General features: G+C 38.2%; 4 protein-coding genes across 9 annotated transcripts in view; 2 read left to right on the top strand and 2 right to left on the bottom strand.

The window, feature by feature from the left end:
• Positions 1 to 12,255, bottom strand: part of six4 (SIX homeobox 4) — a 15,398-nt gene extending 3,143 nt beyond the window's left edge. Inside the window, exons 1-4 of one of the 3 annotated variants that reach the window (XM_012969236.3) lie at positions 11,211 to 12,253; positions 7,252 to 7,925; positions 2,424 to 2,512; positions 1,479 to 2,292 (exon numbers count right to left, since the gene is read on the bottom strand). In XM_012969236.3, the coding sequence (XP_012824690.1) occupies positions 2,460 to 2,512; positions 7,252 to 7,925; positions 11,211 to 12,199 (1,716 nt within the window). In that variant the 5' untranslated portion in view covers positions 12,200 to 12,253 and the 3' untranslated portion in view covers positions 1,479 to 2,292; positions 2,424 to 2,459. Of the gene's footprint in view, positions 1 to 1,478; positions 2,293 to 2,423; positions 2,513 to 7,251; positions 7,926 to 11,210 lie in introns of those variants that run through there. The other 2 variants (XM_031890805.1, XM_002933735.5) reach the window with 2 other exon arrangements.
• An 11,440-nt stretch (positions 12,256 to 23,695) lies between these two features.
• On the top strand, positions 23,696 to 98,190 carry mnat1 (MNAT1, CDK activating kinase assembly factor). The gene is given in 8 exon segments (NM_001017138.2): positions 23,696 to 23,831; positions 36,423 to 36,575; positions 37,310 to 37,383; positions 38,175 to 38,278; positions 39,800 to 39,940; positions 49,627 to 49,752; positions 71,945 to 72,066; positions 97,758 to 98,190. Coding segments are annotated over 8 exon segments (930 nt in total). The 5' UTR covers positions 23,696 to 23,742; the 3' UTR covers positions 97,879 to 98,190.
• A 2,186-nt stretch (positions 98,191 to 100,376) lies between these two features.
• trmt5 (tRNA methyltransferase 5) lies at positions 100,377 to 105,539 on the bottom strand. Of its 3 annotated transcripts, none has more exons than XM_002939476.5 (5): positions 105,450 to 105,539; positions 103,931 to 104,559; positions 102,506 to 102,630; positions 101,316 to 101,964; positions 100,377 to 100,552 (listed from the first exon to the last, which is right to left on the bottom strand). In XM_002939476.5, exons 1-5 carry the CDS (start codon positions 105,452 to 105,454, stop codon positions 100,500 to 100,502), a joined length of 1,461 nt encoding a protein of 486 aa, XP_002939522.3. In that variant the 5' UTR covers positions 105,455 to 105,539; the 3' UTR covers positions 100,377 to 100,499. The 3 variants fall into 3 exon arrangements, with proteins under 3 accessions (XP_002939522.3, XP_031746617.1, XP_004917268.2); XM_031890757.1 differs by lacking the exon at positions 105,450 to 105,539 and adding an exon at positions 105,311 to 105,418; XM_004917211.4 differs by lacking the exon at positions 105,450 to 105,539 and adding an exon at positions 105,218 to 105,304.
• A 31-nt stretch (positions 105,540 to 105,570) lies between these two features.
• Positions 105,571 to 136,782, top strand: slc38a6 (solute carrier family 38 member 6). 2 transcript variants are annotated; one of them, NM_001008116.2, is given in 16 exon segments: positions 105,571 to 105,802; positions 107,694 to 107,824; positions 108,366 to 108,439; positions 110,042 to 110,094; positions 110,775 to 110,814; positions 121,111 to 121,189; positions 123,076 to 123,158; positions 123,580 to 123,638; positions 124,876 to 124,944; positions 125,335 to 125,385; positions 130,331 to 130,410; positions 130,621 to 130,721; positions 132,195 to 132,319; positions 132,451 to 132,595; positions 133,628 to 133,722; positions 135,014 to 135,969. In NM_001008116.2, coding segments are annotated over 16 exon segments (1,347 nt in total). In that variant the 5' UTR covers positions 105,571 to 105,715; the 3' UTR covers positions 135,089 to 135,969.
• Positions 136,783 to 144,179: the final 7,397 nt, after the last annotated feature.

Genomic DNA, 144,179 nt, shown 5'->3' with positions numbered 1-144,179 from the left:
AAGTAAACAGGCTATATTTACCTTTTAAACAGGCAGCCTATTTTTTTACCCCACCTGAGCTGCTGTAACTGCCAGTTTCTTAGAAAGGATTACAATAATTCTGCCCTTCCCTGTAATCGTTGCTCTGAATCAGCCTTGACTAATATATTTGACTACACAAATAATGTCAAATTCTCTACTCTCTGAAACAAAGTAGAACTGCAGATGCTAGTCACTTGGTCACAAAGGGTCTTAGTTTTGTTTCCCCTCCTATTACTGCACTTGCTTTTGGTTATAGACTGTCCTATATTTATAACTGCTACCATGTTTGTCTTGTCTCTTTTACTCATGCACCCCCTGTTGTTAAGACAAGTAGCTCCACAACCATATAAAAGTCAGTTTATGTGGCCCATAACATCAATAAGCACCTGCTAAACCTGATAACATCACAAGCACTGTTTATTTAAAAAATATAAATAATAAACCCCTTCCTGCAAAATATAAAGGTTAGAAAGAGTTACTGAGGAGAAAGGAGCACCTAGTGCTTTTATACAGGTAACAGAGCTTGGCATATGTTTACATTTTCTGACTGTTCATTTGCCTTTTACCAATAAAAGCAGCAAATTAATCTGCAGCTCTCCAGCTTCTGCAAAGTCACTAATTCCAGCAATACAGATGTTCAATTTTACAGACATACAATGTTTTCCCCTTTTAGTATTATTAAAAATATTACACATTCTTTTGCTTCCTGCTAAAGAATCTTTACAAAAGAAAAAAATATAAATTTACAGTCAGCAGTGTGGACTAGATTACGGAAAGATTACAATCAATCCGTTTAATTAATCGATTTATTATGGATCCATCCCATTTCACCAGAGAGTAGAATTGATCAATACGGATCAATGAAGCTCAACCACAATCACCCTATGGCTTCGATATTCCTGCCCAGTGAATGAAATTCTCTGCGGTCACAACTCACTGTGACCACGGGCAGCCTCTTGTGCCTTAGGTACCAGCTTTTTTGGGGACAGGCCCTACAGTTTTATATATGTACTATTTCTTCTGACTGTATATATGTGCTTGCATTTAGACTTGTAAAGTCCTTCCTTACTAGTATATAGATGCGCCTTGCCAATTCTAATATAGACTTTTAAAGCAGCCTAGTTTGTGGATTGTCATTTGGCCCATTAACTGATAAAAAGCTTATATAAATATGCAAATAGTCCTAGATCCGGTACGAGGAATTACTGGTTATAGACACAGTGGCAGCACCTGGATCTAGTTAAAGGTGTGCAGATGTCATATGAACAAAAGGAATATATGCATATATGAATATATATGCTGCTTGAGAGAAAACAGCATTCAACCCTAAATTTCAGCATTACAGTATTTCAGAAAGCTTTTGGAAAAACTAGGTTGCAACAATCATTTTCTACATTTGCATATAATGCCTAAATTTAGTTGTAAGCAAAGATGGTTGTGTGTAAGGCAGAACAAAATAAGAGACAAAAACAGTTTGTTTATTGTTTAAGTTGCACAAAAGTCAAAAGCAAGATTACATATCACAAGAAGTATTTTCTGTGACTGCAGTATTTCTTTTGTTGCCAACGGATTTCTCAAGAACCTCCAACATCTTCCCAAGTATCAAACTAATTTTGGCCATTTCACTGTGCAGACCACGCATGTCAGAAGCCATTGTTCTCTGAAGTTCGCACAGGTCCCTCAAGCGTCCATCAACACAAGATAAAGGATTTGCAAAATCATTCTCTTTTTGCTGAATCTCAGCATTAGTTTTATTTCTTTGATGAGATTGTCTTGAAAAACGTCTCCTGTATTTTTTCTTTAATCGCAATTTCTTTCTTTGCAAAGGAGTTGCTTATTCACTGTCAGAGTGGTCACTTACATCAAGGAATGAGGAGTCCACAGTTGAGGACACAGATTCTTCTGCGGCACACAAATTAGTGTCTTGATGTATATCAAAGCTCTGTGGAAATGTAGGACTCCCTTGCCTTGTGTCTTTATTTAATGTTAATTCCTTTCTATTCAGAGCATGGTACGTATTAGACTTAGGACTTTTCATACCACTAGGTGTCTGTCCAGTGGAGAAGGATGCAGTACAACCCTCATTAGCTGTGTTTTTAACACTTTTGCCATAACAAGAATTTCTTCAAAGGATTACTTTGCATGGAATGTCTATTTGACAGTTGCCCTTCTCAATACCACTGGCTCCTGGTGAAATTTTCTGGTCAATATTTCTATGTTGATTGGAGGTTAAAACAGTTTTAGGGAACTGTTCATGTGTTTTTGAATTTCCTGAGGAAAACAAAACAGAAACTCTGAATATAAAATATATATATATATATATATATATATATATATATATATATATAATTTTTTATTTTTTTTTAAACAAAGTTTTTTTTTTTTTCTACTGAAATACTTACACATAGCTTCTGCATCCCTGGGTCCTGAGCACTGAGCTACTGCAAAGAAGCAGCAAGAAGAGATCTGAATGACCCCATCTGGGCCTGACCTTAAAGACAAATTATTTGAGGTTTCAAACCCAAAATTAAAAAAAAAAAAGAAAGTAAATAAAAATTTAAGAAATGACGGTCTCTTACCTGAAACATGAGGAACACCGTCCTGAAACATGCGAGAGACAATTAATGCATGTGTATGAATACTGGTTTGTTTCTGTTTTGCCATGTTCTTGAACACACTGCAGAACTTCCAGCATGTTCAGAAGACTTCTTACTTCTCTTGCAGTAGCCCAGAACAGATATATATTCAAGATAGCATGTGCTGAGTATGCATCCACAGATTTGTATCATATAATACTTTTGATGCACTCTCTCTTAAACAGCTACCCTACCCACACATTATAAACTATGAGCTTCTAATAAGTCTAACAAGTACAGAGTCAGTGGGTATTTCACAGTCAAGCTTTAGTATGTTATATATGGGCTTATTCTAAGCAACTTTTCAATCAATAACTCTTCTAAATATTCTATATTTAAAAAAAAAAAAAAAAAAAAAGCCTTACCATTTTGCTCATTCCTAACCTTCAAATGAAAAAGATACCTGGTTTTTGGGGTTACTGACTATTTGACTAGCTTTGACTGTGCATGCCCCAGAAAGCTCAGTGTCAGCGAACTGGCAAAGAAAATCTGAAGATACAGAAGGTGGTGCCTATAAACTATGCTGTGCTACTCTGCATCTATATATCAAGTTTACAAGCAGGGATGCTTTTCCATGTAATAGACACTGTGAGGAGGAAGCATTGAGGGGGCCAATGGAGGGCAGTGGCTGGGTGCTTTTAGCTCTCCTTTAAAGGAACAGTAACACCAAAAAATGAAAGTGTATAAAAGTAACTAAAATATAATGTGCTGCTGCCCTGCACTGGTAAAAGTTGTGTGTTTACTTCAGAAAGTCTACTATAATTTATATAAATAAGCTGCTATGTAGCCATGGAGGCAGCCATTCAAAGGAGAAAAGGCACAGGCACATAGCAGATAACAGATAAAACACTATTGTATTCTACAGAACTTATCTGTTATCTGCTATGTAACCTGTGCCCTTTCTCCTTTTTTCCAGCTTGAATGGCTGCCCCCGTGGCTACACAGCAGCTTATTATATAAATTATAGTAGTGTTACTGTAGCAAACACACCAGTTTTACCAGTGCAGGGCAACAGTGCATTATATTTTTATTACTTTAAAGCTCTTTCATTTTTTAGTGTTACTGTTCCTTTAAGACACATACTATAAGATTATGTTAGCACAGGTAATTTCTAGGTACAATTAAACATTATAATGTTTGGATATAGTATACCATTAAGAAAAACTGAACCTAATATCTGTCTTTCTAATCTGAATTTACTTTATGTTTGGTTCTTGCAAGGAACATAATTAGATTACTACTAGTGCATACATAATCCCACTACATAATTAATTTCTGCTTATCTGTGTTCTGATAATCAAATTATCTTTCTCTCAAGGTCAAACATGCAGTAGCTTCAATTTCCCTGTTTTGCTCAAGGAACAAATATATATATATATATATATATATATATATATATATATATATATATATATATATATATAGATATTTTCTAATTAATACAGCAGAGTTCCCCCCCCCCCCCTTATATATCAGTTTCTCCTGTGCCTGCTTGCTGATGTTTCTTTAACTTGAAAAATTTGGGAGTTGAAAGCTGCCAGATCCATTTGCACCAAACGACACATCATTGCTGGTCTGAATGGAATTCTATCACTCTAATTATTCAATAATTCTAAATCTTTTGGATCTCTGAGAATCTCAGTATTTTCTTAAGTGTTCCTATGCTCGAGAATATTTAAACAAATAAATATCTAAAAAATTTTACTTATTTACTACAACTGAATATTGGGCTTCCCACCCCCTCTACATTTTTCAAATAATAGTGTCACATAAAAAAAATATTTTCCACTACATTAAATGCATAAATGTACGACAATTTTTTAGTACTAAATGCATTTTTTCAGCAGAGGATATTACAAAATTGCTACCCAAAGTTCTTAGTAGCTTTTAGCAACTTTACAACATTTTAAGTAACTTTCCTAAATATTATTGCTCTTTCCACCTCAAGGCCAACATTTGTAGGTATTTAAAAAAAATAATATAAAAATAGGAATGTTTGAAACCAGTGAAAAGCAGGATAAACAGAAAGGAATAGCAACATTTTAATAAAGAATTTAAAATAAGAATTTAAACACATTTACTTAAACCTGGTGTTTCATAAATGGTAAAATGTTAACTGCACTAAAATGTCTATTTTAATGGAAAAAAATATACATTTTCATAATTAATTCCCTAAATTTGTAGCAAGGACAAATTTTTTTCACTGTGAAAAAACACCCAGACTCCAATGTATTATGCCCTAAAAAATGGTTACTGCGGATTGGGAAGTGTCACCAATCTTCAATGAGTTTCGCAAATTCTCACCATTCTGCAAATTCTTCATCAAACCAAAACTGGGCAGATTTGCCCATCACTAGTAATAAACAGCAGATTTTACTTATAAGACATGAGCTATGATTCAGACTCAGGCTAAATTTATTTGCAGGGATATTGAGACTAGGTCATGCATATAAATGAAAGCTTCTTGAATATTTAAAATTGAGCAAGTGGGGTTCATATATAAAAGGGCATTTCTAACCACAACACAATATCCGCACTGCACTATTCAGATGTTGTGCAGAGCTTGTGCTACCTGGTAATATTCACTGATTAATTAAATAATCAATATTAAGAGGCTACTAGAACTGGAGTTTGTGCTTTCACCCATGCTGCTCTGAAATTGTTAAAGTAATGTAAATAGTACAGGACACATGCAAACTGAAAAAATTCCATTGTTTGTATCCATAGACATGTATGGCAGCTTTACGAATTTATCTCAATCACTAAGTAAACAAGAGCATTAGTTTATTATTTTACTACATAAACCTGTACTGCAATACCGAAATTTCTCCAACCACTTTTGTAAGCCTCGGACCACAAGTGATGTCAATTGAATGCAACTTATATACTGAAGCATAAGGTACTGCTCCCTAAAGATCAACTTTTTTTTTTTTTTTTTACAGCCGCACCTTAGTGTAGATATTTGATAAATGTTGTAACAATGCTATTTTTATAAATTTTGAAGGACCACAGTATCAAATGTACAGATGTCATGTTTGTATGTTGAATTCCATACCTTTCTGTCCAGATGTAAACCTTTTGCTTGCTTTAAAACACCCTGTCCACTGAAACATAGCCTGAGCCCCTCAGTCCTCTTCCTTCCTAGTCCAATGATGATGTGCCAATCACCCTAGTGGTAGATGAAATATTCTGTCTGGCACTCAAGCATGTGCACCTGGGACTCTATTGCCTTGTGTTTATCTATGCAACTGTGAACTGTTGCACCTAGCAGGGTGTCTGCCCACAAAGGACAGATCAGCAGCCATGTAGAAAAATTATTAATGGATTCAGTTGCCTTTGCCGATCTAATACATGTCATTGCAGCCCCTTTTACAACACAGGTATGGGACCCATTATCCAGAATGCTGGGGACCTGGGGTTTTCCGGATAATGGGTCTTTCCATAATTTTGATCTCCTACCTTGAGTCTACTAAAACAATTATTTAAACAGTAATTAAACCCAAAAGGATTGTTTTGGCTCCAATAAGGATTAATTATATCTTAGTTGGGATCAAGTACAAGGCTCTGTTTTATTATTAAAGAGAAAAAGGAAAAAATAATTCACATTTTGATAATTGGTGATAACTGGTGGAGCCCTAGCTTAATTCATTTAGAACAGCTTTAGAAAATATAGGCTTTCATGAAAAGTGTTATATAACACCCTATAATTAACTACATACTATGTATTTTCAAGCTCTTTTTCAAAATGTATTCACAGAGATGGGAAAGAATTATTTGTGCAAACTTCTTAAAATATAAGATTCCTGTAGCAACATTAGCAATTAGCAACAGTTGCTATTATCCATTCCTTCATACATGTATTAAAACGTAAAAAAAAAAAAAAAATTATTAATTACATACTTACCTAATCTTCATGCTTCACTACTTTTTTATTTGAGTCATAGGCATAGCCTACAATCTCCTGTTGCTGGGTTTATTTCAAATGGAGAAGCTGAGATACATATGGTTGCTGTTAAAGTGCATTTACAGGAGGTTTGGCTTTTTCCACTACATTGCAAAATAAACGTCCAACTTGCCTTTAATTCTGTAAATTCACTATGTTGGAAACAGCATTAAAAAAATGCTAGACAGATAATGTTTAATAATGCATGTGTCCATCTCTATTAATAGTACTGAGCATAATAGCTGTACGCTGTAAATAGGGAGTTTGCAAGTTATGTTATGAATGTATTTTATGCCCAAACTACATGCATAAGTCTTAAAAAATGCTGCAAAAGTGAACACTGGTTTTAGGGTTGCAGCAGCCTGCATTTAAAAGCATTTCTTGCAATTACAATAACCCTATTAATAACCTTTCAGTACTTTTAGTATCGGACTACTAGGAAATGTAAGTAAATGTTATGCTTTCTTAAATATTCTTCCATGGCTCTGCACAGAGTGGACTCATTCAATAAAACTGAACACATACTTTAGTGTATGCCTGAAAAAGATCATGCTACAGCCCATTTACAGCTACATTTGTAAATGACCATCCAGAAAAAACTTAAGACTGAATAAACTACATTAATGAAAGTTATCTTTTCCAAGTGGTTACCTTGTGAAACAGCAACAGAAGGCAGCTGGAGTGTGGAAAATCCTATACTTCCATTGATCAGTTGACCATTTGTTCCTGAATTCGGGATCTGAACTATGCCATATGGGTTTATTTGGATGGGGGTGGTGAAAGTGACTACAGTTCCTCCATCTTGAGAACTTACAGGCTGTAGAGTTTCAGTTTTGACTTCTGTGGCAGGTATTAATCCGGGAAAGGATGGTGGTAAATTTGCACTGTAAGTTGTGTTGGAATCAGTCAGGCCAGTCTGAGGAACTTTGAAGTCCTTAATTTCTTCTGTGGAAGACACCAAGACATCAGCATTTGATGCACCATTGCTTACAACTGTTGAGGCCAATTTTGATGGATTCAAGGTCAAAGTCTGTGAATTTGCTACATTTAAACCATTAAGAAGTACTCCATTAGGTCCCTGGATAAATGAGCTGCCATTTAAGAAGACAGGTGAAGTATTTGTAGGTACCAAGCTACCATTTAACAAAACACCAGAAGGACTTAAGGATATTTTATTTCCAATGTGCTGCATGTATACTGCATCAGCAGGACCTAATGGATTTATGTTGGAAACACCATCTGAGGAGTTGGAGAGAGGATGAGGAGACAGGTCATCTTGGCCTTTGCTTGATTCGTCTTCAGTGCTGTGGTTGCCATCAGATTCACTAGAATAAACAATGGATATTAAACAAATTAAAAAATAATGTACAATTCATGTGATATACCTGTTTTCAAATTCAAAAGAAACATGTCACTAAAACATTTTATTTTGACAACTTCAAAACACCTTGTTCAAAACACACGCATATATATTTATAAACACTATGTAAAAACTGGCTTCTCTCCAGTTTTCTCCATTATTTTATTAACCTCCAGTTTAATCTAGCACATTATGAATAAACATGTATTTCCCCGATTACTAATGCATGGTGTATGCCGAAATATACAGCCTTCAGTTCGAAAATGGAGATGAAATTAATCAGCCAATTAAAGAATAAATAGAATTAAGAAAAAAAGGACTGGAGAACGCTAAGGACTCTTCTAAACATTAAACTATCATTATAGCCACTCATCCCTGAAGCTTGTTTTGTTTGTTTTTTCGGACAAAGGCTTTTTTGTGTAACTGCTGCAAATTTAACTATTTAGCAAATTCTGACTTAATTTGGAACTTCCTGAACTGACAAGCTTACAATTCACAAGGAGATCTGGAAGAGGGTGGAATGTCCCCAAGGTGTGAATGCGAAGGAGGGAGGCAGTCTATGCGGCAGTGGGGGGGGGGGGATGGTGTAAGGAGACCGGGAAGAAGTTGCAAGACAAACTGAAGAATTTTACCTGTCATTCCACCCATTCATCAAAGCCACCCACCCCCACTCCAGTAGGCTAGAAAATGGTAAACATCAAAATACAGATCACAATCTGCCCATTAAGCCGCATTTAAATCTATGTAAAAAGCTTAGAAGGTTGCATAAAACAATATTTTAACAAGAGACGGGCATTATGACCGCACAGTTCTTCACATACAGTTTCTTTCTATGGGATAATTTCTCAGAACACTCAGGCCCACTGCATTTAATACCCATGAATATTTCAAAAGGTATTATTGCCCAATCATTCGCAGACACAAGCACATCGCCATCTGTATATATGTGCAAAACTGTACATATGCATAACACACATAAAAACATGGAAATTTATGACTGGAAAAAAATTCACAAAGCAAAACATTCAAATGGCTGTAAAATATTATTGACATTTAATATTGTGAATTACTGCCTATCAGGATTTTAGGTTCAATAATCATATAGCAAGTTTAAATAATAATGTGCACATCTAAACATAATCTTGCTACATTCTGACTGCTCCCTGAAAGGGACCAAAGTTAAAGTGAGCTTTTGTTGTATAAGATCAAACTAATCTATGCAAACGCATTACTAGGACAAAGTAAACATCCTCGCCTATTTTTGCAGATGTTGGGCCTGTACATTTGCTCAGAAAATACCGGTTCAGCAAAAACGCGCCTTTCAAGAAAAAAAATGCCTGAGGGCTACCTCCCTTAATAAATGCTGCAATGAGAGGGAAAATAAGCAGAGAGAAATGGAGAAAGGGCTGGGCCTAATTTCAAAGAGGTCACCTCCATCTGGCAAGTCAAACTGTCCAGGCACTAAACATGTGAAAAGATAACAAGCTCTAACTCAGTACTCAGTAAAACTGAACCAAGCACTGTGACCCCTCGCCATTACAGAGCCCTAAATAATGGATTTACCCCTATTGCACAAAAGTTATTAACAGTCCTCTAAACTTCAAAACCAAACGTAGACTTTTCTTGCCCTACAAGTTGTAGCACATTCCAGCACAGACTGTAGGTAAAAGTGCCTGCAACTAAATGCAGCAAGATAAAGAAAAAGTGGGGATGGGGGGGGGGAAGATTCTATCTGTGGATTAAAAATGGCCAGCGATGAAGAGTGAGTGGGGCAGTTTGAGACTGGACATTTTTTTGCGAAGAAAAATAAACTGTCCCAGGAAGGCTGGCATTTAAGACTAACAAAGTCACATCTGTTCTTGTACTCTGAAAGATCGAAACTGCAATCATCCCCTCCCTTCTAGCTACAAATGGGGCTGGTTGGCGCACCTCTTCAAATTAAGCCCACCTTTTCTTACCTTTTACAAGAAACATTCCTAATTTCAATGGTGGCAGCTCCTAGACTGGGCTCCAAAGATCATAAACATAAAAAACGACCCCCCCCCCCCCCCCAATAAAGTAGAAAAGCTAAATATCTTGATGGCAAGTTATAAAAAAAAGGAAAAAGTAAAAGCACCCTGGATCCTTAGCTGAAAGGCTCTGAGCCGAGCGGAATGGGTCATGCAAATGAGCAAGGCGATCAGAAAGCACTGGCAAACAGGAGTCATCTTCTATCTAGGATTTCAATGAAATCTGACCCGAACAAATTCAGAATCAGATTTCAAAACACTAACTCCCATGTGCCATGCTCCTCTGGTGCAGTAAATTGGTCAATCATTTACTATGTCAAAATTAAGAAACTAACTCAAGAGAATGTATTTTATTATTTCACTCCCGAACTGTCTGCAGTCTCATATATTTTTCAGCGTTGCAGGAATATTTTTAATTATTTTCTTTGTAAAGAGGGCCCCCTCTTTCCAAGCATAGGAACATCATGTACACTATAGTTTTGCACACCACTTATGCAAGGTTGCGGCCCTTCAACACCATCACAATTGCCCTAGCAAACTTGGGGACATCTGGGGGTTGTAGTTCTACAGCTAGGAGCTGCAAGCCTTGGAGAGAGTTAGGTAGAGGATACTGCAACATTGTAGGTAATAAATAATTTACACAGGAGCAGAATAAATGTAAAATATGTTGCATAGTGACCACAAGGGACTATTTACGCCCAGATTTTACTTTCCAAGGGGAGAAAGACAATTCCTTAAATGGGTGCTGCTGCTGCTATTGCTATGCCAATGCTTTATTGTGCATTAAGCCATAGCTCTATTTCAACCAAGTGAGTCATGTAGCGCCCAGGCCCTGCAGCTAAATGTTCCTGAAAATCAATTTCAGATGTTGCCAGCAAAGATATAAGAAATAAAATGAGGCAGCTGTTCTTTTTTTTCTGCAAAAACTTCCCTGTGCCTCTACTAGTGCCAGAGATAGAGTTATGGGCCCTAAAGCATTGCTGTAAAGCTGGGGGCCACAATCTGAGAGACACAATCATTCAGGCATGTGCAGCCCTAGAGTGAAGTACATTTACTAACTGGCATATTCTTTCCCCCAAGGGGCCCTTCAGATAATGCCTTGCCTGCCCTACCTACCCCAGTCTAAGGCAGCAGTGAAGCAATAGAGTCAGGAAAGTTTTCCTGAGAGAAGCAAGCTGTATGCGCCATATTGCTGCTCCCGGGAGGCGTTGCGCCGACTCACACATATTCTTTGCGCTTACCTCTTGGACTGCGCTTCGGAAGGGTTGCGGTCGCGCTGGCGTCTGTTCTTGAACCAGTTGCTGACCTGGGTGAGGGACAGCCCGGTGACCTTGGCCAGGTTCCTCTTGGCGGCAGGGGACGGGTAGCGGTTGTGCTTGTAGAGCTCTTTGAGCGCGTTGCGGGACTTCTCCTTGAAGCAGTAGACGGTCTCCTCGCCGTCCCAGATGGTGCGGGGCAGGGGAAACTTCCTTCTCAGCCGGTATTTGTCCACCGCCCCCAGCGGTCTCCCCCGGGCCTTCTCCGCTTCGATATAGCGCGCCTTGTACCAGAGCTCCTGCAGCGCGGCGTGGTTGGACGGGTGGAAGTTGTGGCTCTCCAGCAGCAGGAAGAGCTCGGAGTACCTGCCCTGGTGGAACGTTACGAGCGCCCGGGCTTTCAGGATACTCTCGTTGCCACGTAGCAGCTCGCTGTGGGGGAGCGAACACAGGAAGCGAGACAGCCTGTCCAGGTCCCCACCTTGCTGCAGAGCCTCGCACACGCAGGCGACGTGCTCCGGGGAGAATGCCAGGGTATATGGGGCGCCCCCGCCGGGTAAAAGTTCGTTCTTGATGCCGGACTCGGTCTCCACTTGGCCAGCATGCTCCATAGAGAAGGGCGCAGGCTCCAACGCGCTTAGCTCCGCCGCAACCTCACTCTCGCCGCTTTCCAGGGCATTTTCCTGCTTGATCTCTATTGCATTCCCTATCCCGTTGGAAGTAGGGGAAGACATTTTTTGCTCCCCCCTTTTCTTCAAAAATAAAGTCCTCCCCTTCTCTATGGAGCCGATCAGGTTTCCAGCGGCCGCGCAGAAATCATAGTAGATAGAGGGGGGGTTGTTGTGCGCGTTGTTGTTGTTCTTTTTTTCTAACCCCCCCTCAAACTGTAAACGGATAGCCTCGGTTCCCAACGTGACTACTACACAACTGCAAACTCCGGCAGGAACGTCCTGGCCCGGAGCTGCTAGCTCCATTGGCCGGTGCAGGGACAGGGGAGGAGCCTATGGAATGGTAGACTGGCCGTCACCGTGGAGACCGTCAATCATGGCCCCCTCCTGCAGAGGACGGACATTAGAACAGTTTCACCTGGTCGCTGTGACAAAGACTGTATTACCTGGCTCTGAGTGACTTTTCTGGCAGCCATAGCCAAACATATACAATAACTTTGAGACAATTAAACAAGTCTATATCAGAAGCAGGCTATATCTAGCCCCCGCACACTGATTCATTCCATATTGCACTGTATGTTATAGTGATAGCAATTAGTTTCTTGTGACCATCGGTCGCACAAAACATTGTCAGATCCGCCACACGCCGTCAGGGCTGAAACAGGCAGATAAGGAGGTAGAAACAATAAGATTTCTACCTCCTTCTGCCGATTCAGCCCTGACGGCAGATTTTGCTCAGGCGCCTTCCTTCTATGGCGCCTGATCAAAATTTTCTGACCTGGCCAATCAGCGAGTCGACCGATATCAGCAGCTTCCTGCGATACCAGTCGACTCACCGACTTGCCATACACGCACCGAATATCGTACGAAACGAGGTTTCGTACAATATTATCGATGCGTGTATGGCCAGCTTTAGAATGTCTATCCGTGTCAACGACTGTGTACCTACTTTATGTAATCTGTATATTTGATATACACACCCTTCTATTGTATAGAACAGAGGAAAATGTTGACGCTTTTTAAATACCTTTTCATAACAATACTAGCAATTCTACCACCGGTATTTAGGTCCAGGCCCGGACTGACAATCTGTAGTTTCTGGCAAATGCCAGAGGGACTGCTGTAAGATGCCATAGACAGTCACTATTTATTGGGCTGGAGGGGGGCTGTTTGGGCTTCTGTGTACTTGGAATGCCAGGGCCTATTTTGAATCCCAGTCTGGACCTTTTCTAGTTAGTCATGTTGCACTCGCTTTGGCAAGGATGAGTGTTGTCACTTCTGTGGTAATAGTTTATCCCTCAATGTCGCCTACTCTACACATATATAGGGAATAATGTACCCCACTGTTAAATACAAGAATATTATAAGTCATGAGGAGTTCCATGATCTAAAAGCATAAGGCATTAGTCTAATATTTTCATATTTTACAACAGGGCACTGGTTTCCCCAGGCTACCTTAGCCGGGTGCCTTGCCCGTCTGTTTTCCCCCCACAGCCTGGCTCCGCTCTGTCCCCACATTATGCGCAGAGAAGGAGTTTTGCCCTGCGCAGAATAGTTACGCCACTGCATTCTTAGTATAATACACAAGTTTTATAAATAGAGTGTAGCACACTTGCTGGGACTTTGTGCAAAAAAAACCCAAAGCCCCCAAAAAAAGTTTTATTGAAAGAAATGTTATTGAAAGAAAAAATGTTTTGAGCACAAACAGTGCTCTTCTTCAGGGACAAGCCAACAGACTGAAAACCCATGTACACAATATATACCCTAACCTTAGAAACCAGTGTAAATAAACTTATGCTGTGCTTATGTGTGCGCCTGTTATGACTTATACTATACTTCACCTTCTCGCTGTGTTTTGTTACATTTTATTTCTTTGTAACCACCAACATTGTTTGACTACCTTATGTTTTTTTACCTTCGTTTAACTTTTCTCTCATGCTTCTACTTATAATTACTTTTGTATTTATTTACACTTGTTTCTATGGTTACTGTGACCATTTTGATGCCATTTTTTCTGGCTAGCGTATATATTATGTATTTGGCAGCTGACTATTATACTCCTTACTACTAAATTTTAAACCATTAGGCTGGGGCACAATGACAACAGATAGACAACAACAAAAGATCCTCTGCCCTCACCCATTATCAATATACCGAATATACTCGAGTATAAGCCGAGTTTTTCAGCACCAAAAATGTGCCGGAAAACTAACCCTCGGCTTATACTCGAGTAAATGGATTTGAAGATGTAATTGTGCTTGTTGCTCGCACACCCAACCCCCCCCCCCCACACACGCACGTCCGTCCGTCCCCGGGGGGGGGATGCTAGCAGGGCAGGGCGAGACTGCCATTCTGACGAGGAAGAAGACTTTATGGCCAGGGGAGACTTAGGGCAAGGTTTTGGGAGAAAGCCGGGAGGCCTTAATGATGGATCAGTGGATGCCATGGCAGAAACATTTAAAATAAGAAGGGTGTCAGACAATCATGGTCACTATCAGCTTGTGAAGAAGCCTTGGGGACGCCAGGGGACGTGCACACAGCACACATATGATGGGAACAGCATATGAGTGAAGCATACGATTTATACAATGGTAGCGCATGCAGTAGGATGGGAGCACACACAGCAGGATGGCAAGTACTTGTCACTTAGTATGGCAGCTTAGCCATCCCAAACTTGCTTTTGTCTGCTGCTGTACCATTTTTCTTTCCCTGTACCTGTTTTCTTTCCCAGTGCTGTAACTCTTCAAGGCAGGAGGGTCAAAGGGTCCCCCATCCACCTTTCCCTACTCTGCAGCTGCCAGCATGATATATTTATGAAGAGTTCACAGGGGGACACGCTGAGTGTCCTTTTATTATTTATTTGATTATTGAAACTTAGCAGTAGCGGCTGCATTTCCCACCCTAGGCTTATACTCGAGTCAATAAGTTTTTCCAGTTTTCTTAGGTAAAATTAGGTACCTCGGCTTATATTCGGATCGGCTTATACTCGAGTATATACGGTATATAAGGTAATATAAGATATTCTGTGCATTAAGCTGCCCTCCCCATTAAGCAAACCAGGGATTGTTTGTCCATATACTGCAATACACTTCAAGCTGGCCAACTATGTCAGTCATCCCCAGTCTGGCCAGTCATACACTTACTTTCATCTGAATCAGTGGTTCTCAACCTTCCTAATGCCGCGACCCTTTAATACAGTTCCTCATGTTGTGGTGAGCCCCAACCATAGAGGAGCGGTGTCTCGGTTCCTAAGACCATCGGAAATATGTGTACATCATTTTAATGCACTGCTTTAGGGTGAAGACACATGAAGTTACTTAGTAGAAGCTACTTAGTAGCAGCTACTTGTTACGGCTACTGAATGCCAGAAAATACCCTGCTATGGACCATACCAGACCATGTGCTAAAACACACACAATTATCAGTAAACTATCAGCATTGTCTACTTTAGTAGCTGTGACTAGTAGCTGCTACTAGTAACTCTGTGGGGCAGATTTATCAAAATGTGAGTTTAGAGCTTAATTCACAAAAACTCAAACATGTTCTATTCATTCCTATGGGATCTGAAGAAGTGTATTTACCAATGGGTGAATTCTAACATTCACCCATTGATAAATACACTTCTAAAAATCCCATAAGAATGAATAGAGCATGAGGGAATTTTTGTTTATTAAGCTCTAAACTCACATTTTGAGTGTCTTCGCCCTAACTGCATCTGAAATACATTATAGCTGTGGGGATCATATTTTGTAGGATCCTACAAAATCTTGTGCTGTTGTGTGCTGATCCAAATCTCCCGTGTAGTTTAGCCCTTATGCTCTGACAGGGTGGGAGTACATTTACTAATAACCATGAAAATATTAGTGGACACATTTTTGTCTGTAGATAGATAAAATAAATTTGTGCTTACATTTTTCTTTAAAATCGTCCCTCTTCTCTAAACATTACTGTGTCTCATTAATTACTTCTGCAGCTGTTATAGGAGAAATGTTACTTCATCAATGAGGGAGTTTCCCACGCCAACAACTGTTGACTTTCAAACGCCACTTCCACACCAAATGCATTAGTGTCTGAATTGACACTCATATCAGGGAGACCTAAACAAGCACTTTATACCCATTAAGTGGCAATTGTTCCTTCAAAAACTCTGTTGTTTATTTATATAAAACATTTTAAGAAGTTGTTTATTTATAAAGAATTCTAGCATAATAACCATTATAAATCTGGGACTAGAAAAAGTAATTCTTAAAGTTTAGCTCTTTTATTGTCTGGACATGGTAAAGTTGTATATTATTGGCTAATAATAATAGTGAGCACTCGCTATAAGTGGAAGACTAAGTTTAGTAGCAGTAAAATGGCAATTGGGGCAAATTTCCAAGGTATCAAAGCAATGTCTCTTCAAGCATTCCTTTCAAATCTGGGGCTAGAAAAAGTAATTCCTAAAATTTAGCTCTTTTATTGTCTGTACATGGCAAAGTTTCATTCATTGCCTAATTGTAAACACTTACTAGAAGTGGAATGCTGAGTTTATTAGAAGCTAAATGGGAATCTTGCTCCCCAATCCCTTGGATGTTGCTCCCAGTGGCCTCAAAGCAGGTTTCTGGTAAGGAGTTTTGGTTGTATAAAAACCCAGTGTAATGCCAAACAGAGCTTTCTGTAGGCTGCCGGTGCACATAGGGGTTATTAAGTAGCCAATTATAGCTCTTATTGGCACCTCAGGAACCTTTTTTATGCTTGTGTTGCTCCCTAACACTTTTTCCATTTGAATGTGGCTCACGGGTATAAAAAGTTGGGGACCCCTGGTCTATGGCAAAGTATTTTCTGTAGTTTAGTAGCTGTGAGAAAGTAGCTGCTACTAGTAGCTCAGTGTGTCTTCACCCTTAAAGGACAAGGAAAGGCTAAGTCACTTGGGGGTACCAAAATGTTAGGCACCCCCAAGTGACTTAAATCGCTTACCTTGTACCCCGGGCTGGTGCCCCTGTTAGGAGAAAACAGCACCAGCCCCGGGGTACCTGTAGCGCAGCTCTTCCTCCTTCCGCCTTCGCTTTTGGAAGGACTTAGGACTGTTAAAGGTCGGCTTTTCACTCTACTGCGCATGCGCGCGTGACAGAAGGAGGAAGGGCTACAGGTACCCCGGGCTGGTGCTGTTCTCTCCCAACAGGGGCACCAGCCCGGAGTAGAAGGTAAGCGATTTAAGTCACTTGGGGGTGTCTAACATTTTGGCACCCCCAAGTGATTTTGCCTTTCCTTCTCCTTTAAAGTGTAGGGGCAGATTCCTGGCCAGTGCTTTTATGCAGGCCGAGAATCTGCCTCATGTGGCACTAAGGGTCTAAGGGTGAAGACAGACAGAGCTACTAGTAGCAGCTACTTTTTCATGGCTACTAAAATCTAGAAAATACCCTGCCATGGACAATACTGAGAATTGCTTCTGCTAAAACACACCTAGAGACAGTTATCACTGAATTATCAACATTGTCAATTTTAGTAGCTGTGACAAGTAGTTGCTACTAGTAGCTCTGTGTGTCTTCACCCTAGGGGTGTTTTTCAGCTGGTAGAGAAGTGCACAGATACACAAGTGTTGCTTGTGTATTGGAATCTTAGGGTAATGGCAGATGCAGCATATTGTCACCCATGTAATTTCTAGCTTGGTGGAAGCAAACCAGTTGTAAATTCCCTTGCACAGGCCACAATGCTAATCACATTCAACCTGTTGGTGAAATTGAGGATCAAGAGATTACCTCTCAAAAATCATCATTGCTGTATGCAATACTTCCCTGACCTGTGATTACAACAGTAGGGTCAGCGCCACAGACTTTTTTTTCCCCACAGACTGTACTGCAATGTTCATGCCATTAAATGACAAATTTATAATTGTGTAAACACAAGTTTTATTTGTTTATGCCTCTCAAAGCCAAAATGTTTTTCTTTAACCTAAAAAATTAATGTAATTTTACCAATCTAACTTCATGTTATTAACTAATGCAAAATTGCATTAACAGCAAAACACTTCATGTCAACACCAATACCAAAAAATGTCAAAAGTTATTTGACAGGTTTGTTTGGCACAATGTCATTAATAAAACCTGACACAATCATACCATGATATCATTAAGAGGGGCCCCAAAAACAATTGTTTTGCCACTTGTCTGAAGTAATTTGGTAAACAACAATAAAATACCAATGGATACAAAACCACTGTTTTCACAAAATAAATAAAATGTGTGTCAATCTGAAATTCCTTTAATGACTCTGGTCACTTGGGTGCATCTGGGTACATCTCTGCCAACTAAAAACAGCAGATTAGGCTGATGCCACTAAGGGCTGATTCTCAACCTGTGGATAAACGCAGCAGAGAATCACTCCTGTGCCTTTCACCTGGAGCCACCGAGTCGGCCCATGAAGTGGATTTCCAAATTGCATACTCACTTGTTTTGGCACCAAAATTTGTGTGTGAGCAACACAGAGCGGACATCAGTGCGAAAATGCATACATTTGTGTTTTCATGCCAATACACCCTTCATGTAGCTCTATTTAAGCCAATGACAGGCTTATCAATGGAGCTACAGGAGTGTTTATTCATCTTTTATCTGTTGTCTAAAGAAAGCCTCATCCAGTCTGGTGTTTTATATGGAGCCATATACCAGCATATTTGAGCTGCCCTACCAGAAACAAGCTAGAAAGGCTGCAGTCTACAAGTTAGAAAATCATAAGAATGGACCTGAATGGTGCCTATTGGTAACATCACTTGTACAATTTAACACCTATATTTTTAAAATTTAATTTCCTCATGTTACTGGTCCTTTGAGGTTACTGGTTCGTCCAATATGTCATAAAAAGGCTGTATGTAGTATTTACAGAAGCTACAGATCTTTTTGAGATCTGTATTGCTGGTAAGTATGGGAAGGGCAATGGAACTCTGGTACAAAAAAAATATGGGAATCAGTCATGTTATATTTTACTGATTCATTTATAGTATATATACTCCCCTTATTGGCTGTGTCATAGTATTTGTTACTAGCCTAGTACTGTTCTGAACAAACTGAAATCAAAGGTCTAAAAGTCTTGCGCCAGTTAGTTTACAGTCTACAAAACAAAACAGGACTTTCTGGGTATAGCAAAAGAAAAATAATCCAGTGATATTTGTTCATCTTTTCTGTTTGAACAGCAGTCTAAACAAACTCTTTTTTAGCTACAGTTCAGGAACTGGGAAGTAAAACAGGAGACCAACTTTAGATAAATAATAGGACTATCTCAGTTGTCAAAACTGTAGGGCCACACCCTACATATACCTGATGAGTTGATGATGGAGGGCCACAGATCATGCGCATTTGCCATACATAAATAAAAGTCTGCTGTACTTGTCAATATACATATACCTTGTAATTACCATGCTACAATTGTATTCCAGGTTTTGGAGTAGGTTTTAATATATGTCAGCTTCACTGTACTAATCTACATCTCATTCTTTTCCATTCAACCTTTTCCCACCGTTTTCCTTTTATGTTCCTTCCTAGCCTTTTATTATAATTCTGAGACCAGTGTTCTTCCCTTTCTCTTCTCCAATTTTTTTCTCATAATTTTGGAATCGACATGTTTAACTGTTACCTGTCCTGTAACCCGCAGACCACCACTCAGCTGGAATCAGTGTTTCTGCAAACTGGAAATTACATATTTATGACATATTTTTATGGACCAAACAGTATAAGAATTAGCGATGATCTACGTTGTAAGTTATGTAATTTTATCTACAAACAGAGCTAGTACAATACACAACCATATGGTTAAGTTGCATTGTAATCAGTTCTTTCTATACTTAGTTGAAGTTTTAGGCCCATGTCAGATGGGGGTATATTGTTTGTCAGTACAGGCTTCCAAACATGTTTGCACAGTCTGTCATTTACTTCAGTGGAATCTGCCTGACACTAGCAATGCCGAGCATATTTGGTCATGATACACGAATATGAGCATGTTTTCTGGCTGAGAAAACATAAATGCTTATGAAAAGTCTCTGTGAGAGAGCCACGCTGCAGTAATTGCTGCTGAAATGTGCTTTAATTACACAACATGTTTCGAGCACTAAGGTTATTTCATGTTTCGAGCACTAAAGCTCTTTATCAAGTGTATACACTTGCTACGTAGTGCTCGAAATATGTTGTGTAATTAAAGCACATTTCTCTCTCTCAATGGCTTTTTATAAACATTTATGTTTGCATGTTCTACACCTATGGTGGGGGTGTACATTGAGACTGAGAGCTGGATTTATAACTCCAGACAGCACGCTTACCTTCTTTGTATTCTGGCTGAGTGTTGTTTTACAAACTTTTACTAATAGGGGTATATTTTGACATTTAATACATTAGTAGTAATTCCAATTTTCATGGTCCGACATTAGAAGAAATCATTTTGGTTTCTGTTAGTTACAAGAAAACACCTATTTTGTAAACAGTACTGTTCAAAGATTACACAATTCCTAGGCAAAGCATAAATGACAGAACCAGCTCTCCTTGCTCAGCCAACTTGTCTGATTGGAGTGTAGGAAGCTGCAGGTATCAATGAAATGGAAAGGCTTAGGGGCAGTTTTACAAAGAAGAAAAGTCTTATCCTTTATTACTAGTAATAGTGATATGTTCCTATCTTCTTGATTAGAAAGGATCAGTTATACTTTAACAAATGGGTGTGGTTTGCTTAAAATGTTGGCAGTCACAAATATTTTTCATCTCTTCTGTCCCTCCTTTTAAATTGGAAAAATTCCTTTAAAAGAATCTGGAAACCCCTATGATGGCACCACCTTTTATTAGTCACACTTTTTATTTACTTCAAAATGATAATAACTTATATTGGTTAATAATTGTTTGTGCTTATTTTTTTCCTGTACAGTGAAACTGAATATATGCTTTATGAATCTATGCTGGTTATCTTATATTAAAGGGGTAAATCCAAGTGTGCATCAGCTTAATATTTTTTCAGATCAACAGGGAGGGAAAGTGAAGAGAGAAATAACTACAAGAATACAACCAGCAAAAGCCATTAATGCATGATGATGGACAGCTTTATCCTAAGGAAAATGATTCTAACATAATTATATGAAAATGTATTCTAGTAGATTATTCTTCAGTTGAAGCCTGTCCAGTTGGAGACCTGATCAGGGCCAATTAAACCTTTGGGATAAACAGAATGGGTGGTGGGAGGTTGTCTGCAAAAGTTTGGATAATGGTCTGGAATATGTTCACTGTTAACACTTCCATAGAGTTGTAAAAAGCCACAGCCTCTTCACTGGCTTCATAAACTGCATTATTATGTACACTTTATGACATCATCATTTAAATATAATTTGTGTACAAATATGTATGTTGTATTATATTGTATTACTGACTTACAACTTGGAAAAAAGGTCATCACTCAAATCATGGTACTTATTTATAATCTTGCAGGGTAAAGCATAACAATGTCAGTCACATGCAAAACTAATGCCTGCTGTTACCAGCTTTTGCAATAACTCAATAAGCCTTTGCATTTGGAGGGCTCATTGAACAAAATTGGGCATGATTCTGACACAGTCTAGTTTGACTAAATGCAGTCCCGTTTGACTAAATGCAGTCCCATGGATCTTGACTGTAATCAGCACAGTTGTGCATAAAGCACTGAGTTCTTAGTGTTTCACGTGCATACAAATATTTTAAAGGAGAAGGAAAGTCATTTTGGCATTTTTCTGCCAATAGATTTGCCACATTAGTGCCACCTAGAACAATATATTTATTCTGCAGAAACCATTAACATGCCTGAGTAAACAGCTTGCCATTTTAAAGTGATACTGACAGGCAATTGAAAATGTTTTTACACCTGCTGTTGTGTTTTAATTTGTATCAGCTTTAAATTCCTTATAAACTAAATCTGCAAAGTTTTTTCACTTCATAATTATGGTAGCACGAATTACAGACCACGAATTACAGCAGCCATGTTTGTTCCCCTCTTCCGGGTTTTAATTGAAATGCCTCCCAAGTGAATTAATATGCCCAATCACAAACCTGAAACGCCCCTTCTGCTTTCTGCCGGTGTGACAAGCTCAGCTCCGTTGTAATGGGGGGGGGGGTACAGATGTTAGAACAGCATTGTATGTAGCAAACAGGTGGTGTTGAAATTGATGGTTCTCCACCTTAGCATGACTAGCCTCTGTCACACCTTTTTAAAACCAGCGGCCTTCTTTGTCCAAAATTTGGATGTTGCTATCTTTAAAGGACTTTTCCTTGTCTTTTAGGTGTAGAAAGAGTCTTGCTCTGTAGAGTTCACCCTATTATTAATTTGCTAGGTGAGCAATTGCTTTGTCCCCCCAATGCATAGGTCACTGCACTCCTTGCTACACTGGACTGTGTATACCACATTGCTTTGTTTTTCCTTTGCTGTTGGGTACCCCTTCGGGTGTACCAGTTTTTGTCTCAGTGTATTACTAGGTTACTAGGGATGTGGTGTTTGTTGACACTCCTGCTACATATGGGATAACTATATTGTCTCTACTCTGTGTCTCAGTACGGTTATTTCTATTGGTGTTCCTGTTGGGTTTTGTTGACATTGTTTCTTCTGCAGAGCTGGATTATAACCAAGGCCCTATTACTGCTAGGGAGTCCAAGCAGGAGACGCAATTCAAAAGTATGTAAACCTAAGGGTTTCTTTTAGCTTCTGTCTACCATACTGCATAAATTATGCAAAGACACTGGGAGAGGGTTCCAAACCATGGTACTACTTTGAGCCCCAATTGGATCTTTTTATTTCTCAATCATGTCTGGACTGAGAGTTAAAATGAGCTCTGGCAGGTCCGCACATGGCCAATACACTGCACTGGTCCATGGAAGTTTACACGAGCCCCTTTCCAGATAACAGTCCAGACCTATTTTTAGTACACAGATATGGAAACTGAATAATGTATTCATTTTTAATTATGTCTTATGTGAAGCATTTTAGAACACGTAAAAGAACCCTATGAAGAGTAGCACAATGGGGGGGGGGGGGGGGGCACAGACCATGAATGCAACCATGAGAGGCCTGCAAAGAGGTGCAGGAGTGGCTACCATGGGTGTGGGCATCTGGGTGGTGCAGAGATATCAACCAATCTCTGGGCCAACCAGTTGATTTCAGAGGCAGGTTACAGACCAGTTGCAGGCTTAACTGACCACCACTCCTCCTCTTAGCGATGTCCCAGCCCCTACTAGTGGCAGTGCTTACTACTCCTGCTGGCCCCTTTCAGCCCCCTCAGATGGCATCAGAGATGGGGGTGTCAGTACATATATCAGTGCAGTGGACTGGGTAGGGCTTGGACACAGGTAGAATCGTTTTTGGCAAACACCTTACTACTTGGTATGCCCTTACCCATGTTAGGCTATTGCCCTGCCAATGTATGAGTAGCTTCTTAGTTCACAGTCTGATATCAGCTGAGGTTGACAAAAGACACGAACAACAATTGAGCAGTTGTCTCAATTAAATACTGCTTAAATTCAAGCTGTACATGCTCAAGAGCTTGGTGTATTTTATACAACAATAACCAACAATCTAACGTCAACAAACCACGATGTATAAACTAATTGGTATCTCTAAAAGAATGAGGAAAGAAGCAAGTACCAAGAACATATTTCTAGAAAAATGATTAGCTATATTTTGTTCACATGGCACATCGCCATGAAGATCGCAGCGCATGGTTATTACAGACTTTGCTGCTGCAGAGCACATGCGCCGCTAATAAACGGGGAGGAAAGCGGAACCATCGTGCAGCGTAAAAGCTTCCTACCCGGGATAATAACACAGGCGGACACTTGAAGAAGGAGGAGGTTGGATGAAATTTTTCTGTGCAGGTGGGCAGAATGGATGACCAAGGTTGCCCGAGGTGTAAAACCACCAAGTACCGGAACCCTTCACTGAAACTGATGGTGAATGTGTGCGGACATACACTGTAAGTCTCTTCCGGTTCTCAGTACCACACCATATTATATATATATATATGCAAGAACTTCTAACTCGTGACTCTTCAGCTGTTGCTGCTTTATAATTTCGTCGTACTCCTGCATTTATCAATTGATAGCAAGCTGGAGATTGCTTTCATAAATAATACTTCGATACACATAACACAGGAAGTGGGTACTTCTTTTTTATATTTGTGTGCTTAACAAGGGTTGAAGACAAATAGGGATCTGTCATTGTGTAGGTGCGGCTTCAAATGAGATATAAACTCAAAAAATATCATGAAATAGTGGAAAAAAATGTAGTTGCTCCACAATTAATGTTATTTAAGCTTTTTCAGTGGTAGTTGTGATTTTTGAAACCGTGTGATAGAAAACCAGGAGCTGTGATGATATTTTCTTTTACTTGGCAAAAAAATAATATTTGCTTTTACATCCCCTTTAAAGATTTTGGGCTAATTGATCTCACCAGAAACAGGGTTGTTTCTTAAGCTGGCCATACACGGGGCGAAACATCGTCAGATCTGCCACACACCATTCAGGGCTGAATCGGCAGGTAAGGAGATAGAAACAATTGGATTTTTACCTCCTTCTGCCGATTCAGCTCTGAAGGGAGATTTTGGTCAGTTGCCTCCTATGGCGCCCGATCAAAATTTTCAAACTGGTCCGATCAGCCGATAGCAGCTTCCTGCTATATCGGTCGACTCGCCGACATACCATACACGCACCGAATATCGTACGAAACGAGGTTTCGTAAGATATTATCGGTGCGTGTATGGCCACCTTTACAGGAGAGTGCAAAGACCAAGCCTCTAGTTTAAAGCTAAAAGTTAAACATCTGTTAAAGCTTTCATGCATGGCAGAGTAGCTGATGATGTATGGTATAGATTTTAAGACATGCTCCACTCGACTTCTTGCCCTGCATCAGTGAGCCACTGTTTAATTCATGCCTACTTTTTTTTGTGTTCCATCCTGACAAATATCCTTTTGTCCATTTGCTGTATAATGGCTCTAAAAATGACCGCTTACCCTTTGTTGTCCTTTTCTGTTTTTTGTTGAAATCTGATTTGTCATTGTTACAAGGACTATACTTATCTTTCATTGTCCAGTTTCTGAAATGGTATTTGCTGTTCTAATTAGATACTATCACTGTTTTCTTAAGCTGGCCATGCACACACCTATATAATCATAGTTTTGTGTTGTTTAGTTGATCGGACAGGTTCGAAAATTTCAGTCGGATAACGACAAAATCTGTGCATATATTGTGTATCTGATGATATCCTTGGGTGCAGAAGTATACAAATTTAGACATTAACACATTCACCTTTGTAGAGAGCTACAGACTCTTAGCTGAGGGGAGTGGACATACCGTATGTAAAATAACAAATGAGAGGTATTGGGCTCACTGGGAACCCACAGACAGGCCAACAAAAATGTAGTTAAAAACTGACATTTTCTTTTATTCTATATTCATTTCACAGAGTCATATGCATTTCCTGTCTGTCTGACACTAAAGGTGACCATACACAGGCCGATTGTAGCTGCCAATATCGGTCCCTTGGACCGATTCGGCAGCTTATCGGCCCGTGTAGGGGCAGGAACAAGGTGCATGCCCGACCGATATCTGGCCTGAAATTGGGCAGATGGCGATCGGGCAGGTTAAAGATTGTCGGATCGGGGACCGCATCGGCTCGTTGATGTGGTCCCCGAACCGATTGCCCCATTGCTACCAAACGACTGAATTATAATCGAATTAGCCTACATTTTCCTGATATCGCCCACCCGTAGGTGGTGATATTGGGAGAAGATCCACTCGCTTGGCGAGGTGGATCTTCACATGTATGGGCACCTTAAGTCATAGGCTATATCCTTAGGTGACCTACAATGCAATTTCAGGATGTCCCTTTCGTACGATTGTTGTCTGCCAATTATTTTATGTTCAGAACATCCTCCGATTTGTTAATTTTAGAACAATTTTAATCTGAATGTAGGTAACGTTGCATTTAAATGTACAATTGATATCTGAATGGTCATCTTAAAGAAGACTAAAATCTGAATGTGTATGACCACCTTTAGATTTTGTGTGAAATTATCATGGTGAAGTATGTTATTTATTTATAGTATTTATTGAAAATTTTGGAAAGTGCTCACATTCAAGTGTCATAACAGCAATTTTTTGGGTCAGACTAACTTCAAACTGAAAGTACAAAAAATAGTTTTCTATAATTTATGTAAACTTTGCATGCTGCACTAGAGGAAGGGAAGTAGTTGCTTTCCACTATCTCAGAAGGAATTTAATAACTCACTAAAATGCAAGTGTCATTTTGTGTCTGGCTTTGTGTTAATTTAGTTTTGGCCAAAAGACTCATCAGGGCTCACACTTCTCTGTGGCTTATGCTGCAGGACTCACAATGACTGTGTGGTGGAGCTAAAATGCTTGTATTTTTCTAATGCACTAAGCCTTAAATGCATTTGTTTTGCTTATTATAAAGTCATGTGCTGTGCCAAACTGCTTTGGATAAATATACTGATTTAAACTTTGTCACTTGAACCACGTTTATAAGGGTTTAATTATGATTGCAGACACAGATGTGGGCCCGCAAATTCCCCTACAGTTATTTGTAGCAGTTGCAAAACGCCAGAATATACCCTGTCTTAGACAATGCTGAGAATTTTCTCTGGTAAAACACATGTAGAGGCAGTTATCAGTATTATCTATTTTGTAGCAACTACAGGTAGACCTGTGTGTCACTGCTCTTGTGTGGTTCTTGTGTCAACACATAATCCTATTTATGGTTGCGCACACCGCTGCTGACTTCTTCCTGTTAAAAGTTGAGTGCAGCTGCACCTGTTGACAAAGCGGAACCCTAGGACCAGTGGCGATTCTGGGGCCGTTTCCACCCCCTCTCTCCCACTCCACACTTGCAACTTTAGCGTCAGACTAGGTCCAGAGGGGGCCGCATCACTAGTGCAGAGACTGCTATTGCCCTTTCTGCAGAACCAAATTTTCATGTTAAAAAAAATGTAAATTTGGCTCTTAAACTTACCAGAGGCAGCTTTTTGCTGCCCCTGGTAACTGGCTGCTCTGTGCCGCCTAAGGCAAGGTTCTCACCTTGTCTCATGGCAAGAGCATCCCTGCCTCTAGGACCACCACCTCAGAACCATGCAGTAACTTCAGGGTTCCCACAGTGCACTGCATCAATAAACACTGCCCAATTTGTGTTGAGATTTGAGCACAGTTATGTTAATTTTGATGAATTGGCCTCAATCCCCCCAATGATCACAACAATGCCTTTCCCAGTGTTGGGAAAAATACTGCATTGTAAGAAAACTGTGATCTAGAAGCACTCATATAAATATATAAAATAGTTTTATAGAATTCACATAATCCCCCACATCACAGCATTTCAGTTCTCCTTGAACTGTGGTCAGGATACTCCTGGAAGTCATCACACTTATATGTAATAGAGATAAAGGTCCTATGGACATAAACAAGAAGTGTTGTACAGGTAATAAATTATTATTAAGCAAGGTATTGTGGTTACTAATGCTGTAGGCTAAAGGAATCCGTTCTCTTCTGTCAATAGCCAACTCGTTCTGTTTTCTATTCCTTTCCCTTGTCATCTACAGTGTTCTGCCCCATTCAACTTCACTTTTGATTTTTTGTTTTCTCACTCCCCTCCTTAGAATTCTAGTAAGTGTAGCAAAAAGAGTGCATGAGAAATGAAGCTCTGTGTGACATAATGACTTGCAACTGAAAGCTTACTTAGTTTTTTGGGTGGCCCATAAGTCTCAGCTTTGTTATTTAGTCTGCATTTTTTACCCAGCACCTCTGGGGATAGGATATGCTTGTGGGTGAAGTTAGACAATTAGAGTGTCATATCCAGTGCCTGTGCAGCTCAATTCTGTTGGGTAGGAAGGACACTGATAAAGCTGAATATGGAACACTGCAATAAGCCACACTCCTAGGTAATTCAGCTATTATTTGCCTGTCAGCATGTCATAAGTTGCACGGATCACTCAGTCTTTTGCTACCGGCCACTTAACCAGTAACTATTCTAATTTGAAATACAATTTGAAATACATTCTTTGGTGTGTAACTTCTCTACACCAACTAATGCTAAGAAGTTTACAACATATGTCAGTGGTTATATTGTTTTAATGTGTTAACTTAAAGAAGTTGTATGAGTGCTGTGGTTTATGTAAATGTCTCTAACTTAGTAACAAGGCCAAGAACATTTAAGTTCATTTTATATTTTCATGTGCGTTGATGTTCAGATAAGAGTTGGAAAGAAAATCTGCATTGTGGGTGTAAGGGAATCTTGGCAGGCATGTTCACCTAACATTTTCATTGCCTGTGTGTGTGGCTTTTTTGACCCTGTAATGATTTGTAGTAAATCGCCAGAGAGTCTCTTGTTTGCGTATGTAAATGATTAGAAGAGTTTATGCTGTAGAGCTTCAGTGATTAAAAGGTTTTTTACATCTTGAATTGTAAAACTGTAATGTACTATGCAATCTAGAATTGGATAGGGTGATACACTAATTGCTTTGTTTGAATTCACTCACCATGTTAATTCTGGAAACTAGCAATCCTGCCCTCTTCATTGAATAGTAGATGAGGGGTTAAAGAAGAAGTATAATATCTTCTTGGAAGAAAAATGTTTTAAGGCTTTCCCTGCTATTTAAGTTTGACTGTTTATCATTTCTGGTGCATTATTTTTAGAAAACAAAATAAATATACATTTATAACATCAGGCTTTTTACTGCAGTTATACTTTGGTGGTGGTACTGTGAAAGTCACAAATTACTCTTAAGGGGTGCCACACATGGGCCAATAAAAGCTCCCAGCTCAGTTTGGCTTATTGATCCATGTATGGGGCCCGACAATGGGCTTGTCAGACCAATATCTTGCCGAAAATCCTCCAGATATCAATCAGGCAGTTCTAAAAATCCAGTCTTGACAAGGACTGCATCGGCTTGTATTCTGTACTGCTGGTGGCATCCGTAAAATATTACTAAGGAATCACTAAAATAATTCAACAGAGACTTTTATTTTACAGATATGGAAACCGTTATCTGGGAACCCGTTATCCAGAAAGCTCCAAATTACTGAAAAGCCATCTCCCATAGACTCCATTATAATCAAATAATTCACATTTTTAAAAATGATTTCATTTTTTTAAAATAAAAAAACAGTACAGTTATGTTCTGTGGACATATCCTGGACATGACGCTAACCTTTTTTTAAAATGCAGTGTTGGCTATGCTACAGCAAGCCAAAATTACAAATCTGCTTTCCTAGAAACACTTTTTGCCACTGGTTTTCTGGATGTTGCCTATAGCAACAGATCTTTGATTTGGTTTTCTAACTTGTAGGTGACTGTTCAAATCTAATTACTTATTGGTGATGTTTGTCTCCAATGTTAATAAATAAACTCTAGTCTTCTGTCTGGAAATCAGTTCCTGGGGAATGCATTGCGGCATTTTTGAAAACTGACACATTCTGCTGTGTCGTTTTCATACTATTATGATTATGGCACACTAGGCGCATGGAATTTGCCTCCATGGGTTGCTTCATAAGGTAGCAATCATTGCTGTGAGGACTGCTCCCCTTATTTAAGAACAAATAGCTTGGGCCCAGAGGCTGCATTACAGAACACACTGTACAGCACACAAGATATGTCCGGCCACACCAGCATAATGAAGTCTAAGGAGCTGAGCATGGTCCAAAAAACTAACAATAGAAATAAAGCAACGTTCACATACCGGGTAATGTAAAGGTGGTCATGCTGATAAAGGAATGATGAAATACCAGTTTGAAACATTGTAACACAGTCGAGGTAATTTATAAAGACTGGGTATATTTGCACCTGGACATAACCCATGGCAACCAATCAGGTATTTGCTTTTATTATTCAACCTGCAGAAAAACAGGCAAATTATTTTTCAAATATGCCCAGTATTTATAAATTATCCCCGTGACTCTGGTAAGCACTTCTGCCTTGTAGCTCTAGAGTTTTATTCTAGTGTAAACGTGTGGGTTTATTCCTCGTATTCTGGTTTCCTCCCACACTCCAAAAACATACAGGAAGGTTTATTAGCTCCTGATAAAATTGGTTGTAGTGTGCAATTGTGATGGGGATCTTAGATTGTAAGATCCACTGGGACAGGGACTAATGGGAATGATGAACATTCCCTGTAAAACACTTTAAATATGTTGGCACTATATAAATACATATATGGGATCTGGTATCCAGACAGTCCATTTTAAACAAATAATTAAAATACAAAACAAAACATTTCTTTGTAAAAATACAGTGCCTTGTACTTGATGGTAAACTAAGCTGTATCAACCCATATTTTAGCAGACATGGACAGACTTTTATTGTGCCTGGAGTGGTGCTGTGATATCATCTCACAAGGTGCAAAATTTATATATTTAAAGGTGCCACTACCTTTTTTTTCTTTGTTCCTGTGTTCCTGACCTTATCCTGATCACTGACTTTTGCTGTTTAGCTGCCTGGACTGACTATTTCGCCTGTTATGGACTACACTTTTGGATCCTGATTCTTTACTAGCTTGGTTCACTGACTCTTGCCTGTTCTCTTCAACTCTGCTTTGCTCACACTCCATTAAACCTGTGACACATCTTGATTCCCTTTCTTGCCCAAACCTCCTGCCCTGACATTCTCATAATAAGACCTGCTGCCATCCGAGTAGCGGAGGGCTCCTCCCAAAGCATAAGGTTGCAGTTATAGGCAGAAGAGTGAGCCTAGATTGGAATCTTGGCATTTGCTCTGGGTTTTGGGAGACCGTGCTAGGAACCTATTGGGTAAATTTTTGAATGTTTTTAGTAGACTTCAAAATGTAGTGACAGAAAGCACCCTTATCAAGGCTCCAAGTATTCCGGATAATAGATACATCTAACAGATAATACATTTTAACTGTCAGCAATAAATAGTGCATCTGTATGTTTTTGGGTGAGAATTACACAATGCAAAGTAGTCTGTTGTGATCTCACCATCTAAAACAGCACTTCTTACTATTTAACAAACACCTATGCTATCATAGACTTCATCTAGGCAAGTTTTTCTCTATATTACATCTCTATATTCGGAATGCACCAAATCCACTTTTTTGGATTCGACCGAACCCCCGAATCCTTTGTAAAGGATTCGGCTGAATACCGAACCAAATTTGAATCCTAATTATCATTTGGTAATTAGGTTTTGGAAGGGTTAAATGTGAAGCACGTGGCAAAAAAATTTAAATTTCCATGTTACGTGACAAACAGTCACATAATTATTAGGATTCAGTTCGGCCGGGAGCATGAATTCATCTGAATCCGAATCCTGCTGAAAAAGGCAGAATCTTTGCCGAATCCTGAAATCAGTGCATCCCTACTATATATATGCAGGGTGGCGTTAAGGAGCTGTTTTGTCCAACCAGTGACATTTTAGGGCTGTCTAGTTGAGAGGAAAGTTAGGGACCATGGATCCTGCTTATCCATAAGCTTATCCTAACAGGCTACAATTTTATTATACGTTCATCCCTGTATAGCTTGCTGCTTATACATGCAAGTAGCCTGCTGTGATGTCCTGGCATGTGTTCTCTTTTTTTCTTTGCCATTTGGTCTCATTTCTTACTGTGAACCCTGCCATTGGGCTGGCTTACTGCTTATCAGCTAGCAAATTGTGCTCTGCAGATATAGGAAAAGGTAGGTCTTTATTGGAAGGGCAACTACAGGTTTAACTGACTCAAACAGGGAGACTGTAGGAACCCTGAAGGTAAATGAAACAAGGTGCCTAAATATGTTGTCTGTTGCCTTTAACCTAAAATTCTATGGCTTTGCAATTTTCTTTTCTTCTATTATCTTCTAACTAGCACAATGAGTATAAAAATAACACCCTTCATATCTGACTAGTTCACTGTTTTTAAAGTGTCTATATTTTGTTGGATCATTGGGACACCTGTGTGGATTCCCCACTGAGTAAGTCACATGTACCTTGGAGCCAAAAGAAATGATAGTTGTGCTACTGTACCAGCAGATTCAGCATCCCTGGCGTTCCTGTGTCTGTACCTTCTCCGTAGTCTGCAGGCTCAGCTGCTGTGCCCTTGAGTCACTGGACTCTTCAAAGTAGAACAGCTGAAACAGCAAACTCTTCAGGGGCACAGAAGTAAAAGGCTTTAGAAAGATAGCCTGTGTTGCTGAAAGATGCCAAACCTGAATTGTAAAATTATTTTAGCAGCGAGGCAACAGTTGTGTGAAATCTTGTTTTTTTTTTTTTTTTTAGCACTTCATCTTTCTGAGATGTAACATTGTAGAAAAAAAACAAGGAAACCCATGTCCAAATGTTGTTGTTGTTATTATCATTTAGCCAGTTATATTTCTAAGATAAATTACATAATCTGTTTTTTGGTTTTTTTTTGTATTCTTTGTAAAAGCCTGTTATGGATTTGTCTAGGGATATAAATGCCATTGTATGGATTTCCAGTCTATTCTAAATTACAGTGAAAACTTTCAGGGGATATGGTTTCAAATTAAAGATATATCTTGGCTAATATATTATATTTAATAAAACAATTGCCTATTTCTTTTCAAATTGTACTATCAGAGTCTGTAGTGGCGCATGGTCTAATTGTTAAACTAAAGGAAGTATAAATAAAAGTTTTGCAGGGTAGTAAAGTATGTGGTACAGATATAAATAGTTGCAGCCTTTACCACATGACTTAATGTCTATTTTGAAAAGGTTGTTGGATTCAGATGACCTAGACAAAGTGGGAAATCATTTTACTCGTGTAATTTTACTCCCAAGTACTAACCCATAGTTACTAGTCAGCAGTTTGGTTTGAATAGTGAACTGCAGCAATACTTATGAAAGCTCATTGTGATTGGGTGTTGCAGTCTTAAGTACTTTTACATCTATTGTTAACTCCTCCAGTCAAAATCATTTCTTGCTTTACTGACAATTTCAGTTTTTTTTTGTCCACTTGCTTCTGTGTGCTTGGTCACCAGTCACATGATGCACATGCAGAATAGGTTAATTGGTAAGTTTGTGATTTTGTGTTTTTTTTTTTTTTTGTTCCCTACAAATAAAACTGGGGATTCTTAGCTGAAGGGGGGCTACAGTCACACAATAAAGCAAAATCATATTGTTCATATTGAGGTCCATAAATTCTGCATCTTTGGGACTTAATACACTGTAAAGTGTCTATAGTAAAGGCTGCTAATATCTCTAATGCATTGTAAAATGTATATATCAGAAAGGTCTATTAAACATGCAAAATACACATGCAGGTATTCTTCTCATAACACTTTATGGGGTTATTTTATTGGCACCGTAATGTTTTTTTAGGAAGGACATTGACTGGTTTAAAGCTGGCCATACACACACCAATGAGGTTTCGTACGATATTCAGTGCGTGTATGGCGACTTGGCAAGTCAGGCGCCATTGAAGGTACCTGAGCAAAATCTACCTTCAGGGCTGAATTGGCAGAAGGAGGTAGAAATCCTATTGTTTCTACCTCCATATCTGACGATTCAGCCCTGAACGTCTGTGGAGGGTGGGAAGATCGAAAATCGCCACCTTAAGGGGCCGCAAGACTGTTGAAAACCATGTAGAGCTGTTCTTGGATAGGGAATTACCCATTCTGTTCCTAATGCATTGGCCGAGTTCAAAATTATTAATCTCTGCAGTCAGGAGAAAAGGATTAGTGATGCTATGCAACAGACACTGACCACATGCCTTAACGACACTGCACATTTCTTATGTATCTGAGCTGATCTTGTCATAAGGTATTTCTATCACACTGACCGAGTGAATAGGGCTTGTGCAACAATAGCGTAGTAAAGGAATTTCAAAAGGGTACATCATTTAATGTCATTGTGCAGAAAACTGATGCTTTTCCATAAAATGCAATGAAAAAATTTATTGGTGACAACTATTAAATATCCTCTATATATATTAATATAAGATATGAAGACTCCATGACATGTAATTATATACAAAAAGATGGAAACAATTTTTAACCAATGATATTACAGGTATAGGATCCGTTATCTAGAAGCCCATTATCCAGATAGCTCCAAATTATGGGAAGGCTAAATATTGGACTCTATTTTAAGCAAAAGATTCATATGGTTTTCTTTTTTCTCTATAATAATAAGACAGCACCTAGTACTTGATCCTAACTTCTTCATCTTAATTGGAGGCTAAACAATTCCATTGGGTTTATTTAATGGTGAAATAATTTTTTAGTAGACTTACAGCATAAAGATCCAAAATTATGGAAAGACCCCCTTACCTGGAAAACATCAAGGATTCTGGGTAATGGGTCCCATACCTGTACTACTAGTCATTTACTTTTATAAAAATGAAATTTGCAATTGTTCTTTTAAAAAAAATTATTTACATAGTGTTTGTGTTTTTACAGCAAATATTGTGTAAGCCACTGTTTAGTAAATGTGGCAAATGAATGCCAACCCTTCTGCATTTATAGCAGATACTGTGTGAGCCACTGTTAAGTAAATGTGGCAAATGAATGCCAACACTACTGCATTTATAGCAGATAATGTGTGAGCCACTGTTTAGTAAATGTGGCAAATGAATGTCAACACTACTGCATTTATAGCAGATACTGTGTGAGCCACTGTTTAGTAAATGTGGCATATGAATGCCAACTTTAAACGTTCTGCATTTTCAGGCTATTTGCCTTTTTATATTCTACTACTTTTGAAAATGTCATGAGTCATTTTTAATTTTGTGAAGAACAATACAAGGGGGTTGTGCAGGCCACTGATGACCATTTAGTCAGGATCAGTTAATAAACCTTTAAGTACCAAAAAGTCAGTGGAATTATCTTAATCCTTTAAAATGACATTTTGGTGACAGTGCATTAAGAATGACTTGCATGGATGGTTAGGCTAATTTTTATAATTGCACTGGGAGGTTGTAGCAGTCTGGTTGTGCTTATCTAAAAATGTATGTGTTTTTCTAAGATGTAAAGTAATTATTTCCCTTATTTTCTTAAAGGGGACCTGTCACCCTAAGAAATTATTCCAAATTGTTTTCTATTGTGTTTGTCAAAGTAAAATAAACTTCACTTGCACAATAAAAATTATTTTAATCTTATTTTCTTTAGCCTTGGAATTCACAATTGCAGCAAGAAGACAGTAGCCATTTTGTGGACACTGTTTTTAAGGCAAGCTTTGTATCTTGCCAAAATCTTGTTTCTGTGCCAATATGGGGGGGCCTGATGCTCATGCCTGTTCACTGGTTACAAAATTAGGTGGTGAGGAGGGAGGGGGAATGTGAGGAGTACAGCAACATCTAAGAAGTTCTGAATTCAAAGTGAAAGTAACTGTCTGCCCCACACCTATGCCTAAGGCATAGAGGCGGGGCAGGCAATATATTGACATCTGGGATTTTTAAATGCTTTTATAATGGGTATGGATGTGTTAATAAAAACATGAGCATGTGTTTCATGTTTAATTTGAAAAGGACTTTTATTATACAGCTTTTTATGCCTGGGTGACAGGTCCACTTTAATTAGAAGTCACTTTTTATTGTCAAGGTAATATGAAACATTTTTGCAAAGCACTAGTATTTGGATGAGGTATCTTTCCAATTTGGGGATGTACATGTTTTACCAAGCAAGAGGAATAGGGTACAATGTATTATATATGTGCATAAAGTTAACAAACAATTTAGAATCTTAAGCAGTCACACATATCAAGAATTGCCTTCACTCAGTGGCTCCCCCAAGATCACCACAAAATAATTTTGCTATTCAAAAATAATGTAGAATAGGTCCACAAGCTTATAAGCCATTAATGATCTAGACAATTAAGAAACTTATAGACAGGCATCATTTAATATTTTCTCTTTTTCCTTTGTACACATATCCTGAAATAATTTTTCCAGGGCCTATTTGTCAGTGTAGATTTTACTATTTAATTCTAATCAAGGTAAATTCTATTAAAATCTATGTATGCAATCAAAGATTCTGGGCTCTAGAACATGGTTGTTAAATATGTTTAGCTGGCATATATTCCAGTACTCCAGAATTCAATAGTAGACTACAGTACAAGTTTTTTGGGTCAGTGTTCCTGGGCAGTTCTGCCGGCAAATACATGCTTTAGATGAGTGACGCCTGAGGCAGATTTTGCGATGCTGCCCCTCCCCCCAGGACCCCCCCCCACTTACCTTTTCAGCGATGGTGGGGCCGCTAGTACAGAGGGCAGTTGCACTCCCTGCACTAGAAGAGCTGAATATCCGGTTTAAAAACTGAAAATTTGGCTCTTAAAGTTAGCAGGAGTGGATTTTTGCTGCCCCTGGTAGCTTGCTGGGTACTGCCGCCTGAGTGGTAGCAGCACACCTGAATTCAGATGTACGTTTGCATACCAGTAGAAATTTTTGCTTTTACTGATGTGAAATATTTTTTACTGCATGAGATCTTTAAAAACATTATTTGGTAGTTTTTACTAATATTGAAAGCAGCTTTTTTTGGTAATCTAACAGGTGCTTTCTATGAATTCAGTTATTTGCCACTGGCATTAACTTTATGCTTCTATCCCTTCCAGATGTGAAAGTTGTGTAGAGTTGTTGTTTGTAAGAGGGTCAGGTTCATGCCAGGAATGCAATACTCCACTTAGAAAAAGTAACTTTAGAGTCCAGCTCTTCGAAGATCCAACTATAGACAAAGAAGTGGAAATACGGAAGAAAATTTTGAAAATGTGAGTTTTCTCATTCGCTATTTATTAAAATTGCCTATTCTTTGCTCTGGAATACATTTTAGAATGAAAGAAAGAGGAGTGTCATTTGATCATCCACTCAGATTTCAAATCCAGTTCAATGTTTGACCTCTGATCATGCTGTTATTCTGTCACACTTGTCTTGTTATAAGCTGCAGTGACCAAACTCCTCATATGCTGGAAGCCCCTAAGCTCAAAATAATAACCAATACCTGTAGATCTGAATTTGTATTTGTGCTGTGAACATTAAGTATGATATAGTAGCTGATGTATTAATCCTGGTCATGGAGTGAATTCTGATTAATCCAAAATATATATAGTGCCAACAAAATCCTATATGTTAAAGCGCCAACTTATTCTGCAGTGCTGTACAATAGAAGGATGTATAGCTCAAAAAATTTTGGCCAATATAGGTGGCAAACAGACTCATTAGGCCCCTTTTAAGAGATCATTAGTAAGCAGAGAGCATAAAAAAACTTTGCTGAAAAAGTTATCGTTAAAATAAAGGAAAAAGTTGTTAGCGGGAGGGTTCAGTAGCTTTTATAAATACTAGAATCTGCTACTGCTACTAATTTCAATATAGGTTTACATCTTGTGTCTGAAGGCACCTCTTTTTATATACTTTATTATTGTTGTATTTATTTGAAATCTGAATCCCCAAACTTTTCTTTTTATTTTAATGCTTCTAATTGATTACTTTGAATCTCTGTTGGTAGATACAATAAACGTGAAGAAGACTTTCCGTCTCTAAGAGAATACAATGATTTTTTAGAAGATATTGAAGAAATAGGTATGTAGCAGTGGGAATAATTTGTCATGTTTTTCTGATGTGGTTCTGTATTATCATGTGAAATAAAGAATATGAGCACTATACCATATATATTAAGTCCAGGAATGGTGCCCATAGAACTGCCTGGGTGCATGGTTAACATAACATAATTAGTAAACACACACAAACCTCACTCGCAGGACGAACGTTAAATTAAACACCATTTTTTTTGCTTCATACAAGCCATATGAGAGGATATTTCTATTATTTGTCCACATTGAGCTGAGTAATATCAGGATGATCCACTGAAAAAGCAGTTGCAAAGGAGTTAGGTACCCAATGAATTAATTAGTGCTTAATGTTTTAGGAATTACAAGCAAATTCTTTTCAGGAGTGGAAAAGCTTAATTTCTCTGCTTAATTAATTTACTGTGTGCTCTGTGGTACCTGTTTTCCGGGTTTTGTCAATTCATTTATTTCGCTTCTGTTACAGTTTGGGACACTAATCAATGCTACTAGGTTTATACAGCAGGTTAGGCATACCTGTCCTCTATAATAAGGGACCTGCTATGTCTGGCAGCTTGTACACATTTCATTGTGTCATAGACATCTTTGGTTTATTTGCAAATTAGAAAATAAAAATCCTGCAATGTCTACACACCCATATACTTGTTTTTTCAGCTAGCACGTTTATAATGGAAACTCTGTATTCAACAAGTACTCTTATATCTAACTATTGTTGCTCTTTTTTTTTAACAACAACTCACTAAGATTTTATCAGATAATGGATTTGTTTGTATTTCTCCTCTGCAGTGTTTAATTTGACCAACAATGTAGATCTTGACAATACCAGAAGAAAAATAGATATGTATCAAAAGGAAAACAAAGACACAATCCAAAGGAACAAGATAAAAATGGTTTGTATAATATCTCCTTTGTTTTTATATACTTATAATTTATTTGCTATAATCTTTTTTTGTGTCTTTTGTATTTTGGTGGTGTGTGTTTAGAGATGTCTTGCTTTTATGTTGGCATTATTAAAGACTAGGGTGTGTGCCCTTGTCTGTGAAGCAAATTAAGAATGTCGGCAAATGTTCCATTATTTATTTGTTAAGGATGCAACCTGTCAGTGAAAGTTATTCTGTCAATTTGCAGTGCAGCCACAGAAATGTGTTGTCAATTATATGTACATTTTCAGTCTGAATGCCCTCATTATTTCTGAATTCCTAATTTCAGTACATCATGGAATACAAAAGAAATATGTTTACAGATCTGGAAATAGTGAGCGGATTTTTTAACAAACTGAACATTATCAACACAATTGTATGCATTTTATAGATAACAGTGATGCAAAAATTCCCAGTACATGTGCCAGGTCTGGTTATCTGGAAGTTAATTTTAGGGGCCGACTTTAGGGCACAGGCACATGGAACGGTTTTCACCCATGTTTAATCTCCAGTGCAAGTGACAAAATGTGGAATCTTTCCTTCCCACTAGCATTACTGTACACTGACAGTGGTAAAACACCCTCTATTTCAGCATTATTTCAGAATCCCAGTCTTATCGACCATAGTTAAAGTGGCTGTTCACCAAAGTGGTAGGAGTTTGCAAAACAAGTAGTTTTTCATATACATTATTGAAGGGTTCCCCGAACCTTTGTTACTCATGAGCTACAGTCAAATGTAAAAAGACTTGGAGAGCAACACAAGCATCATAAAAATTCATGGAGGTGTCAAGTAAGGGCTAAGTGTGCTTAGAGGCTACCTAATTGCCAATCTATCAGCTTACAGGAGGCTTTATTTGTTAGTTAGTCTTGTTCTTATTCAACCAGAACTTGCCACCAAGTCAGGAATTCAAAAATAACTAACTGGTTTGGGGGCACTGAGAGCAACATCCAAGGGGTTGGTGAGCAACATGTCGCTCACGAGCCACTGGTTGGGGATCACTGCATTATTGTATCAAAACTGGCTCATTTTAATATTATCATTTATTAAAGTTGGTGCTAGCCATCAGGGCTATCCCCTGTAAAGAATGATGTTGCTGACCCCTTGCCAAGCCATGTAAATGTACATTCCCAGTCCCTACATCAATGCCCATCAGGCAATTACATTAGCACTGTGCTAGTGAATGAGCGAGGGTCAGGCATGGGCTCTAGTGCATAACCCGCTGTCCTCCTACAGAAGTTTCTTACCCGCTGCTAATCTCTGCATCTTGCACTTAGAGTAAGCACTGACTTTAATTATTTAGAATATTAAAACCCTCCAGATTTGATACAATAATGTATATGGGAAAGTTCTTACTTTGCCGCTATATGAACAAAATAGTTGTAGCATTTAGTCACAAATAGGCATTTCAAACTTGCCTTTTTCACAGCTTACTGTTTTCTCTAACTAAGGTTTGGCTGTGTCTAGTGACACCTGTATTTTGCTTTTATATAGACAAGGGAGCAAGAAGAACTGGAGGAAGCTTTAGAATTGGAGAAACATGAAAATGAGCAGAGGAGGCTATATCTGCAGAAAGAAGAGCAATTGCAGCAAATGATGAAAAGAAAGAATAAGCAAGAGCTCCTGGACCAGCTGGTATGTCTCTAAATCAATATGAATGAATACGTCTCTGTTTTAGATTGTAAAATTATACCTCAAGAAATATACTCTTTGACCAGTTCATTGGATCATGGCCAGATTTTCTTTTTTTAAAAAAAAAAAAAAAAAAAAAGAAATGTTAGGGCTTTGGGTAGGTCAGGAATGTGAAACGGGTGAACTTCAGCTTCTCTGAAGACCTCTCTGAACCAGTTTGCTGGTTTAGCATGCTGGAAGTTGTAGTTCATAATAGAAGGCCTTTGTGTCATTTTTCATATCAATGGGGGTTTTTTCATGGTAACTTCTGCCATACTGTGCAATTTTTTTTGTGGCCATTGTAGCCTATGGACATTTTTTCATGGCAAAACCTGGCAGCAAGTTTCGCTCATCACTAATGAACAAGTTAAATAAAAGTGAACCCAGTACATAACCCTGAGGGATCTCACTAAGAACCCAACTGCATGTAGAGATTGTACCATTAACAACCACCCTCTGTATGCTGTCCTGTAGCCAGTTTCCTATCTAAGTTTATACAACATACTAAGACAGATCTTAGTTTAGATAGCAGTCATTTGTGGGGCACTGTATCAAATGCTTTGCCAAAGTTCAAATATATCTCATATACTTGAACCCCACTGTCCAACATTTTACTAAGCTCATTATAAAAAGCAATACGATTTGTCTGACAGGACCTGTTCTTTCAAAGCCATGCTTATTACTGCTCATAATGCCATTCTCCAGAACATAATCTTGTTTGCGATCCCTTAACAAACCTTTAAATATCTTGCCCACCACGGATGTCAAATTTACAGGCCTGTAATTGCCAGGCTGAGATCATAATCCTTTTTTAAATATAGGAATTACATCAGCTTTCCTCCAATCCATAGATACCATAATACATCCCTTCCAACAGTCCCGATTTTCGTGGAACAGTCCCGATTTTAACAGCTCAGCCCACAGTCTTGGATTTATTATTGAAAAGTCCCTCATTTCCCTTTGATCTCCTGCACTGAATGCTAAAAAAAAATACAAAGTTTCTCAAACTTAGATTAGTAGCTTTTGGCAGAGAGCCCAGAATACTCAACACCTGCACTAAAATACAATTGTAACTAATAAGCTAAATAGGTCTCTTGGGGAATCTGGGACTTGCATCTTAAAGGGCAATTTCACTTTCATTAGCAGAACTGTAATAACACATAAAACACAACCCACAGAAATGTGTGTAAACTGTATGTAACCTGCCAAATTTGGTAAAATGGGAATGGTGTTTAGGGGGTGTGGTCACAAAAATGGGTGTGGGCCAAAATTTTTCACAGCATTTCTTTTTGTCCTTCTTTGCATTTTTCAAATGTTGGAAGGTATGATACAAGATGAAAGTGAGTCTAAAAAAAAGTCAGAGAGCTTAGTTCAGTTTTAGCCAGGTCTCTATTTCTAAGTAGCCAAGGGTGTAGTGCATCTGCCCCTGGTGCCCTATTCACAATCATTTTGAGTAAACCTTTATGTACCATATCATGTGTCATTGATTGACTCCCTATTGGGTGGTTTTTGAAACAGACTCCCCTATTTTATATGCTGAATCAAAGAACAATATTTGATATATATACCTTTAACCCTCAAAGTTTTGACTTGAGTATTCCTTTAGGGACAAAGCCCTCTTATAGGCTACATATGCCAAAAACATTTTTTCAATGTGCAGTATTAACTGGCTGATGCCATTCCTGTTCAAAATGTATTGGCACATTTGACAACTTAAAAACACTGTTTTTAAATGTAACGTTTTTGAATTGATTGAGAACAGTACTAGTATTAGTGAGATACTTGCAAAATGAGAATATGAATACTGACTTAAAGACCCAAATGACAAACATGTAAAAGACAGCTGCAAGCTCACTGTAGCTTGAAGATCCCATGTAGTGTAGGTATGCAAGGAGAGAATGTTCAGCATTTAAGATGTAACCGATAGATCACCAGAATGCTGAACAGCACTGAGTGCTAAGCTAGTTTTGAATGACAGGAAAGTACCATTTTCTTTTATGTGTCCATATTAATTAATCATGGGGTTTTGATAAATAGCACACTAATTAACTTATGTGACATTGCTGTCTCAGAGTTTGTGCATAGGTGTAGGTCAGTCCTAGAGTTTCCATTCAGGTAGATGGATGCTACTTAAAAGGAATACTGTCATGGGGGAAAAAATGTTTTTTTGTTTTTTTTTCAAAACACATCCTGCATTGAAACCAGTTTTTTTTTTTTTTATATTATTTAATTTTGAAATTTCACATAGGGCTAGCCATATTCTTCATTTCCCAGGATGCCACAGCCATCTGACCTGTGCTCTGATAAACTTCAGTCACACTTACTTATTTGCTATGTAAACAGTGTAACTTAGAAATAAACAGAATACCATAAAAATCATGACAGTATCACTTTAACATGCTTTTTAATTTATTTATTATAAAGAATTGTTTCCTTATGGTATCTTACCAACTGTGTTACATATCGCTGGTTCTGCAAAGGGCTGGGACCCAGTGGGTTTTCTACTGGTGTTTTGCTAACTGATTCTAAACCCTGTTTGTATTTATTATTGTATTAATCCCTGTTTGTTTTTTTAATGTATTTACTGCGTACACATGTAATGTGCTATATAAATAAAATAAAAATATAAATACTTGTTGAGACAGGCCCATGATATAGCTTAGCAGCAGAATTTTTAGGATCCCAGATCCTGTATTGCATACATAAAAATTTAACACATCATAAATACTCATTTAAAATGCACTTCATCAGAAAGGGGGTCCTGATATGCACAGAGCCCCTATCACAGTAGCTGTTGTAAAGTAGTCAAAAGTATGATCCTTTATGATTGACAGTCTGTTCCTGCTTAGCTATCCCTAGGGGCTGATTTACTAACCCACGAATCCGACCCGAATTGGAAAAGTTCCGACTTGAAAACGAACATTTTGCGACTTTTTCGTATGTTTTGCGATTTTTTCGGATTCTGTACGAATTTTTCGTTACCAATACGATTTTTGCGTAAAAACGCGAGTTTTTCGTATCCATTACGAAAGTTGCGTAAAAAGTTGCGCATTTTTCGTAGCGTTAAAACTTACGCGAAAAATGCGCAACTTTTCGCGTAAGTTTTAACGCTACGCAAAATGCGCAACTTTTTACGCAACTTTCGTAATGGATAGGAAAACTCGCGTTTTTACGCAAAAATCGTATTGGATCCGAAAAATTCGTACAGAATCCGAAAAAATCGCAAAACATACGAAAAAATCGCAAAGTACCGATCATTATGAAAAAAACGCAATCGGACTCCATTCGACCCGTTCGTGGGTAAGTAAATCAGCCCCCTAGTGTGAGAAAGTAACATGTTGGTGATTTGGATCATCAGACTAGGTGGCTGATAAACTACCTATGGTTTTGCTCTTTATCTCCCCTGTCATATTATAGGTGATGTCTCATGGTTGCATTAAAGCTAATAATGTATTGTGCTCTTCCAGTGGTTAATAACCTTCTAATCTCAGGTAACAACTGATTTTACAGTGTGCACTCGCTACTGAGAAGACATAATGAAGTTATACCGTATAAGTAACCAAAAAATTAATTTTGTTCTGATGTGCTCTCCATTCAGTTCACAATTACTCAGTCTAACAGGCTCCACTGTACCGTATAAAAGGCCTTCGTGCATTACTGAATTTAAACAAAGAAGCTCCTGTGAACTTGATTTCTCTCCCGGTGGTCTCGAACCCGTATACTTATATACCTGATCGGGATTCTTTTTATATATCTCTTTCAGCTTCATGCATAAAATTACATGAATTTTAATTTTATATATACTACTTAGATTGCTCAGTGTAGAAATGCTGCATTAGGGAAGTAAAATGAACTACTAGGAATGAATAGGACTCATTAAAAGGAATCATGCAAGTTTTTATATATAATTAAATGTATTTCAGTAACGTGAAAATCTCTGTTCAGCATCTGTGTTATTATTAATTTTTATTCTGTATAGGTACCATCATGACAGGCATTTTAGAATATGGACAGCAATGTATAAGTGCATGGGGTAGCCTATACAGTTACATTGGGCCCACTGCAGCTTGTCAGAACAATTTAATTAACCATGCAGACTTACTAGCACATATTATGTTATGTCTCTATACCTAAAGAGAAGTTGCTCTGTGACCCCTGCTTTAGGACTGTTTGGGTTCCTCCTTTGGTTGATGATACATCCAAATCCAAATAAGCATGCTTAAAATGAATACATACAGACAGTGAAAATAATGTGATAGGGCCAACCAGTGGTACCTATAAGTTAAGTGTCACTGGTTCGGGAATAACAGGCTACCTTGAAATAGTTTCAGTGATATAGAATATTTCAAGAAATCGTATAGGGAAGTGATCCCCTGGCATATCTGTGGCCCATGGGTTCTGAGGCAGCTGACCCAATGCCAACCCACTGCGCTAGTGCAGAGTATGCTGTCTTCAATAGAAAAGCATTATTACTAGTTTATAAAATTGGATTTTTATCCCTAAGTCACTGCAGGTGGATTTCTGCATTCTGTAGTCTGGCTGTGGGGGCCTGTTTTAATGTCTTTTGGGTTGTGGGGTATCCAAAAACTGCATTTCCCCATGTGCCTCAGTAGAAATGAGTTTGCTAATAGCCTTCAGACACTAACAATAAAAATGTGCCAGCATGGGTATTTTCTGTTACCTAGCTCTTATTGTACAGCGCTACGGAATATGTTGGCGCTTTATAAATATATGTTAATAATAATAAGCACAATGAAACAGGAATACTATTGTGTATAGTTGCCCTTTAAAACTCTGACTTTTGACCCACAGGCTTACAAGGAGCAAGCAAAGGGCACAGCTCATAACCTGTACATATCATACCCTAGTGCTGAACACAAATCAAAAAGCCAGTTGTAGTGGCCCTTTAATATAGGTATTGTTTATGTTCTTTAGTTAAAAATCCTTTCTTAATTGTTTTGGATAGAATTACTATGAAAATTGTAATGGATGCCCTGCTCATTTTGAAAGGCTTATCAGTGCTTACCACCCCATCTTTTATTAACTCTGTTGATCCATGGTTAGTGAGAATGTGCTGACATTCTTAGTTTTTTTTTTTTTCTTGTGCCTTTTGATTTTTTTTATTGGCAAAGATGGTATCTTCTACTATGGATGAAGTTTGATTTAACCACCTAAAGGTTAAAATATAATTTAAAGATTTATCATACTTTCATATGTTTTGATGCAAATTATTATGGATTTAGAGACACTTCACTAACACATCATAGTCTTAGGCCTATCAAACATAATGGGAGGTCACAAATTTGTGAAGCCCGAAAACTAAGCACATGCCAGAAATCTGCCCAATCTGTTATGGGCATAAATGACCTATCTGTTATATGCTGTTTAAGGTAAATTTCTGGTCAGTGGCTTATGTGCGTACAGAAAACTTTCAGTTGAATTGTAGTGCAAGAGAATACTGTGTGCCAATGTTCCAGTCATTCTGCAAGCCTTCAGAGACCCGTCAGATAAGGACCATGTCAACTAGGGATCTTCCGAACCCAGTTTTTTGGGTTTGGCTTAACCCCCGAATTCATGTTAAGGGATTTGGGCGAACACGGAAATTTTTTTTTTACACTTACATGTTTATGCGGCGACATTAACCCTTCCAAATTATAATTAGCATATGTTAATTCAGGTTTGGTTCGGCCGAATGCCGAACTGAATCCTGGATTCGATGCATGTCAACTCACCGATTAGGTCCTCACCTGATGGAATTTTCAAATCTGCTAAACACACATCTGGTTTATTTTTAGTCTGGAGGGGCAGAGTCAACAGCTTTTATTGAATTGTTTATGGGCGTCTATGTTAGTTATGCGATTATGTAAAAAGTAAATAAGCTTATTTATGCAGCATTTAGCACATTTCATGTATACAGTAGCCATCTCTAATACTTTGGAAACATAGGAGTTTGAGCACTGCTCCCCTCAAAAACACCACTGCTTACCAGTCATTACTTGCATCGTCATTTAGTGAAAAGCACCCTGCCTGATGCACATGGAGCAGACTTAAAAACAGCATGTTTGTGCAGAGTTCCATTTGTTACCCCTCTGTGTGACAGCCGCTTTGAATGGTGCTGTTTTCTAGTCAGTGCCCTGTGTGCCAGGAGTCTGACTTAACCCTATTTGCTTTCGCTTTTTGTAATCTAGGTTTTTATTTTTCGAATACCAAAACTGTAAAAACTTAATAGAGAACAGGAGGTGACCTTGTGTAACAGTTTCATTTTACTTTTTAAAGCACTCCCAGCATTAAAACTTTACATTGCACTTTAGAATTCTCTTTGAAATACGCTTAATTACTAAATGTATCCAGACATAATACATGGCCACAGCCTCCTAAACTGACTGGTCCTTAAAAACACTTACTGCCAAGTTCCAGACTGTCTCCTGAAGCAAATCGGAAGAAAGGCTATTTGCTGGCAGTTTAAAAACATGAGTTTCCATGGGCATGCAGCATCACTCAAACCTAATATTGTCATGAGCAGTGTTGGCCTAAGTGGTGTAAAGATCACTGCCACTGGACTGAGGCAGCTGAAATGCTTTCTCTGTGGTGATGAATAACGCTAAACCATCTGGTAGTCTGAATAAATTACTGAGGGGGTCCAGAATTAGTCTGGGAATCTGGTATGGGACCCAAAAACAAATTATGCACGTTTTTTTAATTAATTTGAATGAAACGTCACTGTATTCTGTTGGCATCAGTGATCCATTCTAAAAATCTAGGGTCCTGGCTTAGAGGTAACAGAATCCCAATGCATCAGTGTACAATGACATGCTTGATAGTTTTTTGCTTTCTACTTTATGGCAATAGTCTGGGTAAAGTCCTCTCCCATTTCAGTACTTTAATACTCCGTTCACAAAGCACGAATTGTGAGTGGAATAACTTGACTGACCTGCACAGAGCTCTGGCCCCAGCCCCTAAAACTTGATCTCTAACTTGATCAATGTAAACGCTTATGTTTTTGTGACTGAATAGATGCAAATCTTGCCAATACTGTTCCAACATCTAATGAAAAACCTTTCTAGAAGAGCAGAGAATGTTATAACAGCAATGCAAGAACCCTTGGCTTCAAAATGAGATATTGGGAAGGCAGTTTCAGGATACTTTTGTTTGTTATAGTGCACATATACAAATTTTAATTTAAAAAAAATTTATATTTACCCTTTTCATAGACTTTAAGGGGGATAAGTGATGAAACTGTCCATAGTGTTGAAGTGTGTGCAGCACAGAAGTGCTGAATGCATGTGGGATGCAACTTGTACTCCTAGTAAGTACAATAGATAGAAAAGATTGGGTTATGTTCACATCTGCCTTCAATAATCAACATTAGAAAACCAAATTGGTATAGCATACAAAATATTTGTTTATTACACAAATTCAATTAAATAAATCATAAGTGTGCATACCATGCAGCAAAATGAATAAAAGATCAAAGAGCACAGAGAAATGCTAGTGTGTAAAAGCCTTTAATTTCAAATGTATATACATTAATAATTGGTTAAAGCTATACTAGATCTCATCAGTCAGCAGTAGGAACCTGCAACTGCCCTCTTTCCACACTTATTTTGCTTTCTGTGTAATTGTAATCTTTTTTTTTTCTTCTCAAAATAGAGAAGTTATACCCTATAATACCTCGATGTCTACAAAATGCCAGAAAATACCCTGCCATAGACAATACTGAGAATTCTCTCTGCTAAAACACAAAGAGACAATTATCAGTATATTGTCAGCATTGTATATTTTTGTAGCCCTGACAAGTAGCTTAGTGTGTCTTAGCCCTTAAAGTGGCCATACACATTCAGATTTTAGACTTCTTCAGACCAATTGGATATCGATTGTACATTTAATATGTCTATATAATCTAAAACTAACATTCGGACTGAAATTGTAGGATTAAAGTCCTGAAAATAATAAAGCAGAGAATGTTCTGAATAAATAATTGGCAAAGCACAATCGTGCAAAAGTGATGTCCTGGAAATGCATTGGAGGTCTCTAGTGATGAACAAATTTGTCCCATTTGGCTTTACCAAAGAAATTGGTGATGCGTGTGGCTTTTTTTTTTTTTTATGCGACCATAAATTTTTTTGATGTGACCATGACATTTTCCTCACTCAGCAAATTTTTGTTGGGCAAATTTTCGCGTCAATTGCTGAATTTCTCTGCAAATCCATGCCTGCTGAAAAAGTTTGCTCATCAGTATAGGCCACCCAAGGATATCGTCAGATACACAATACATGCACAGATATTATCATTATCTGACCAAAATTTTAGTATCTGATTGGCTAAACAACCAATAGCCATGGTATGTTAATTATTGGGATAATAATTTAGAGCCCACACATGGTGCAACAATTGTACTAAGTGTGATTTTGTGTGATTCTATCAGTGCGTCTATGGCCAGCCTTAGGGCCGTGACACGCGGGGAGATTAGTTGCGCCATAACAAATCTCTGTTGTCGTGAGCAACTAATCTCCCCGCAATGCCATCCCACTGGCTAGAATGTAAATCACCGGTGGGATGGCATACGCGGTGCCCAATTTGCCGAAGTGTCCTCTCAAGGACACCGGTGACTTTGGCAAATCGCGGCTCTGCGTATGCCATCCCACCGGCGATTTACATTCTAGCCGGTGGGATGGCATTGCGGGGAGATTAGTTGCCTGAAACAACAGAGATTTGTCACGGCGCAACTAATCTCCCCATGTGTCACAGCCCTTAGAGGTATATAATATGGACTGCCTTGTTTGCACTAGATAAGAATGGATCTTTATTATGATGTTCTTGATACACAGGCACCTCTGATTTTTCTGGAATTATCAGCATAGCATGCTGCAAGCATGAGACTATATTGACGTCATCAATGATGTCGTGGGAAAGCCCTCTTGGAGTGTCCTGTGGGCTCCTGGATGATAGAAGGGAACAAGCTATCATGTCGTCAAAAGTATAAGACCCAGCAGCTGGTCATTCCTGTGATGCTCTAGAACACTGGCAATTGGAAATGATAATTTGTCAGTGTTGTTATCTGATATGTAGCATCCTCGTATCAGTCTCTCTAATTGGGTTACAGTCACATGGTAGAGCAAACATTCAATTTCCATACTAGCCATAAAGTAAAAAAGCCTACACCTAGAGTGTTGGTTGTGGCTGGGCAGTAATGCAGAGCTTTTCTAAAGGATCATTTTATAGAAATACACCAACTTCGCGCTTTTTGTCGCAAAGTACTGTCGACAGTATTCGGACCTGTCGTACTTTGATGAATATGCCCCACAGTGTTGATAAATATGCTCCAATAACAAGGGCTGCCCCAAGAAGTACCCATAACTACTTTCCGTTAGGGCTTAAAAACCACACTGCACCTAGGCACCAACCTTGGTAACCAATGAAATGTATGCTTTAATAGTTCTACCTGCTGTTTTAGAGGAGATGCTTAAAATGTTGCAGTACTGTAGAATAGTATGTGAGAATTACATTATCCTAAATGAGTCTTTAAAAGACCATACAAAGTTATTTGGTCAAATATTTTCTAGTGTTTTATTGCAAAGTGACTTGCTTTACTCCATTTGCCTAATTTTATATTATATAAAATCAATCATTTATTTTTTTTTCCAATACAGGAAACATCTCATCTTCCTGCCTCTATTCTCCTGGCACAACACAAGGGCCGGTCAGTTCAAGTAGAAATGCAGGTTGAAAAGCCGAAACCCTTTAAAACTGATACATTTTCCACAGGCATCAAGAAGGTAAGTCTGATTTCTTGTACATTAAGAAAGTTTATAACGGTATCTTATCTGTGATGACCTTGCATGTGACCTTAAATTTCTTCTACAGAGAATTCCCATTCCACTGTTTATTATTCTTTGCATGGAACTGATAGAGCCATTCCTACATTGCAAACAAAGGTACAATACAGATAGTATGGCTGAATGCACATTAGTCTAAAATATGCCAGCAAGTCTCACAGCCTAAAACTACACTGGCCTTCTGGCTTCACAGACTATATTTGAACTTTTGAACTTATATATAACCCATCACTTTATTATAGATATTGTATTTACATATTTGTGCAACTCATCAGGGTTTGGGACAGATGGAGTAGGTGTAAATAAAGTCCCTTGCTTGTCACTGTCTTAATGTTTGGTGCATTAAAAGACCTGAATTCAAGTGCATTGCTTTTAATGTAGTATTAATATTATTATTTATATAACGCCATCAATTTATGCAGCGCTTTACATAATAGAGGGGGAACAAAAGACAGAACAGTTAACATGTACGGATAAACAATTCACAAAAATGGTTTGCAGTTACATTACACTTGCATTAGAACTGACATTGATTATGACATTTAAGCTTGCTTTATCTATAGCTGTTCTTGCATCCTGTTTTCAGCTTTGACTGGGACCTGTCATCCAGAAATAAAAATGTAAAGGTCTATTAAAACCTTTTCAAATAGATTTTTTTTTTTTTACCCAATTATATATTATTTATCCTGCACTTCCCCTTCTACTTTTCATATTCTCTTTACCTTCTAACCATCTGTAATATCACATAGTATGTGCTTGGGGCGTGAGCATCAGGTTGAGGTGCACACACAAGATTTAGGGATGATGCTTACCTTGAACACAGTGGCAACTGGCTGTTGCTGGATTAAATGCCCTTTAGCAGTTCTTTGCACCCAGTTTTGAATTCAGTGATGGGCTTATCAGTGATGTAGGAGTCAGAATGCACCAGCATCAGTGTTCCCTCTGTAGATGTAGGAAAAGGTGATGTACCGTGCTAGCTAGTCAAAATGTTACAGGGTAACCCTTTTGAAATAAAAAATAATACTTTTGTTCCCTCTGTGACATACCTTAGACAACTGTATGCACAGTCCATAAAAAGTGAGCACACAATGTGGCCTTTAAGAATCATGCAGAGCAATTTTCCATCTGACTGATAATTCCTTAGCAGCAACCTCTACCTTTCTTAGAATTTGTATTATACCACTAACTTATTTGTAATTGCACCCCATGAATTGCTATGCTTGATTTGTATGAATAGATAAATGCCATATCGTCCAATATTTTGGTGCTACTAATGAATAGACTGTTGGTTACTGTTAGGGGTATATTTATCATGCTGTGTAAAAAGTGGAGTAAAACACTTTTTACACAGCATAATAAATAGACCCCCTAGTGTAAGGGAAATTAAATGATCAACTACTCAGACTCTCACAATATGAATTTCAAGCCCTTACCAGGTAAGGGCTGTGACAGACGGGGAGATTAGTCGCTGTGCGACAAATCTCCCTTGTCGCGGGCGATTAATCTCCCCGAAATGCCATCCCACCGGCTAGAATGTAAATCGCCGGTGGGATGGCATATGCGGCGCTGAAATTGTCGAAGTTTCCTCTCAAGGCAACTTCAGCGATTTGGGCAAATCGGCGCACCACGTATGTCACCCCACTGGCAATTTACATTCTCTCTGGTGGGATGGCATTTCGGGAAGATCAGTCGCCCGCGACAGGGGAGATTGTCTGTCACAGCCTGTCACAATACTTTAAGTAGTAGATAGCAAGTAGGTACCAGTCATTGGTTAACTATCAACAATAACTATCCATAAGTAGGATACATTTCCATTTGTGATCTAAGACGTATATTTGAAAGGGTTTGTTCATCTATTCATTAACTTTTGGTATGATCTAGGGGGTAATATTCGGAGACCGTTTGAAATTGGTCTTCATATTTTTGTTCAGGAACTCCCCAGTTTGGAATTTGAGTAGTTATGTGGCTGCTAGGGTTCGAATTACCTTAGCAACCAGGTAGTGGTTTGAATGAGAGACTGAGGCATTTATAGGATATGACCTGAACAGAAAAATAAGAAATAAAAAGTAATAAAAAAAAAAAAACAATTGAAAAGGTGCTTAGAATTGGCCATTCTATAACACACTGAAAGTTAACTTAAAGGTAAATCACCCCTTTAAAAATTCTAGTGATTGGCACTGAAATTTTAATGAGGTAATCCAAGAACTGCTCTACCTGATAATAACAGTAAGTATGAGATGCTAATGAGTTGCTGCTACCCACTACTTGCTGATTATGAACACTGGCAATATACATGAAGTTTCACAACAGTTATTGAAAATCTTGCTCAAGGAAGGTTTCATTAAACATGTGCTTTAGGCCAGTGCCAGCCAGTGTTTCCTGATTCATAAAACTGTTTTAAAGACCCGGGTCTTAAGGTCACTGATGTAGGTGTATTCTTATAGTATTTGTTTAAAGTGTTTGTGAAAGCTATAATATTCCCTTCAGGAGTATGTGCTGCTTGTATTGAAGCATTAGTCATTGCTTTGGAAAGTATATATCATCTTCCGTCATCAAGAGATTAATGATTAACTGTAAAACTGTTAATGATTAATGTTGCACACAGAAGGACATAGAACTGCTTCTGGGAGTACTGTTTCTTAAAAGATTGCTTGAACTTCATGACCCACTAGAGGAAATGGGGGAAAAAGTGTTATTTAAACATAATCTCTCTTTTAAAAGGAGCATTAATACAACTAAACACGTAAATGAAAGATAATAAGACCTATAGCACACTAGGAGTATCCTCCATTTGTTTTTTTCTGTTGCCAAAGGGCTTGATTGCAGCAGTTCAGCTCGTCATTCACTTCAAAGGTATTTACCTGTCACTAGCCGACAGTAAGAAAAAGCTAATTTGAGCATTTTTCTGGCAAGTATTCTGCACAATGAATACTCTCATCAGTCTTTTCTTTCTGGCTGGAAAACACTGCCAGTTGACAGTGAATATGTCTTGTGTGCCATATGTGTAAGGTGGAAAACAGTGAGTAACCTACTGCTCTGTCCATATGTCTAAGGTGGAAAACCGGAAACAAATTGCCCTGTCCATATTTTAACTGCTGCTGGCTTCCTTTTGGATGGCAGAGACAGGAAAACTCCCTGCTTGAATCTACATAATACAGTTTTAAAAAAAATCCAAACATTAAGAATTGTAGGTAATTATGTATGTAGATGCTTGGACAGATAAGCCTAGTGGATCACAGACGGAATGAAAGGTCAGCATGTTATACTTGTAACTGTCCCTTTCCGTTTGAGAAGAGCCATCCATTTGCACCAAGCTCTATCCCTGTTGGATACCTTTCTTATCCTAGGACTTGGGTCTAGGTATCTGGTAATTGTATTGGTTTATCAGCCTAATACGATGATGACATTGATATGTTAAGACAATATAGTTTAGTACAGTTCAAATTAAGTACTGAGTAGTAGAAATTTGCATCCTTATTTGTTTATTATTAGGCATAGTGATATATTGGCTGAGTACACTTTTAATTTTGCTTAAAATAGGGGGAAACTGATGCAAATAGTGTTCTATGGTATCTCTGTACAGGTGATTGTTCCTGTAGATGCTTTGCCTGCAGAGGGGAATAATTCTTTATTAAACTCTTGATATGTTAATAAATACCAAGGCAAAGTAAAACTGAAGGCATGTTGGCCCTGTTACTGTAGAATAAATGTACAGGAAATATTGTGCTTTTGAATGTTATCAATTGTGAAATACTAGTTGCAGAAGAGAAACAAACCCCTGTTTTCTCAAAGTAGCTTTTCAAGTAGACCTGTGCTTCATTTTGACTGAGTTCTGTGTTTGAAGTGTGAGCCAGATAAAACAGATTTTATATCAGTCTGTCATCAGTTTTCTTGTTGCGCTTGCCAGACTACTGACTTATAACTGACCAGCCTGATTTATTCCCGTAATTTTGTAACTAATTAAAATGTTTGTGAAACACTTGGTCCTTCTGGACACACTGACAGAGAGGTAGCAGTATATAAAGCATAAATGTGTTATTTAAATGCGGAGATAAAATTAAATCTTGTTGATGGGTCTTACTTGCATTATTGAGACCATCATGCACCATATTCCTTCCATTCTAGGTAATAAAAGGTGACTTTTAGAAACTTATAAGGGAGCTGTAGTCCGATGAACTTGGTGGAGGTAATAACTCAGCATGTATTCATTTCCTGCAAAAGTGTAAAAAAAATACCGTGGGTGGGCTAGGGTGCTTGTTTATATCCAACAACTCTGATTTAAATATTGGCAGGGATTATGTACAGAATTGCTGAACAAGTGCTTTCTGTAGGTAAACCCCTTTTACAGTCACCCAGTGGTTTTCTGTTTGTTCTCAATGAGAAAGAAAATTATGTGTAATGAAACAATGCCACAAACTGGTTAGAGGGCGCTAGCGCTAGCAGGGCCGCCATCAGGGCGGTACAGGGGGTACAACTGTACTGGGCCCGGTCTCGTCACGATGGTTACGCAATTTGCGTAAGTTACACCAAAACGTACGCAATTGACGTAACTTACGCATAAACTGCTTTGAAAGCTACGTAACATGCCTTGGACTTAAGTAACTTGCGTATGAAGCAAAAGACAATGCAGAGAGGCTTTGCAGAGACAAACTCCAGTGACCAACAATGAATTAAAGGTAAATCTCACTGCCCCCAATGAACTGACTGACTTATTAGCACTTTATTGTTTGTTGAAACTATTTATATGAACTGCTTATTATAGTAAAACATCAACTGTTTATATTGCACACACAATTGGCATGGCCACTATTTTGGTACTGCGGCTTGTGCTCATGGGGGGCCCATATAAATGACTTGTGTGGGGCCCCAAAGTTTCTGATGGTGGCCCTGATTGAGGATCTCTTCTGATGATCACTAGCTTTCTTGTTGAAAGAATTGAGGACAGAGACAGAGTATGATTAAGTAATTGGAAAGAATTGAACTTTCTAGAAACTAGCTATAGCAAGGCCATCTTCAGCTAGAATGCAAAGGAAAGAATAGACACTAGACAATGCATCCCTGATTTAATTGCTTGGGGAAGTGCACTTTTTTCTTTATATTTTGTTCTCTATCATTATAAAGTTATCTCCATAAACTCCATTTTCTGCCCTGTCCTTTTAACCCTTCCATTTTCTCTTCCACTCTTTTTGTTTTTCTTATTTTTTTCTCTTTTTTTGTACTTTTTTCATACTTGTCACTCCTCCTGCTTTTTTTTTTTTTGTAATATTTCTTCTTCTCATTTTCCTGTCTTATTTTGTCGTCTTCCTATTTTCTATCCAATTTTTTTTTCTAGTCCATTTCAGCTACATTATCTATATGTAAGACTGTGTAGTCAGAGACCTGAGCATATGACAGGTCTAAACACAAGGACTTCACCATGGAATTGAGTTCTGGTGTTGAAGGCTTGAATGAATGGATTATTTCTTCCTCTGAGCTAAAGGGGATAGCCATGTGTTAATTAAGTTAATATATCAAGAGAAGGCAATGGGAAACTCTCTATGTATAATCAGTATAAGGAGGTTGAGGGAATAGGGCACAGGGTCTACTTTTGGTCAATAATAACGTTTTTATACAGTATTCCCAAATAATTTTTATTTATATTTTTTTCATACAGAGAATTATAAATTAAGACTGAATCTGGTAGTCAACTTGTACACCATGTGTGATCGAAGTACTGCAAAATTTAAACTACTGTATCTAAATGTTTATTAGAATGTACTATAATGAGCAGAATTCACTTAACGTTACAGTTGTGGTGTGATGCATACAAATATGGACTGGTAGGAAAGTCCAGGAGGTTCTCATTAGTGAGAGCGTGCAGTCTTTTAGCTGTCTGTTTTAATGCATTCTTCTGAATATGGGGAAATAGTACTTTAGATTTAAACATGACTGTAGCGTGTGTTTGTATAAGTTTATTTATATAGGGTCACTGGATACCAAGCAGTTAATTTAATTACAGGGAAAAACAGTTGCAGAACAGGGAAGAGAAGCAAGAGCAGTAGTAAGAGAATGTAGGGAGGAAATCCTTGCCCATAAGGGTTTATAATTTTATTTTAGTAGACTGAGCAGTAGACAGACAGGTAATATTATTGTAGATGTACTTTAATGGCAACACAAATGACAACAGAGTAATATGAATGAAGGGGTTTATAGGGGAATATTACATTTTGTAAAGGCAATCAAATGCAACTTTCCAATATACATTAATAACCATTTTAAATCATGTAAAAGTTATTTTTACATGTAAATTTTATTGGAATTAATATGTATTTTCCCTTTGCTATTCTTTGACAGTCAGTTTTGGCTACATTTATCAGTGACAGTGTTGCAGTAGTCATTTTTCCTCCTGCTAAGACAACATTTTCCCACAGTGCTGTTCATGTCCTGTGTTTAACAGACCTGTTAAAAAGGGGAATGACAGAAATGTGCAAGGTATAGGAAATAGGGTTAAAACATTTCTGATATAAAATAGGACTAGATATTTTATTTGCAGATGCTAGATAGGCCTTTAAATGGTAAGTAAAGTATTTTTACTTTCTGGTGTTGCCAGCCCTTAATAGGTTAACTACTGCAGGTCATTTGTTGCCATAATGATACTTGGAATTTTCATTTTTTTGTAAGATTTTTATTACTTGAGATGTCTTTTAATATTTATATTATAATTTGTATGCCTTGTTATAGCCATGTCTTTGCTTTTAAGCAGTTCTGATTAACTTTCATGTAAGGTCCTTTGGTGGATATCTTCCTGTAGAAATATGCATAATGGAATTAAAAGCCAAGACATGGGATAAAGCTGTGAGTCATGTAGTTCTTTTCTCCCTGCTGTGTTTAAAGCACACCCTGGTTTTCTATAGACTCTAATTATCATGTTTGCTTCTAAGATGTTGCTTTATAACAGAATATACATCTCGGGTCAAGCTATGGAAAATCAAACATTATGCAATATTAAGGCACTCAACACTAATGACTTCAAGTACCTCCTTCATTCAGCCAGTAGAATAGAACCACAAAGTAATAGGGATAAAATTTGTTTATTTAAAAGCTTTTTGAATATTTTGAAAGTAAGATTATATTTAGCCACATGCTCAGCATGGTTTGGTTGTGCAACACAAGTCCCTCCATTCCTCTTCCACAATAAATCTCCACTGTCTATTCAGCTAGTGTGGCTGTGTGCCGAAAAGAACAGGTTCAACTTGTCTGGGAGGATTTACACCATGGTAAACTGCACAGCTGCTCTGGCAGAGGTCATAGCAGAGGGCAGAGAGCTAGTGCGTTCTACTGGGCCGACTGCAGCACAAGCACAGAGACCTATTGGGGGAGTCTGCAAATGCAGTAAGTTACAGGCAGTCTGACCTAGCTCAGAGGGGTTACATGCAGCACTTCTGCCACCCTGTGAGATCTCAATTTCTTCTCAGCTGAAGAGAAAGTATACAAAGAAACAAGAATGAAAAAAGATCCAGGTTTTAAGTGACAGCATGCTTTTCAATTTAACTTTGTTCTCCGTAATAACTTTTCAGATTTCTGAAATTGAAGTACAATTATCTGGTAGCCAAAAAGCTCAGAAGGCCATCTCCCATAGACTTCAGTACAAGCAAATGATTTTTATTTTGAAAAATTGTCTTTTTTTTCTCTGTAATAATAAAACAGTACCTTGTACTTGATGGTCCGTGAATCCATATTGGTTGCAAAACAATCCTTGTTGGTTTATTCAATGTTTAAATTACTTGTAGCAGGTATGGAGAAAGCTTAACTAATGAAGTAGGCTAGAAATGCTGCACCCTTTGTTTTCAGGCTCATTAACTACCCAACGCCACTACAGCCCTTTAGCAGGGCAGATCTGTGCCCCCAAAGATACCCCAGTAGCTCCTCATCTTATTTTCTGTTGATTCACTGCACATGCTCTGTGCTGCTGTCACTTACTGAGCTTAGGGACTGTCTCACAATATATTGTATATATAGAATATAAATGTTGCAATATATGTCTGATTAGTAAATAATACAGATTATTAGTCCACTGCAGCCTAGAAACCAGCGCAGTTTAGTGAATTTTAATAATCACCCCTGTATTGTCAACCTAACAGTATGAGTCCAACCTCATTTTCTGCTCTATAATTTGCGACAGTACCTAGGCTTTAGCTTCTCACCAGCTGCTCAGAGCACACTGAGCATGTGAGTGTCACTGACACTCCTAACAGAATCCAAGTTGTCACTTTTTCAATAGTCTTATGCACATAGTTGAATGATGAATTGGAGTGAGTAATAATTTTAACTAGGGATGCATCAAACCCAGTTTTTTAGGTTCGGCCAAACCCCCCAGTTCATTTTAAGGGATTCAGCTGAATACCGAACCAAATCCTAATTAGCATATGCTAATTAGGATATGGAAGGGTTAAATTCCACTTCTGTGCTTGCACAGCGACATTTAACCCTTCAAATCCTAATTAGCATATGTGAATTCGGTCTGGCCGAATCTGAACCCTGACGAAAAAAAAAAGGCTGAATCCTTGCCGAATACCGAACCGAATCCTGGATTTGGTGCATCCCTACCTTTAACTATAAAATAGACCTCATATACCCTCAAACTGAGTTGGACTTTGTAAAGTAAAGTGCACTTGTTTGATGAAAGGTTTAGAAGAGCCTGGAATATTGCTTCTGTGTCATGCTATTTTACCATACAGGAGTGCTGCCAATTGTGCAGATGCACTGTGGGTCCTGTGCTTAGTGGCCACTGGGGGACTAGCAACTATTTATTTTCATATTGTATGCTGGACTTTTACTTTGCGTAGTGAACCCTATATCGGTTGTACACAGTTTCCCTTACTTTGCTGTTTATCTTAAATTGTCAGTAAAGAAAAAAATATGAATTTAGATTGTATAAATTTTCCTTCTCAGTAGTATTGCTGCTAACATTGCTGCTAGAGTGTATTGCATTAGGGCATTTTTGCATTTAAAATGCTTGGAATAGGTAATGATGCATTTTCATTCTAGGTTCTTGGAGCCTGAGGGTTTACAGAAGATGTTTAGAATCATGTTAAGCTGTAGCAGAATTTGCACATTCTCTTCTTCAGTTTGCCTTGGGATTAAGTGTCTTGTTACTTATGACGTATGCTTAGCTTGATGATAAACTTGATATCTATCATAATAATACATAAACCCGGATGATTTGGTTTCAGCTGAGATGTACAAGTTATGCCTCATTTAGAGTACTGCTTTCTTTCTTTTATTTTTTTCCTAAAGATGAGCAGTTCCTGCAATGCATCCATGTCACTTTAAAGGGGGAACTGAAATGTTTTGAAAAGTAAACATAATTTCAAGCAGCTTTGCAATATACAAGAAACATCACAGTGCAATGTATTCTGGGTTATGTATTTCCTGCAAGCTGTGGAGAAGTTGTTACAATTTGTAACATCAATGTTTTAGTCCCTCCTTCCCTTCCAGGATTTAAAATGATGCAGAAAGAGAAGAACTGTATTGCAGCTGAATTTCAGCATATAAAAATGGTATTTATGCATACTATTTGAAGGAACTAATTACAGCGATAGGTATATTAGGTGTTTGTTTCTGTTTCTGTTCTGTGTTGTGTGGGGTTCTTTAAAAAATCTTGGTTCGGAAGCCAGAGTTCCCTGTGGCAAGATTTTGGTCAAGCTAAGGAAAGGGTTCTGGTTTGCAGACCCCTGAGACTTGTTTATTTTCACTGGAGTAGAAAAGTATGTATCGGATTTATGGCCATTTGAGCAAATAAAACTCTCAAAGCCAGGGAATGGTGCATTTTCATTGTAGGTTCTAGTTTTCAGGCTTCTGTCCATTTTAGCTCCATTGCAAAACACTAGTGGGGCTCAGTTAACTAAAAGTATGTAGAGGGGATTATAGGCAGTTGGGGGATGTTCTTTTTTCCCATAAAAACAATCAGCGCACCAGAGGTCACCCCTATAGATTAGAGGAACAGAGCTTCCATTTGAAGCAACGTAGGTGGTTTTTCACGGTGAGGGCAGTGAGGTTGTGGAATGCCCTTCCTAGTGATGTGGTAATGGCAGACTCTGTTAATGCCTTTAAGAGGGGCCTGGATGAGTTTTTGAACAAGCAGAATATCCAAGGCTATTGTGATACTAATATCTACAGTTAGTATTACTGGTTGTATATATATAGTTTATGTATGTGAGTGTATAGATTGGTTAGTATAGGTTGTGTGCTGGGTTTACTCGGATGGGTTGAACTTGATGGACAATGGTCTTTTTTCAACCCTATGTAACTATGTAACTATGTCACGAATTAGAGTAGTACATGATAGCTAAAGGAGGACATAGAAAACTGAAGCTAGACTAATGTTACAAGATTTCCAAAGTGAAATCCAGGAACAAGAAGCAGTTGCAGGCACCACACACAATTTTTATAAGCCATGCACATTTTTTACCCACTTCCCCATTGTCTTAAACCTACTCAACATCACAGCCACATTTTAATCTGAATATTTGTCAATAATGGTCATTCTTGGTGAAAATAAGCCAAATTTCAACATTCATCCATTAGTAAACTAATAATGTAAATATACGTTTACTTCTTGCGAAAGAAGGTATTGTGGACCTTTAAATTGAAAGAAAGCAGATATTCAGTACACTGAAGGGTGTCTTGCTCGCTTAAAAAAAACTCACTATTTACTGTACATCTATATGTAAACATTCTGTCTCTTCTGTCATATTAATATATATAACAGATTTAGGGCGTTTGGATGGGTACCTTAAGGGCAACATAGTGCCAGTTGCATATTAATAGAAAATATGAACAATTCCCTTTAGGAAAAACAATGACACAGGGCATTATTTTTTAGTTCAAATTTTATTTTCACTTTGGGTTTGTTCTGTTCAACTCGGTTTTCCTTTTCTTTTCATCAATCTCTTTACTTTCACCAAAATTTCTGATAGCAATTACTGTGTAAGTGCATAATCGTATTGTTGCAGATTATTGCATCTCGAGACAATGTTTCATTGTTAAAGATGTGCATGTAAGAAGAACTGTCACTAAAACCTGTGAAAAATCAATAAAAGATAGTTAAAAAAAAAAAATTATCTAAAAAAAAAAAATAAGGTAGCAACCCAAGATTTGACTTGTGTTAATTGTGCCCCATCTACTAGCCACCTGCAGGTCACTGGAAAAGGCAGGGGTAAGTGGCTAATACTTGTGCTTATCAGTGCTGCCCAACTTTTAGCCTGTAGAGAGCCAATTATTTCCCAAACCGGTTATATTAAAGAGAAACTCCGCTCAAACTCACCTTAAGCTTTTTGTAAAAGACAAGCAACTTTTCCATATACATAAATATAAAAATATGCAGCCTTTTCATGAATTTTAATAAAAAAATGTTTTCTCCTGCTAATCTGGCTGACAGACTCAAATAAAAATGTTACAGTAGTCGACTGTCCTCAGCCTGCATCCTCCAAATCCACGTAACGTTAATAAGAAAAGAAACATTGCAGTGCAATGGATGGTGGGTTACACAATTTGTAACATCAGTCTTTTTAGTCCCTCCTCCCCGCCTGGATTTCAAATGATGCAGAAAGAGAAGAACTGTTTTGCAGCTGAATTTCAGCATATAAAAATTACATTTATTCATACTTTTAAAGGACCAGATTACAGTGATAGGTATATTAGGTTTATATGTGGGAGCTATGGAGCAAATTTTGATTTGGAAGTTTGAAGTTCCCCTTTAAAATGATATCATACAAGGAAGTCTGTGGATCACTCAAGCAGACTGGAAGCTTTAAAAATGTTTTGGAGGGCCACATCCTGCCCATGGTCCTCCAGTTGGAAAGCTGAACCCTCAGACTAAGGCCACATGTAGTGGTTTATGCACCAGTGTTTTACAGGATTGTTTTGCTGTCAGCATAGATTTTTAATACCCTGGTTAATACCGATATTATGCAAATAAGCAAATGTCATAAAAGGGGTGTAGTGGGGGTATATTTTCCCTTTTAAGCAAAAAGACATAAACTTCAACTCAAACAGAAATAAAATATATAGAAAACTATGGAATAGTTGCTGTAACCCGTGTGCCAAAATGAATTTGGGGATTAATTAGAAAACTCTGGAATGTGCTGCAGCAAATGTGTATGATTGGCAAACACACATGTTGGAACAACTGTTGGAAGGGGTGTGCTCAGTTACTTCCAAAAGGGCTTAAGAGTTCAGTTCTGTGTAATTCTTTGCTGAGTTGGAACTAATGACCTGCCTGCAGGATGCTTTATAACATCAGGGAATTTTTTAAAAATATAGATGTAAATTTAACTTCCCACAAGATTAGTTTTTAAAGCACAACATCTAGCTCTATAAAAGGATACTATATGTTTTTATTTTACCTTGGTATGTATCTAGATTTCTCTACATAAAATATTTGTGGTTGTTCTCTTAACGAGAGATGTATTGCTGGAAAACATCTGTCTCTACTGGCACTCACTACCTTTGCTTCAGTTGAATGGGAAATGCTTAGCCTATGCCAGCCATTTATTCTGCCTGCTCATAGTTGCTTTGAAACTTTAAAGCCATTTTGCAAAGTAACTGTTGCCTATCACATATATACACACTGATAATCACTTTGCCATACATATGAATTGGAAATGGCTTCCAGGGGGCACTGGGGGGGGGGGGGGGCACCATAATCATTTATGCCTTTGTGTATTTTGAGGGCTTTCAGGTGATTGACATACTAGCTACTAAACTTGTCTGTACCAATGCATATACATATGCAATACATGTCACTTAACTGGCAGAAAATGGATTCCACCATGCAAGCATAAAATTGCCGATAACATTTTCAGTAGTAAAGAAATACACTATTCTGTATTGCTTTCATATAGTAAACACTTTTATATAATGATGAAAGTGTCCTGTTAAGAATTTCAGCATGCCTCTGTTTCTTTTGAGGACTGATTTTTTATTTGGCCTGACTAATAATTTGTTGTAAGCAAAAATATAACAGAAACACGGGAGCACTTACCGCTCAAAAAATCGTGTGCTGCACGCCGATCCTCTCCCCATAGGACCCAAATTGGAAACGACTGAACACCACAAAAATAGCGGAGCACCACGAAATAAAATATAAAAATCAATCTTTATTGCATCCTCAGTAATAGGCACGAATACATCCCTCAGGACCTACGATTGACGCGTTTCGTGGCATCTCGCCACTTCCTCAGATGCTTCTGAGGAAGTGGCGAGATGCCACGAAACGCGTCAAGCGTAGGTCCTGAGGGATGTATTCGTGCCTATTACTGAGGATGCAATAAAGATTGATTTTTATATTTTATTTCGTGGTGCTCCGCTATTTTTGTGGTGTTCAGTCGTAATAATTTGTTGTAGCCCATATTTTGCTAAGAGGCTGTTCAGCATATGGCCTGGCAAGGAAACAATGGTCATGTCTGTACTTTATTAGTCACCTAAAATGGCATGATTAAAGGGCTTTCATGTTGTGGCATGTGATGCTATTGCTGTTATCCATTGATGAATGACCAGTAAGCTCATGAATCTTTAAATAACTAATGATAACATTATATGGTGTATTAAAGGGGTTGTTCACATTTAGATGAACTTTAGTATCATGTAGACATTTATATTCTAAGATAATTTCCAATTGGTCTGCATTTTTTATTTATGTATGTTTTTTCCACTTCATTAGCTTTTTGTTCAGCAATAGCGATAAAATTGTAGTCATGCAGGGAAATTGTCTTTTTGGCTGCTGGGGTCAGTAAACCCCCTTTTGAAAGCTGGAAAGAGTCAGAAGAAATAATTCAAAAACAAAAAAATAAATACATAATAAAAACCAATTGCAAAATATTACAACAAAAAAAATACATTTGTTGGTTCAAGGATAACATTTTAAATGGTAGTGTGAATTAAGAGAGAAATAAGTATACCATAAAAATCACAACAGTATCCCTTTAAAGGTGAACCACCCTTTTAAAACATAAGTTTTATGAGACAGATGTGTGAGCACTTGATCGTGAACCTGATCTCAATAATTCTTTTCTATTGCATCTGAGTTTACAGTATCCTTTCCATAAAATAACTGATTCTGTCCAGCAGTGTCATATTATGGATATAGCTTATGATATGGATATAGCTTATGATATCCCCCAAAACTTCCCGATTGGTACTATTGTGAGAAATTTCAGAGGAGTATTGTGTCAAAATTACATGTGCTGACATTTTAATGAATTTCCCATTGAGACCAATGAGAATGATTTAGGCCAATGTACCCCTACATTTTCAGTAGCGGTAACAATAGCTATGTGTTTTTTTAGGTCTTGTTTCCGATGTAGTTGTGAACATATGCCTGTCTCCTTTCCTTTCAACTCAGGGCACATTCCACTGCCAGAATCTCAGCTTGCATTGATAGTATTAGAATAGTACAAGCCCATGCTAACAAATATGCTCAGTTCATCTGTTGTAACTCTAACTCCTTTGCTGAAGGCCAGGAAGATGATTACGATGTGTTGCATTCCCACTCTAATTTCATTAGGCAAATATACATAGAATGCCCTGGGCTACTGTACTAACATAAGACGAAATACATATTGCATTTATAAAATAAAAAAATTCTCTTTCTCTAAATATTTCTCACACCGCTCCTCTCAGAGCCTCTGTCTTTTTACACCATCCACACCCACTGCGCTCTCTTGTCTTAAACCTTTCTGAATCCCTCTGTAGGGTACACTCACTAACTCTCTTTAAGAAAAAGCTCAGCTGTTACCTTCTGGAGCACTAAAACATTATTTTGCCTAGTCCTGCGCTTAAGGGCAAATGCCCATACCTGGTGCACTCTTACCTTCCAATTTGTGCCTGTATGTTACCCAACCACTTAGATTGTAAGCTCTACGGGGCAGGGACCTCCTTCCTACTGTGTCTCATACCACACCACATGGCGCTTATTCCCTGTGCATATATATATATCTATTGTATTTATTTATTATAACACTTGTCCTCCCTGTGTGTAATTTTGTATTTTGTAAGATTGTACTGCGCTGCGTACCTTTTGTGGCGCTTTATAAATAAGGTGTATGTATAACTTTATGTCATGAATGCTCTCTTTTTACAGGGAGACGTTCACTTTGCAGTACTATATACAGCTTATCACTTTATATATTTTTCATGCAACCTATAACTTATCATTATTAATATTACATTTTTCAATCTGTGTTCCGCCATTAATATGGGGCATTAATATGACTGATCTGGTCAAGTAGTGAATGGTTGGATTGCTCCGGTTCTGGCCTACCGCGGCACATCACCTGCGGGTTGCGGGCTGAACTCTTTCTCTCGCCCTCCCCGCCCACAACCTTACACTGCTGGCAGCTCTCTTCCGGCTTCTCTGTTTATAGGTGCGTGCCCAGAAACCCCACCACTTTTGTGACGTCATTGCGGGGCGGGCGCTGGTCTATACATAAAGGAAGGAAGCCGGATAGGGTTTGGATTGGGTGCGGGTGGGTTAGGGTCGGGTGCGAGACGTTAAAATCTCAACCTGCAAATCACTACATCTTATGTAATTTTGGGTTAGTTAGTGACCTGAGATATGTCAAGACTATTGTGCAGGAATTCATTGAGTGATCTGTGTGTGCTTCCTTCACCAATGTTTAATATTGCCACATATTAAGTATTATAGGGACAGCTAAAACAAACTGAAAAAGGTTCCATAGCAGATAAAAGATCTTTTGTAGAATACAGTGGTGTTTTATCTGTTGTCTGCTATGTAACCTGTGCCTTTTCTCCTTTGAATGGCTGCCCCCATGGCTGCACAGAAGTTTTGTTTATATAAACTATAGTAGTGTTTCTCAGGCAAACACACCAGTTTTACCAGTGGGGGTAACAGTACATTATATTGTATACACTTAAATTTTTTCGTGTTACTGTTCCTTTAACTTGACAGCTATGTGGTGGGCCTGTTGGCCCTAATATTGCAACTGTCTTGCCAAGTGGCGAGAGTTCCAACCTCGTTAACATAGCATCTCAAAACACCAAAATATTGGTGACAATATGCTGCTGCTCACCATGCCAATGATCAATTAGATTTTTTTCAACTGCTCCATTCTACAGGGGGATAGCTTACACAGATAACTGCATTGTAGTCATTAGAAAATTGAATAGCTTTATTGTCATTTTTAGCACTACAATTCATATGACTCGCATAATGATTAAACACAATCAATAGCAATTGATTGTGTTGCTGAGGCTGCAAAGATTACTGGATATATTAAAATATGATGTTGTTTTTTAACAAACGCCGTTCCACTTGCCAAACTGCTGCTAGCTATTAAGACGGAGCCCTAGAAAAAAGAGGTAAACCTAATTACAACACCAATCTCCATACGCTGGGCTGACTTTCCCTTGATAAGGCTCATTTAATTTTGAAATAAATTGTGCTCAGATTTCTTGGCTTTAGCTCTCATTTTATTTAAATGCCAGATGAGAAGGAAGTTATTGTATCTCCATTCATTGCTGAGTGAAGCGGTTGTGCTGGCCAAGAGAAAGCCAACCTAACAGCAGCTTGTTAAGCACCTGGTATATTTTTCTGTGCAGATCTCAAACAGAATAAACTACATATTTTGTCTGTGCATGTATGCATTTGCCTAACAAATAAAGGACTCTAGCAGGATGCATCTATATTCTGCACCCAAGCTCCCCACCCATCTATGCAAATAAAAATCCTTGTCTAATACTGGCCCTGTTCTTTTCATTTCAAAGATTCATACAAGATAAGTTCTTTTATTTTATTTGTATTTTTTACCTCCCTCTGCTGTAGTTTGTATCCTTACATTTTTTTTGTGCCATAGATATGTTTAAAACCAAAACTGTTGCTCTGCGAAGTTGTTCAGGCCCTCTCGTATTCTTCTTCCAATCTCTTTTATTCTCAAAACTGTCTGGTTGCTAGGTTAAATTGGGCCCTAGCGACCAGATGGCTTCTGGATTTCAAGACTGAAGAGATTCTGAACAATAAGCTAAATAATTGAAAAAAAAAAAAAAAACGTAAAGTAAACATAAGATTTGTTGCAAATTGTCTTGTAATACCCCTGTCTGTATCATTCTACAATGTAATAAAAAGGTGAACTATGCCTTTATAAATTAAAATAAACCCAACCTTTGCTTTGTATTTTGCATTGAACTTCCAGGCCTTCCAGCTATAGAGGTGTTAACCATATTTCTTTACTGGTAATTTTGCTGTTGCTTTTTAAAAATGTAAATGTAGGGACATTTTTTTTTATTTTTTTAGTAACAGTGGTTCAGTGTAATCTGTTCTATGGCTTTGGTACAAGATTCCAACCACAGACTCTTTAGCACTCTCCAAGGGCTTATACTTGGAGGTGTCTGAACGCGGTTCATGGAAACCGTGTTTTCTGAATTCTGTTAGTGAGGAGAATAACAGGAAGAAGGAGGCTAGGAGAAACTGAGCGGAAAGAATCCGGGGCTTTCACCCATACTCATTCCCTGGCTCGTATTCATCGTGCTGCGATATGATCTCGACTCGGCAGCTTGAAATCAAGGAAGGAGAGGCCTGTCTCTTGGCAACTGATCAGAGGATCAATCGCAAGCTTGATTGTTCTTACATGTTTGAGACCTGTGTGATGCCTAATTGCCCATCCATTCTTATAATCCTAACTTGCTAATACATGTGCATCATGGCTGTTAAAATGAGTATTGCAGTTGTGCTATGTCTTGTTCTGATTTCAAGTAGCACACACTACACCGTAGTATACACAGTAGCTTTATTTTTTTAGTGTAGATTTAAAGGGAATTATTACTAGTAGTGTATCTTACCCAACATTATTTCTCCTTTATTTACATTGTTTTCAGATTCATAATTTAGTGTCTGTTGGGGCAACTACAGCCTGCTGCTCCTGCAAAAAAACCAACTCATTCAATTCCAATATTCCTTCAGCCAATTATTGGAATGAAGTAGCCTTTCTTTGTTCATAGTTTATATTTTGAGGACAGAGTACTTTAAAAGACAAACTGTAAAACTCCTATGTTTCTACTCATATGTTTCTGGCCATACAATGGAAGACCCTTATTATTTCTGAAACCCCATTGTCTTGCACAGTGCTTTACAGACCATTAAATGTATGTAACCAATTGTCTAAATGGACAGATACAATATCTGACACAAGAATGGGCAAATCCAGTTGTTTATCAATTTGGTCCAATACCAGGAATGGTCACATCTGACAGGAAGTAAAAGGGAGCTGTGGCTCCACTTACACATCTGCCAGTGCACAATGCACCTATCAACAGCAGATTAAAGGGATTCTGTCATGATTTTTATGGTGTACTTTTTATTTCTAAATTACACTGTTTTCATAGCAAATAATTCACTCTACCAATTAAAATTGTATTCTTGGACCAACAAATATATTTTTTAGCTGTAATATTGGTGTGTAGGCAGCCATCTCAGTGCATTGTGCCTGCTTCTGAGCTTTCAGAAGGAGCCATGAACTGCTTTCATATAACCTATTGTTTCTTCTACTCCCATGTAACTAAAAGAGTCCCCTTGATTTTCATGTTTTACTTTTGAGTACTATTCTGATATCTACTACTTTTAGCAATACAGGTGACAGCTGCTTTCTTGCTACCTTCCCATTGTTCTGCTGATCGACCTCTGATCGGCTGCTGGGGGAGAAAGGGAAGGGGGTGATATCACTCCAACAGCAGAGCAGCAGTAAAGTGTGACTGAAGTTTATCAGAGGACAAGTCACATGTCTGTAGCACCCTGGGAAATGAAGAATATGGCCGTATGTGAAATTTCAAAATTAAATATAAAAATAATCTGTGTTTTGAAAAATGGATTTTAATGCAGGATTCTGCTTGAGAAGCTCCATTATGAAGGGTTTTAAAAAACATGTTTTCTCATTACAATATTCCTTTAAATTTTCCTTTTTGACAGATTAGCTGATGTTTGACAGGATGGACTACTGCCATATTTATGATTAAAATTACAGCTGTTTATATAACACAGCATTCACATTTACTTAATTGTACAATTGAGAACCCAGTAACCTAATACTAAATAATTTTCATCAAATCAATTGTTTTTGTATTGGTAAAGTCAATGGCCAATGGTGCCCCCATTCTATACCCCCCACCCCACATTTCAACTGGCCCGGGATATTATGGCAAGTATGTAGCATCTTACACAGGCATTTCTAGAAGTTTTACTCTTTCTAATCTTTATATGCCCAGGGTTATTTTTTTTTTGACTCATTAGAAATGCAAACATTTGGTTTAGAAATATATTAATTGATGAAAAAAAGATAATAAATATTGCATTATAACTAATGCAGAGATAGCTTCATATTTTTTTTTTTTTCTGATTCAATTTTTCAAAATTTTCAGTGTTTAAGAACTGAGTCTGGGGAGAAGTAAAGCAGAATACTTTAATAAAGGTCTTGGAAGCCATTCTGTACTGGAATTTAATATTGGTTACTAGCATTAAATAAATGAAATAAACCACATTTTATTACTGTATGTCCCATTGCCACAGAGTTTCTTGGCAGATTTTCTACATATATATTTCAATTATCATTTTAAATTGACATATTTTATTGATATGTGAAAATACAAGTATCTACAACACTACATTCTTTCAATATAGCAAGGAATTGTGTTGAATTTAATATTGCTGTGCTTCCAGGGCACACTATAGAAAATGAACAACATCTGGCTTTAAAATACAATTTTATTTATTTTTTTAATACTTTTTTTGCAAGCAATAACTACTGTGTGAATTCCAGAGAGATCAATAGTAATTGCAGTCGTTAGTCACATAACAGGTGAAAAAAACAAAACATTGACTAATCCATAAGCTATGACAATCATGGGACTAACCTTAGCTAAGCAGGAAGTGTCAGCTCTGTTATTATAACTAGGCATGTCAGCTAACAAAGGCAACCTTCTCATTTTCTAGCCTTCACTGCTATTCTTCTTGTCCCTATTCTGGAGGAGTGAAAGTTTGATGTATAAACTTTCTAACCGGTGTCCTTTTGTTGATCGTTTGCACAATTACAAAAATAAACATGTGATGTCATTGACGAAGACTGGTGACTGAGTGCCCCCTGCAGGGCTTTCAGTCATTTGTGATATCAACCTGTAGTTAAAAGAATTAGCCCCATGTTGTGAGATCATTTGCACATAATGAGTATTTACCCAAGATGGTCAGACATATTTGGCAGTTTATAATGTTCCTGCATAGTTTGCCTGGGATACTTTTGTTATCTGTGTTTTAGTACTTTTAGTTTTTTATTACTGGGGCTGCTTTCCCTTTATGTAGACATGCACGTCACCAAATACACATTGTGCTGTATCTGTAGATAACTGCATAGCGTAAGAATTAAGGCTTGATTGAAGATTTTTTTCCATGGCTTTGTCAATGCATTTATGTGCTGCTCTATTCTCTTACCATAGGAAAAAAACAAATGAGGCAGATGATTTATTTAAAGGGTAATTGGTTCTCGACTGCACAGTAAATGACTTTATGCAGTGTTAGTAAGAGAACACTTAACTAATATTGCAGGGGGAATTACCCATTACGGGCATATATTGCTAGCTAATAATTTTTAGGGGTTCTGTCATTTGTGTAAACTCTGTATAAGCATTTACTGCAGCGAGCACTGGATGAAAATGTACAGTAAATGCATGAAATACAGAGGGAGAAAAAAACGATGCCACAAATGAGTGTAAAATGTTTCACTTCCCTTTGCTAATGTGGAAAATGCTTTCAGACAATCTGAACCTCTGTTCTAAACCTGGTCGATCTGGCATAAACGAATCTGGATGGATTTTTCTCTGTAACTCATTTCCTTTGCTGCATGAAGATTTCAGGTTATTTAGGTTTACTCTGAACATCAAACAGAGATTTATTGGTCTCTTTCTACTTTGCCTCTTGGAATGTACCATTTTCCTTATTATTGCTCTATTTATAATCAGATTAAAGCGCAAAAAGGTACCCACAATAAATATACTAACTAAAGACTCTCTTGCTAATGATTGTTTTTAATTCACAGACAGAAAACATCAGTTTATCAATTCAGATTTTTTTTGGTTTTGGAATGACTGGACTCTGGCCTAAGAAGGCTTGGGTTTAAATTCCTGGTAGCCACTCTTGTCTGAACTCCTTATGGTTGTGGCCAAGTCATTCAATCTTCCCAGGCCTCAAGAATTTAGGATGTTGCCTTTGCACAGTAGAGATCAGTTTTCTGCACCTTGGAACTAGTAGCCCTTATTTAGAATAAAGGTTACAATAAATCGCAGATGGTATGGGGTTTCTCTAAGGATCACCAACATGGGAGGGGGGGGGGGGGGGAGGAGGGGGTCAGATTATTTACTAGTACTTGTTAATGTTGTTTTTGCTGAGGTCTCTTCTGGGTCCTCATCTTTCCTCTCACCCGCATGATGTAAATGGAGAGTTAGAGTAGAGCTGTATAAAGGAAATCACTTTTATTTAACTATATATACATTGTGGCAGTAATATGTTAAGTGTGTTTTAAAGTGTATCTAAACTCCAAACAATACACTTATTTCAGCGAGCGAAGATGAATTCTTAGCAGTTTTAGACTGCCGATACCAGGATTTCGACTTAACAGCTCTTTGATGGTCAGTGTGTCTACCCTCTCTCTATGAACGCTCTATTTACTTCCTGTATTAAGAAACTACTAACACAGAAAATTCATTTAAATTGCAAAAGCCGTGAGAGAAGCACCCTGAGTAAGTTTAGATCCACTTCAGATTCACTATATGGAGCCCACCAGTAAGGACCCAGGACCTCTGCCGTTTGCTGATTCATTCCATGTAGACCCATCTCATATTACAAAGCACACAAACATAAGAGGCAGTGACGCACCTGGAAACTCAGATATGATGCCTCCAGTAACATTTGGAACTCAAATGTTTCCATGAATTTAGTACTAATTGTAGCTGGTCTATGTTTTTGGGCATAACGTTGGGGCTATGCTAACAAACAGAATGTTGAGCTCTAACTGGGGGAGGAGGGGTAATTATGGTATTAATCACTGAAATGTTGCTCACCACGTTGTTAAAGTATTTTAAATTTGTATTTTTATAGGGTCACCACATTGCTTCTGTGCCAGTTACGAAGATTGAGGAGGCTTTATATCAGTACCAGCCTATTCACATTGAAACCTATGGTCCACAACTTCCACCAATAGAAATGCTGGGAAGGCAAGGGTAAGTCATTACTCTGTATGTCTAGAATGCATCTGTGCATAATAAATATGCAGTCCAAAGACACCATGGAGTTATCCACTTCCTGCCTCTTCTTTCTTCAAGTGAATGTGCATGCACAGTAAAGGTAAAAGTCAAACTTTAACCAAAAAGCCGGCCTGTTCACTTTGCTGCACATGTATAACTCCATGGTGCTCAATGAAAAGAACCCTGGCCCTGGGCAGTTTTCTGCTAACAGAATCATTGGCCCAGGTTCTCCGGTAAGTAAACACAATCACTTGGGGTGCCCAAATTTTTATGTTTTATAGTGTGGAGAGCACAATTACTGGTAATGTATCTTGACCCTGTGGGAATGGAAAGAGTAGGCTTGTGGGGTGAGAGGCGGCATAGGGTAGAATTAAGTGGCATCACATAACACAGTTTATAAGAATATATGTACAGGTTTTATTTTGCCTTAGTATTAAATGGAGGGGAGGGGGGAGAGCACAACAAAAGTGTATTACGTCTATAGAATGTATTGACATTTCCAGGAATATATCTCCTATGCTTTTCAGTTGATATATTTATATGGCAGAACATGATGTACTTACATGAATGTCCTGGAAGATTAATTCCATAAAATATCAAGGATAATGTGTCATCCTTCTGCTTTTTTGTACAAATACAAAACTAAAAGTAAAATCTCTCTTGTGTATGAGATCTGAAGTTTTCCGCATAAGGGCTCTTTCCATAGAGCTCTGTGCTTCAAGGATTCTGATAAACCTACAAAAAATAGGATTGTTGTCATCAGCAAGCATTTATTCTAGCTTAGTCAGCATCAAGCACAGTGTGCTTATTTCAGGCTAAAAGAAAATCAGTTAGGTGTAAAGATCTGTTTATTTAAAAATAACACTTTTTGACATTGGTCTACCGTGGAGCATTCTGGATAACCAGTTAATGAATAACTATGGAATTCTGCAATGTCACAGGTCATTAAAGTAAGCAGGCCTGTACTCCACATTATCAGGTAAATAATCCAGCTCTGCACCTTTGCAAACCCCTAGGTATATGTTTTCTCCTTTGCTACAGTGTGCTGCTTAGGCTGATACCACACATATCGCATGGCATATGGCAACCGGTTTTCCGCTTGCCGAAAATATTGCCATTCACTCCTACCTGTGCCTGCACCCGAATGAATGGAATAGGCTCAGGTGCAGGCACATGTAGCCGATATCCGCCAAAAAAACGCGAGACTTCATATCTTCAGCCAATATCGGCTTTCCTGATACCCTGGGGTGGTGCTCCTGGTACCAGCCTGGGTTCTCGTTTATTAGGAAATGACATTGATCAGATATATTGGCCAAGTATTGAAGATGGGCCAAAGATTTTTCTAAAAAAAAAAAAAAAAAAAAAAAGTTGATTTCTCAGATAAGACAATGTCTCGCTTAAAGGAGAAAGAAAGGTAAAAACTAAGTAGGCTTTATCAGAAAGGTCTATGTAAATACAGACAGTGCAGCTTTTCTGTGAGTGCTTAAGTTCTCTAACAAAAGAAACACATGATGTCTTCTTTTTGTGTAAACATGTACTTTGGTATCAGACTTCCTCTCTCAGAAAAATCATTCATTCCCGAAGGCCAAGTCTGCGCAGCTTTCTCCCTTCTCCCCCCTCCCATAAGAATGCATAAGAATTCACTCCCCCTCCCATCAGAATGGGTGATCTATGCTACCTGCAGCAGGAAACTAGGGAGACCACGCTAAAATGGCAGCTGCTATCTTAAACAAAGGGAGAGAGCTTCTAGGGCTCTTTACTCAGGTATGATAAAGCTTTCTGTAGAATAAATAGTGTTTTAAGTGGCACTAATGTGGCGAATCCATTGGCAGTAAAATGCCAAAAAGACTTTTTCTCCTTTAAATGTTTTGTTGCTTTTGTTCATAATGTATGGCATATTGAAAAGTTTGGCAGGCTACTTTAGTCAAAGAACCCCTTAATTTGATATATTTCCTATCATTGAATCTGTCTTCTGCCATGTCTGACCACATTTATATTCCTTGCATATCCACATCCACACTAAATTTGCTTTTTATTGGGCATGTTTGTGTTGCAAAAAATACTTTCATATGCAGTAAGGCCATCACTTAAACAATAATTCATGTGCATGGCACATTTTAGTAATGAATGCCAGTGCTAGTGAATATGTGCCAGTTTCCTTTGAATTTTCCTCTGGGCAACCATAATTTTTCTAAACGTCAAAATAAATTGAATTTCTGTTTCTTTGTATATGCAGGATACATAAAATGTATCATATATAGGGCCAGATTCAATTTGATGAGAAAAGTTTATCTCTTAATTTAAATCTAGTATTTCCAGTAGAGACAGATGCCATTTAGTGAGAAAAACTTTACTGTTTGTCCTATAAAAAAAATAGAAGAAAAAAAAAAAAAACATTTTTCTTGCTTTCACACCATGAACCATAAAATGATTTTTTTTCAGATTAATTTACTTGTAGCTGTATGTGTGTGTATAAAGATTGCCACTTTCTTTCTGATTTTTGTGTTCTAACCTATCCAAAACGATCTGAATGTGACCCAATCCATTTAATTGCACCCAGGTGTATATCCAGCTGGTGTGTGATCTCTGACCCACTTATACCTGTTTAGTCCCAGAGTGGACATCTGATCTCTTGAACCTAGTCAGCATACATACTCAGTGGCCACATTGTATAAGAAGCAATACGCCAGATGTTTTATTAGTGATGTGCAAATAGTTAATTGCGGATTCTGGTAAGTACATATGGAGAGTGTAATTAAATTAGCTGGCCTTGCTAACCAACAGAGGAAGTATCTTTTACTTAAGAAAGTTGAAAATCACATGTTATGAACTGGCTGCCAAGAACTTTAGTATACTCTCTCCATTGTATAATGATAAATGCACCTGACCAAAGGTCCTCATAGCCCTATTAGTCTTTCCTCAAACTAATTCACAAAGGAGCAGTCAACTGAAACCAGATACGCAACATGGCAAGTTCCCGTTTGTGTATAAAAAATGTCCCTCCGCAAACTCAAGTACAAATGCACATTAGCAGAGCTGACCGTCTCAGTAGAAATGCCTGTCTTCAATGAATGCAGACGGCTTGGGAAGAAAAAGTGCCTTATGGCTGGAGTCAAATAAATCTTTCCAACTCATTTATTAGTAGCCCTCATCAAGGCAGCAAGTTAGTGCAAAGAAGGCTCAGCGGTACTGAGCGCATTTATTCTGGCAGCCACGTAAAATAACGACTTAATATCTACCCTTTGAGTCTGAGGTTGCTGACTGCCCATCTGACTCTAAATGGGCCTCTGCCTGTAGCGCTGGCGATCATACTTCCTTACTTTGGAAGATCTATGGAAATCAGTAGGAATGTATTCCCTGCTGCACATGGTTACTTGAGTAATAACTATGCTCCATTAGTCAAGAAACTATAAAAGTAAGCATTTCAAGCCCTGTGCATACTTTGGATTATATGCCTTCTTTCAGATATTTTTTGTAGAACATCCCTAGAAAACTGTTTATTTAACTAACTGACATCCTTTTGTTCTACTTTCCTCTGAAGGTACCCATACACTAAAAGATCCACTTGTTTGGCAAGGTTGCTTAATGAACTGAACTCTTACTAATATGCCCACTTTGAGATGGGTGATATTGGATTGATCTGATCATTTGGCCAGGAGTTGGTTGGGTAGGTCCACCTTAGGGCCCCGTACATGTGCCAACTGTTCATTTTTTGCTTCAAGGACCTTTATTTTACCAGGTGTCTTGGTGAATTATTATCTTTTTTTCCCATACACATGTGCACTAATTTCATTTGTCTGTTTAAAGCATGTACAAAATATCAGTCTTAAGGTGTGCCAAGGTAAATACTTACGCAAAAATGATGCTGTCAATACTTATTCCTTTTTTTTTTTCTTTATAGTTTTTTAGTTATTTGGCATTTTCCTCTGGTCCATTTCAGCTGTCAGATGGGAGTTACTGACCCCAGAAACCCATAAAGTATTGCTCTGTCAGGCTACAATTTTATCGTTATTATCATTGTTTATTACTTATCTTTCTATCAGGCCGACCTCCTATTCATATTCTAGTCCCTCTGGTTCTAGGTTAATTTGGACCCTAGCAACCAGATAGCTGTTAAAATTACAGACTGGAGAGTTGCTGAACAAAAAGTGAAATATCAAAAACCAAAAGTAATAAAAAATGACAACCATTGCAAATTTCCTCAGTATAACACCCTCTACATCAGTGCTGTCCAACTTCTGTGGTACCGAGGGCCAGAATTTTTCCGACCTACGTGGTGGAGGGCCGATAATGGAAGCCAGTTTTGACTACTCCCCTTTTTGAAACCGCACCCACTTGAAACCACACCCATGTTATCACATGACCATACCCATATTAATGGTTGTAGTACAGCAAAAACTTGCCATACTCTGCCTGCCCTACCCTGCCTGTGTGTGCCATACTCTGCCTTCCCTACCCTGCCTGTGTGTGCCATACTCTGCCTTCCCTACCCTGCCTGTGTGCCATACTTGGCTGGTTTGTGCCATACTTGGCCTGTGTGTGCCATACTCTGCCTGTGTGTGCCATACTCTGCCTTCCCTACCCTGCCTGCATGTGCCATACTTTCACTGTGTTTGCCATTCTTGGCTGGTTTGTGCCATACTTGGCCTGTGTGTGCCATACTCTGCCTTCCCTACCCTGCCTGTGTATGGCACACACAGGCAGCCTACAGTGACACAATGCTGGCATTACTTCTACAGTCTGCACAATAACTATATATTAAAAAACTTTTTAATTGCAGTGCCACCTCAGTATATGTTCTTTTTGTAGTGTGCAGGGATTATTTGTGGGTTTCTACTGCTCCTGAGGTGTGAACAGGGGAACAATATGGGTGATTACAGCCTGAGCCTGAGGTGTGAACACTGCAGGGGGAGAACAATGCAGAGATTAAAAGGTGTGAACAACACAGGGGATTACATATTTAAACAATACAGAGGGATTACAGCCTGAATCTGAGGTGAGAACCATGCAGGGGGCCAGTTAATCACAGTACTGATACCATTTAAAGCTTACACAAGAGTAAGCCATCAAAGCAGCCAGACAGGTGGGGGGCCACACAGAGGGGGGTCGCGGGCCGCATGCGGCCCGCGGGCCGCCAGTTGGACAGCACTGCTCTACATCATGCTAAAAGTTAATTCAAAGGGGAAAAACCCCTTTAACACAAACACTGACTTTGTGATGCCTAATTTTCTAATTGAAATCCAAATTTCAAACCTGTGATTCACACAATAGACATTCTGTAAAAATTAATGTTAAGGCCATCTGTAAAGGAAAAAAACCACTGTAAAATAAATTGCCTTCAGTGAAGAAGAATTCTTGAAATAGTTATGTCTGTACATGAAGAATGTTAGGGTAGAATTCTTGTGGCACCGATGCAGATATAAAGTTTTCATTTTGGCTTTTAGTTTATAATATCTTGCAAATGTAAAATCTTGTAGAACATTGTTTTCAATGACTTTAGCAGAAGGCTAAAGGATGAGTACAGAGTCATGCGAGACTAAAATGGCACAACATTTATTTATAATCAAGATTTGCTTTTATTGCAACAGTTCCAAAAGTGGGGTGGGATGCTATTTCACTTTTTTTCTTTTGCTATCTCACTTTTTCTCTTTGGTCAAATTGTATCCCCCTGGGTGGGGTGCAAGGTTTTCACATACTGGAGTTTGCTTTTGATAATTGCAGAACTTTCCTCTGTGCACCTTCTGTGCAATAGAACAGAGTTTGTGAAAATGTGTGGCAAATTAGAAACCAAAACAGATACTGTGCCTTGTTCAGTGACCTACAATCATAGGCGGATTTTCCATAAGGCTAGGGTAGGCTAAGCCTCCCCAAACCTGCTTGGCACATTAAAAAAACAAAAAAAACCCACCTTACTCCGTTTCTGCACTGTCCTGGAAATGAGTTCCTCAAGCCCGTTTTGCTGTGCTCCGATTGGATCTTTCTTTTTCTGGATTCTCCAATCAGAGCACAGCTTCCTTGACAGACAGTAAAATTGACCAATCAGAGCACAGATGCACACAGGGATGGGGGGGGGGGGGTGCAGAAATGAAGACTGAAAAGAAGAATCTGCAGCTGTAACTTTACCTAAGAACCAACTCTCAGCTTTTGCTGCAGATTTCATCCCACAGGTACTCTACCCAGGTACTATACACAGGTACTATACACAGGCACTATACACAGGCACTATACCCAGGCACTATACACAGGTACTATACCCAGGCACTATACCCAGGCACTATACCCAGGCACTATACCCAGGCACTATACCCAGGCACTATACCCAGGCACTATACCCAGGCACTATACCCAGGCACTATACCCAGGCACTATACACAGGCACTATACAGTTCTAAAGAATCACTAGCTGACATTAAATTGTTTTTTGCCTGACCTGACATCTATAATAATTTATAATCTATCCCCTACCCTAACACATGGAGGGTAAGTTAACTCTTTCCCTCTGAAAAAGCTCATTGTGTGTTTATATATTTGTTGTTGTTTTTTGCACTTACTATTTTTTATTTTTGTCATTGTTTTGTTCATTTATAGTAAGTTACAGTGGGGCCAATGCTGTGTATCAGTGCCAGTGTTATAGTGCCAGGGCCTGAATATCTGCCATCAGTACCCACTGCTTCTCACTGTATATAATGTGCTGGTTTTGTAAATACGGACTGCGTCTCACTGTATATAATGGGGAGTCAGTACCCACTGCCTTTCTTGCTATAAAACTAACATAAACACATCTAAAGGGGTGGTTCACTTTTAAGTTAACCTTTAGTATGTTATAAAATGGCCTATTCCTAGCAACTTTGCAATTGGTCTTCCTAATTAATTTTTTTGAATAATTTGCCTCTGTTCTGCCTCTTTCCAGATTTCAAATGGGGGCCAAAAATATTGCTCTGTGAGGCTACAATTTTATTATTATTATAATTTTGTATTACTTATTTTTCCAAGTAGGCCCCTTAACTATTCATATTCCCATCTCTTGTTTAAACCACTACCTGGTTGCTAGGGTAAATAAGACCCTAGCAACCAGATAGCTGCTGAAATACCAAATGGAGAGCTGCTGAACAAAAAGCTAAATAACTGAAAAACCATTAAAAATAAAAGTGAATTCGAATGCGAACTACCCCTTTAAGCTAACTGATCCCAAACACAAATGTTTGCAGATCCCCTAACAGAAGTGCGCGTATGAATACTTTTACATCCTAAGCATTTTAGGGTAAAAAAAAAAAAAATCCCCCCCACCCGCACTTTTGTACAGTATCCCTGGGAGTCAGTGGGAACGGCAAGAGGTAGTTGGGAGGTTAATTTTTTACACCAGCAGCGAATCCACTAAGTGTCACATTAGCTGTAGGTCAGTCTGTGTATGGGCCATCTTTAGCCTCCCCAAACAAAAAAGTCACCCTCCGCCTATGCCTACAATGCACACTAAGGGGGAGATTTACTAATCCACGAACGCTCCGAGCGTATTTTTTGCGACTTTTTCGTACCTTGCACAACTTTTTCGTATTTTATGAGACTTTTTCGTACTTTGCGACAAAATTTGTGCGACAAAATCATATTGTCGCGCCGAGTACGAAAGTTTCGGATTCATTCAAGCTTCGGTATCGTGACTTTCCTTGGGCCAGGCTGGAGCTGCAGAGTGCCATTGATTCCTATGGGAGACTTTCCTTGGGCCAGGATGGAGCTGCAGAGTGCCATTGATTCCTATGGGAGGCTTCTAAAATCATGCACAGAAGGATCAAAGTCTGAAAGGTTTTCCTGCATTTTATGATCGTTTGGTACGAAAATTTTGTGACTTTCGGATCGCCAATACTATATTATTGTGACTAACACAATTTTTTTTGTAAGCATATTCGTGATATTTGCGATCTTAAGAAATTATCGTATCCAATCCGAATTTATCCCATTCGGGATTCGAACTCTTGTTTTCATGAATGTGCCCCTAAGAGAGCAAGCACAGGGAACGCTACCTGGAAGTGTAACTGCTGGGTTGGGTTGCTTAGGGGGTCACTGTCCTATATAGACTGGGAAGACATTTTTGTACTTTGCCCACTACTTTTCACTTTGCTTTTGGTTTCCACTCTCCATTTCATAGGACAGCTGCCCCAATAATACAGTACTGCCTGTGTTTGGCAGTATTGTATTCATGAGGGTTAGGTGGAAGAAGGCACGTATGCAGCCCCCTCATGTCATTCAGGCATATGCAAATTATTTGGAGCAGCAGAATGCACAAGTGGTAATGACACACTGCACAGCTAATTTACCATCCCCAGTGTTCTCATATGTCTTCTTAAGGCAAAGACAAAGCATGCAAAACATCTTCCTCTGACTGCCTGAGGATACTAATTATATTTGTAGAGCCTGTCAGATTTTGACCGTGGGTTTGTACCTAAGTTCTTAGGGTCATACAGTCCAGTCATATTGTCCACTGGAGCAGGGGCTCATGTGAATTATGTATGTTCTCTGTAAAATGCTGTTAACTCTTAAATGTAATTGATTGCAAAAAGGACAATGTTTACAGTAAGGGTCAACTACGTAAAAATATTTCAGAAAGAACTAATGGCGGTCACACAGAACTTTTTTGCAACTTGGTTAATAGACAGGTTGGAAACTAATATTTAAGGTTTTAAAAGGCTTAGGGCTCAAAAATACAAACACGGGTCACTGGAAAACATAAAAAAAAAGTGTCTGTAAAATGGCACACTCTAAATTTAAACCCAATAAATATTTTATTTGTAAGGTGCTCTTGTTCTTATAAAGTGCTTGTGATTGCTAAAAATTGTTCTTAACAAAAATATATTATTATAAAAAAATATTTAGAGACCAACAGTTATGAAACATTAATGGTGATGTTGCTCATAGCAGCCAATCAGAGCTTTGCTTTGGGTTTCTAACTACTGAAATCTAATTGCTGATTGGTTGCTCTGGGCAGTATCACCAGTAATGCTTCACTCTACTTTTTATACAGCATGATAAATATACCCCCTAGTGTAGCTCTTCCTTCATATCAACTCGGTTGGGGATATTCCCAAAGTCTTTAAAGGAGAAGTAAAGTTAAAAAACGAAGTAAGCTTTATCAGAAAGGTCTATGTAAATACAGCCATAAGACTCACAGAGTCCTCTATCAAGAAACACAGGATTACTTGTTTTCTTTTTTTGTAAACCTGTTCTTCGGTATTAGACTTCCTCTCTCCGAAAAATCCTTCATTCATGGGCCTTCTCCTACTGCTCCTCCCAAAAGAATGTACTCTCCCTCCCATCAGTATTTAGGATCTGAGCTACCAGCAGCTAGAGCTGCAGCACAGAAGCTACTGGGACCAAGCTAAAATGGCAGCTGCAGTCTTAATCAAACAGAGGGAGCTTCTAGGACTGTTAACTGGTAAAGCTTTCTGCAGAATAAATATAGCATTCTAGCTTGCACTATTGTGACTAATCTATTGGCAGTAAAATGCCAAAATGCCTTTCTTTCTCAAACTACACAAAGTTATACATCTCAGTATTATTGTCCCACATCAAAATGAATATGCTTACATTCGAGTTAAACTCAAGTAGCTGCTCCATGGATGCTAAATGAAGGATTATGGCAGTCCAAAAATTCCAACATGCATTCATGTACTTGTAATAAATGAAACGTATCTGGCCTGGTTGGAGAACTAGCACACCCACCTTTTGCACCCATGTGACAAAAGTATGATGAAGTTTTGTCAATGGACACATTACATCCACACAGTGAATCATTACTCATAGATCCGTACAGTGTGGTAGCCATGATCATCCTAATTCTTCCAAGCAGTACTTTTGCAGGCAGGTTGCACTGGCAGATAGATTCTGCCCTTAATTTTCAGTACGTTTCATCCAGGATTAGGGCTCTTTGTTATTTCATGCCCACTTTTTGATTTTAACTATGGTTCAATTATGTTGTAAAGTGTATTCTACAAACGTGCTGAATTGTAGCTGGTAAATTGTTTTACTACCTGATAAATAAGCCCTTTATTCTTAGTTCTGTACCAGTCTATGCAATCAATCCATTGCTTTGTCTTTGCAATATTTCCAGTTCCCTCTACATTGGATCAAAATGTATTCATCTGTTAAATTTAAGCAAGACCTTCTTGCCTCCTGTCTTATTCTTGAGATTGGTATTACTTTACCAATTAATGCCATTAGTATCAATTCATTTTAAAGTCAGGTGAAAATAAATTTTGCTTTTCTTATTAAAAGAAAGTGCTTGGTACCCCCGGCATGGTCTTATTGGTGGGATCAAGACAAGATCTTATTGTTGGGCCCCCACAGTTTCTTTAGGAAATTTGGGGCAATTCTGAAGCAGACAATAAGGCAGTCTATACAAAAGTGACACAGAGCTCTCTTCATTATGTGCTGATAGCTGGAAAGCAAACAAGCAGCTGATTAAAATAAGGGGGTGAACTGGAAAATGTGCAATGCTTATTGGTGGGCCCTGGGCAAATGCCCCTTTTGCCCATTTATTAAAATAACACTGTTTCCGTCCAAACCCCTTATAAGATCAAATGCCTTTTTAATGTTGATTATAAAACTCTGCTGCATATTTTCCCTTCTTATTTTAAATTTTGCAGATGCACTGTAAAACTCAATTACAACTGTTTTGTTTCCAACGACCAGAAAAAAAAAGTGATGAAGAACAGCCTGCACCAAATCCTCACAGCTACTCAAAATGAAAAAACTAAAAAAAATTAAAGCAAACACTTTAATCATTAACCATGTATGAATTATTGCAGAGTTTAAAACTGCTGCTTTATGACAAGTTGAAGTTGAACACCTCTATCACTTTCATTAGACAGCATGCAAGTTAAAGGTAGATTGCTTAAGAAGCGAAGAGCCAGCTTCCTCTCCACCCACCTGGGGGCATAGCGTGGGCTCTGTAACAGCAAGGAGTCCCAAGAGCCCCATAAATGCAGAGAATATGGAAAATGTTGAAAGCAACCAAGAGGAAGTCTGCTTGCATGGTGTAGTTACTTATATTAAAACTTGGCGGCTGTTATAGCACACCACTAAATTAACCTCAAAAGCTGGCCATGACGGCAAAATGTCCATAGTAATTGTTTTTGTTGGCATTTTACTTCAATATTAACTCATCGATCTAACATGAGCCTCTGTGCTTGGAATGCTGGTCTGGCAGTGTTTTTTTACTTTTTGTATGCAATCATGGAAAAATATGTTTCTGCTCGGAGCAGTTGTCAAACAAGTTTCTTTCATCGACAATCAGACGCAAGGCAGCTGAATGGAGCTGTTTAGTCTGGAAGGAATACCCAGGAGATTAGAGTCACTGTAGGAAATGTAATTATACAGAATAGTCTTTTTGTAGGGTGGGCTTTAAAATTGTAAATCCCAATGTTTATCCTTATGAAAATGAATAATATTGCACACAGGCTTAAGTGAAAAAACAAAAGAGCTGCAGCAAAACTACATTTAATCAGCAGAGTGATTTCATGTACCTGTATTGTCGATTACTTAAATTCTAGCTTAGGCATGGATTTCATTAAGGTAGTCAGGGCTGAGAAAAGGTGCTGCCAAAACTGAGCTGGGGGGGGGGGGGGGAATAGATGCATTCAGTATACTGTGCATTCTACAGTTTTCCCATAAAGGCTCGGTGATGTCACATAATACATTCTCAAGGCTTCACTCCTTTTCGCTCTACAATGTGTAGTCCGTATTAAAGGGGTTTTAAACCCAATCATAACTCTGTTCCCACTGTCCCCTAGTTTTCTACAGACGTTGCCAAAAACTCATCACAGATGCAAGATAATTCACCAGTGAGAATTCTACTGACCAGAAATATTGTTATAAATGCAAAATAATTCACCAATGAGAATGCAGATTCCCAGTACTTTGTCAGACATCTTGCTGTTATCTTACATACAGAGATTGTCATTTTTTTTTCTCCATTATATCACACTGGAATCAGACATGGTGATAAAGGACAAACTTGTTCAGTGCTGGGCAATACGTGTTTTTTGCTTCCAACTCCAATAGCAGGAACTAAGAAGTGGAGCCAGATATACATAGATCATCTGGGATTCTTATTGGAGGATTGTTTTGCATTTTAATTCAGCCGCTGGCTGTGGAGAATTAGGGAAACATTGTTAAAAAGTTCTTTTTTAATTTAAGAATACATCTTGGATGTTGCAGGACTACAGCTCCCAGCATGGCTTAACCTCCATAATATGTTACATTATTCTGGGATTTGTAGTCCAGCAACAGCTGAATAAAGTTTGGTTGAGCACTGCAGTTCCCCTTTAAGGGTTTTTTGTTTTTTTTTTAAATTCTAAATTCATTCGTAGTATTGTGATATAAACCTGAATCACAGCAAACGTCTGTCTTTCAGATACAGACCACATTAAAAGCCTTTGTGACCAAATTCTATTTGAAAGGTGAATTACAGTGGGACTCAACACTGGGCAAATTTTCAGCTGGGCAGTAACTCATGGCAACCAATCATGTTTGCTTCCATTGTTATTCTTGCAGCTGGCTGAAAAAGAATAATTGGTTGCTATGAGTTACTGCCCAATGATTTGGAAACTGACTCAAGTACATTTTCTATTATAAATATATAGATATATATTAGAACAAAATGACCAAATATTTATAGAGGAAAAAACATTTTATAACTATGGGCCTTGCCTTGAAGTGACTTGATAAAGTGGATACAATTTGGAAAAACTATAGCATTTATACAAAAGAACCTTTAATACCTCCTTATAGAATTGTGCAGCCTTTCTCTAGACCAGTGATCCCCAACCAGTGGCTCGGGGGCACCATGTTGCTCACCAACCCCTTGGATGTTGCTCTCAGTGCCCCCAAACCTGGTAGTTATTTTTGAATTCCTGACTTGGGGTTCCTGAATTGAAGTTTTGGTGGAATAAAAACAAGATTTACTACCAATTAAAGTCCCTGTAAGCTGATAGTGAGCATAGAGGCTGCCTAATAGCCAATCTTAGCCCTTATTTGGCACCACCATGAACTTTTATGATGCTTGTGTTGCTCCCCAAGTCTTTTTACATTTGACTGTGGCTAACGAGTAAAAAAGGTTGGGGATCCTTGCTCTAGATTGTCCTCTATAGGGCTGAAACCTAAATTATGGTGGGCTAGTGGAGGAAGAAGAGGGTGCTTATAGCCACTATATTGCCAGTAGATAATACTGGTCCTGGTTTTGGCTGGTACTTGCTTGGGCCTGTAAAATGCCAGGTGGCAACCCTATTCTCCCTGAAAGACTTTCCAAGCAGTCTAGCAACAAATGCAAATATTACAATTAAATATAGTTAGCTGTAACCAAAAGACTACTCCCATATGTCTGCGTTACAAAAACTACAACTATGGACTTTTTTTGTTCACCTCATAAATACCATTGTACATTTTTCATCTTATGTATTTATGGCATATAAATTAATGCCCATGAATTATTACATACAAAAAAGTAAGATGTGAAAGAATTCTTTAATTTAGTCTTACCATAAAATGGGATCAAAATAGAATTCAAACATTCATTTTTTTACTGGGCATAAATAGATTTATATGTGTATTATTTATACATGTATTGCAAAAGCTAATAAAAACTTGCATGGTTTTCATTTACTGCAGCTTTCCTGCAGTGTATGTTTCTAAGCAAGCTCCATATTTACATAAGCTGATCTAAGGGCAAGAAAAAAATGCACATTTTGTGATAAGGGAAATTGAATAATTAATTTTTTTAAGAATACACATTGTGGCATATTGCGATATTGTGATGTTGTACAGTCTGGCCACACATGGATAGATGGATTGCAGTGATCAGTTTTTGAACCAGCAAGTGCTGGAGGGTCGTTTTATTGTAAATTACCAAATTGCGTGCAACAGCCAGCTTTTATGTGGCCAGTTTTAAGCTCAGTATAACAGTTTGTAGTATGCAAATTCAAATTTGAATGAGAAAAGTAGAACACCTTTAGTACAAACTCAGCAAAAAGTACAGGCTACATTAACCCCTGTGGTCCCCTGAGGTGGAATGCATAAAAGATCCACCCAAGGAAAAATGCTCATCTCTAAACCACTATATTTACATTTCAGCTGTACACCGTGTCCATTTAGATTGTTCAGTAGTTGCAAACCAATCATCCATAGGAAGAAGGCAAGGTGGTGGCAGCCCAAGAGAATACCAGCATTTCTGGCTGCCCTTGTCACTATATTCATTTCAAAGGTGCACGTCTGTCTATTGATCCCTGGCCCATCAAACTTTCTAGTGCTTCATGCCGGTTGAAAAAAATAATGTGCCTACTTAGAATATTGAATTTGTTTGCTTTCCTGCAGTCTCCTTGGCTGTGTGCCATCTTTGTATAGTTTCTTGGCAATTTTTCTGGGAGAAAAACCTTTGTAATAAAATGTATTTTTTACATTGAGTGATAGAAGGGTTGTATGCTTCCTACAGAATTATGAAATAAGCAACACATCTTTGTGGCTAATAGGGAATGTGGCCTTGAACCTGTATATAATAATGCACAGACTGGAGAAATGATTAATATACAAAGGCCAGACTGGTGGACATTTATCTGTGGGGAGCGCATTAATTAATTAACAAATAGTTAACAAACCTGGGCCATGTTGCTGTTATATGATATATCCATAGTTAAACTCCAGTAAGGGAAATGTCTTTGGACAAGTCTCTGCGACTGGTTTGTAAACTACGGTACCCCCTGCAGGTCTTTTAATGATCGCCAAATGACATTTTACTAAAAAGCAATAACAAAAAGCAATACCACCCTGACTAAAACCATAAAAAGCAACCCCTTAGACTTTCTGTATCCAGAAGAGATGTGTAAGAAGGTGCTCTATCATGTTAATCGGAACTTTTTAAAGTTTCCTTGACTATTATAGCCAAAGCTTTGGGAAGTTACTGCATACTAGTTCTTCTTCAGAATACGTAGTAATATTGAATGCAAGGTTGAAAAAATACACGACCATCTAGTTCATCCTTTTTATCTACCTGAAATCTGCTTGCTAGCCGATGCAGTGGAAGAAGAAAAAAACACCCTCTGAGCCTTTGGTTTCCCTCTAAGGGAGAAAAAAAGAACCTTTTGACTCCAAGAGGGCAATTGGACCAGTCCCTGAATCAATTTTGTTTTTTGTTGGTAGAAAATTTATGATGTAGTGAACACTTTTTTTGATAGCGTAGCAAACCATAATCTAGAGTAGTGCTTTTTTAATTAGAACTTTTGTTATTGTGATTATAAGGTGATGCAGTTTCTTGTACAGCAGAACGACAAGGGCTGGTGTGCTTAGCTAGCTAAAAGAAGTATCTGAGGGGCAATGTGGTAGATTCAGAGTTATAGAATCAGAATGCCATATTCCATGTAATCCAAGGGAAACATGTACGTTGGTTTCCTCCTACACTCCAAAAACATACAGGCAGGTTAATTGGCTTTTGACTCAATTGACCATGGTATATGTTAATGTGATAGGGACCTTAGATTTTAAGATTCTATGGGGCAGGTGTGTATGATTGCTAATCTCTGTAAAAGTGCTGTGGAAAGGTGTCTGTGTTATGTAAATTACAGGGAATAGATGCCTGTTCAGGTACTGGCATATCCAGACTGCATTCAGATTGTTAGGCCTATGGTTGTTAGTGGTGTTTTCTTTGGCGTTATAGTTCACAGCATCCATTAACCAGTATGTCTAAGGGTGAAGAGACACAGAGCTACTTAGTAGCAGCTACTTGTCACAGCTACTAAACACAGGAAAATACTCTGCCATAGACAATACTGAGAATGCCTCTGCTAAAACACACGTAGAGACAATTATCAGTAAATGATCAGCATTGTCTATTTTCGTAGCCACGACAAGTAGCAGCAACTATAGTAACTCCACGTGTCCTCACCATAAAATGGAAGAATTAGTAAATAGGAAAACTAATTGTGTCAAAATACTACTGTCTATATTATAATACAAGTTATTTATAAAGTGTCCCTTTAATTTGTTCTGTCCTTTCATTTATAGTTTTATATTATCATCATCCAAACCAGAATCTCGGTCATGGACAGCACCCTTCACATTCCACCCCTTACCCTCCACTCCCTTCAGGATTTGAAGATAACAGGTTCTCATAGTTAATCTATAGATAGAATATATAACATACTAATACTGTGAAAATCAAGGAGAAATGGGACGAAGTGAATCCTCACATTCACCGCAGGCAATAATTCTTGTGCCTAAGTAATGACGCACAAATAAGGCGCTTGAAGGTAGATGCCCATGAGCAGCTTGTATACAGCCCATTTTATAGAGGGAGTAAATTGAGCTGTTGGGTATAAAAAAGCTGTTTAGGCGTACTTAGAGCAAAATCCATGCCGCTTTATGGCTATTTTTTCCCCATTGTCCCCATGAGAAACTGAGACCATCTGATCTGCATTCAAACAGAGAAAAAGAGTTGGTCTGGAATGCATCTAAGTGTTTAGCTGCATATGTTACTCCTTTAATATGATCTAAGATTTTTATTTATTCTGGTTCTGTTTATTATTTTCTGCCACGCTCTACCATGCGGGCATGCAAGATGAATGTGCAAAGCAAATTAAGAGGGGCCACCAGGCAATTTTACTTTGGCATAGGAATGTAGCTAAATTCCAGACATTCTAGTACAAATATGGTTGATTGTTTACTACATATGGTCTTCATAATTCTCCTTATTTCTTGCCAAAATATAGTTCTTTGCCTGCTGTGATCTTCTCTACCATACTTACTTGACATCTACTATAGGCAGTAGCACAAATTACATATTGGTCATAGTAGTGGCTACTGACACATCTGCTACTTGTCAAAGTGTTCTTCCTATTGTCATCAACATGAAGTATTGTTTATGTTTCAGGAGAGCCACTATCACAGGGAAACGTTCTACAAGTCCCACTGATTCTAGAGAGAAGCAACCTGCTTAAGTAGCAGCTGTTTGATCTCAGCTTCAAGAACCAATGCTCAAAAAACCCAGTGAGCTGCTGGTATAGACTATGCCAATTACAACCAGAACACTAGCTATGCAGCTAAATTTTAATACATGTCTACAGAATTTCAGTTTTTAATTGTTGAGCAGTCATCTGTATAGAGAATCAATGGGGGTCGACATTAGGCTTAATGAGAATCATGGTTATCCAGTTCAACCCACCTTTCCTTATGGCTATGTTCCTGCTTAGTAAAAAGAACGTAAAACATTTAAAATTCATGTACTGTTTGTAACATTTTGATTGGGGGCCATCACATTTTTTTTGCCAACTGTATGTTGTCCCTGACTGAGGAGCAGAAAAATGCTTTTCCCATGTCTGTGTTGAGTTCTGCATTGGATGCAAGATATATATATATATATATATATATATATATATATATATATATATATAATATTAAACAGAATTCCCATTATCTGCTGTTCATAATAGACCCTTCTACATTCTGTGTGGCCCTCCATGCTTGGGAAGGATTAGGTTTTAGACAATATTGTAAAATGTTGCAGCAGTCAGACCCCCACTGGGCTTGGCACTCGGCTTTGTCTATTTTTATGTCCTGCAAATATCTCTAAATAACAAACATAACTACCATTTTGCACACTGATTAGATGGAGGCTGCAGCAAAATAGACCTACCTAGCTACACAAATGTCTTTTCCTTTAAAAAAAAAAAAAAAAAAAATTTCCAGACATTTACTTCATCTTTAATATATGTATATAATGTCCCATATGTCTCATTAGCTGTCCCTAAATAGCGCAGTCCTTGGTCAGCTCATTCTTACCCTTTGCATCATTGGTCTTGCTGCTTCAGGAGCTTAGAGTAATGATTTATTGGACTATTCAAAGCTGCATTCCTGCATACATCTATTTTCATAGCCCGCTGCTTACGTGTGCCTTTTGCCAGCTGGATGTGAAAAGCTGACAAAATATGCAAAGCAAGAGTTGGAAAAGTGACAATAAAACTGAAAACAGAATTCACTTTTTGGTGAAGCCATTGTCCTGTGAATTTATATAAGCAGAGAATGCATAGTGTGTGTGTGTGTGTATACATAATATTGTGAATGTTCTCGTGCAGGCCTGCCCAAGGGCTGTGATTGGTAACCTAAAGATGGCCATATACATGGCGATAAAAGCTGCTGAAGGACTGAGTTGGCAGCATATCGGCTCATGTATGGGCCCTTGATCCAACAGCCTGCATAGCGGCAAATATAAAAAGCAATGTTAGCAACACTGAGGATAATAATATACTGTTAATGCTAAGAGCAGCTTATCTCTATTTAATCCTTGTTATGCTGGCTAGTTAGTGTTCAACATTTGGTCTAATTGCAGCAAAAGGCACTTAGCCAAAATTGTAAAATTCTTTATTTTAAAAATATTTTTTTCCTTTGACCGACTACACACTTGGGTGATACAAATGTATCAGTTGTAATCACTTGTTTTTATTTTATTGCCTACGTCACTCTGGCTTGTTGACATTCTCTGTAATTCGGACCCTACAGTAATTTGCAGCTTGCTGAAAGACCTTTTCCAAACTGAGCGAAAACAGCCCCCAGTGAGTGATCTATCTTGGGGTCAAGTACACATGACGCTTGATTTAGTCATGAACTAAATGTAGATACAGCTCTGCAGTGCTCTCCGTGTAATCCACACTAGTCCTGCAGAGCGAGCACTTTAGCAGAAAGCAGCAGAGACTGCAGTGTCCTTGTGGTGCCACATAGCACCCAAGGGATGGAAAAATGCTTACTTGCAGTTGCCCCAAAAGATTCGGCTCCAGATGATTGATTCATTGCATCTAGAGGTGTAAGATGGGGGGGTAGATGGAATGGCCCTGCAGAATGTGCTTAGTGTTCTGTGAGTTGGAGTGTTGAGAGCAGTGACAGCTGCCTGTTGGAGAGAAGGGGGAGAAATGACAAATTGGGGGCCAGGTGTCCTGATTGTTAGGGAATGCCTTTAAACACTCCATGCCCCGACGCCTTACTAACGGAAGGATTTCACTGCTAAAGGAATGCTTCCTGCAAATGATATCACCGTTTCTAGAAATAATCATTAACCTTTCATTACTTAAATGGAAAGCTAATGAATTCCGGAATCATTTGGGGAAGAGGAGAAAGTCCTTTAAAAATGAATCTTGGTGAGACAGTGTGCATTTCTCTCTAGCTCTTAGAAGATGCAATTTATTAAGTTATCTCAGCTGCCTCTTTTCTCTTACCTGTACCAGCACCAGCGTTAAAGAGCCAGAGGAAGGATTTATTTTGCTGTTTTTTTTTAAGCTATGGAACTTGGTGTCGGCAGATACTCCCATTAGTCTCATTAGTCTGCATGCTGATAAAAAATAAAACTGTGTCCATAGCCGCAGCCATATCATTTTAAAATGTGTCATTGATATGGGAGTATAACAAAAGTGGCAAAATGACAAGTTTGTGCAAAGATTGGTGCTGCTCGGGGATAGTAAAACAACTCCTCTCCCTTGTAATGTGCCACTGCGTGAAAGTCATCCATCTTTGTGACCATAATATTTGTAATTGTATCATTCTGCTCCATGGGATGTTTTTTGAATCCCTGCACCACTAATGTTCCACCCCTGCATTTCCCTGACACTTATTTGTATATACGTATTTATATTTTTATTTCTGTAGTGCTACTTTTGTATGTCACGCAGCGTATTTCAGGCCCTGCATTTGTGTACACTGGCACCCATATGCAAAATTTCACATCTGAGTAATTAGACATATATACCATTAGAACTGTTATATGTTCTGATTTTATTTAAAGGAAATACTTGACCCTACAAGGTGACCCCCAAACCCTGGCATTTAATTCTTATAGGGGAACTAAACCCCTAAAACTAAATATAGCTATAAATGCTGTATTTTATATACTGAACTTATTTTGAGCTTTAGCAGCCCTATTACAGTAATGATCCAGGCCTTCAAAGTAGTCACTTGCCATTTTGGTTCTTGTTAAGTCATCTTTTGAGTGGCAATGACAATGCAAATTCTCAGTGTGCTCTAGGCTGCTGTTGAGAAGCTGAGCTTAGGGTTTGTCATCAAATCATTAGCAGAAAGCAAGGTTACCATCCTTGTATCGTGAATATTATATTCAGAGTGAGACAGGGTTATCCAGGGCCCACTGCCCAGCCACTTAAGGCTGATGCCCCACAGAGCAAGTTAGTTGCCCATGATAGATCTCTGCATGCTTCTTTTCATGTGATGCGGGTGTAGGCACTGTTTCACAGGCCGAGTGAGGCACTAGCCATATTGTTTTGCTTTACTGTTTTTAAAGTCCTACTTCGACTTTAAGAGAAGACAGGCCACTGTTATTTCTGTTTTAATGGGGATATTTGACCAGAACCTAATTTGTATAGTCAAGATTGTTGCAAGGCTTTAAGTAATTATTGTATTCATGTTTAACATTTTTTATGCTATGTAAATAGTTTGTAGACCCAGACATTGGTGTGGTCAGAGATTGTGGTTTTGGTACAAAAGAAAGATGTTTACATAAAGTTGGCATTTGCTGCAAACATAAACCATTACTTGCTTTCTGTAATTTCATTTTGGTAAAAGGAACTTCTTTGAACATTTTGTTAGATAACAGAGCATGGTTAACCACTTGCCCCAGGCAACTGAGGCCTTTGGTCAGGTAATGAATTCAGCTTGTTGGTGTAGGCAGCGGAATTAAAGGCATGATTCAGAACTTCACACTCTCAATACTAATCAGCAAAAACATGTTTTCTAAAAGGCACTGATTTAAAGCAGTTGTAATGTGGAACTGTAATCAAATAAGGCCGACTTCGGGGCCCTCGGGGCGGTGATTGTTTTAAACTTTAACTCGGCAAATCACTAAAAATGTCCTTTCAATGGCAGTCGGGTAATGTCTGCAGCTTTGGATTCATAAGCTGGAACCAATTTTGTGATGTATATCTTAGATATATCAAAAGCTACATAATTTACTTCAGAGTTCAGTGTATATGTGGTGGTCCAGTTGGTAATGAGCAGAATGGACTCCCTTTAATTATAATTTTAAGTTTAGTAGGGTTAGTGAAGAGAAAAGGAAAATATTTTGGAGAGTGGTCTTATGGTCCAAGGTTTTCTGGTGGCCCCTGGCTTCCCAGTCTGACACTGCCGTGGCAATAGGGACAGTTTGTTTTTTGTGTTGTGGTTATAGGAGATCTGCATGCTCAACTTGGCTCCAGCACAGAGAAGCAATAGGTGAGTCACCTGCCCTGCTAAGTCATGGATACCTGTGATTTAATGGATCTGGCACCCAGTATACTCACTGTAGTAAAACACAATGTATTCAAGGTTCAGCAATAAGTAAGCGGAAAGGCCACCGCCACTGCAGTGAATGTTTTTGATAACTTGCTAATGATGATACCTGTGACTGATCAGGGAAGAAGCAGGAGCAGCTCGTTGATAGTCTCTATAGTTTACGTTGGAAAGAGACTGTCCTTTAATGGTGGTCTGTCCCACCAGCCAATTGTTGGGTGTTGAATATATCCACAAACTTAAGTTCTATTTTGAACTGGAAAGTTTAGGATGGCCTTCTGTAGCTCATGAATAAGGTTATACATATATAACATTTTATTAGCCACCTTCCTTTAGTTTCAGGAACCAGTTTTTGCTAAAAGCCATGCATTCGTGGATTGAAACCAGCAGCAGGGCCATTGTTTAAACTACTTAATGGCGCGTGTGATCTTAATCTGATTCTAATTTATCCTTACATGATTGCAGGGGTAACCAGGAAGGAAGCGGCTAAAGAAGCACATGCTTTCCATCATCAATTAAAATGATACACATAAACATGAAAAGGGCAGCAACCTGTATGTCTGTAGATAGACTGCATCACTTTCCAGATGCTTGGTCAGTTTTGTTTTATATCACACACCAAACTCAGTACATCGGGGAAATAGACTGGCTGAAAAGTAGGCGAGTTGCAGTGTGACTTGTTGGGCCTAGCTCAGTCAGATTCTGACCACCTAATGTGTCCTTTCCCCCCCCTATAGGGGAAGTAGTTTGTGTGTGTTTTTTGAAAATGTAGATGGTTTGGCATTTTTGTAGAAATTTTGTCAGAAAATGGACGCACGCTATAGCCGCCCAGTATAATGTTTGCGATAGTAAGGCTAGAAATGTAAGAGTGCTTGAATTACAGGATTTCCCGACCCTGAACATGTACATCAGAGCTGTCCGACTTATTACATGTAGTGGGACGATTATTACTCTTTTAGGGCTGTTTTAGGGCTGATTAAATTAAAAAGATAATGTCATAAAGTGAAGTCTATGGAGCCTTTGAGCAGACCTGGGGAGCCATAAAATCCTTAGGAGAGCCGCATCTGGCCCGCGGGCCTCCAGTTGGACAGACCTGATGTACATAATTTAATCTAAGATTAAGAATTTTTTTTATATTACCTGTTTATTCTGGGATCCCTTTAACCTGTCACTGACTGCTCTTTCACTATGGGGCAATGCCTTGGTGTGTGTTCAACTTACCCATACAATATGAATGGCAAATTAAAGTTTGGTTTGATGTAGTAGTGTAGTGTTTGGTGTAGTGTGATGGTGTTTTTTTATGAAGGGTTGAATCAGGAGCTCCTTTAGATTGTAAGCTCTTTGGATTAGGGCCCTCTAATGAATAAATGAATGTAAGCACTGTGTAATTTGGTAGCCCTATATAAATGATAATTGTGATTCTCGTATCCCAAGGCAGACCGTTATTTTCCACTGAATTTCTAAAATCACAGTTTAAGTACTTCGAAAAGGGCAAGGGTATAACTGGGCATGGGTAGGGAATGTTGGAAGGTATGGAATAATTATTTTGTAGAATGGAAAATAAACTCTGAAAAAATATACACACACAACTGTATCTGTGTAAAGAAATGTAATGAATATTTTTTTCTGCACAAGGAAGCACACACTTTTTTTTTTTTGTAAAATTCTAATATCAGGCTTGTGTTTTATCTCAAATCTGAGCAAGCCTCCTATAGTTTATAAGAAGGTTAAAGATACATGAGCACATGGGCCCAACACTCAAACAGCTATAATTAAGGAAATATCCAAGACAGCAAATAAACATTCAGCTTCTAATTTGACCCTAATTTATTATTTTCATTGCCTTCAAGCCGGGCCCACACATGAACTGCATTGGGGGGAGGGGGAGCCCCGCAGTTTGGGAAGCACTGAATTAAACCTTTATTACTAAGTGTTTTTTCATATTACATATAAGTAGGCTGCAGTGATAATTACAGCGCAAGTGATCCATGTATAGCTAACAAGGGAAAGTTCAGCTCAGGACACAGGCAATTTCTAGCTGGGACTTACACAAACAGGCGCTTCTGAGATGAGGTTTAGGACAATAAAAATGATAGTTTTTATGTGGTCTGCATTTGCAGTTTCTCTAAAAGATGCTTAGGAAAGGGAAGTTTTTAGCCTACACAGGCCACTTATTGTTCTTTATTGTACTTAACACACATTTCTGTCTGAAAGATTGATCACTTAAGTAGGCCTTAAAGGGGTAAAGTACAATGCAGAAAGTGATATTCTGAGCCAGTTTGCAATTGGTCTTTGTTTTTATTGATTTTGTATGGCAGTCCTGGGAGTGGGGCTGGGTTGGTGGGGTCCACAAGGGGGTGGGACCAACCAGGTTCTTTTTCCCGGTGTTGCAGCGGACACTGATTTTTAGTGAAAATAAGAGAGGTAAAATACCAGATGCATACTTTGCCATGGTTTTGTCTATAACCGTCAATTCTAGTTAGTCTGCACCTCATACAGCCATGCACATACCTTATAATAATAATAATAATAATAATAATAATAATAATAAACTATTGCTTTAGGTTGTACATGCAACTGTGGGAGAAGTCTTGCTTGTGTCTTCCCTAATATAAAAGGAACAGTAACATCAAAAAATGTGTGTTTTAAAGTAGTTAAAATATAATACACTGCTGTCCTGTACCAGTAAAATTAGTGCATTTGCTTCAGAAAGGCTACTATAGTTTATATAAATAATTTTATATAAATCAGGAGAAGATCTGCTCGTTCAGCAACCTTGCCAAAATGAGCATATCTTCTCCTGATATACCCACCTAAGGTAGGCGATATCAGGCTAATTCGATCTTTTGGCCCTAGGTCCCATAAAAAAGTGGTGGTCGGACCAAGGACACATCAATGAGCTGATGCAGTCCACGATCTGATGGGAAAAACAGATCAAATTTTCGGTCAGGTAGGCCTGTTGGGGGTGCCCATACGCAGGCAGATAAGCTGCCAAATTGGTCTGAAGGACCCGAATTGGCAGCTAAAATCGGCCTGTGAATGGCCACCTTTAGAATATCAGGCAGAAAGCAACAGTGGTCAAGCCAGATTTCCTTTAACAACAAATTATATACTTTATATGTGTATGTCTGAGGAACTGGGGCAGAAATCTATTGACCTTGTTGGTTGGAAAGGTATTTATGCCTGTAGCAGCTAGTTCTCTCTGCATTCTGCTGCCATTGACCCCTGCAGGTCTGATTCAAATGTTAAAAAGAAGGGAGTAACAGGAATGTGAAGAGCTGGTTTTTCTGCTGCCATTTTCCAAGGACTTTTGAAGGGAATTAGCAAGTTTTATTATGGCACACCTGTAATGGGTTGGTTTATATACATAGATAACTTTCCAAATATTATAAAGAAAAACTACAAGTATTAGTTTCCCTTTAATGCTCCCCCATACCACTTTTCTGAAACAAGCTGTGTGATTGTGAGGAACAGAAAAATAAAACGTGAAGCACACGTGAAATAATTAAAGCGCCGGGGCGTTAGCACTTAATAATGTCAGTGCCTTGTTTGGATGGAACTTTTCAAGTGTTCCAGCATCAACAGTGAATGAAACATTCAAGGTGTTTTATTGGAGGCCTTTCATTTCTCCTGCTGCCAGATATGCATCTGTTTTCAGTTTTTGTTTTTTTTTTTTAACACAGAGAAAGAGCTTTTTGGTTTTGTGAAATGTTTTTATTGGTTCAGGTTTCCTTTAGATTTCCTAAACCACGGTGCAAGGAATCAAAGCTTAACTGGAGTCCAACTTACTGAGAATAGCAAAATTCTGCAGCCATTTGTGCCATCATGTATTTATAAAGCATCCAAATATATCATATTTGTACCATATGAGTAGAGAACATATCAGTTCATAATAAAAGAGGGCTGCTTGCAGCCATGAAATCAGTCCTAATGTTAGATTCTAACCTGGAAACTATCTGCAAGGAAGTTTGTATGTTCTTCCCATGTCTGCATGGGTTCCTCTGGGTACCCCACACTCCAGATACACACAGGCAGGTTAATTGGTCTTTTGGGCAGGGCTCTCTTTACCTCTTTTATCGGTTCTTGATTGCCTTATATGTTACTCTGTATGTCCAATGTATGAAACCCACTTATTGTACAGCACTACGTAATATTTTGGCGCTTTATAAATAAATGTTAATAATAACTGGTCCCTCATAAAACTGACCTACTGTATGTGAATGTTATAAGCTCCAGTGGGGCAGTGACAGATGTGAATAATGTATAATTTCTGCTGCAGAATATGTTATTGCTATATAAATAAATAATAATAATATATAGTAAACTGGGTTTGGTTGCCTATCTAAAAGCCATGTCTCTCCTGTTTCCAGGTATCTGAACCACGTACGAGCTGCCTCTCCGCAGGATTTAGCCGGAGGGTACATTTCCTCTCTGGCCTGTCACAGGGCATTACAGGACGCCTTTAGCGGACTATTCTGGCAGCCACATTAGCCCACATACCTCAGACTGGAAGAAATGGACATTGGCATGAAATCAGGCTCTAGCACAAGCAGATCTAGTAAAAAGACTGCCATCTGCGCCAGCTGCTGTGCACTTTAATAGAGGCAGCTGTGTTTGAGGAACAGAAATGCTGGAATGAGAATGTGTTTTGGAAACCTAAAGAAACAGAATACATTTTTGCTCCTATAGCACAACTGAAACAACAAGCCACATCTAATGGGATAGTCCCATTGACATCACTTGCATTTCTTGCAGTTGTAGATTTTTTTTTATTTTTAAAAATAATAAAAACTTTTATTCATTTGTGGCTTTTCTCCTTTGATGAATAAATGTTTGGAATACATTGTTATATTAACTGTTTAAATAAATGTTTCCTCTCTGTACTTAAATCACCGGAAGCCAACCTGACTTAAAAGACTTGCCTACATCTCCCAGCATCCATAGCGGGCAGGTAAGAATAGGAGACATCATTTGGGTGCCCCCACTTTCCATACAGATGGAAGGTGTAGATATAATAAGAAAGATTCCAGTTAAACCATCAGTTCACTTGAAGCATAAACTGCTCCTTCTTCAAAGAGCATGTTCCAGTTGTCTGTGGGTTCGCTGCAGTACATAGATTAAATAGACTGAGGCACACAAAGATGCAGCTTGCAAAAGGCTTACTTTATTCCAGTTTAGTGTAAACAGTGCATTTCTTTTCAGATTTTGGAGAGTTTCTACTTTGCTGAACATGGGGAAGCGGGAAAGCCTGAAATGTTGCGCACCATGCTTCTATATTGAAATAAAGTAGCCTTTTTACCAGCTGCACCTTGGTGTGTTTTTTAGTCTGTGTTGTGAGGTTTTAGTCCTTCTCATGATAATGCAGAAGTCAGCATTGCTTCAGAAGTACCCTGAGTTATCAAATTCAAATTAGGCTAAGGATTATATTAAAGGTAAATTTTAGGGGCTAGGAGTTAACTTAAAGCCAGTTAATGTGGCATGCATCAAATCATCTATTTGTGTAAAACCAAGTGATGACAGTCAGCTTTATGCATGGTTCCCTATTCAGTGAACTGTTGAAAAAAAGTATGGCGGCATATTCCACAGCGCTGGACAACAGAAAGCGTAAATACATCAAGCACACAAATGATGCACAGTACTGATGTAGATGGAAAAGAGGAGCTTGCTCACTAGTAAGTTGTGTATGTTAATGCATAGGCGACCAGATTATGAACTGTATGTCATCAAGAGAGTAGGAGTTTCATATCCAGAACATAGCAATTGAAAGCCAGTCTATATATATATATATACACAATGCACTTATGTGAGAGCAGTTTGCATGTTATCTATGGCTCATTCATAGCCCATTTGAGAAAAAAACTTGCAGCTTATGCTATCTGCTGGTCACACCCAAGGGTTAAGTACAGGTAATCCATCTGAAACTGCCTTCAGTTCAGAGGGCATTATGTGAAAACAGTGTCATGTTCTTTTGTGCACTGGACATTGCATCCCTATAGAGATTCATTTGATAATTCTTTCTTCCAAAAGACTGCTCTGAACACTACTTATTTGTAATGTTGGATGAAAGGTGTCATGGCTTTTCTATACTGAACTTTAGCGACATGTGGTTCAGCTAAAAGTCAACCTGCAACGGACCCTAAACCACCTGCTCCCAACCCGGCAATCCACCTGTACCATCTCGCCCCATCTCTGATGTCAGGAAGGGGCAGGGCTCAACAGGTGCATGACTATAAACACAGGCTGCCAGAGGCGGAAGCAGGGCATAGTAAGGAGGGTGGAGGGTGGAAGAAGAGCTCAGCCCAAACCTGCAAATTTGTGTGTGTATGTCAGCCCAAAACCACCCATTACTACTGAACTATGTGTGAGAAGTAGAGGTGCTCCTCAATACTGCTAAACTGTGAATAACCTGATTACAACCAGTAATATGACAGTTGCCATTTACAAATGTAGACATTCTAATAAGGAATTTTCTGTATACATACTAGGCTATGATCACATACTTTACTATACTGTATATAGTTAATGAGAAAATTTAAACTCTGCTTGTATTGTAAGTACACTTTTTCCTTCAAAGGAGAAGGAAAAGCATTTTGCCATTTTATTGCCAATAGATTAGTCACAATAGTGCAAGCTAAAACGCTATATTTATTCTGCAGAAAGCTTTGCCATACCCGAGTTAACTGCCCTAGCAGCTCCTCTGTTTAAGATAGCAGCTGCCATTTTAGCTTGGTCTCAGTAACTTCCGTGCTGCAGTTGGGAGGGAGAGAGAGGAGCAAACTGAGCAGATTTGTGCCATGCCCTGAAGGATATTTCTGAGAGAAGGAAGTCTGACACAGAAGAACATGTGTTTACAAAAGAAGAAAAGAAATCCTGTTTCTCTCTTGATAGAGCAGTTCTGTAAGTGCTTATGTCCGTATTTACATAGTTTTTACCTTTCCTTCTCCTTTAAAGGTAGCTTCATTTCAAGAAAAAAACCCAAAAACCATTAGTAAGACTGTAGCTAAAAATTACTTTACTGGATGTGTATCTGATTAATACAAAATAAAATTGTGACATTTTTAAAAATCAAAACAAAAGAAATGCTAGTTTCACAATGGCAGCACCGATGCCTTTTAATCCACTTTACTCTCTTCAGCTGTTCGAGGCCGTTTTGACTCCGGTTCACCTGCAAATAAAATCACATAATACTGAATAGCATTACTGGTTTCTTTTCAAGTCACCAAAATATCTGAGTCTGCAAACCATAGCTAAAAAAATTACCCAAATATCGGTGGGACCCCAGTCTGTAGTTTATTAAATGCTAATGTGCCATATTTTAAGAACAGTTTGTATATAAAACATATGCATGTTTAGCATGTACATGCTGGCTGGATAATCCTGACCACAAATGATGTACCTTGGCTACAGATTAGCTGGCTGTGTGGACATTTCATCTGCGAAAGCACCATGTTGGTTAGTGAATGTGGCATATGCAGATTCATTAGTGTGGAAGAAGTTGCTGCATCTCCTCTTTACTCCTTGCTGTTCCATTTGTTCAGGTTACATGCGCTAACATGGAACAATACTAAGGTGTATGTCCCCCATGTACAATATCTGTCCTTTTGGCTTGTGGGCCAGTTGATCAGTAGGATACCAAGCAGGATCAGCCCATATATTTCGTCACATTTAGATAATACATAATGTATTGCTCTAAAAACTGTACCAGAAAAAACACTGGTATTTTAAAATAGAAAACTAACATTTTAAAAATATTAAAAGAATCTGCATTTTCCACACTCATTGGCAAATACAGAATCTGGCAACACGCATTAACAGGCCAAATTGAGGAATATCCTATTTCTCCTATAAAACTGATCAGATGAACTGGGTGTGCTGTTACCTGCTGTTGGACTCCTTCAATCTATGTGCGGATAACTGACACCACTTACCTGTGTCTGACAGCCTTTGGAAAAGCACAGAAGAGGGTAGCTTGAAACTAATGCAAACCATCTCTTTGTTTGGTGCGACATTACGCACAAGGTGCATAGAGCAATCTTCTAAAGTTGTTCCTAGAAAAGACTCTGCTCTTGCTTTCACGTCCTGCAGAGGGTCATCATCTTTTGAGAAGCTGTAGCAGTGTATAGTTGGCAGAATGAAACTGTTGCATGGCTCTTCTTCAAGCAGGTTTTTGAAGGCATCAAGAAATTCCACAGCTAGTGCTGGCAGATTCATAGCAATATGAAGACTGGGTTTCTCCTCTGCAGAGGGCATATCTGCATATTTAAGTAGTTCTTTCTTTATAGTTGTCTTTATAAAGTCTCTTCCATCAGTGTTAAATGCCTGGACCCTTTTTTCTACTTTATTAAGCTTGCAGTTATGTAGTAACCATTTATAGGATTCTGGATTCAGGTCATTAGCATACACAGTGCAGTTTTTTTTGGCAGCAGGAACAGCAAAAGGTCCCACACCGGCAAACACATCAAACAGCACATCCCTGGCTTTTAAAAATCCAATGATACGGTTGTGCTCTGTGCCGAGGCGTGGATTCCAATAGACTTTGGAGAAGTCAAATTCATAAGTGACATAGTTTTCCTTAACCTAGAATGAGAAAGATCTTCATAACAGGAAACAATACTTTTTTTTTTTTTTATATAAAATATATTAATAGGGAAATAAACACCCTAAAACAAATGAATGCTCTTCTGAGCACTTTAGCATTTTATTTTCTTTACTAGTTTCAAGGTAATATAAAGAATCTGATACAGCAGTTCCCCTGTTTTTTTTGTCCAGCGAGCCAGGCATCAGAAAATGATTTACTGAACAAATGTGTCTTCTGGAGGTTTTCTGTTCAGTAACTGTGATAGAACTTATCTGCTCAGTAACTTCATTTTCTGATGGCTGTCCAGCTGAAAAGACCAGCATGGGGTGCTTCTGTTTAAATTCATAATAATAAGTGTAAGAACTACTAATATGTTGAAAGGCGAGGGATATATATATATATATATATATATATATATATATATATATATATATACACATATATAGAGAGATCCAAATTATGTTAAGACCCCTTTTTAAGGAAAACCCCAGGTTCCAAGCAGGTCCCATACCTGTACATAAATACATATATCAGACCAACCTTTGTTATCATGTTTTCTTCACCAGCCAACACTTCCATCTGGAAATTCCTGTACGTTGAATCAATTGTGTTGGTTTTATTTACGACAGAGGTAATACCTGGATTCTTGTCCAATATAACTTGACCTGTCAAAAAGAAGAAATTTTTATGGCACCCACAAAATGCTGTATATTATGTTTTGGGCTTCTGTACCAGCCCAAGAACACTGCAGCCCTTTAGCAGTGCAGAGCTACTTCTCTTAGGAGAAACCCCCAGTTGTTCACTTTCTGTTTATCATTTGATAATTTTCACTAAGCTTAGCTCTCAACAGCAACCATGAAGGCATTGATCATTAGGTTATAGGGCTGCTTATCCTCTGGGTGCGTACAGTAAGTTTAATATATCAAATACAACAGTTATTGCTAGACCTAAGTAGCCAGTGTAAAAGGTAATATAAATTCTCCCACTTCTAGTACAGTTGCTATATTGTAGATGCCTAAATTTAGGTTGCAGTGTTTTGCATTGAGGCAATTAGTCCTACAGAATTGTTTTCAAAATATTGTTCCTCTAAGAAGTTATCGGAGATGTTAATACACTGCTCATGTTCCAAAGAAGACAGACAATCCTTACTCCACGATTCCATAATCTAGTATTTCCAACTGGCCACACATGGGCTGACAGCTACCAACTCCAGACCAAGTTACAAGCTTGACCATACACAGGCTGATAAAAGCTGCAGACTTGGTCCTTTTGGGCTGAGTCAGCAGTTTATTGTACCTTGTATGGGGCCCTCTTATGGACCTGTTCAACCACTTATCAACTGGACAGGTTTATAAATCCAAATCAGGGAAGGGACTGTATTGGCTTGACAGCCTGCATTTACCATTGTTGTGATCCAATGATTTGGCCCAAGGGCCAAGAGACTGGATCAGCCCAACATCGTCCCAAACAAGAGTATTTTTTTTTTTTTGTTTATGGCCAGCTTTATGCCAGATATCTAACAGACCTCTCCGATAGCAACTTGGCCAGTGATCGGTCATTTATAAGTCAGATAAGTATGAAAATCATGTTGTCTGAGGACTGCATCAGACCACTAATACAGTCCACCCCCAAAGTGTCTGTATAGGCCCCTATTATGATAAACTGTTGGCTTGGGGTCCAAACAACTGGATCAATAATTACTGGTTTGTAACAGTATTTGCATAAAGCACTTCTTTTTTGCTACCTGTAGGCAGGAGACTGACTACTAAATAAAAACCTAGCTTTTATTATATTTTTAATATAATGCAACTTCCATTCCCTGTTAATAAACAAATGCCTTTAGAATTCCAATCTCAATTTTAAATACGTAATTGGTGTTATTGCAGCTAAGGCATCAGCCAGTCAAATACTTGAATCAAAGTGGAGCTTTTATTCAAGGGAAGTTTGCTTCCTGTTGATACATACCAATTACATTTTTGTATGGAAGCTGATGGTCTCGGAGGTTCATATGAGCAATATGCCCAACCCTGCTGAATCCAGATGTAACATCTTGGCCTTTAGGTAACACTGCCCTTAAGATTTCTTCACATTTAAAGTTTTCATAAGTGAGCTGCAGTTCATACTGAGATACCTGAGGGTTGACATCAAACTGTTTAAAAAGTACATGATCACTTTCATCAAATGAATCTATGGATTTCACTTTATAAGGGTCCAATAAGACCAGTTTGTTGACATCATCTTTTGGATCCTCAATGACTCTTTTTAGGCTAGGTCTTTGGATGAGTCTGTGTTTAAGGGACTTCATGAGTCTATTTATTATTTCTTTCTTTATTTTGATTACTGGAACGTGTATGGTTTTATCGAAAGCATCCCGATTTAGACAAGTCATCCCACGTACTTCTGGATTTGGGGAGTACAACTCCATTTCATTGTGACTATCTTGCATTTCTGCCATGGCAGAGAAGCAGCTTCTTGTAGCCGATATGGTTGGTGGAAGTTGGTGTGTATGCCAGCAGCTAAAAGCTAGCCTTCTCAGGACATTGGCAGTATAGGTGTTTGGTAGATTCCCAGAAAAATACAATATTCTCCGAATTCTGAAAGAGAAGATATAAAAACAAAAGTCAGAAAAGTAAAATATAGCTATTGTTTAGATACCAACATGTTATTTTGTATAATCAAAGTACTAGCAAAACCTACTCTCAGAGTTTGTGCCAACACTTTTCATGCAAAACCTTATATACACATAAGTTAGTGGAGTGACAGACCTGTTTGTAAGTTGTTACAATTCATGTAAAATGTTTTAGCGCTTACACCTTCACTGCTTTTAAGGGAAAGTACTTCTGCAACGGGCTTTCATACCCAGGGACTAACATGCTGGTGTTCCAGTACTGATCACTGCCTGGGATGTTAAATGTTGGGTGTAGACTTATGTACCCGTAGAGTTCCCATTATAAGAATACGCGGTTGCCACTGCATGTCTGTACTATGTATAAACACCAATATGTACCTTTCCTGAACAGGGGAAATAGTAAAGGAACTCACAAGCACAGACAGAAATCATTTACCCTAACAAGTTCCAAGTAGATCTGATATATAAAGAAAACACACTTAAATATTTAGAGGTTTGGGTGCTTTGGCCAATGTCATTGCGTCTATCATATTAACATGGGAGAATGTGCCCCTATTTATATGGCTTACAGAAGGAGTGAAGAGCAAGTTAAGGGCACATGGTGTATACATGCCCGGCCTTACCCTGCCATCTCCCGTCCCATATAATCCTTGCCAGGCATCACCTGCTAATAAACCTTACATAGAAAGTGACTGAAGCCAGACTTTATACATGACCTGCTGCTGGCCGGATCCGGAAACACCCTGTAAATAGGGCACCGCTTTCCCCTCACTGAATGAGCAGAAATGGACACACATTTAAATGCGAAAAGGAGAAAGTTACTGGGTTTGTGCTGCCAGTAGAATTAGCCCTCACCTCATGCTGCTATGCCTCCATGGCTGACATGCACGTCATCACCCCGCGACTATGGGCAGCGAAGGCAGCCGCGGGCGAATCAAATCGCGACCAAAGGCATCACGTGCAAAACTAGGGCAGGAAATAGCGCTGCTTGGAACTGGCTTGTTTACCATGTTACTAAAGTATGAATAAGCTATGAGTCGTGTGCATACTCACCTGATGCCTGACTGTGGGGAATATCTGTCCCGAAGCTTCTTCTGCTGCCAAGCTCCCCTTCCTACAGAATGCAGGCCAGTGACAGCAGTATCAATACGCTGGATGGGCACCAGGTATCAGCTGGCCGGGATGAATCTACTCCCTTGCTTGCCAATGTAAGTTTCATTCTTCGTGTTGTTGTTATTGCTAGTGTAGCCTTTATTTCTGAACAGCAATATTAACCTTCCTCTAAATTAAATGTAACTTTGACATTATCACTTTAGTCTTGCAGACCCAAAAGCCTGAGAATAGGATTGTGTATAGAATATAAGGTTAAAGGGGTGTCGTCCACAAAATGAAATATTCTTAGCAACTTTCCAATATACAGTAATTAAAGGTTGTCAGTTCGGTTACAGAGTTGTAAATGTACTTAATGTTGAAAGCAGTATTTGTCTCTGCACTTCTGGTTTTGACTCCTGAAACAATGTAGCAGAAGCAGCTGATTAAAAGACCTGGCGAAGAACTGTCTTGCTACATTGTTTCAAGAGTACCAACCCCAGAACAAACAGGGATAAACAAAGACGTCTTTCCAGCAATACTTTGGTTGCTCATTTGAACTCTGCTATATAGTGTGACTCTCTGCCATTCACCTGTCAGGGACTACAGCACCTGATGATAATAATAAAGTGAAACATAATTGAAGTGTGTGAGTTTTGCTGTACCTATACCATCCTGACATATATATTTCTAGTCTCATACTAGCCACTGATAGGCTGCAGAGAAACTTAGGGGCATATTTATCAAAAATTGAATTTGTGTGTTTTCATTTTACATCCAAAAACTTGAAAACTCACCAAAATTGAATGTGTGCTTATTTATATAAAAATAATCTTGAATCTGGAATACTGATTTGCTTAAAGTGGACCTGTCACCCAGACATAAAAAGCTGTATAGTAAAAGCCCCTTTCAAATTAAACTTGTAACCCAAAGTTATTTTTTTATTAACACATCTATACCCATTATATAAGCATTTAAATGTCCCAGCTGCCAATCATATATTGCCTGGCCCGCCTCTATGCCTTAGGCACAGAGGTGGGGCAGACAGTTACTTTCACTTTCAGCTCAGAACTTCTTAGATGTCACTGCACTTCTCACATTCCCCCTCCCTCCTTACCATCTAATTGTGTAACCAGTGCATGGATATGTGTATCTGGTCCCCCATACTGGCACAGAAACAAGATTTTGGCAGGATGCACAGCTTGCCTTAATAACAGTGCCCACAAAATGGAGGCTGCCTGTTTTCTGCAATGGTGAATTCCAGTGCTGAAGGAAATAAGTTTAAAAAATGTATATAGTGTAATTGAAGTTTATTTTGCTTGATAAACACAATAGAAAATAATTTGTAATTATTCCTTTGGGTGACAGGTCCACTTTAAAAACATAAAACTTGAACACAACACAGTTGCATTCTACTAATCTTTTTCAACAAGTCTACGAACTGTAATTTACATAGGGTGACTCCCATTGACTTCTACACATGCTCACCAGCTTTTAGAGGCTGAATTCTGACAATCAAGTCTTTAGAGTCTTTGAACATTTCAGTCCATTTTAGTCCAAAAACACTTAAGGCGGCCATACACGCACCGATAATATCGTTCAAAACCTCGTTTCGCATGATATTCCCGATATTCGCTGTGTGTATGGCGGCTCAACAAGGCGACTGATATTGCAAAAGGCTGCGGATAATGGTCGACTTGTCGATCAGCCATGTTAAAAGATTTTGATGGCACCCGAGCAAGATCTACATTCAGGGCTGAATCGGCAGAAGCAGGTAGAATTCCTATTATTTCAACCTTCATATCTGACGATTCAGCCCTAAACGTCTGTGGAGGGTGGAAACGATCTTTCCTGCGACCAATGGTCACAAAAAAGATCGAAATTGCTACATGTATGGCCACCTTTATTGCAGTAAATGCTTGAATTCAAATAGGCCTCTCTGTGTTTCTGTATCTGAAAGTTACTTATTATCTTCCTACCTCATTTGTCTTATGCATTGCATGTGACTAGAGCCCACAGAGGAGGTCATCTGGAGGAACATCCTTTGGCTTCGCTGTGTTCAATTTAATGAATGCTATCATGGGGAGTGGAATCCTTGGCTTATCCTATGCAATGGCAAAAACAGGGATCCTGGGATTCAGGTGAGTTTTTTTCTAATTGTGTATGGAATTATTTTTACTTTAAGGCTTTTTTTTTTTTTTTTTTTTTTTGTAATAAACACATACACTAGATTCTGAAAAGACTACTTGCACAGGCATTAGGAGTCCTATGTAGCCTCCCAGTAGTATGGGAAGGCAAACAATCAAATAATACCTTCAAGGGACTGCCCTTAAAGCACTGATAACAAACACTAGAAATGCCAAAGTTGCAATAATATAGGAGGGGGGAGGATATATATATATAATATAGTGTGTGTGTGTTTGGTTCTTCTTTTTGTAAAACATTTGGCTTAGGATTTTTTTCCTTTAGTTTGTGGTTTCCACGGAGGAACTGTCCTTGTACATCACCCTGTCAGCAGTTTGTATTTGCTGACAAATTCTCACACAAGGTTGTAAAAAAATACTGATAAGAGAAGTTCCCCTCCTCCATTTTCATCAGTATGATATAGTTTGGGTGCAGTGCAATTACTCAATTCCCACATCGCCATGTTGGTATAAAATCACGCTCATGTTACTTCCATAGTGCCCTGCTGCTGATCGTTGCTCTTCTGGCTGCTTACTCCATTCATCTTTTGCTTCGTATGTGTCTTCTGACCGGTAGGTTGACTATGTAGATCCCTATGCTACTTTTTGTAATATTTTTAAAAGAGGTACAAAACCCAAAAATAAAGTTGCTCAATGAAGGAAAATGTCATTTTAAGCAATTTTCCAGTATTTATTAAACTCAGATTTTCATTGGTTTTATTCAAAGCAGAATTGTTCTGTCTCTTTTCTGCTGTTTCTGTTAATTGACGTAATCAGTGGTCAGTGGTTCATCTCAGGTCAGCTGACTTATACTACATTGTGTCAAATGTACGCATTTTCCAAGGCGTTGCTTATCTATAACTTTTGTTCAAGAACCCTTGCAATTCTTTTTGTTTTTTGTTTTTTATCTTTCACCAACATTCTTGATTTGTAACTTTGAAATGATAGAAGATACAGAACATTACTAAATATATAGCTTGATTTTAGAATCCTGCAAGAAATCTTAAAAGGGTAAGTTACCTTTAGTACAATCACTTTTAGCATGTTGTGGAATGCAATGCGATTTTTCACTTGATTTTTTGGATTATTTGTCTGCCTCTATAGTTTTCAAATGTGGGCTGCTGACCCTGGCACCCAAGAAATCTATTGCTCTGTGAAGGTCCCCATACACGGTAAGATCCGCTCGCTTGGCGAGATCGCTAAGCGAGCGGATCTTCCCCCGATATCCCCACCTACGGGTGGGCGATATCGGGGAGTTTGAAGTTAAAAAAAAAAAATAATCCGATCGTTTCGCCCTGGGGCCAAACGACCGGATTATGTAGGCGGCAATGGGGCAGTCGGTCCAGGGACCGCATCAACGAGCCGGTGCGGCCCCCGATCCGACTGAATCTTTTAACCTGGCCGATCGATATCTGGCCAATTTCAGGCTCGTTTCTGCCCCTACACGGGCAGATAAGCTGCCGAGTCGGTCCAAGGGACCGATATCGGCAGCTTCTATCGGCCCGTGTATGGGGGCCTTAAGACTGCAATTGTACTGGCATTGTTACTTTTTTCAATCATCTTTTTATTCAGGTCCTCTCCAAATCCAGTATTTCATTCAAACCTATGCCTGGTTGCTAGGGTAAATTTATTTATATAGCACCACAGATGTATGCAGTGTTTACAAGGCATAAACACAAATTTGAAAATTAAAATCAGTACTTAAGTGCTAGGAGTTTCATTATACAGTTAGGTGGACTCTAGCAACCTGATACCTTTTGAACAAATAAGCAAAAACTTAAAATATTCAAAAACTATTAAAAATGAAGACCAATTGCAAATTTTCTTAGAATATCACTGTCTGTATCACATCAAAAAGATGAACTACCCCTTTAATAGCCTGGCAGAATGAGCATTTGTCTGCACCTCTAGCATTAGAAGAGCCATTTTGGATGGATTCCTAGGTAAAAGTATAAAGAACACATTATTTTGCTTAGCAGCTATTAAATGTTTCAGTATATACATAAGGGATGTCCACCCTTCAGGTGTGTAAGACTCATGTGTCAGGATTACCTGATCTGTGTATTTCCCAACTTCCATTGGAGGTGCAGAATCATCTCGGCCTTTAAAATAAAGGCTTAAACCTTTTATGGGTATAGGACCATTCAGTTATCTTTTTTTTTTTTTTTTCTACAGCAGTTACATCATATGAGGATCTTGGGCTGTATGCGTTTGGTCGATCTGGAAAGGTCTGTAAAAGAGCTGTTTTCTATTTGATTATTATACTAAGATTTGATTATTCTTTTTTACCATCTTGAAGTGTTTTCTGCCACATGAAAAAATATTTTGTTGAGTTGCATATTTTCATTTGTTTTGTGAATCGTTCAGTACCGAACACTATTTATAAAAGAGGTATAATCTAACAATTCAACAAACCATTCAACTATCAGTAAATGTTTAAACTAATCACATGTTATCATGAAAATAAAAAACAATGTGGCAGATAAAATTGACACAAACACATTTGAGACTTGGTCCATGTGTGTCCAAAATACACATTAGAGGTATGTTTCTTATTTAAAAGAAAAGTGCACCATACATTAATAAATATATGTATGTATGTTTGTAACATACAGATATGAATTAATAAGTGTGCATTTAGAACATGAACTGTTTTTCCACTTGTTGGCACACCCTAGACTCTGGATCTTGAGCTTAAGGAAAGTTGCAGGATAATTATTACCCTTGTTTATATCGAACACAGTCTCACTTACTCTGCCTGAGAACACAGGCAGCTCAGATTAGGACAGAGGAGTTCATAACTCTCCTTACATGGGGTGTATAACACATTTTTATATTTATTAGGTTTATGGTGAACAGTGTATTTAAATCTGCCAAACACAACTACATTTTTTTCTGTTTGATTTAGGTCCTTGTAGCATGCACAATCCTCATTCAGAATGTTGGAGGTAAGCACAATGTAGAATGCTGTTCGCTTCGCATTAAAGATTGTATTTAGAAGTAACGCTAACCTGGAAATATACCCTGCTTAATTGTACTTCATTGCTTTATTATCTGATTGTTAAGCAAAGTTATGTGAATGAATTATGAATAATTACATGTATTATTAATGTTTGAGCTGCTATCCTACTTCATTTGCTAAGGTAAAGTGATTATCTGAATGCAGAATGTCTCGTTCATAGAAGTGTCCTTGATTAGTTCATTCTTTAAAGAATGTCTTTGACAACTTACATTTTTTTTTCAGAATCTGTATTTGATAAAAAAAAAAGTGCAACGTATGGTGCTTATTTAATAAAAAAAAAACCTTTGATTCTCTATGAGATCTTTATTATTTGTCTGTTTTTTCACATTCAGAATACAAAGTAGCAGGGCAATTCAAGTACCTCCTCTCATAAACACCACCACCAGTACCAAAACTCAGCTGTAATGCAGCAGTCATCACAGCAGTGCTCAGAGCCTCAGGTTATATTCATGGGCACAGTCTCAAATGACAGATTAACTGTGTTTTGACACTTCTCCAGTTAGGAATCATTATGATAATCTAAAAAGAAAGAATTCTGCCACTCTTACTACGTAAAAAGTATTCACTTTTTCTCTTCCATGATAATAAAGGGCAAAACTGAACATTGCCATTGTAAGATCCAAAATATAAGCCTCATATGTCACCTCACAAAATAAATGATCTTAATTGCATTGAAATATTAACACGTTTGTAGGAACCAGTAAAATCTGGTTGGCATTCGTCGGCACAGCTTGCTGCCACAGCTTCATAGTGCTGTGGGTACCTGGGAAGTTATTGTCACTGCTTAAAGATCTCATTAGTATAAACAGGACATACATTTTCCCAAAATTGATGTCCAAAACTGCCAAAGAGCCTCAGCTCTTCGAATCTGAGAAAATCAAAAAGGTCAGCAATAGTTATAACCTCCGTTTTCAAGAGTCTTCTTTGACTTCACTGCCTAGGGCATTGGCTTGCAGAGGTTTTTGTGGAGCCCTTCTAGTTTAATAAAAGTACAGGTCTGTTTTTTGGGGTTTTTTTTAGGACATGTTCAAAATGCTTTCCTTCCAAATCTTACCTTCAGCATAGATCACTCTTTTGGTGCAGTTTTGCTGCAAAACATAAAACTGTCAGCTATGGGAATGCAACTCAAAATGCAACCCAAAATCCTAGAGCCAACCCAAATATAAACAGCATGCATTTATTAAATTAGATACTTGACCACATGCACCCATATTTGTTTGGTTTTGCATAAAGTACACCCAGTCTGAATTCTGCAATTTTATTTTTTATGTTGTTCAGCCCTGTGGCAAGTAATTGTGTGATTATTCTAAACAACTAGCAAATAGTATTTGTTTAACCTATCTTTGATTAGCTTTTTAACTGCAATACCCATTGAAGAAAGAATCTGCCCTTTTTTATGTAGTTCAGAGAGCAATACAAAAATTCCTATTGAGATTACATAAAAAAATGTAATAAGATGTAAAGGGTGTATTTTAAGACAATTAGCAAATAGTCTTTGTATTCTTTGTATTGTGTGTAGCTTTTTGTCCTGCTGATCAGTGTGGGTTCCACTTACTTTACCAACCAGGCAGTAGTTAGTATGGCAACTGAATGAAAATTATGATATGGACAGAAACATAAGTAATAAAAACAATATTAACCTTAAAATCTAGTCCCTGGATGAATCTTCTTTCTTTTCAGTGGTGTGTCTCTAACTCATGATATTTTTAAATTTTAGTTAAAAGAAAAGCAAATTTTGGATATGAAAAGAAAATAGTCAGCAAAAGTTCAGACTAGTTGCCTCAAATGATCAACATTTTGATAATTCCAAAAGTTATTGCTAAGGTGAAGGCTATAGTTACTGTTCATTTCCTAGGTTTCTTTGCTGCAGGGCCACCTTAAGGCCCTTATGGGCCTAGGGCAAAGATCCCATTGATGGGCCCCAGCATCCATCCCCTACTGTTAATAACAACCGTTGTGTGCTCAAGGGGAGTAAGAAAAGCTATTAAGGTTTTTTTCTTTTTTTTTTTTTAATATAAAGTCAAAGAAGAGAAATTAAGATATAATGATTAAAATGAGGTGTCAGAAACATATATCAAAAGTTATATCAGATGAAATTGTTGATGGTATCTTTCCCCCCTTTTCTGTTGGGCCCAGAAAAAAAAAAATAGCAATTTTTCACCATTTATAAAGGCAGCCCTGCTTTTCAGAGAGTTGGCCAGTATTTCACCAGTCATTATGCATGTGCAGAATGCTATATGTTGGTTACTGTGTGTCTTCCTTAAAAGCTGCCAGACTCGGGTACATATATCTGCCTATTTTTTCCCTGTAATGTGCTCAAAAATTAGCAAATAGTGGATAATACCTCACCTCATTATTTTTGTAGTTGTGAGAACTAGAGGTGTTCCTTCCAGGGTCATGGTCTGAGCCTTTCTTTGGGTTGGGGAAGTTAGAGATGAATTTTGGCTTAAAAAAAACCATCAATGTTCTCGCTGATATGCTTCTAGTTCAATAATTATTTTCAAATGATAAAAGAGTAAAGACAAAATTACACTCCTTTTTTTTTTGATGGGTAACATTTAATTTTTAGGTTCCAATTAAACAGACATTAAAGTCTACAGACAGTACATAAGGTGGAAACAGGCATTGATTTCAAATAAATTGCTTACCTCAGTTGAGGCATTTGATTATATATGTGCAAGGTTTTGTGTCTTTAGTCAGAAGCCTTTTCTATTTTCATTCCCCACCCCCATGTTGATGCTACCACCTTTCTTTCAACACATGGTCTCCATCTGAGGTAGAGAATAGTAGCCCGAGGGTGAGATCCTGCAAATACATGGAGGTCAGCAGGATGCTCTCTGATCTCTGACTCCCAGGATGGCTTCTAGATAAGGTGGCCACCTGTCAGATTTTTACCTAGAGTTGATGAGTTTCTCTTTAATTATATATATATATATATATATATATATATAATTTGTTTAATGCAATAGGATCTGTCAGCTCTGAAATATGGAAACGCTATTGGTTATAGAGTCATATCTAAGGAAACAAGTCTTTTTTTTTTCCATCAGTTTCTTTTGTTTTCCTGTAAAATACTTTTTATTTAATGATAACATCCATGGTTCAGAAGTCCATGTTAGTGGAAAACAATCCTATTTAATGAATATGCAGCATGGATTTACGTTCCTGCTTATGGTACACCTACAGGGATATTAATAAAATTAATAAAATTATTTTAATTAGTATCATTCTAACCAAGAAAAAATGTAAACTAAATCAGTGGCTTCCAAACTGAATCCAGGAATACCCAGCAAACCATGTAGCAGAAAACAAGGGACAAGTGTTGAGGATTGAAGGGGTGAGTGTATTCATGCAGCAGCAGACTTTACTTCCCCCATAAACTCATCTGCTCTATATTACTAACTTTGGGCTGAGAGAGGAAAGGGAAATTTCAGCAAGGGAGGATTACAAGTTACTGACCGTTTGTTTTGATAGCTACTTCTTAATGACTGATATATGGCTTGCATGCTGCTAGAAAAAAGGACGCCAAGTTTTAAAATAGACTTTATTTCAGCCCAGAAGTTATCCCTGTGGTGTGACTGTGTGGACATAAACTGCTGCGTTAGCTCTATCTTTACTGGATACTGCTAAGATTATATTGGCACTTGGTGTGTTTACTCTCATAACCACAAGGACTCAGAGCTGAATAAAAACCTACCTTTAAAATAAAAAGCAATTGTTAATTCTACATTTGTTATTTTTTCTCATTTAAAAGAAATGATTATGCAATCATTAGCACTTTGATGTATTATTGATTTAAATAAAATGCTCCATTATCAGCTGTGCATTATTAATAAATTTAATCTGCTTACAAATTTTCAGGGACCCCCACAGCTACAACTTGCCCCATGGGTGTCATTGCATATTCTCTCTGTCAGTCACAGATGCTAGGTACTATGGCACTCACCTGTCCAACAGGCATCACTAGTGCTGTGTCTTATTTCAACTTTATCCTCTTCATCATTTACTTTCAAAGGCATCCAATGACTACATCAAATATTCTACATTTTCCTATTTTATTAACTGAGCCACTGTAAAATAACCATGCAATATTGTTTACAGTTTCTTGTAAAGACTGACTTTTGTATATTCAATTTGCAACAGCTTGGATTCAACATCAAGTCGTCTTCTTATTTATTAATTTATTTATATAGCGCCAACATATTCTGCAGTGCTATACAGAGATTATGCATCATTCACATCCTTGCCCCAGTGTAGCTAACAGTCTAAGGTCCCTATAACATTCACACACTATGTTCAGTTATCTCAGAAGCCAATTAACCTGCTTGCATGTTTTTGTACTGTCGGAGGAAACCCAGAGATATACAGGATCATCGTGAAGAGAAAAGTGTACTCAGTATTGAAAAGAATAAGGTTATTAAAAGACCCATGACCATATAAAAGTACAAGATTTCCAAGTCCTTTTTATACAGGTCATCAAATTTTGAGGTTATTTCTAATATTGTTATATTTTTACAGGGGTGAATTTTTTTTCTTTCATTACATACATATAGCATTCTTTATAACTATACTTACTGCAGTTTACAAGGACATGGTTTACAGGTTATTTGTGGCTTTTGTACATAAAATTTGTTTTATATGGAGGTTAGGGAGTAAGTGCTCATGAAGGGGCTCTGTGTCAGAAAAAAAAGCACAATCCTATAACTTTTTTTTTTCTATAAGGAATTACTGTTTAACCCCCTTTACTTTTGTGGCTGTTTGTGCACACCAAGCTCTGTGCTGGGCTAATAGGAAAGATGGCATTACAGTGTGAATAAAATCTGCTCTTTACCTTAGAAGCAACTGTCTTTCTGGAAATGTTTGTGTCGGCGGCATGGGCCAAGCCTCTTGGGTATCTGTGCGGCCACCTCACTTTGCCAGTACAGTGTTAATAAAAAGGTTAAAGCTAACTCAAGGGTCAGATTGGCTAATTTAAGAATTCAGGTATTTACAGTTCCACTGCACTTACTGGCCTGTTTCTTTTTTTTTTTTTTTCCATGCGTTTAGGACAGCCACTTTGTCTCGGTTTCAGATAACTAGACACAGGCAGAGAAACTTGATGCTTTCCTTGTAAATGCACTTGAGTCTCTGCTGAAAGACTGGTGGGGTTTAATGTCATTGAGCTGATGCAATCTGTTTCCTTTTGGGGGAAGGTATTTCCATGGAACTGTGCAGCCACACCACCATCTGCTGGCCATTAAAGCCATGCAGCAGGCACTGATCCTATAAACTTGCCCATGCTGGATATCAGCTCACATGCTTTCTGTAAACAAATCCTGGCTTACCTAAAGCAATAGCCTAGCATTGATAATTTCCTTGTTCTTACCTGACTTCCTATTAATTATTTCTGTAAGGTATTATTTTAGGGATTATAAATGGTAATATTGCTTTCCCTAAGCTAGAGTCCATCTTTTGATAACTCTCTTGATAAAGTGTTACACAAATAGAAAAGAGCTCCTGCAAATACCTAACTGGTCAATTGTTTTTCATCTTAAGTTGCCTGTTGGTGTCCAGTGATTGTCAGGCAGTTTGGCCGATATAGCACATAAAGACAGACTTTTGGATGATTGGCTTTCACAGAGCATCAAATTGCAGTTCATCTGCCCAGACCCAAAAGTTTATACTGATTCACCTTGTCGGCAGGTGCGTTGGTAAATGAGTAAGTAAAGAGCAGCTGTCAGCCAAGGAATGGAACAGTATTACTTGCAATCCACACAGGCTGATTGGTCAGATACACTGACGTCCTGTGTATGGCTGGGTATGGAGGATGTTGTGTTAGGAGGTCATTGTATCATAGCATTCATTATTGGAGTGGTTGATCAACATTCCACTATAATGCGTTAAAATACATTTTTGTTTTCAATTTTTAACTTCACTTTTTTGCAAGGCTACTTAAATTTTTATTTCCTTTTTCTCTGTAATAATAAAACAGTACCAGGTATAACAGGTCTCATACCTGTATTAGGCTAGCTTGGGAGGCATTTCTTGTACTGAGGTGTATGCATTTCAGATTAAAGATTTATATGCATAATGCTTCCTTTGTTAACCTACAGTTTAGAGGAATTGCTTATGTTTGCTGATTCATCTTATTTGAGATGTAAACCATAGCTGGTAAAGATTTCGTTAACCTTTTAAAAGGTTTTAAAGGTTTACATTTTTTTATATCCATTTTCATTTAAATTTATGGAATGACATTTCTTTATTTTATGTTTGTTGTCTTTTTTTTTAATTTTGTTCATTGACCCTTTGTTTCCTGTTGAAATTAGCCGCATATAAACTGTGTTGCACATAAGGGTGATTATTCTGTATGCAGTGAAAGAATCTGCCATGTCTTTCATTCATCACCTATGTGCTGCAAACATATATTATATAAAGGGAAACATCTTAAAGCCAGAAGATAAACACACCGCTTCCTCCCATAGTGCATCTGTTTGTTTAGGTACGGCTAATTAATCCTATAAGTAGTTGATGATCTTCCACCAAGTGCTGAAAGTCTGATTGTCTTTTTAATTTAGTGTAAATACACTGAGTCTGAACATCCAAGAAGGCTGGACTTTGAATAAGATTGGAACTACACGGAATTTCTCCCTAGTGTGAAATCACTCTGTTTTTTTTTTTAAATATTTTCACTAAACCATTTGCATGCCTATCTCACTGGACTAGGAGTCTCACAGTAGTGATTTTCTGATAAGCACTAAAATTGTCTTATGCCTACAGGGGGCAGCAGTAAGGTCTCCTCTTCATTCTCTGGGACATCTTCTTAGCTGTAGAGACACTGGATTTGAAATCCAGAAACTTATTTCCTGATTTTGTCCCCAATTTTTTTTTATTCTTCTATTTGAAATTAAGCCTCTTGTACATAGTAAGGACTCTTCCAGTTATGAATTCCCACACTCCATTGCAAACGCAATCTTTAATATACATTGTTTTTGTAACAAAGAAGATAACCTGGGGCTAATATACAGCAAAGGTCGACATTCCAAACTGCTGTGTGAGTTTTGTAGGGAAATACTTTGAGCCATATCCATTGTATTGTACAAAAAAAATAATTTATGCAACCCTCTGTAATGCCATGTACAGCAATGGACACAAGTAATCACTGTAATAACATTCTTTGCATTTTTGTCTTCAGATATTACCTTTATTGGTTAACAGTAAAAGAGGGTAGGGAGAATTGACAATATTCAAGTTAAAAACCTCTCATTTTTATTTTTAAGGCAGCGCCGGGCACCTCATGATCTCATGTTTTAATGTTGTCTTGACCCCTTCCTGTCTGTATGTGGATAAACATGGTCTCACAACAACATATGGTTTTAAAGTTATTGTACCTTTTGGTGCAAAGCAATCACTAAAAGTTGTTGTTTTATTAGCCCGAGGGAGGTAAGCTACTGCCAACCTCAGAACAATAATTCTTCTTATTGTAGCACAGGTTTGGGGCACTTTGGCCCAAAAACACAGCACCAGATCACATGAAACAGCCCTATAGACTTGTTTGGTAATTGCCTGCAAAGTTTGTGTTACCAGGCAACTATCACCTAACAACTGCTTGCGTGACTGCCATGCAGGTCAGAAAAGGAGAAAGCACACAATTCTTGCATAATCATCACTTGCTGAGTTCTTTATTAGGGAGGAAATAAAGGATGTACAGTATGTTGCAAACAGTATATTTGCATAAGTTTTGAGTGATTGTGCTTAAAAAGCCTCTTTTAGCATTGAGATAGAAGACTAGTAAGGCAAGAACATGCTGTTTTCATTTGAACCTTTCTGAAATACAGTATAATCTCAAATATTACTACCTGTATTTGGTAAGCTCTAACTTTGCCTATGTTTTGTCCAAATCAGTCCTCCATCTTTTATAAATGTTGTGTAGCAGACTGTAGTATGCCTGGTAGAGGGACCATAAGGATCAAAGGGACTATGTGATGACAGACTTAAAATATATCTTGAGTTTTAAGAAACTCCCATGGGAGAATTGCCTGGGGAGCAAAAACAAAACAGTTACCAGGACTCTGAATAAATAAATACATATTATAGGTATAACACTTTGCTCCAAAGGCATTTGGATAGATGCTCTGGATTTCTTTTTTTCAGTAATTTTGTTTTATTCAGGAGCAACAGATATGAAAATATAGCTTTTATGGCTTCAGATATTCTCATCTGCTTAAATCCGAACAACTATAATATACAAAATAGTGAAACCATCTGTTCGATTCGTCATAGCTAATTAATGAAGAGTGCTGTTGCATGTGTGGCTGTGTCTTTTCTGATCCCAGGTTCTACGTGGGTGATTACCAACCATAGGAATGGGCACTAGAAGCCATGATCTGTTCATCTCCCATGTACATGCAGTCACCACTAGTTAGCCTTCAGCCTGGGCATTCTGTAAAATTTAGGAGAGTGAATAAGCAAATACCACAATTGACCTCAGTGCTGCCCTTCATCTACTTAATCCCTTTCCCGCAATTTAGAAGTCTCTGGTTTAGCCGGAGACACTTAAATATAAACATTCCTGTAATATTTTAGGTCATTGTTGTCTTATGGAAAGTATTTTTACATGTGCCCAGGAGTGACCTGGCTGTGGCCAGCCTACTTTAGACTAACTATCTAAACTACCATTTTCCAGAGATGTCATGCACTGGTGTTTAAGTGGTTAAATAAGTTTATGATTTTGGGTAATCTGATCTAATTTTCTTACCAGACCTACTGTTTGCTCTGAAATGAGGGTTTTGAGGGCACTGGTAAATTTGCCTGCCGAGCTTTAGGCAGCGGTATTGAGGAGACCACTAACAGCTGTGGGATTCTTCTAGGCAAGGCAGGTTCTAACTTTATGATCTAGCTAGCATCTTGTGGCGTTTAATTATGTTGTAGGTGTATGACTCTTTTCATTTTTGTAATTTTTCATTTCCAGTAAAATAACATTCTCTTCTGTTTTCTCTAATTAATCTTCTTGCATGAAAATGCCGTTTTCATTTCTTTTGCAAAAACATACTTGGTGTTTTTTCTGCATTCGTCGCAGTCTAAACAAAGATGTTCTCTTTGTTAATGCAAGCCATGACTAAAAACGAGGTTGAAACTGGAAATTAGTTAGATGGGCCTGGAAAACTTAAAATAATACACAATGTTTAGTTTGACCTTTCTCCCCATTCTTCAGATTTGTGATTTACAAACTAGACCTAGGGAGGCTTCAATTTAGGTTTCCCAAAAGTGCCATTAATGCAGTATGATTTGCCAGCAAAAAAGTAGCGTTATTTATTCCATTATTCTCTCAGTTGGTGAATGTGGTTAAAAATATTATTATTGTTTTTACAATGGATAGGGTCACCTAGGGTCCTCTGCAAAACAAAAGGGTAGCCCTATTAAAGGATTGGAGAAACAGTGCGATCGGTAAATGTTCATGAGTTACAGAGAATTCCTAGGCAGGCTGCATACGTGAACCCCTATATCCCCAAGTTTAGACTCTTGAGCTTAGTTGTTTCTAATGCAAAGCGTGTGACTCAAGCTCACCTGGCAGGCAAAAATAATGCCTGATGCCAGTGTTATTAAGAGGGAAGAGAGATAAAAATATGGGAAGGCTGTATTGTCTTCTAGGAAAGGGGACAACCCTGCTCAGTTGTGCAGGTTTTAATATGGCTGTTACAGCTAAAGTGCTAAACTTCAGAAGATCATCATCATCTGGGCGAATGAGTGTTACATTTAATGCAAAGTTTTTCTCTAGTCTAACTGAACTACTGTATTGATTCTACTCAATAGGGTCCTCAGCCGCTCAGTGCAACAAACCTTTATCCCGCCCACCCACTATTTTTTTTTTAGTGTAGAGGAAGCAGACCCCACGGTTTGAGCCCCCCTGGCCTCCTGTGACCATGGGGTCTGCTTCCTCTATAGTTACGCCAGTGATTCTACTAGTAAATCAGCGCTAAGTGTACTATAATTAGAGCGACTGTGTTCTATTTAAGTTTATTTCCAACTAATAAACACATTTCAGAGGCTGCCACAAATTCTGTGACTTAGTGCATCAGAATGTCAGAAGCTTTAGGAATGTGCTGTTTTGTTGCAAGCCAAACCATGTCCTGTTTTTTGTTTTGTTTGTTTAAAAGGAACATTTGATATGTTTGGCCAATCCCGAACCTAAAAGTTGTACAAATATTTTTGTGTGCAGTTGTTGATCCTGTTTTCTGTCTCGTAGCAATGTCATCCTATTTGTTCATCATTAAATCTGAGCTGCCGGCTGCTATTGCAAGTTTTCTACCTGGTGCCCAAGGAGAGTAAGTATATACTGTTTTATGTGCAGAGTTTTTATCAACTTCAGCATTATTTCGTAACAGCCTTTATGGGGGCAGTGGTTTAGTTTAGCGTCTCTAATATACTAGTCTTCTCATGAGAAGCAAGGCTTTTATATTGATTGGAAATCATACACACTTGAGCCTGTGCATACTGTTATATGTTTAAGTCATCTGCCTTGTTATGTATAGGATCAGTTATACAGAAACCCATTATCCAGAAAACTTGAGAAAGCCATCTCCCATAGACTTCATTTTTTTTCAAATAATTACATTTTTAAAGAATTATCATATTTTCCCTGTTTCTCTGTATTAATAAAACAGTATCTTGTACTTGATCCCAGCTAAGATATTTATTCTTATCTTACTGAGATATTAATCCTTATTGGAGGCAAAACGATCCTTTAATGTTTAAATGCTTTTCTAGTAGACATTAAGGTATGGGGTCAAATTATAGAAAGATCCCTTTCTGGAAAACCCCAGGTCCCAAGCATTCTCTTTTATGGCCTTATTTCTTTCCACTTCCTCATGACTTTACCCAAGCACAGCTAACCTTGCCAGCATGGTCATTTATTGTGTATTCTTTTGGTTTGGACTGTTGATATCTCTGCTGCTGACATTCTGAGGAAGCAAAGCATCACAGTGGCACCTATTATTAAATAACCATAATGCACAGCACTGGCCATAGGCATGCAATAAACATAGTGGTACCAGCTTCGGAAGTGGAAATGTGTCCTGCAACACTTATTATTTTGTCATTATTAGCTGGTGTGGTGCAGAGAAACAGCTGTCACAAGCACCATGATGTATTTTCTTTTAGCATTTGACACCACGTATCAATAATTGTGGTGCAAACAAAAAAATCGGTCTAATATGGGTTTAATGCTATTTTAAGAAAATTTGTATTTGGTCTTCGTTTTGTATTTTTTTATATCTTGTAGTTTTTTATTAATTTAACTTTCTGTTCAGCAGCTCTTCAGTTTAGTATTTGAGCTGCTATTTGGTTACTATGGTCTGGTTTACCCTAGCAACCAGGATGTGGTTTAAATAAGTGACTGGAATAGGAACAGAATAGGGATTGAATAGAAAGATAAGTAATAAAAAGTAATAATAGCAATAAAGTTATCATTTTTTGACTGTCGGGGTCATTGACTCGCATTTGAATTTGAGGCAAAAGATGAAAATAAATAATTCATTATTTCTTTCTTATAGTTTTTGAAGACCAATTGCTAGGGATGCACCAAATCCACTATTTTAGGATCTGGATGAACGCTGAATCCGAATCCAAATCCTCAATTGCATAGACAAATTAGGATAAAGGAGGGGTAAAGACAACCACGCGCAGTGACAAAAATGTTAACTTCTGTGTTTATGTGCAAGATGGCATCGATTTGGCCGAATCCTGCTGAAAAAGGCTGAATGTTGGCCAAATCCTAAACTGGATCCTGGATTTGGTGCATCCCTACCAATTGCATAGCTGCTAGGAATAGGACATTCTATAACATACTTAAAACTAAAGGTGAATCACCCTTTTAATGGATAAGTGTTATAGACAAACTCTTTAGTAAATTAAAGCCTATTGGAGTTATGTAATAAAAGTACTGTTTGCCCAGGAGCAGTTATCCATAGCAACCAATCAGCTGGTAGCATTTACTGGTCCCCTGTTTAAAAGGAAATCTCTTATTGGTTGCTATGGGTTACTGCTCCTGGGAAAACATATTGCCTTTTATTAAATATGGGGGTATGTATTGCAGCAAGTAAATTAGGTTTGTATGTTTGAGCCACACAAAGGAAGCCACTGTAGCTATAAACTTTGTTATACAACCTTGCCATGCTTTGCTTTAACCTGTTTGCATTTTGCTTTATCTCAGGCCTTGGTACTTAGATGGCAGAACCCTGCTGATAATTACTTCTGTCTGCATTGTGCTTCCCCTGGCCCTTCTACCCAAAATAGGTAAGCAGCTAAACCAACGACTCTGCATTATGGGAAGTTTGGGTGTACAAGGGGGCTGAAGAGAAAGGAGGGAGACATTTAATTTGGGTTATTTTAATTTTCAGCCAGGGGCCTGGCTTGTTAAGTTATTACTTGAGTTGCAGTAGTATGTTGTCTGTTACACTAAAATAAAAACTTTACAGCAGAACATTAAAGGGTAGCTTTTACTTATAGTATGCCATTAGTGGTAAGCCAGTTCTAATTCTGCCCTACAAAATGACATAAATGATCTGTGACAGGCACTGGGAACGCTGTTATTCCAAACCTTAAACTCCAGATACCACGCACTGTAAAATAAAACATACCAGAAATGTAAACCCTTAACTCTGCATTAAGATCAGGTTCCATATAAATTGCTTTTTATTTTACTGTTATTTTACAGGCTTTCTTGGCTACACAAGTAGTTTGTCATTTTTCTTTATGGTGTACTTTGCCGTTGTGGTAAGTTCTTAAAATGGCTCTTTGGCTTAAATGGCCGAAATTACTTATTGCTTCTATTTTTATTTATTTATTTTTTTAATGACTCCATGTAGTCCGGAACGTGCGTTTCCTTTTTAAATGCATTTCCCTTCTACATCTGCATCCTTCTCTCTGTTATAGTGGCAGAAATATGAGAAAGTATGACATCCAAAAAATGATTTTGGGAAATCTCTGAGGAGAATTTAATGGAAAAGCTTAACAGTATATATGTGCTTTTAACATTAATAAAGAGTTGCTATGTGCAAAGTTGGCACTCAACCTTCTCTTCAGACAAGCCAAACCTCATCATAAAACCAGGTCTCTCTCACTGACAAAGTCTGGCTTGTCTGGACAGAACATGCACCACACACTATGCCTTTTCTTTGTGGTTGCTTCCACACTTGGGCTTAATTGGTGGTTTTGAGCCCAAAAATATCTCACTACTTTTTATGTCACTTCACTTGGAGGACACAAAGGACACTGAAGTAACAGTGGGGTATTTAGGTGCTCTTCTGTTATTTACTTACCTAACTCACTGTGCTGGGCACTTGCAGCCCTCCCATACTGTCAGAACATCAAGGCTTTTCCCAAATTCCACAGGTACCTGACCTGATGCACTTTGAGTCCTGTCTTGTAAATCTGATAGTTTAGGATTGGGTTGGAGTTAGAAACGGTCCCAGAGAGCTGATATTTTTGTACAGTAAATTATATCAACTAAAATACTTGCTTGTGATAACTCGTATTGCTCACATAGGTTTCATGAAATACAAAGAGAACAATATATTTCACTGGCCCCTAGTTACATAAGTGGGAAACGGTATTGTGACAGTTCATAGAGTAACCTATCAAATCAAGCTTAACCGGAATGCCAGCTGGCGTATATCGGGGAAGATGTTTGTTTATTAAATAGATGACCAGTAAATAGTACTTTCTGGCTGGTTGCTATTGTTTATTAGACTTGGGGAAAATGTTGTTGCTTTTTTTACATTAATTGCAAAGGGTAGCTTTTCCACATGGGGCCAACAAAAGAACTATTTTCAGAGCAGGGCATTATAGCATTAAGTTTCCGTTTCATGTAAAGTGAAGCCATACGTTTTTATTTGGAAAATCAGAACTCTGCCAATGTCTGGTTAGTCAATGACCATTAGTGGGAACTAAAGCTTAGGACATTTTCTATATTCACAAGGTCTTTCCTAATATAATTATTTTTTCTTTTCAGATTGTAATTAAAAAATGGAACATTCCATGTCCTCTTCCTCCGCTAAATCATACTGTAACATTCCTCCAGGTAACACTTTATTTGCATTTCCATATACTCCATGACAAACACAATCTGAGCAATTTTTAATGGACATTTTTCCATCAATATAACATTACATTTTGGCATTCCTTTAGATGCTTTCTAGCCCCAAGCAAAGGTATCTGTCCCTTCCAACACTAACCTTGAGCTTCTCTGCTGAGAGAGGGCCCATAAATCTGTCAGGTTCACTTGGAACTCCGGCCTCTCAGTCTGACCTTTCTCTGACTCTTCTCTCCCTGAATTAAACATTGCTTTGCTGAAGTTGTATTCCTTGGGCCCCACAACCAATCAATAGATTAGAAGTATAGACACTATTCTTTTTATTACATGTGTGTTTTGGGTGAGCTTTAATTTTATTGTGCTGTTCCCTCTCTCTAGGCACCCAACATCTCTGAATGTAAACCAAAGTTATTTGATTTTTCCAAGGAGGTGAGCATTTCCTGCTATAAGAATTAAAGACACGTAAAAAAAAAAAAAAAAGAATTCTTGGTTTTACTACCGATTGCCAGAGTACACATTACAAATTCTATTTTGTCTTGTTTTATCATAACAACATGCCACATTTATTTACAGATTTCTCAAAAAAAATTGTATTTCTGATTTTAAAGGTGACTAAAGGTGGCCATACCCATAGCAATAACGATCTTTCCTGCGACCATTGGTTTCCCCGTTAATGTTCAGATATGGAGGTAGAAACAGTAGGGATTCTACCTCCACCTGTTGATTCAGCCCTAAACGTAGATTTTGCGTTGGCACCTTCAACAGTGCCCACTCAAAATATTTTAACCTGCCCGATCGTCGAGACGACCGATATCTGCAGCCTTTATGAGAGCGGTCGCCTCGTCGATCCGACGTACACGCACCGAATATTGGACAAAATGAGGTTTATATCGGTGCGTGTATGGCCAGCTTACGTTCTATACAGAGAATGTTCTAAACTATGATTATAAATGTAGTCGTAAATAAATCTGAAAGGTTCAATAAACACCAAATTTTTATTAAAGTTAGAATTTTACTTTGCTATCTTGTTATCTCCTATAAACATACAGTGGCTTGCAAAAGTATTCGGCCCCCTTGAACTTTTCCACATTTTGTCACATTACAGCCACAAACATGAATCAATTTTATTGGAATTCCACGTGAAAGACCAATACAAAGTGGTGTACACGTGAGAAGTGGAACGAAAATCGTACATGATTCCAAACATTTTTTACAAATAAATAACTGCAAAGTGGGGTGTGAGTAATTATTCAGCCCCCTTTGGTCTGAGTGCAGTCAGTTGCCCATAGACATTGCCTGATGAGTGCTAATGACTAAATAGAGTGCACCTGTGTGTAATCTAATGTCAGTACAAATACAGCTGCTCTGTGACGGCCTCAGAGGTTGTCTAAGAGAATATTGGGAGCAACAACACCATGAAGTCCAAAGAACACACCAGACAGGTCAGGGATAAAGTTATTGAGAAATTTAAAGCAGGCTTAGGCTACAAAAAGATTTCCAAAGCCTTGAACATCCCACGGAGCACTGTTCAAGCGATCATTCAGAAATGGAAGGAGTATAGCACAACTGTGAACCTACCAAGACAAGGCCGTCCACCTAAACTCACAGGCCGAACAAGGAGAGCGCTGATCAGAAATGCAGCCAAGAGGCCCATGGTGACTCTGGACGAGCTGCAGAGATCTACAGCTCAGGTGGGGGAATCTGTCCATAGGACAACTATTAGTCGTGCACTGCACAAAGTTGGCCTTTATGGAAGAGTGGCAAGAAGAAAGCCATTGTTAACAGAAAACCATAAGAAGTCCCGTTTGCAGTTTGCCACAAGCCATGTGGGGGACACAGCAAACATGTGGAAGAAGGTGCTCTGGTCAGATGAGACCAAAATGGAACTTTTTGGCCAAAATGCAAAACGCTATGTGTGGCGGAAAACTAACACTGTACATCACTCTGAATACACCATCCCCACTGTCAAATATGGTGGTGTCAGCATCATGCTCTGGGGGTGCTTCTCTTCAGCAGGGACAGGGAAGCTGGTCAGAGTTGATGGGAAGATGGATGGAGCCAAATACAGGGCAATCTTGGAAGAAAACCTCTTGGAGTCAGCAAAAGACTTGAGACTGGGGCGGAGGTTCACCTTCCAGCAGGACAACGACCCTAAACATAAAGCCAGGGCAACAATGGAATGGTTTAAAACAAAACATATCCATGTGTTAGAATGGCCCAGTCAAAGTCCAGATCTAAATCCAATGGAGAATCTGTGGCAAGATCTGAAAACTGCTGTTCACAAACGCTGTCCATCTAATCTGACTGAGCTGGAGCTGTTTTGCAAAGAAGAATGGGCATGGATTTCAGTCTCTAGATGTGCAAAGCTGGTAGGGACATACCCTAAAAGCCTGGCAGCTGTAATTGCAGCAAAAGGTGGTTCTACAAAGTATTGACTCAGGGGGCTGAATAATTACACACACCCCACTTTGCAGTTATTTATTTGTAAAAAATGTTTGGAATCATGTATGATTTTCGTTCCACTTCTCACGTGTACACCACTTTGTATTGGTCTTTCACGTGGAATTCCAATAAAATTGATTCATGTTTGTGGCTGTAATGGGACAAAATGTGGAAAAGTTCAAGGGGGCCGAATACTTTTGCAAGCCACTGTATGTGCAATATACTGTAATTGTTCCACATTCTTATTTTTGCATGTAGTGTTGTGCCCGTTACCACAACACAGTTTCTCTGTACTCAAACTTGAACAATAACATTTTGTTCCACAGTAGAATTCACACAAAGATACAGTATTTATAAATCTGTTGTTTTAAATATATGGTATGCCATTTCATAAAGCTGTTATTTAAGTTACCCTTTCTGAACTCAGAATCAAAATAAGGTTATTTTATTGCCAGCTGGTGGAAATCCGTGGCCCCCACCATGCCTGGATCAGCAGGATGCCCCAACATGCGTATTTATATAAACTGGATTAGCATTTGCCTAATTTGCAGAAAACTGGATTAGGGCATGCCGAGGGATGGCAGCTTTAAGTGATCTTTGTTGTATAGTATATTTAGCTGCCATAATCTGGCCTGAAGAGAACCATCTACCTGGCTTTTAAAACCCCTATATTGCTTTGATAAGCTCCTGTTTGGCTGCCATAAAATAAAAAAAAAAAGCTGAACTTTCATAAGTAATCAACTGGTATAAACAAGGGATAGGCAAGCTGCTGCCCTGCAAATGTTGTTGAACTGCAAGTACCACCATTCCATCAACAGCTTTAGGTTGATCTTTTGTGCCTCTCCCACCTTAAAGGAACAGTAACATCAAAAAATTAAAGTGTTTTAAAGTAATTAAAATATATAATGCACTGGTAAAACTGGTGTGTTTGCTACAGTAACACTACTATAATTTATATAATAAGCTGCTGTGTAGCCATGGGGGCAGCCATTCAAGCTGGAAAAAAGGAGAAAGGGCACAGGTTACATAGCAGATAACAGATAAGTTCTGTAGAATACAATAGTGTTTTATCTGTTATCTGCTATGTGCCTGTGCCTTTTCTCCTTTGAATGGATGCCCCCATGGCTACATAGCAGCTTATTTATATAAATTATAGTAGACTTTCTGAAGTAAACACACAACTTTTACCAGTGCAGGGCAGCAGCACATTATATTTTAGTTACTTTTATACACTTTCATTTTTTGGTGTTACTGTTCCTTTAATAAGCTTTAGGCTCATGGCTTATCTTGACAACCTAAGCGTCTCTTACTTTACAGTTGTATGGGAAATGCACTGGGAGGTGCTGGAGGTGGCAGATAAACCACTATTTAGAAATTACCATGAAGTAAGATATAGGCTGTTTTATTCTAAGTTGTTTTGCAGTTGGTTTTCATTTTTTTTCTGTGTTTTTTAATTTTTTTTAACATTCAGCAGCTGGTTGCTACGGTCAAATGCACACTAGCAACCATGCAGTGGTATGAATGGGAGGCTGGTAAATGCAAAGTATAGGGCCTCAATAAAAATATAAGTAAAAAAAAAAAGCACTGGTAACAATTACATTTTAATTGTAACAGAGTTTTTTTTGACTGTAGGAGTTTAAAAACAATAAAAAATGAGCAATTCTATAACACATTAAAAGTTAAGTAAAAAGTGAACTGCTAATTTAAGCTCTAAGACATTTTTTACTTTGTTACAAAATGTTTCCTCAGTTCTCTAATCATTTCTGGATACTGGCTAAGAGTGATATTAAATAAAAAACATTGTACTGGTTATGTGTCATGTAATGGCATTGTTATATCATCTGATGAAAGCTGGCTAGTGTATCTCGGATCTATCATATTAAGAGCTCCTTGACATTACACTGATGATGTATTGATATGAAATTATAGAGCAGGGAGACCCTCTGATCTTATGTACTTCAAAAGCTGCCAGTATCCTGGGGATAATGGGCCCCACGGGAGACTTGGATTTCACTAAGGTCGACCTGTGGTCGGATTTAAAATGTAGGGGACATTCAAAAATGTAATCCAAGTATGCTTGTTCTTGTCAAGCTCGATTTAACCGTGGACTTTTACTGCAGTATTGGGTTACAAACAAAACAGGGAGAAGTGGTTCTTTGGGATATAACTACCTGTACATAGCAACAGGGTGACATTGTGCCAGAGTGACCCTCGCCTTAGTAACACAATGCTGTTCCATTGGTATAAACACCTTTAACCAACTACAGTAGCTGGTGCAAGCACAAGAGTGCTGTTGTGTATTCACAGTTCTTACCCTTTAGTTAGCACATACACCTCCCTCACCATCATTTTTGCAAGATCATCTTAGTATTTGAGTCATTTAGCAGCTTGATACTAATTAACGGCAATTGTTTCTATATTAACTTCAACATGTCCTGCTGTTGCACCTGTAATATAGGAACATAGCCTGACCAACCCATATCTCACCCAGATTTAGAGACAGGGCCCTGATTATGGACCTTACAAGGGTTAGGGCTTTGCAGAACATGGTCCCAGTTAAAGGTATATGGCTGTGTGTAACTGGGTATGAGTTGACAGGCTGAGACCTGGCTTAAATGGATCCTCCTGTAGGCCCATGTATACGTTGCAGCAGCATTATTGTTATAAGAATTGTGTTTTGCTACTTCTTGCAGTTCCGTTTCAGTAGACATTGTATTGCTTCTGAGAAACCTTAATTACTGTATACAGTACAACCAGAAAACCATTTTCTCTACCTAGGAGGCGTCTACCCAGTGGTAATGGCCAACAATATACAACAATATACCAAGTTGTATTTGTATGGAAACCAAATGTATGGCCTACATCACCATATCTGATCAGATTAAGCTACAAGGTTACTTTTCTTTTAAAGTATGTATTTTTTCCTTTCTAGAGTGCCTTTGCATTACCAACGATGGCATTCTCCTTTCTGTGCCACACATCGGTTTTGCCCATTTACTGTGAACTCAAAAGGTATGTGAGAGATTAACATGAACGAAATTATCTGTTTTCTACTTTTTTTAAAATTAATTATGTATGTATATTTTAAACGATATAAAAAAAAAATCAAGAACACCAGGAATTAAATGTTCATATTTACAATTCATATTTTCACAGTAATGCAAGATTCATATATTTCCAACATTCCTGAATCCGAACTCTGTTTTCTTTTGTTTTATCCAGTCCATCCAAGAGCAAGATGCAGAATGTTGCCAATGTAGGGATAGCTTTGAGCTTTCTCATTTATTATATTTCTGCATTGTTTGGCTACCTCACCTTTTATGGTATGTATATTAATATTTGACTCGATTGCCACCAAATTGCAAATATTCATACCCCTTTAAGAAGCTATGCAGAATTGCCATTAACTCCTCTATTACAAGGATGTCCGACCTAAGCCCTCATTATCTGCTGTAGCAGTCAGTATTTGTATCTAATTGGTATGTTAGAGGTATACGCCCTCCTATCGTACAGTGCTGCAGCATATGTTAGCCTTTATAAATATGTGTTCATAATAATGTGCCTTAGCCAAGTATTTTTGAGTAGTAGCGAGGTGGCTGAGAGCAACACTTTGGAAAGGAAGAAATAATAGGCAATGTTTCAGTGCCATGCTTTAAGGGAGCTGAGTAATGCATAATGCAAACTGGATTCTGGTTGCACGTTTAAGAAGAGGAAGGGTACTGGTTCACAGGGGCAGTCGGGCAGCACTAAATAATAGAATAGCTGCTTCTCTGGGTGCAGTCAGGGGGAGCGATACAGGTGTAAGAAGCTTCTCTTAAATATACGTGACACTATCTATGAATTCAGCATATCTCTGCGTGGGGCAGCACATTCAGTTAGGTAACATACAGTTATACAGTGAATTCATCATTAACCCTGGAAGTGTCATAGAATATAGTCTGCATTAAAAGGCCATGGTGCTGGCCCTGCAAATTCTATGTTTCCTGTCAGCTCTTTTGTGCTAAACATTTGTTTACATTGATCACTTACTTTTAGTAACTGGCTACTAAGGTACCTAAAGAAATTAACATATCTAAAATGTATGAAAAGTTGAGTCAGGGTTAAGGTCATAGACAGTTTTAAAAAGATTTCACTTTCTGTTTCTCCCCCGCTTTCTTATAATGACACTCATACGCTTGTGTAAAGTTACTTGGAGTTCATCTAGTTTGATCTGTGTGCCAAGTTGCTTATATCTTCTGTAGTGGGTAGGATTTTATCTTCTATTAGATATTTTGGGTTTTTTGGGCTCAGTTACATGGGTCTAGTCAGGTTGACATTCACCCAACTCAGAGTTGCAGAATGCTGCAGGTCACATGCATTTATACAGGTCATGGGTGCATTTTTTTTTATATGATACACAAGAGCCTTGAATATCCTGTAAATTATATTATTATAAACTGTGCTTAGTGATACAGTTTCTGTCACATGACTCACTGGAACTTGTGTATTATAATATGTACCCCCTGTTGTAAAATATGAGGATATTAGAAGTCACCTCAAAGTTCCATGACCTGTATAAAAGCACTTGGCCTTCAGCCAAGATGAAGGCCCCTGTAAATACAATAAACAATGTGATAACTTTATAACAGTAATAAAGTAAGGAGCAGTCATTATAACAAAATGCTGGAAAATCTATTTGTCTGAATTATTAGCATACTGTTTGTTACTGTGGCTCTGCTGTATATTTCATTTCTATGCTGATCTGAACAAAATAGCTCAAAGCAGCTTCACAATAAACCTTTTGATTTTTCTTCTAGATAATGTTAAATCCGAATTACTTCAGGGATACAGCAAATATCTGCCCAAAGATGTCCTTATCATTACTGTGCGGTTATGCATATTGCTTGCTGTTCTATTAACAGTCCCGCTTATCCATTTTCCAGTAAGTAACATGATCTTCATCCACTGAGCGCAATTGGCTGTCATGTTTCCATTTAGTCGGACAGGCCGGAAATGTTTTTTCAAATTCTACTCAAATTCTTCTGATGTTTTGTTGTTTTCTTCTGATTCTAGGCAAGGAAAGCAGTTATGATGATGTTCTTTTCCCGATACCCTTTTTCATATATCCGTCACATTTTGGTGACTTTGGTGCTAAACATAATTATTGTGCTGCTCGCTATATATGTGCCTGACATGAGGAGCGTGTTTGGTGTTGTGGGTAAGTATATTTCTAAGAGTTTAGCATTTACACCATCACATGCATAGGGGCTGATTTATCATAATGTAAGATTAGAGTGCACCACAGAAAATATCACCTACTTTTTATTCATTCCTTCATTTTTAGAAGCTTATTTATCAATGAGTGAAAATTAGAGTTCACCATTTGATAAATACACTTCTAAAAGTCCCATAGGAATGAATTAAAATTAAAATCTGCCCCCTAAAGTCAGTTTTACCAGTAGATGTTTGAACCAGGGCCTAAATTCCCATGCAACCACGCCCCCGCCGCCCCCGCCCGTCCTCCCCAAACAGCGAAATTGAGAGAATTTAGCAGATGGTCTGGTAGCCAAGGCTGCACAGGAACCATTATTATACCCCCCACTTACCAAAGTTTTTTGCAGCTCACAAACTCCCCTTAGGTATAGTGCACACAGCCAGTGTTTTTTAAACCCTCGTGCAATTTATGTTTTAATTTTGGTGTAGTTCACCTTTAAATTAACTTTTAGTATAATGTAGATTGTGCTATTTGCACAATTTGCAGTTGGTATTCATTTTTTTATTATTTGCGATTTTTTTAATTATTTTGCTTTTTTTCTCAGCAATTTTTCAGTTTGGAATTTCAACAGCTATCTGGTTGCTAGGGTCCAGTTTAACCCAGCAACCAGGCAGTGATTTAAAAGAGACAGGAATATGAATAGGAGAGGCCTAAATAGAATGCGTAATAAAGAATAACAAATAAAAGCTCTGTCAAAAATAGTTTTTTGGCTGTTTTTTTGATCAGTGACCCCTATTTGAAAGCTGCAGAGAAAGGCAAATAATTCAAAAAATAAAAAAAAGATAATTTTAAAAGTTGCGCAGAAAATGTAATTCAATAACAAATTAAAAGTTAACCTACCCTTTAAGTAGATTCCATGGGACTGGAGTAAAACAACTTACCAACTGCCAGGGTTACCCTTCTGGTTAATTATTTGCCTCTGTTATTTTGTTTGGTATATATATAATTCTTTTGTTTTGTTTTGTTTTTTTAAAGGATCCACCACATCAACATGTCTGTTGTTTGTGTTCCCGGGACTGTTTTATGTGAAGCTTGGCAGGGAAGATTGTTCATCTCCTCAAAAGTTTGGGGTAGGTGATATTTACTCTATATCAGTGGCCAATATTTTTCAAAAATCCAATGTGCTAACCTTCTGGCAGTCAAAATGATTTAAATGATGAAGTCATGGAGCTAATGGGCAGTAATTGGGTCATAAAAGTCCATTGGATCACATCACCGGAGCCTGGTCGGACAGCACTCATTTATTATTGTTTAGCATTTATATAACATTAGTTGGATGTAGTTTAATATAGAAATAATGATTACAAAATGGCAGTAGTAAAAATACCTTTACTGTGTTTATTTCTCACCTTGTTTTTTTACTTGTTATTCAGTTGGCTCATAAAAATGGGTTTCCCTCATGTCCTGCTTCTACAGCAAGAGGCTTTAGATTAAATTCATAACAAAATGTCATTATTGTAACATTATTGTAACATTATTATAAGGAAACTTCAGTATTGTATATGCACTTAAAAATATCATCAACACCAACACTGTAAAATAAACATTGTAGCTGATAAAAAATAGATTCTTACTTTAGTGCTATAATATGGATTGAGTCCGTCTCAGCCACTATATATGGCTCACCTTGACCTCAGTCTGTGGTGCCATTGTCCAGCTGTGGTGTCTCACTGTTATCACTGAAAGCCCCCATTCTGGGCTGCACCACCTTCATAAATAATCCCCTCTGACTGAACTCAGTGGGTCCGCCCAGCAATTTCAGATGGCTGATTATAGGCATCGGAACAGGAAATGTTCGGCTGTTTATAATTCACTCAGTGAAGCATGGAGAAAAATAACATTAACCTAAAGCATGCATCCTGTATAGATAAATACAGTTATATCTAAAGCCAAAGCAGACATGCATATTTAGCCGTAACTACTTTTACATGTCCTACAAATGAATCTCATATTTGAATCTGTTTCAAGAGCAGCCAAGTTCTGTTAAGCACAAATGCATTATAGCTGTGGAACAAGAAATCTTGGGTTGATTTGCTTTCTCTGTATAATGCACTGTGCCTCATGGCTGATTTCTTTTGTTTAATGAGATATTCTGGCTGGTTTGTAGCTGCTCCTGCAATGCTGCTTCCCAGTTTTATTGACTGAGTATAATCTTTAATATGCAGTTAGAATGAGCAGGATGCACAGAGAATTCTGAAAGGAGCTGCTGCTCCTAAGAAAACTGTTTATGTACCTGCTTTTCAGAGCTGGCAATCAGCAGATCTTTTGAACCGGTGCCCAAGTGAATAGCTGTTCTCACCAAGTGTAAATTGATTCCTTCCACAACTACTAATTTCTGTTTGTTTTCTCTCTTTTTCCCAGGCCTGTGGCTTGCTTGTTCTTGGTATTTGTATTGGTGCCTGCAGTTTAACGCTAATTATCATGAATTTGGCTTAAAATGAATAGAAGAGAATCCTGCTGCAGTTTACATTTGAACAGAATGTGCAAGGATTTACAGCTAAGGGTATCCAGTTACAGGGGGAAATTGGTTCAGAAATAGACTGTCTTCAGAGCACGCCACTCTGACGGCTAGTGGGCCTTCAAGAAAGTAAAAACGTCAGCAGCTAAATTACACGAGGGGAAACCTGTTGTTTACAAAGCTGGACATGCTACGTTAATTGCACATTAGGTGTAAATCAGCCGAGGATTGTAGTGATCCGATCCAAGCAGATCAAAGGTCCACAAAGCCAAATATGTCAAATGACCAAAGGGATTATATTTCATCCTTCACATATATATACCTGAAACAAATCATTGTTTATCACAAACAAAATGAAAAGATGAATAGGGTATTCATGTTAATTCTGTGGAGTTTAGTAGAGGCATGGGACCCGTTATCCAGAATGCTCAGGACCTGGGGTTTTCAGGATAAGGGATCTTTCTGTAATTTGGATCTCCATAGCTTAAGTCTACTAAAATATTATTTAAACATTAAATAAACCCAATAGGCTTGGTTTGGCTCCAATAAGGATTAATTATATTAGGTGGAATCAAGTACAAGATTCTGTTTTATTATTACAGGGAAAAAGGAAATCATTTTTAAAAATTAGAATTATTTGCATATAATGGAGTCTGAGAGATGGACTTCCCGTAATTCAGAACTTTCTGGATAATGGGTTTCAGGATTATTGATCCCATACCTGTAATGGACTTTTTATACTTACAATGTGCCTTAAAGGGAATCCTTCCCTATTTTTATATGTTATAGCTACTTGTATGCATTTAAGAAAAATCCTGGAGTATTGCTAAATACCAAAAACTCAAAGACCTGTGTAAAAGAAAAAAATCTGAGCAAAATAACAGAATGCATTCAGGGCAGTTCCGCATTTTCTTACTCAGCCATTTTAGCATCCAATGCTGTACATAGAAGGCAAAGCATAGGTATGCACTTTGTGCCTTATTATTGTGCTGCTGCTGACAGTCACCTTCAAAAACAAAATTCAGCTGAGGAATCTAGCCAAAAGTGCTAGGGTGGGCAAGGGTCATTTGCTTCCCCCCATCTTCTGTCAAAATAGCACATGCAACTTAAACAGGGACAGATCTGTAAAGATAAGCTCGTACAAGCTGCTTGGGCAGTCTATCCCTTATATATCCTACTGATTATTCAGCGCTGCCTAATATGTGGGCTCTTTATTAGAGCTTACATAGAACTTGTGTCAATTTTGAGGGAATCCCCCATGAAATGCAGCACCAGCTTCAGTTTGAGCCAGCCTCTATCTATTCAGAAGCCTTTTGTTGCAGCTTGCATGCAAAATTGGGAAAAACTTAATTTTTTAAGCTTCTGCCAATCTGTGGATTCTGGCAAATGCCAGAGGGGCTGCTGTAAGATGCCATAGACAGTCACTATTTATTGGGCTGCTGGGGGCTGTTTGGGCCTCTGTTATGAATTAGTCTGGACCTGATTTAAATACACACTATCAAGCACAATGATATTTTTATATAGACTAACACTTTTATAAACAATTAATGGGGTTTGTATGTCTATTTTATTTTTTTAGCCTGCTGTAACAAAGAATAATTTTAGAAAAAAGTTACATGTATGAATTTATTAAATTCACTACTGTCCACCAGCAGTATTTGTCTGTCTGAGACACTTTGTAAATCTTTTTTTTTTCAGCTTTACTTATGTGTTATTAGCAATATAATCCCCTTAAGGTAGTAGTTCACCTTAAAATGAGCATTGTCAGTACTTTTAAAGCATGGGTCCAACAACATTTGGGGACCCAGGTTAAGAAACAAGGAAGTTAAAAAGTTAATAATAAAAGGTGAACTTAACCTTTAGGTATATTGGAAAGAATGGGATCTGTGTATGGACTGTATAGTGGGGACAGTAAGTACTTGAATTTGCACTATAAATCCTAACTGTATGGTGAAATAAGGCTGTAATAATCTTAAAGGGATACTGTCATGATTTTTATGGTATATGTTTTATTTCTAAATTACACTGTTTACATAGCAAACAATTCACTCTACCATTTAAAATTGTATTCTTGAACCAACAAATGTATTTTTTTAGTTGTAATTTTGGTGTGTAGGCAGCCATCTACACATTAGAATTGCTTTCAGGTAACCTATTGTTTCTCCTGCTCCCATGCAACTGGAGGAGTCCCAAGCCGGACTTGGATTTCTTACTATTGAGTACTGTTCTGATATGTACTGCTGATTGGCTGCTAGGAGGGGGGTGATATCACTCCAACTTGCAGCACAACAGTAAAGTGTGAGCACAAGTCACATGGCTGTGGCACCTGGGAAATGAAGAATATGGCTATCCCCATGTAATATTTCAAAATTAAATATAAAAAAATCTGGATTTCAATGCAGGATTCTGCTGGAGAAAAAAAAAATATGTTTTTCCATGACAGTATTCCTTTAAGTGCTAGAAAGATGAAAAACCCAAACCACAATGTATCATCTCTTTCTCTTGGTATCTATTTAGCTCCTAGGGCACACTCACAGCCTGACCAATGCTGCCCTACACTGCAATGTAGCCTTTATTTTTCCTCGCTAGTTCCTCCAATAGCAGTGTATGTAATTGTTCCTGGTTTCATGCTCCCTGTATTTTCAATAGGCAGTTGTAGTCTTAGGGCAAAGGAACACTATACAATTCTGGTCGTTTTGACACACAAGCTTTTAACAGCTCAACATGTAGGAGGCAAAATACCTGCAATCTCTCCATATTGAATGCAATGGCTTTGATGGTCACTCGGAAACCTATGGTTCAGGCACTTGACACTCATATCAGTTGGGAGCAATTCTGGGCATTTTATTGTTTGTGTCGTTGCCCTTATATGTTAGATTACTGGGCAAGGAAACAAGTGCAACATACTGTTCTTAAGGGAACCTTATACTTAGTACCGTGCTCTGGTTGTACAGGTAAGGGGCAGCCATGATGGACAGCCATATCCCACCCACATGCCACCCTGAAGAGCCCAGACAGCTGCACACATTGGGGGCACAGAGGTTTGCACGTGACGGCGCAGAGAGCACATACCGATGTTGGCAGGAAATCATGGTGCTAGTTTATAATGCTGATGTTTTTTCTTATATACATTGCTGTCAAACCTTAGTGCTGCTAAACCCCCAGAATTGTGTGGCATTTAAATTCTATATAGAACTGCACTGTATTTTATTTGCAACTTATAAATACATTTGAACATAATCTGTTGTAAAATATGTATTCTTAATGCATGTTTGTTTATTATTTTGTTTTTCTTGAAAATAAATTCAGAAATCTCTTCTGTGTCAATTTTTTATTCTGTATCCCTTTTATTCTGTTTATTCAATAATTGTTATATCCTTTTTGTTATAAAAATAATGTCAAGCGCTGCGTGCTTTGCTGGCACTGTATAAGTAAATGATGATACAATTATATAAAGGGATAGTTCACCTTTAAATAAACTTTTAGTATGGATCATAGATATTCTGTTCAGCAGCTCTCCAGTTTGGTATTCCAGCAGCTATATTGTTGCTAGCACCTTATTTACCCTAGCAACCAGGCAGAGGTTTGAATGAGAGAATGGAAGATGAATAGGAGAGGGGCTAAATAGAAAGATAGGGAATAAAAAGTAACAATAACTTGTAGCCTCACAGAGCAATAGGTTTTTGGCTGCCTGGGTCAGTGACCCTCATTTTGAAAGCTAGAAAGAGGCAGCAGAAGAAGGCAAATAATTAAAATAATGAAGACCAATTGCAAAGTTGTTGGAATAAGACACTGTATAACATATTAAAAGGTGTGAACCAACCCTTTATTGGCTGGGGTGAGGATCTTCAGTGCAACAAATTATATATATATATATATATATATATATATATATATATATATGTGTTACATGGGGTTAAAAAAGAGTCCATCACGCTCAACCTTTCCAAATAAACCCAGCACACACAACCTTTACTTTTTTTTTTTTTAACAATCCTTTTATTGCATTAAGATATACATATCTTGCATTATGTTATTTCCAGCGTCATTTGCTTATTGTACAATAAGAAAATAAAACACAACCTATACTTACCAATCTATTACTATCACATACATAAACTATAAATACAACCACTAGTACTAACTGTAGATATTAGTATCACAATAGCCTTGGATATTCTGATTGTTCAAGAACTCATCCAGGCCCCTCTTAAAGGCATTAACAGAATCTGCCATTACCACATCACTAGGAAGGGCATTCCCCAACCTCACTGCCCTCACCGTGAGAAACCACCTACGCTGCTTCAAATGGAAGCTCCGTTCCTCTAATCTAAAGGGGTGGCCTCTGGTGCGTTGATTGTTTTTATGGGAAAAAAGAAACACCCCCATCTGCCTATAATCCCCTCTAATGTACTTAGAGACTGGAGCCCAAAACTGCACCGCATACTCAAGGTGAGGCCTTACCAGGGACCTATAAAGGGGCAAAATTATGTTTTCATCCCTTGAGTCAATGCCCTTTTTTATACAAGACAGCACTTTATTTGCTTTAGTAGCCACAGAATGACATTGCCTGGAATTAGACAACTTGTTATCTGTCAAATCGCTCTGCAAAGCGGCAACATCCTGCATGGAACTTATAGTTTTGCACAATTTTGTGTCATCAGCAAAAATAGAAACAGTACTGTCTATGCCCACCTCCAGGTCATTAATAAATATGTCAAAAAGCAAAGGCCCAAGGACTGACCCCTGCGGTACTCCACTAACCACACTGGCCCAATTAGAAAATGTTCCATTTACCACCACTCTTTGTACTCTATCCTTCAGCCAGTTCTCTATCCAAGTACAAATATTATGTTCTAGCCCAATATTCCTCAATTTGATCATTAACTTTCTATGCTGTATTGTATCAAACGCTTTAGCAAAGTCCAAGTAGATGACATCAACTGCCATTCCATCATCGAGGTTCCTGCTCACCTCCTCATAAAAGGCGACTAAATTAGTCTGGCAAGATCTGTTATGCATAAAACCATGCTGGCACAAACTAATAGTATTGTGAACTGCAATGTATTCAAGTACCCTATCCCTTGTTACACCTTCCAAAAGTTTTCCTACTACTGATGTCAGACTAACAGGCCTATAGTTTTCAGTCTGAGAACGGGATCCCTTTTTAAATAACGGCACCACATTAGCAATTCGCCAGTCTCTCGGCACCATGCCAGACCTCAACGAATCCTGAAAAATTATGTGAAGAGGTTTGGCAATCACAGCGCTCAGCTCATTTAATACCCTGGGATGAATCCCATCCGGCCCTAGACCTTTGTTTACCTTTACATGTGCAAGTCTCTTTTGAATTTCCTCCCGAGTGACCCATGCGTCAGTAGCTAAATTACTAGAACTGGGCATATTAAAAGGGAAGCCTTCATTAGCTGGCTCCTCAGATGTATAGACAGATGAAAAATAACTGCTTTTTCCCCATTCTCATCAACCAACTTACCCCCCCGTGATAGTAAGGTTCCCACCCCTTTTTGCTTCATTTTTTTTGCTTCATTTCTGTGTCTAACCCTATAAAAAGCCTTTCCCAGTTGACACATTGCAGAGATGCCCTTATACTGGCAAAGTCTGCACGTCTAAAATTGAGCGTTTTAAAGAGCCATAAATATTTGATTTAATTAGTCCCTTTTATTTGCAGGTGACCAATAAGCTTTTTTTCTGGATATGACACCACTGAACCACAACATAATGTTTGGATATTATGTCATTTGGACACACTTTTGAAAAGTGAAATTACACTGATCTAACAAATCTCATAGGCTAAATAACTGGATTCTAAAATCCTTCCTATTGTGGGTTTGCCAGTGTCCCCCCTACACAGCACAGTAGGAATGTCCAAGCAGCTATTTGGGGCCCAGTTGGATTATTTAGGATGAGTGGATTTTATTTAGAAATCATCAACTTTTATTTATCATTATGCAACAAGTGAGTGTATTTGGTTGGCACAACATAGTCACTGACATCACTGCTGTACAAACAGAACACAATGTTTGAAATCTTATTTCAATTATCCATTTGTAAACTTGAAATCCTAGCACTCCAAAATACACAGAAAATAATCTTTACGGTTTTTCGCTTAGCATCTAATGGCTAAAACAAAAATGCTAAAAAATGACTGTAGGATGAGAAGTAAATGATGGTTTGTGTGCTGTATGTCTTTGCGATTAGAACATTATATGCTCAGAACGGAATATTTCAGCCTTGCTGCTTCTGCGCGGATTAGTGGCTGCTTATACTGTGTTCCTAAGATATCAGACAGGGTGCGCATCTGGTTCCATTTAAACTTTGTTTGTGTATGATTCACTCTCTGTATAAATATCACTTAATTCTTTCCTTCTTTGTCTTCCCTTTCCCCTGATTTTCAACCACAACATAGTAATAAAGGTGAATTCTCTAGGTTACCAGTATATTTTAGCGAATATGAGAGCTGACGTTGATTAATCGCAGCAGTGGCTCATTTGTGTGATATGTATATCTTTTTATTCCAGCAGATGTTTAATATCTTCTATGATTATCACTCTTGAGTGGTCTGTAAATAATATCCTTAAATGCTGACTAACACAAAAGGTTCTTTGCATTTATGTATGCATAGAAATAGTAGAGCAGGATTGTGCAACCTAAGGTATCAGTGTGTAAGAGTGTGCTCACACTGGTGGCCAAATACAGCATACTGCCTGTGTCCTGGATTAAAGCTGGAACCCTCTTCTTAAAAAAGCAGGTAGGGGCCCTACCTGCTTGTATTTCTGTAACTCCTGACCCTACATAAATAATATGTATGGCTCTGTGCTCACAGCTAGTCCTATCATTGCTGGATAACCAGTCACTTGGAGATACATTATGAATTACTGGGGGGAAATTGGCTCCATTCGAAGAAGCACCAGCCCATAATAGGGCTTTTTCATGTTCTGTATCACCCATACGGATCTAATACAGGGATTAAAAAAAAGTGTCAGATCAACCCCCATATGAGGGGACTATTAACTTTCTCTTTTTATAATTTATATAAATAAGCTGCTATGTAGCCACGGGGGCAGCCATTCAAGCTGGAAAAAAGGAGAAAAGGCACAGGTTACATAGCAGATAACAGATAAAACACTATTGTATTCTACAGAACTTATCTGTTATCTGCTATGTAACCTGTGCCCTTTCTTCTTTTTTCCAGCTTGAATGGCTGCCCCCATGGCTACAAGTCAGCCTATTATATCAATTAAAGTAATGTTACTGTAGCAAACACTCCAGTTTTACCAGTGCAGGGCAACAGTGCATTATATTTTTATTACTTTAAAGCTCTTTCATTTTTTGGTGTTACTGTTCCTTTAATCCAGCCAAGGTCGGTCCTTTTTTAGAGGGTGGCGAGGAATCTGTTTTCCTTTACAGTTTAAAGTGGTCCATGGCAGTATTGTAAATGGTCAGGGGTGTCAGGTGTCCCTACACTTTAAAAAAGGAGAATCACCATGTGCTTTTTTTTTTTTTTTGGACCCCAGGAGGCCTCAATAGGAGTAGCTAGTGTCACAGACAATTTTGTAATCGGCTCACTCTATGGGGCTGATTTACTAACCCACGAATCCGACCCGAATTGGAAAAGTTCCGACTTGAAAACGGACATTTTGCGACTTTTTCGTATGTTTTGCGATTTTTTCGGATTCTGTACGAATTTTTCGTTACCAATACGATTTTTGCGTAAAAACGCGAGTTTTCCTATCCATTACGAAAGTTGCGTAAAAAGTTGCGCATTTTTCGTAGCGTTAAAACTTACGCGAAAAGTTGCGCATTTTTCGTAGCGTTAAAACTTAACGCTACGAAAAATGCGCAACTTTTCGCGTAAGTTTTAACGCTACGAAAAATGCGCAACTTTTTACGCAACTTTCGTAATGGATAGGAAAACTCGCGTTTTTACGCAAAAATCGTATTGGTAACGAAAAATTCGTAAAGAATCCGAAAAAATCGCAAAATACCGATCATTACGAAAAAAACGCAATCGGACTCCATTCGACCCGTTCGTGGGTAAGTAAATCAGCCCCTAAGGGTGAGAGTTAAACTTAGGGTGGTTAGTAGAGCAGCCAGAGGCTCCACTCAGAGACCAGAAGGGTTAGCATCCTCCAACATCACCCGCCAGCATTTGATCTCTAGCTGTTAGGCTCAAAGTTTTCCATGTAACACGTGCTTTACCAGGAGCTGCAGTGAATTGCAACTTGTCCAGCCAAGTTTGCAATCTGAAGGTGATACAAAGTGGTAGCAGAATGTCAACAAAACAGCCCAACTTGGGATGCAATAAACCTAACTTTAAGGTCCAGCCGGCAACAAAAACAATGTGTGTGTACCTGTGATTGGCTACACATTATTACTGAAAGCGTTCTTTTGGGTTACTGATTTTAATTAAAAAGACTTACAGCCAATCACAGGGAAGATTTACAAGTCTCCTCAGATCATCCACAGAGATCCAGTGTAATGAAATACTGGGTTACACTCCCACATAATCAGAGTACAGAAATGTGGTTTGGCAATTTAATGCATAGCTAAACAGCTACAGACTCAGAAAGTCTACAGAGTTTACTGAAACGTTAATTAACTCCTTACTACCTTGTATTTCAGATGATAAACTCTGGAGCAATCATTGTTAAGAGACCTCTTATCCAGAGAAAAATATACAACTGAGAATTTGAAGCAATACCTAAAGGTTCCAAGAGAATAACCGACAAAATTCTATCATCGAGAATCAATTTGGGAGTATAACTTGGTTACATAGCTTGTCTGAAGTCCAACACAAATATTATTCTTCTCTATCTGAAGACTCCAACGTTTAGCTCAGGCTTATGAATAATCAAATCAGCAGTATGATGCATAGTACCGTCTCAAAAGATATTTTTCTAACCAATGAACTATATGTCAGCTTTACGAAGACTTTCTAAGACTTATTTTCCATTCTTGCTCTTTTTTAGAGTAAAAAAAAAATCGAATGTAACTCAGTTGCACCAATACAGCAATTTAGCAAGTTCTATGGGAAAAAGACCCAAACAT

Source organism: Xenopus tropicalis, chromosome 8, assembly GCF_000004195.4.
Source record: "Xenopus tropicalis strain Nigerian chromosome 8, UCB_Xtro_10.0, whole genome shotgun sequence".
In the NCBI taxonomy this organism is placed as follows: domain Eukaryota; kingdom Metazoa; phylum Chordata; class Amphibia; order Anura; family Pipidae; genus Xenopus; species Xenopus tropicalis.
Note: the sequence above shows the minus strand (reverse complement) of the source record. Positions and strands in the feature narration are given on the sequence as shown.

Bases quoted from the DNA above. Each gene is read 5' to 3' on its own strand.
- trmt5 (XM_004917211.4), bottom strand. From the start codon at position 105,255: ATGCCTGGCAAGGATTATATGGGACGGGAGATGGCAGG. The intron at 102,631-103,930 runs GTATGTATCAAC...TCTTTTTGACAG, and splicing joins TCCATACAAAAATGTAATTG to GTCAAGTTATATTGGACAAG. The intron at 100,553-101,315 runs GTAAGTGGTGTC...TTTTATTTGCAG, and splicing joins CCAAAGGCTGTCAGACACAG to GTGAACCGGAGTCAAAACGG.
- slc38a6 (XM_031890389.1), top strand. From the start codon at position 107,755: ATGCTATCATGGGGAGTGGAATCCTTGGCTTATCCTATGCAATGGCAA. The intron at 123,639-124,875 runs GTAAGTTCTTAA...TTTTCTTTTCAG, and splicing joins TGGTGTACTTTGCCGTTGTG to ATTGTAATTAAAAAATGGAA. The intron at 133,723-135,013 runs GTAGGTGATATT...TCTTTTTCCCAG, and splicing joins CATCTCCTCAAAAGTTTGGG to GCCTGTGGCTTGCTTGTTCT.